This window comes from Chamaea fasciata, unplaced genomic scaffold, assembly GCF_029207755.1.
Source record: "Chamaea fasciata isolate MVZ Bird 193981 ecotype frontalis unplaced genomic scaffold, bChaFas1.0.hap1 SCAF_4, whole genome shotgun sequence".
Lineage (NCBI taxonomy): Eukaryota > Metazoa > Chordata > Aves > Passeriformes > Sylviidae > Chamaea > Chamaea fasciata.
Window position 1 is genome coordinate 43,113,147 of NW_027094089.1, and position 144,179 is coordinate 43,257,325.

Here is a 144,179-nt window from a genome sequence, read left to right on the forward strand (position 1 = left end):
GTCTGTGAAATTTGGTGTCATTGGACCGCAGTCAGCCCTACTTTAAGAGAAAAAAATTCCATTAATTTCTATGGGAAGAGAAAAATTTTTAACACTCCATTTTATCCACTGGGCCAAGTTGCCTCTATACCTTTGACAGTGTTGTGAATTTGAATTTATCGGGGAGGTCAGCATCTCTGGCACAGTGAATATAAATCTGTATGATTTACCTGCTGAGAGTGGAGTGAAGCTGGAGTAGCAAAAAGAAAGAGTCTGTATAAGAAAATAAACTTTAACATAACATTTTCATCATCCCTTTGAACCTCGCTGGTGGTGGCAGTACCTTCTCAAAATGTGCACTGCATTACCCTATCCAAACACTCAAGGAAATGATGAGCAGCTGCCTGGGAGATAGGACATAAAGTACCCAAAAGGAGGCTGCTGTGCATACAAAGAAAATGCCATTCCTGCTGTCCCGAAGCCTGCCCTTGACTGGCACTGCCCCCCCTAGACTGAGCGATGCTTCTGGGGGGAGAAAAGCAGGAGGACTTCTCTTGAGTACTGGCTAACCATGCGCTGAAAAGCACTATGTTATCTTACACATATTAAAGTCCTCTAGAAGAATTAGAAACACTGATGATTGAGGAGAACCCAACACAGCCCCCAAAACCTAAAAAATGTCCTCCAACCAAATAAAGACTCACCTCACAGCTGTCCACAAGTATGTGCTGTCTGTTCCCGTCCCACTGTGCCTGGCATGCCAGGGAGGGTGCAGGCAGAGTGCCACCCTTGCTGCAGTGATGAGAGTGGTGGCATCCACTGCTCCTGTAGCATGAAGGGAAACCTGCCACAGACCTCAGCCAGGGCTGGGATATACTCTGGGCTAATGGTCAACACCAGCTCACAACTTCTACATCCACATTCTTTCTCTGTTTAATTCAAGAATGACTGGCTTATTTCAAAAACAGCCTTTAAAACTTCTGCATGTAGGGGGAACTTAGTGAATTATTTCACATATGCCTTTGAAAATATAACATGTATTTAAATGTCTGAAAATCAGTTGTAGTTTTACATATTTATGTGCTTGTATAAGTACTTAAATGTCTATACATATGACTTTTTATAAGTAGATTTACATATAATATGTATACTTACATACAATACTCAAAATAAGAAAAACAGGGAAAGAAAAACACTCGACTATGAAATTTGGTCTAATTACAAGGTTTTTAATTAGCCTTTTGTCATTCAAAGTTCACATCAGAGTCCATTTTCTCCTTTTTTTCAAAAGATCTCACCAATACACTGTCATATCACAAACCTTATATTATAAACTTGTAAGAGACTTAAGTTCTTGGGTTCGATGGATGCATCATTCAGACTGGGTCACATTCAGCAGTAATATTGTCAAGGTCAGCCTTGGCTGCTCTTTTTTTAATATTTGTTTTTCACATTGTCCAGATTTGCCTGATATTGTTTTGTATTTTTAGCACTGTTATCTCTGAAAACCAAGATGAAGAACCATTATACCAGATTCATCTTATCTTCTCTGAAATAAATATGAAGAAAGAAAAATGTGAAGTTTAAACAGTTTGGAAGCAGTGCCATATTCAACACTGGAAATATTTAGTGGATCAGATTTTCTAGTTGGTCCCTTTAGGCAGAACTGTTTCTTCTGCACACACACACACACACACACACACACACACACACACACACACACATACGTGCATCTAATACTAATATTCTCTTAAAAGAGATTTTTGTGCCCAGGAGCCTCACGAAACTTCTATCAAGGCTAAAATGAATTTGAGAAGAAGCCAGAATGATAGCACCTAAAGGTGTCAAGGTCACCAAACTGTGTGCCAAATACATGAGCACTTGCCCACTTTTACGGCCATAGTATCAATATGTATTTAGGCAAACCTTCTTGTCTGGAGCAAGCACCAAGTTGCTGTTGTGCATCTGATTGCCAAACAAACCTGGAACTGGACTTGGTTTGTAATCTGCAGCATTGTTCCACTTTTGACATTCACTGAATGCACTTTTCTAGAAATGGTAAAGATTTGCAATAAATTTTAGAACTGCAGATGTGAGGACACACAACTGCAATAAAATTATTTTCTGTGAATATTTAAAATTTCAGACCCAGATTCCAATCTAAGCAGACAGTCAAGGTTGGATTTGCTGTGGTCAATGTCTTGTGAGTTGCCAATTGTATTTTCCATAAAAATAGCAGGAATTTTATGAAAGCAGCTGTTCTGGAGAGGGTTTTTTTTGCTGTCTTCCAGACTGATTTCAGCTGATTTGCCTTTTCCCCATTACTCTAGGAAAAGTACTTCTGTGTGCTCTGTAGAGCAACTGAGAGATGAATCTGTATCACCAGCAGGGTGAAAAGATTCACCTTGCCACTTTACTCCCTGGTAGGGTAATAGATGTGAAATAGTGGAATGGCAGACAACAAAGTGGGATAGTACCTAACACAGAAACATCTAGCGTAGTAGTGAAGCTCTCTCTGCCTTCCTGCTGCACAGCACCATCTCTTCTGCTGGGAGCCACAGGAACACCAAGACCAACACACACAGCTGCTGGATATTGTAAAAGCCCAAGTATGCAAACTAGCAGTTAAAACCTCATCTGGTCTTTGCAGATCTGCCCTGATGGAAATCACTTTAGTCTAAACTGGAGCATCCTGCATTGCTTTAATGTCCACTAGCTTTTGATGACCCCCTCTGGGGTGATTATTCTATTAGGATTTAACTTTGTAGTGCACATGTTCTCTGCCCTGGTATGTACTGTACATATTACTTCATTCAGCCAATATTTCAGGAATTAATTAGTTTCTGACTTCTAGTGAAATTCTTTAGATCTAACTGCCTGTTTTTGAGGAACCTAATTAAAAAACTTTTTAACAATTTATTCCAAGTCCATGTGGGCAACATTTGCATCCTGGTCCTGTCCCGGGATTCGGATGCAAATGTTACCCCTGTAGAGCTGGAAAAAACTCTATGTTTAGAGTTCATTCCAGCTCTATGTGGAACAAGAACTGAAACATGCTGTTGTTGCTGCTTCAAACCAATGCATCAGGTCATAGTGGCTAGAAAGATCTGAGTGTGTTCAGGCCTGAGAAAGAAAGGAGGAGGGGAGATTTGACTGCTGGCTACAGTTGCCTGGTGGAAGGATGAGCAGAAAGTGGAGCCAGACCCTTCCCAAAGCTGGACAGGGGTCAGTGAAAAGACAAAAGATGCGAGATGGAACATGGGAAATTTCAACTAAGTGATTTTCACCATGAAGGTGGTGAAATATTGGAACAGAAGCCTAGAGAGGGATTTCCATCCTTTAAGATAAATGTCTTCAGCCCTGACCAACCTCTTCTAATCAAAACTTTTTTGAGCTAGATGCTGGACTACACATCTTCACAGGTGTCTTCCAGGAGAAATTATTCTGTGATTTTGAGAGCAAAATAAGGAGGTATATTTAATAAAATATGGCTGAGGGTACACGAACCTCATTTTCCTAAGTTATTTCCTAAAACAGATCCTAAGGATTCTTGTGTGTGTCATCTGCTGTATTCCAAGTGTGCCTAAAATTCCAAGATAATTCACAGCATAAGATTAAAATGTCAAAGTGCGTCTAGCTCTAACTGGCTGCTTCTCTTTAATGCTGGAAACATTTTATGCTGGAAACATTTTAAGCTTGGTTCCTGTATACCATTTCTGGCAAGGGAAGTCCTGCCTCACAAACATGTTGACAGTCAGGGGACTTGTGTTTATGATAAAGGGTGATTCAAGCAGACATCTCCTTTTTGGCTTTCCACAAAACCTTTGACAGGGACCTTCACCATGCCTTTTAAAGAAGTATAAAAACACACATAGGAAAGATTACCCAGCTAAAATTAGGAAGTTAAAGGCAGGAATAAACGGGCTGTTCTACAGCAGAAAGATAGATATGAATCCATGCATCTACAGAGAATATATTATAAATAAAAAAGTTTCAAACAAGAATGGCAAGGATGTTTAATAAGTTCCATTCAGGAAAAACAGAAAAAAAATAGGCTGGGAGTCCTCATTGGAACAGAGATGATTTACAGTGGAATATGTTGGACATTATAAAATCATGATAGGTATAGAGGGATGACTAGGAAAGAAATTACTTTGCTATTACTTCTAGTACAAGAATCCTTGGTCATCAAAAAAAGGTAAGAAAGACTGTATCTAGGACACAGAAAGGGTCTTTGTGTGATTTTCAATTGTCATAGGTTTTGTAAAGAGCATATTATTCTATTCCATCTGGGTGGGGCAGAATTGCTTATCTTTGCTCAAATGGGTCAGTGTCACTTATCAGATAATAGAGTGCTACTTATCTCTCTTCATTGTTTCACTACTTCCATGGGAATGTCTTCTGCTAATGGACCATTAAGAGCTCATCAATGACATTACACATTACAGTGCACTATTGTAAACTGCTCCACACAGGGAAGAAGAGCCAAACCATCTTAACCTAGATAAAAAGGAGCCACAGTCCCACTAGGCATCCAGTTTTTCCACCAGATCCCTGGAGGAAAACCGGACCCATCTCACCATTACTGGACTCTTTTTCTTCAACGAGACCATCTCTACTCCAACAGAACCACATCTGCCACTCCAAGAGGGCTTACGTTGGACTGCTTCCAACACCCTGACCAACAGAGTGTCAAGTTGTATTTCTGACTCTGTCAAGGTTTTCTAAGATTTCTTGTTTGTTTATTTGTCTGCTTATTCTTCTGTACTACAACATCTGTATTTTTATATCCCTAGTAAAGAACTGCTATACCTATTCCCAAAATCTTTGCCTGACAGCCTTTTAATTGCAAATTTATGATAATTTGGAAAAGGAGGGGGAGGGGCTTACATTTTAAGAGAGACTCCAACCCTCCCTGGCAGATACCTGTCTGTCTAAACCAAGACTAATTTTGGCGCCCAACGTGAGGCTAGAGGGCATTGAGAGGAAAAAGGAATAGCAGTTCTTTGGTGACCTAAGTTCTTGTGTATAGAAGCCTTGTGGGACAACTTCATGTGGTCCAGTTTTCCCTAGTTTGGGTGGCACGTGGTTGTGGCTGTATTTCTGCCATTTGCAAGCCCTTATCTAAATATGGGCCCCATAACTAAAACTACTGTGACTGTCATCCAGTTTATTTTATAGCTTAATAAGGTGAAGAACTCATGAATTTTTAATTTCCTCTGGAAAGCAGGCACATGGATTCAGGGCTATCGTACACTAACTGTGTGTTTTTGGAGTTACTTTAACAATTGTCCCTACTGTGAAGAAATAACACCGGGAGAGTTTTTTTCCCAACCCTTTACCCACCTCTTTGGGTCTGCCCCACCAGTTTTTGAAGGGTTTAAATCCTCCCTGAATGCTAATGATATCATACAATGGCTGGTGCTGCTAATAGGCGTATTCTATTTAGCAGTCAGAGATAAGGGAAGATTGACCTGGATAACCACCCTGATACCTACCCCACAGAACAGGGATGATACCCCAGAGCCTGACTCTGCCCCACAGCCTGCCTCAGAAAGGACACACCCGGATTGGGTTGAGGTTCTGGTAAAAGAGATGGGCCAGATGCTGAGGAAGTACATTTCCCCAGCTCATGAAAAACCCTCCCCCTGCCCGAGAAGGCTGAGACTGATGGTGCAGCAGTGGAACCCACAGATGTTACAACTGTCCAGGTTCCAGCTGAACCACAAGAGCAGCCACAGTCAGCAGCAGTCACCCCTGTGGAAACAAAGAAGTCTAAAGTGAAATCGTTAGATCCTAGTATTAAAGATAAGAAAGGAGCGCCCTCACAATCCACAAAAGAGCCACAGGTTGAGATCATCACTGAGTTCCTGACGTATGAAAGTCTACGTAATCTGCAAAAAGCTATTGTACGACGAGGACGTGAGGCTTATACAGCCTGGATACTTCGAGTCTGGGACCTTATGAGTACAGGCGTACAACTGGATAGTGCTGAAGCAAGGAATTTGGGACCCTTGATCCAGGACTCAGGTATAAATCAGGTATTTGTAAAAGAGCAAAGGCCCCTTTCCCTTTAGGAACGACTTCTAATGAGTGTGAGAGAGAGATTTGTCCACAAAGACAGAATGCGAGAGCACAACAATAGAATGCGATGGAAGACCCTTGAGGAAAGAATCCAACAGTGGAGAGAAGTGGCAGTATTGGAAGTACTTTTTGGGAGGACCGGGCAGCATGATAATGACCCCGACAAGGTTAGATGCACAGGGTGCATGTTGTGGAATCTGGCAACTCATGGACCATCTCAATACGCCACATTCATCACAACAATTAATGCCGAGGATAACCGAGAGACAGTGGGTTCTGTTGCCAACAAGCTCAGAAATTATGAAAGTATGATCAGTGGCCCAATGCAGGCTCATGTCTCTGCGGTGGTGAAAGAACTCAAAGAGGAGATGAGGGAAATGAGAGAGGAGATGAGAAGGAACAGTTCCCATGTAGCACCAGTGCGAGTCACAGGCCCCAGAATCAGAGCCCAACATCCCCCAGCGAGAGAGAGAGGGTACACCCCTCGAGCTGACCTGTGGTTTTATCTGCGGGACCATGGGGAGGACATGGGAGTGTGGCATAGGAAACCCACTTCTGTCCTGACAGCACAGGTACATGAGCTCAAGAAGAGAAACACTAACAGAGAGAGTTCCACTAGAATGAAGGTAGCCTCAGCCTCCCATGAGCAAGCTGCCAGGTATTACAGAGGTGGGAATGCTGTGTCGGATTCCCTCGAAAGAACCTCTACCATGTATGTCCAAGAAGGGAATAATAACCAGTGCTAGAGGGACTCTGCCTCTAGCCAGGAAGAGGCACGGGAAAATCGAGTTTTTTAGACTGTGTAGATTCGATGGCCTGGCACATCAGAGCCACAAAAATATGAAGCTTTAGTAGATACTGGGGCGCAGTGTACTCTAATGCCATCGGGACATGTGGGGGCAGAACCGATTTCCATTGCCGGGGTGACGGGGGGATCACAGGAATTGACTCTGGTTGAAGCCGAGGTGAGCCTGACTGGGAAGGAGTAGCAGAAACTTCCGATTGTGACCGGCCCAGAGGCTCCGTGTATTCTGGGCATATACTTCCTCAAGAATGGCTATTATAAAGACCCTAAAAGACTCAGATGGGCTTTTGGAATAGCTGCCGTGGAGACAGAGAACATTAAGCAGTTGAACACCTTGCTGGGACTGTCAGAGAACCCATCTGCAGTAAGACTCCTGAAGGTAGAAGAACAACAAGTACCTGTTGCCACCTTGACAGTGCACCGTCGGCAGTATCGGACAAATCGAAATGCTGTGATCCCCATCCACAAGATGATCCATGAGCTAGAGAGCCAAAGAGTGGTCAGCAAAACCCACTCACCCTTCAACAGCCCCATCTGGCCTGTGCGCAAGTCTGATGGAGAATGGAGACTGACTGTGGACTATCGTGCATTGAATGAAGTGACTCCAATGCTGAGCGCTGCTGTGCTGGACAGTACGAGCTAGAGTCCAAAGCAGCAAAGTAATATGCCACTATTGACATTGCCAATGCATTTTTCTCCATTTCTCTGGCTGCAGAATGCAGGCCTCAGTTTGCTTTCACCTGGAGGGGCGTGCAGTACACCTGGAACCGACTGCCCCAGAGGTGGAAACACAGCCCCACCATCTGCCATGGGCTGATCCAGGCTGCACTGGAGAAGGGTGAGGCTCCAGAACATCTACAGTACATCGATGACATCATTGTGTGAGGGAAGACTGCAGCTGAAGTGTTTGATAAAAGAAAAAAAATCATCTAGATTCTGCTGAAAGCCGGTTTTGCCATCAAGAAAAGCAAAGTCAAGGGACCTGCTCAAGAGATCCAGTTTCTGGGAGTATGGTGGCAGGATGGACGGTGGCAGATTCCCACTAAGGTCATCAACAAAATTACAACGTCTCCACCGACCAAGAAAAAAGAAACACAAGCTTTCCTAGGTGCCATAGGTTTTTGGAGGATGCACATTCCAGAATCCAGCCATATTGTGAGCCCTCTCTACCTGGTTACCCACAAGAAGAGCGATTTCCACTGAGACCCTGAACAACAACAAACTTTTGTTCAGATCAAGCAAGAGATTTCTCATGCAGTAGCCCTTGGCCCAGTCAGGACGGGACCAGAAGTGAAGAATGCGCTTTACTCTGCAGCCGGGAACAACAGTTTGTCCTGGAGCCTTTGGCAGAAGGTGCCTGACAAGACCCAAGGCCAACCACTAAGATTCTAGAGCAGAAGTTACAGAGAGTCCGAAGCCAACTACACTCCCACAAAAAAAGAAATCTTGGCTGCTGATGAAAAAGTTCAAGCTGCCTCAGAAGTAATTGGCACAGAAGCACAACTCCTCCTGGCACCCCGACTACCAGTGCTGAGGTGAATGTTTAAAGGAAAAGTTCCCTCTACCCACCATGCCACTGACGCCACATTGAGCAAATAGATTGCCCTTATCACACAGCGCGCCCGCATTGGAAACCCAAATCGCCCTGAGATTTTAGAAGTAATTACCAACTGGCCAGAAAGTGAAAGCTTTAGTCTCACAGTAAAAGAGCAAGAACAAGTGACAAGAGCTGAAGAAGCTCCTCCATACAACCGACAGCAAAAGAAACACGCTACGCTCTTTTCACTGACAATTCCTGTCGCATCATAGAGATGAACCACAAGTAAAAAGCAACCATATAGAACCCCACACGACAAGTCGCACAAGTCACTGAAAGAGAAAGGAGATCAAGTCAACTTGCTGAACTCAAAGCTGTTCAATTGGCCTTAGACATCACTGAAAAAGAAAAGTGGCCAAAGCTCTACCTCTACACTGATTCGTGGATGGTAGCCAATGCTCTGTGAGGCTGGCTGGAAAGGTGAAAAAAGGCCAACTGGCAGCGTAAGAGAAAACCAGTCTGGGCTGCTGATGAATGAAAGAACATTGCCACTTGAGTAAAGAAGCTGCCTGTGAAAGTCCACCATGTAGATGCCCATGTCCCCAAAAGTCAGGCTAATGAAAAGCACCAAAACAATGAGCAAGTAGATCAGACTGCAAAGATAGAGGTGTCAAAGATAGATTTAGATTAGCAGCACAAAAGAGAGTTGTTCCTAGCTCGATAGGCCCATGATGCCTCAGGTCATCAGGGCAGAGATGCCACCTTTAAGTAGGCACAAGACCAAAAGGTAGATTTAACCATGGATAGTGTTTCTCAAGTCATCCATGACTGTGAGACGTGTGCTGCAATCAAGAAAGCCAAGCAGGTGAAACCCTTATAGTATGGTGAGCAGCAGTCCAAATACAAATATAAGGAAGCCTGGCAGATTGACTGTATCACCCTTCCCCAAACCCGCCAGGGCAAGCGCTATGTGCTAACCATGGTGGAAGCCACCACTGGATGGTTGGAGACCTACCCTGTGCCTCACGCTACTGCCCGGAACACCATCCTGAGCCTAGAAAAACAAGTCCTGTGGAGACATGACACCCCTGAGAGAATCGAGTCAGACAATGAGACCCATTTCAAAAACAGCCTTATCGACACCTGGGCTAGAGGGCATGGCATTGAATGAATATGTCACATTCCTTATCATGCACCAGCGGCTGCCAAAAAGGTTAAACGGTACAATAGACTACTAAAGACTGCCCTGAAAGCACTTGGTGGAAGAACCTTCAAAAATTGAAAAATGAACTTAACAAAGGCCACATGGATAGTCAACACTCGAAGATCTGTCAGTCGAGCTAGTCCTGCCCAGTCTGAACCCTTCCACACAGTGGATGGAGATAAAGTCCCTGTAGTACACATGAAAAGTATTTTAGAAAAGACTGTTTGGATTAACCCTACCTCAGGCAAAAGTGAACCCATTCGTGGGATTGTTTTTGCTTAAAGACCTGGTTACACTTGGTGAGTAATGCAAAATAATGAAGAAACCAGTTGTGTACCACAAAGAAACCTAATCCTAAGTGGGAATTGAGTGTAAAGGTTCATTGTGTTAAGTATGATGCAGATGGTAATAAAATAATGTCATAGGTTTTGTAAAGAGCATATTATTCTGTTCCATCTGGGTGGAGCAGAATTGCTTATCTTTGCTCAAATAGGTCATTGTCACTTATCAGATAATAGAGTGCTACTTATCTCTCTTCATTGTTTCACTACTTCCATGGGAATGTCTTCTGCTAATGGACCATTAAGAGCTCATCAATGACATTACACATTACAGTGCACTATTGTAAACTGCTCCACACAGGGAAGAAGAGCCAAACCATCTTAACCTAGATAAAAAGGAGCCACAGTCCCACTAGGTATCCAGTTTTTCCACCGGATCCCTGGAGAAAAACCGGACCCATCTCACCATTACTGGACTCTTTTTCTTCAACGAGACCATCTCTACTCCAACAGAACCACATCTGCCACTCCAGGAGGGCTTACTTTGGACTGCTTCCAACACCCTGACCAACAGGGTGTCAAGTTGTATTTCTGACTCTGTCAAGGTTTTCTAAGATTTCTTGTTTATTTGTCTGCTTATTCTTCTGTACTACAACATCTGTATTTTTATATCCCTAGTAAAGAACTGCTATACCTATTCCCAAAATCTTTGCCTGACAGCCTTTTAATTGCAAATTTATGATAATTTTGAAAAGGGGGGGGGAGGGGCTTACATTTTAAGAGAGACTCCAACCCTCCCTGGCAGATACCTGTCTATCTAAACCAAGACATCAATGCATGTGGGAAAATCCTTGGCAAAGGAGGAACATCGTGGATACAAAAAGCTCATACTGAATTCAAGAGGAGGTGGGAAAAGCCCTTTGGTGGTTCAAAAAAGAAAAATTATGTCTTAGTTATTGCATAGAGAAACTACACTAGAAACCCCCCGACTGAAAATTGTCAGAAGATAGAGGAGCATTAGCATTTAAACATTCCCTACTCTTGCTCTTTTCCAGGCATTTAATCATGGCCACTTCTGATGGCTGGGCTAGCTGGAAAGTGGTTGAGTTTATGTTCTCCGACCTTCCTTTGGCCAGGCAAGAGATCCATCCGAGATGCCCATGCCATGCCTGAGTGCAGCTGAGTCACCCATGGCTTCCCTGTATCCTGATGAGTTCCCCACATAGTGCACTGGACTCCTGGGATGCACATGTGTCCTCCTGAACAACGTAAGCACGTCCAGGGACTGCTGCAGGAGCTTGGCCATGAGGATAAACCTCAGCAGACGTGACATGAGGCGACTGGAAATGTGAAACCAGTGGTGGGTTGCCTCAACTATGTGGACTGAACCTTATGACAGGAGAAGCTGGATTTTCAAAAGGATTCAAGCTCTTTGCAGGAATCTCAAAGTGTGCTTTTCAAGATAGTTACCAGATGCCTAGCTCCCCTTGACTGCAGAGTGATAGCACTTTTGAAAATACGTGAGACACCTGTCTACATCTTTAGGTGCTTAAATCTCTCCAGTGTGCTGACCCTGTGCCCTCCAGAACTTAAAAATAACTATGCCTAATTTGGCTCCTACTTGACCCTCTGTGATTTGAGTCCTGCTCCATCTGCATAGGCTGACAGGGCAAATGAAAATATATTAATCTGAAGTGAAAAGCACTTATTACAGATGGAGCAGGATCCCTTGAGATACCTACCTGATCCCAAAGTTATAGATGGACAGGCATGGCAATTTTAATATTAATACTATGTTTTAAATAATGGAGAAGGTGTGACATTATCAATTTACATCTTAACAAAATAGAAATCACACTGTTTTACAGCAGGTTAAAGGACTGCAGTTTATAACTTTTCACAATTCTCTATTACAAGAGTACTTGTAGTGGTAAATACTACAAGACAGGAAATTGCCATATGTGGGGCTTTTTTTTCCTCAACAAAAAAAAAATGAGAAAGAAAAGAAGAATTAAAATATTGGGGACAGGCTTCTCCATGCAAGTGCATTTGTGCAGTACTAAGCTGAGTATGTTGGAAGCTCTGGTCAGCAGAATAAAATAATTTAAACTTCAAACAAAAGAGTTCAGAAAGGCAAAAGACTGAACAGGAAGCATGTCAGAGAACAGTATTACACTCACTGGGTCTGCATGTGTGCCAAAGCTGTACGTGATCACCAGATGATCTCACACAAATGCATACTTATCTAAGCATCTCATTGTTTGTTTGTTGTTTTTTTTTTTCCTCTCAGAGAGCACTACTGTTATCAGACACTGGTATTCCCATGTTTGGCATACTCAGGACTCATTTCCATGCCTTTGCTATTTTTTTTTCTTTCTTGTTTTCCATTTCAGCAGAAGGCACTGTAAGCACATTTTTTTAGCTGGTGAATAGGCAGAGAGATCTTCTTGTTTGACTCAAGGATGCATTCCTTCACATTTTCAAAGCTGATGATTAGCTGTACTAGGTTTTGCCAAGGCAGTGGGGGTTGCATAGCCAAATCCTTGTGCAAGTCTTTGAAATTATTCTCTCTTGATAACTAATTACAGCAGCTGACCTTCCCAGTTTCACATCCATCCACAGTTTCCCAGCAACAGTGCAATGCACCACCTACTACACCAGTTATCCACTGACTATTATTTGCAAAACTGCACAAAAAATGTTTATTTAGTACACTGCTTTAAATTCAAAGGCAGGTAAATAGGCAGTGTTGTGATTCTGGATCTGATCGTTTCTCATCTGACCTCAGTGGTGACCCGGACCTTTGAGATATTGCTACCACCAGCTACCCTCGTTACCTTTTTAAAACATGAAAGTCATGCCTGTGTGAGCAGCAGGCAGACAGGTGGCTGTGCCCCTCCTGCCCCACAGGACGTGCAGGTGTCAGCTCTGTACTGTGCTGCAGGACACAGAGCTATTTGTGTCCCCAGCACAGCAGACACATTCAGCCACGAGGCAAGCAGAGCATGTGTGATGGGAAAACTCCCCTGCTCTCCTCCAGCCTCGGCAGAGGCAGTCTGCAGTGCACCTGAAAGGCTTCTCTGGAGCATAGTAATTATTAGTGGAATGTTTACTGGGTCACTTCAAATGAAACAGAATGTCTTCAGAAACACTACACAGGGCACTTGATTAGCAGTGGAGATGAACCTGTACCAGGAACTTGGATTCAGAGAATTCATGTTCAGCCTTTGTGGCTGTAACTGCTCAAGTCGGGATGCCCTCTTCCCCCAGCTATTTATTTAGCTGAAGCACATAATGTTCTTGCTAGTTCAGCTAGGCCTGGATATTTCTTTTTTCTCTGTTCCAAGAGAAGCATTGTTCTACCAAGGAACAGTTTGAGTCTAAAAGTAAATAGGTTAGAAAAATAGCCTGTGCCAATGGGCAACAGGAGCACTCTGGGTGTTTAAGTAAGAAAATTGGAGTTTGATTTTTGGTGCCCAAGTTTGAAAGTATTTGCCTGTGCTCATCACTGAGTCCTCTCACACCCTAATTCAATTCACATTACCATTTCTGTACAGCAGAATGATGAATCTTAAAACTGGATGCTTCTTGTAAACAAACTGAAAATAAGAAAAGAAATCACAGCTGTACATTCAATGGTAGTTATCTGAGTCATAACAGTGGTGCAGGTATATTCTTTGCATGTATATTCTTTGAATGGTGTTTTCTAACACTGAATGTGCAAATGCATGAAAGCGAAAAATGATCCCCAGCAGCTGCGCCAACCTCATTTGAGCATTAGATTATTCACTTTCCCAACTAATCAATAATTGTTATAATTAAAATTGATAGTTGCAAATAACATGACAGAGTGCTGCTGCCAGAATACTGATTGTGTATTTGGCTTGAAAAGATAGGCAAGAGCGTGGAACACTTATTTTCCAATTTGCTTTTAGCTGTGTGCAAATTGCTTTAGCTGTATCCAGCTGATTTAGACCTTGCCTGGAGGTACACTAGATTAATTGGGAGCCACACATTCATTGCTTACAGAATGGACTCTGTAATTGGTGAAATTTGTTAGTGCCAGTTATAAAATAACTATATAGTTCTGTTTTTTAGTCATCCTTTCATTACTCCTTCAGGAAGGGGAAAGAACAATTAGAATCTTTCAGACGACCAAAAATGCTTTTAAGTCTTTATGTAAAACCACCAATGTGACTACAGTCAATATTTCATGCATGCCAACATTAGTGTGAATATAGTATTGATTTTTTTTTCAAAACTAAAAGCTCTTAAGCATACATAAGTGGGATTCTTTTGTCCTTGTTGTGACTGAACTTTAGATAATGAAACCATTATTACTCAGAGTTTTCAAAAAGAACTTTGTTCTTTTTTTGTATCTTAACTAGCTTATTATTAACCTAGAAAAATTCATTGTTGTTTGCTAGCACCCAAAAGCATTTAAAAGATAGTACATCTTTTCTTAAATTCAGGCTCCTTTTTTGCCTATATGTATATAATAATGACACAAAAAGCAAAATAGCTAAATACATAAAAATAATGGACTACTTCCAAGTTATATATTCTCATGATTATTGATGGATTTAAGACTCAAAGCCACAACCTAGGCTTTTTTCAGTTTCCCTTGTTCATAACTTTACCCTAAGACTAAATAAATTCTGAACCAGTTACTTTAGTTTACAACAGCTGTTACAGTGGCGATGTCCTGCACCTTATTCGTGGTGCACAGCGTGGTGCAAGAGTGGAGCAGAGTTATTCCTCAGAAAGGGTCCTTGGCCTGGCCCTGGACACCTCCCATATTTGTGAGGGGGAAAGATGCTGTCAAACACATTACCACCTTTCAGCTTTTTAACTGCTCAGGAGACACACACAGCAAGGGCATGAAGAGGAGACTCTTGCAAACCTCTCGTTCACAGTTCCTGTGACCACACCAAGCCTACAACCTTTCCCTAGTACAAAACATTTCAGCCCATTGACCAGCTGCAAATGAATTAGATACTCCAAAGACAGTATCTACTTTGACAAGTATTGCTGAAAAGGCAAAGCAGAGATGGCCTATCAGTGGCCTCACGTAGGAAAAATTAAGATCACACTTTATTGAACATCTGAGGGCTTAAAGAGAAAAGAGATGCACTGAAAACTGGTCTTTACTAGCCTCACAGCTCACAGAACTATTTGTTGTTGTCTACTTTCCTTAGTGATTAGCTAGCAGTTTGCTTTTGATCGTGTCAGAAGATAATTCAGAAGGTAATTCAGCTGTTGATTCGAGTAGAGCATCCAGCCTTGATGCTATCACTAGGGACTAATGGATAGCTAATTTACGCAGCAAGCTGGTGGCAAAGCTTAATCTAAAAGGGGTGCGGGGTTGTGAAAGGGAGATGGGGTCTGGTCTGCATCCCTAACTGCTCTTAGCCACCCTGATAAAGCCTCCTGAAAACTGCCTGTGTTTGCCTTGCAGATTCAAAATTGACGTTTTCAATTCTCATCCTACTCATCATTATATTGTAGTCAAATGAGTCTTAGCGTGAATCAGAGGGGTAGCAGTATTATTGATAAATGCTGTCTTCATTAAATCAATTACTTATTATGAAATTTGTTTTCCCTATCAGCTACCAGATCCTGTCAAGGATCTGAATGATTTGGGAATTAATTTTGTCCTTTAAAAAAATGGGGAGAAAGGCCCAAACTGTCAAAGTTGAATTCCTGCAAACTTATTTTCCTCTTTCATTTGAACAAGGTTCAAAACAAACAAACAATAAAATCATAGGACTGTAAAACTTTACTAAATATATAGGGCACTTAATATGAAAGTGTAGTACTGATTTTGAGCTTAGGAACATACCAAATACTGCATCCTGAAAATTCAGCTGAGCTCATCTAAGCTGCACACTGAAGTGCTAATATTTAAAAACAGCAGCCAAAACAAAAGCAAGTACAAAATGATCATATCCCATGATGGAAATAGCCTTCTTACAGCAAAAAATGCTCAAAATGGCTTCTTAAACACACATCAGCCTCCTAATGAGGAGATATGGGCCCTTTTACACTGGTGACTAGTAATCTAATACTGCCATTTAACGGGTCCCAAAAGAATGTAAGAATTGATAATGATAACAAACAATGAAAGAGAACCATACCAAAGGTTTCAACTTACTGCCATGAGAGGAAGTGTAACTGGAGACACACACTTCTGGTTTGCCACATACAGTCCCTTGACTGATAATTTCCTACTCTGCAATAAAGCTCACTTTCTCTGTAATTCACTCCTGCCTTCAGATGGCAGACAGAGAAGGTGTATCCTCACTGCATGGCAGCCCAAAGCAGGAGAAATCATGTCCTTTGGGGCAGGAGAGTTGCGTGTCAGTAAAGCGGCAGGTGTCATGCTCTCTAAAGACAAGTTTTTGTCAGGCTATGCTTGAATTTAAAGAGTGATGCTTCATCCCATCTTGTCCTCTGTTAAGTTGCTCAGATGTTTTGGGGTAACTCACCTCTTTGGACTGTAAACACCCTGTCCCTTGATGCTGCAGGCCTGTGCCACTGAGGAAAGCAGAGCAAGCTAAGAGGGCAGTTTATAAGCCGGTGGCATGTAGCAAGCACTCAAAAGCTTCAGAAGAGTCAAATCTGCCCCGAGGGCATCTGCTCCCTGTTAACTCCACAGTGAGGGTCTGCCTGTTCAGTGCCAGAGCTTTCTTTACTAGGACTCACTGCAGTTTGTAGTCTCAGTGTCTGGGCACTCTCCTGCTGCTGCTCAGTGACTTACACGACACCACTGCTCCCTGCGCTGCTTGGATAACCTTGCTGGACCCACAACTCTCCAAAGCCCTGTACTTCACTACAGAGCACAGCAATGAAGCCTTTAGAGCAGGCTCAGAAGTTTTCTGCAAAGTCGTTTTTATGTCAATGCCTCCTGTTCTCCCTACATGTAAGGGCCAGATTTAATTGTTCCCTCTTCCCCTTTCTGGGTGCACATTGAATGATTTGCCAGGAAAATACACTGATGTACATATCCTGTCTCCTTTAACACAACTGGATTTTAGTGTATGTTCACTAACACTTTGAGAAGTAGGACAGGTTTTAAAAGCTTGTGACCTAGTGTGAAGTACAGATATAAGACCCCAAAGCTGTGTAGTCATTGCTATTGGAGAGCTATTTTATTGCCAGGGGGCTACAAAAGAAACCTCAAAAAAATTGCTATCAAATCATGCATATAGCATTTATATGTGACCCTGTAACAAAGGGAAGAGTGAGTACATAAGCATCTGACAGAGTACATGTGCATGTACTCAAGGAAAAAGGAAGGAGCTACAACAAATAGCAATTACTTGCTCTGTCTCAAGTGACGAAATCCTTATCTGAGTTGCAGAAGAGCCTACCTAAGCCTAATGAGAGGTGTTCTAGCATAAAGAACTGGACTATGCCTTGCTATTTTTAGTGTTTTCTTTCTCCAGTAGTTTCTTCTACACCTTCTTTGAGGAAACAAATCCAAACATGGGGACAGACTCCTGATAGATCAAAGGGAAAGTGGTCAGCTGGTTTCAGGAAAGCCCTAAGTCATTTAGAGTCCGAGGATTTGGTGATTTCTCTGTTCAAGGAAATCAGCTTCTTTTCAATCAGAAGATCATGAATTAGGACTGCAGATACTTGTGGCAAAGCCTGGTATTAAATTGTTATGTTCGAATGCACGGCATGGAACATGTTGTCATTGACATTTTAACGACCTTTTCTGTCTGGAGCTCTACTTGAAAATCAGTGGCTTGATGAGGCTCATCACTGCAAATGCTTAAGCTGACTTAGTGACAGAAGGGGGAAAGGTATGAACAAAAGGAAATTATAAAAAGCAAACCTTGCTCTGGCTTTTATAAGCAAAGGAAGAGCAGAAATTTCAGCTGTTTTTGCAGTCCATGTAGCCCTTGATGTGGTTCCTCCCACTCTTCTGGGGAACAGAGAGCCCCAAAGGAAGAAGGCAGTCAGCTTGCTGAAGCAGGCAGCAGAGCTGACCACTGCTGACAAGGGAGCTCATTAATAAGAAACATGTTCTGTATACAGAAGGTGCCTAGTTTGAGTACATGTATTAAGAGACAGCTCCTTTTACAGCTAATTGTCCTTTCAGTAACTCTCACTGGAAGGAGAGAGGAAAAAAAAGCTCCTGTAGCCTCAAGTTATTTCTAGTGTAGTGTCACTTGGACTCTCAAATACAATTTCTACTTGAGGAAAAAAGGATTAAAAAATAAGGAAAAGAAGGACTGGTTTTTCATGGTGGCTGTTAACTATGCCAGGGGCTCTTCAGTATGGGACTTTTTATTCCAAACCTCTTCTCCACTGTTTGATTTGAAATATATAAAGACAAAATTCTTCTTTAACCTAATATTTGACTATTTTAGAAAATATTAGCAGGGGTCTTACTGCAGCCCTTTCCATGCATAACATTCTGTAAGAAACAGCCTAAGCACAAATCCCTTAAGAGCAGAAAGTACACATTCTTAGTCATTCTAAAGGCTCCTGGAGGCTGGCAGGTCCCACCCCACTGACCCCTGCAAAGGGGCAAGACAACTAGGGTACACTCTAGCCCAAGGCATCCCTATTCCTGAGTCAGAGATGAACAACCAGGACTGAAATGGGAGTCCTGGGCCACTGAGAAGGGGTGAGGAGAGGAAGCTCCTTGAGAGGCTGTGCAGGGAGAACAAGGCTTGGTAATACCCTCAGGGCCTTGAAAACAATTAAAACAACCAATGTCATTTACTTGACAAGATGCTTTAAAATTAGTCTCCTGTATTAAGGGCTTAAACAGACTTTCAGAGAGCCTTTGCCTACTGATCTACTTTCTATCAGACATTGCTGCACTGTTTCATGAGGAAATCCTGTAGCATTATGCCCAAAGCAGTAAGCAAGCACTATCCTACCATCAACGAACTCAAATAATAGATATCATACAATAATTAACATACATCATTGTACCATTCAAAATGACCACAGAATGCTACTGAAATATCTGTAAGGCTACTGGAACTGAACTGCAGGCATCAGCTGTGTCTGCAGGAGTTTATTTGTTTATAACAAATTCTGTTTTCATAGCCCTAGACCATTTTTCTGTTGTGTTAATGTGGAGATTAGGTTTTCTTCATTACAAATATTTCTAGGCTGCAAGTAATAATTACCTTTGCTGAACCTTTAAGTTTGCTAATTTATCAGTCCAGATGAGAAATTTCATAGTTGCAACTGAATTTGAAAGCCCTATTTAGCATATGTTGCACAGAAATTACTAACAGCCAGTGTAAGAATTTTAATGGTGTCTGCACAATTTTAGCTGAAGTCTCCTCTCATTAATAAAAGCCTCTTGCATTTCTTGGTAACAGTAAGATTCAAGCCTATCCAAAAGAAAAGGAAAAAGAAAGAATGAAAAAAAAAGAGAAAAAGAAAAAAAAAGAAAAAAAAGCCAACCTTGGAAAAAAGGCTGAAGCTATGAGAACTTAGGAAATACTGACCTAGAAAAAAGAAAACTTCCCGAGGGAGAATTGTAGTTCACAGTGATGCTATAGGGTGTTTAGTGCAGAGAGCTATATAAAGTGCTAAAAGTGAAATCAGAGCTCTTTCTAAAGTAGAACAAATCTGGCACATTAAGTAATGACTGTATGTCTCCAGTTCCCTCTGATGCAGGGAGATAAAGGCTCAGACTTCCTATGTGGGCTTCATATCATCTGCAATTTCTACTCCTTGGATTTCAAAATACCTTTGAAAAGTGTAATTTTTTCAGTTACCTTAAGCTCCTTGTTAACAGTGGTCTGTCCTAGCTACTCATGGCATCTTGTGCTATCATCTATGATGAGCTGTCACTATTATTAAGAGGTAGCTATAAGTATGAACTATGCTATATGAATTTGAAGTGAAATGTTCTCTGTCCCAAACGCTGTAGGCTAAAGAGAGATACATTAACATGGTCTAAGATAAAGAAAAAGGTGCAGGTCAACAGACAAATTATGATAAAAGGAAAGAGAGAGAACTTACCAAGGGTCAAGCTCACAATGTATGCAGAAAGCTTTCAGATATGCAAACAGAGTTCTGGTGGAATCAGATGGATGTAAGAGGGCTTGTTAAACTGGCAAGTGGCACAGAGAGGTGAGAGAAGAAAAGAGGAGAGTGTGTGGCAAACAAACACTAGAGTGAGATTCTGAGACAGAAACATGAGGACAGTAGTTTTGTCAGTTGTGACAGTGACAAGACTGATGCCAGGAATGAAATATGAATTAAGACTGCTTGCCTGACTCTTACTGGTTCTCTGAGAAGAGCCAGAGTGGAGAGTTGTAGAAGGGCATTATAGTGTCCTTTGTTTACACCAATTTTTATTATCAACAGTCCCTTGTGCATGTTTCAGCATGGATTCAAGGATTCTCTAAATTCTTGTCCTTTTGGGATCCTTGTTCTGACAGCAGAGTGACAAGTGTGACTCAAGACCAAATGGTTAAGCCCAACCAGTGCACCTATCAGAAGCAAGGCGGGGATACATGGCACAGAACTAGCTCTGTGACTTCTCAGGTGTTCCCCAAGGCCACCAAGGAATTCTAAAATTACAAAACTGAAGCTATGTTTCCCTTATCCCCCATTTTCACCAGCTCTAGGCTAGCCCTGGTATCCAGCCAGCTCAGCTGGTTAGACCCCTGTCCTGTTTCAGTCCCTAGAGCTCCATCATAGCTCAAAAAGCATCCCATCCCTCCTTCGCTGTTCACATCCTTTTTTATTTTTTTTTTCCCCACTGCAAATATCACAGGCAGTAGCTCCCTGGCTAGGTGTGTTTGAGGATGTGTGATGGGCTTGCACTGACACACCTTTCATTTCTCTTGCTGCATTTACATGGACAGACTTAGAAACTCAATGAATGTACAGCATAAGCCCTGCTTCACCTTTGCAAGACATCCAGCAACATCCAGATGAAAGACAGAAGCAAGGTCACTTTTAGCTGCTGCAGAAAGCGCAGGGTGGTAGAGGTCAGATAGAGGTAGCAAAAAGTATAATCCCATCCTGTGGAAAAGAGAGTGCAAGAGTATCTGTATCATGATGCTTCTGCTGCCCCTTTTCAGTGACCAGCCTCTGCAGCTCTTAGTACCCAGGTGTATAAATTGTCTTCCTTGTATTACTGCTTCAGTTTGCTCTTCCTGTGGATGCTCACACAGTGGTGAGATGACCCTGGCAGCTGCACATCAGTGCTCGGACATGTGGTTGGATACCCTTTGGCTTTGGGGAGTGCTGAACCAGAGAGTAACACTCACTGTGGCACAGCCTTTAGGGAGGTCAGTATGCCAAGTATTAAATCAAAAAGAAGGCTATGAAGATAGATGGAAGATAAGGGGAGGAAAACAATAAATGGCAATAGATGTTAGCCACTCTTACAGACTTCAAGGACACAATAAAACTATAACATTAATTGTTATTTTAACGGTTGCTTACCCTGTACCAATCAGAGTAATTCCAATTACTTATGACACTCAAACCACACTAAATCAAAATCACCAACAGTGTGAATTTATAAGATCTGTTTTGCTGTGGTAGCATTAATGGTTTAGGTGGAAAAAACCAAAAGTCAATGGTACATTTCAACACAAAAGCCATCTGAGCCTTTACTATAGAAGTAATAAGGCATTTATTATTTCAAGAGCCCTGCATTCACAATATCCCCTTTTTCAAAGAAAACACCCCTTCCTTCCCATTTTTTATGAGGCTAACTTGTAGTATGTCACCACTGTGAGACTTCTGAATGTGTTCAGAAGAAGACAATAATAGTAAGTCACAGATGAATGATGTGTAGTAAAAATCAATAAACCTTATAACTATTCACTAAGGGAACTGATTTTATGCCTATAAAAATAAAACAATTATAGCAATATTAATGGCAGATTCATCATAGTAATATAAAAGTCCAAGTGTGCTTGTCTGTTGGGAATCTTTAATTCATCCTTCTGTATTCAGTATTCACAAAGTAGAAGAAATGGAACCAACTTCAAGAACAACCTTTAACTTGCAGTAATTCACCCTGTCAAAGAAAAAAAACCCAACAAACACAGAATGAAAAAAACCAGTAAAACTTTAAAAACCAGTTTTGACAATCAGTGTAACTGGGATATGCAGAAAAGGAAAAAAGTTAAAGCCTCAAAAACCTGACCAGTAAATCTGATTTTTTTTCATGTCACGATCAGCGATTTCATGTTACTGTGTTAACTGCACTGTGACAAACCAGGTGGTACAGTCACATAAAATATTTATCTTGTGGTAATGCAGGTTAGACACAGCAAAGGAATTTTTTTTTTAATTGACAGGTCCTTTGTTTTTAGGCATCTATTTATTTTTTGGGGGAAGGGCAATACAGATATAATAGGAAAATTTTGCCTATAATTTATAGCATACAGAGCTGCTCTAAAACAGGTATTAGAGACTTCAGTTCCACTAATACCATTCAAAGTGTTACCATGGGCCTTTTTTGAGCCTATCAGGGTCAACAGAAAGTGGTCCATCTGCCATCTGACTTGGACCCTGCATTGCCTGCTGGAAGAGGACAATGGCACAGGCCAGCAGGAGCACGACTAGGAGCTGTGCCATTGCTGAACCCTCTGATATCTACAGCTATGACACATCTTTCAAAGTGGCTCAAGAACACCCAGAAATAAAAAAAAAAAAAAAATTAAAAATCGAAGTTTTTTCATTATTCTGATTGCCAAATTATTTAAGGCAAGTAAAAAAATGAAAACATTTGATATAGGTTTTACATAAAAAAAAACTAGGTTACAGCATAAAACAAGTTAACAGGTAATGGCATTAAAGTCTCTCCTCTAAATCTGGGTAATTGTAAACATTAAAAAAAAGACTGCAGGACTATTCAAGTAATAGAACAATCACAGATGTCTTCTCATATGCAGGCTATTAGGTTATCTGCCGTTCAAGATTATCAAAAAAGACATTTCATTATTCACAGATGCTCATTATCTCCATTTAAAATCTATACATTATATACAACACAGTTTTGTGGTACTAAAATCCCCATGCCTTCCAAAGGTATATTTTTCACAATACACAATTACAATGAAACAGTGAATACAGTAACATTTTACACTGATGCATCTTAATAGGAACCACCAAATAGACATCTACATTGTACCAAAGTGTCATCACAGTTAGCCTCTCTGAGAGCTTGTGGGAAATACCAGAAGGGTATGCAAGGTTCAGGCACACTGATACATAACATTATTTATTTACAATTGGAAAGGAAAAAAGAGAGAAGAAAAAGGAAAAGGAAGAAGAAGAGAAAAGAAACAAACGGCCTTTTGCGATTAACGCCTTCTAAACATGACAAATACATATCTCCATTTAGTGTGTGGTTCGCAACTTAGCAGCAGACCCTGTGTGCGAGCCTTGGTACTGATACAAAAAAAGTAAAGAATATATATATATTTTTATATATATATGTATATATATATACGCATATATATATATATATATAAACAGAAGTCTAATTACAGCAACATTTGTTACTCTGTGATAAAATCTGCAATTTACAAAAACGAAATGACTGGTTTTTGCCTGCCATTAAGGCATTTCAAATTAACACCATGGAACTGATGTCTGTAATAAAGCGCTTCCTCACGTGATCCAGTCACATGACAATGTTCATCCCCAAATTCATCATTCTCTGAAAAGAGAAAGAAGAAGGTTTTAGTAAGCAGCATCCTTTCCTCACACGTTTTGGGTTTTTTTCCCCTGCACCTTGAATACATCATGAAATGAAATCTGTACAAATATTCTCAAACCCAAGAAGAAAAGACAGCAAGCCCTGTCCTCTCATCCCTCCCCTGCCAGGAACAGTACCCTAAGAAATAACCTGTGCCAGGATTTTTCTTCTGGGTTCTGAAACCCTATCACCCATCAGTTCTTCCAGGGCTACAAACCTTTCTTACTCAAATAATTCTAGCTAATGGTTGCTTGTTTCAGCATCAGCTTTCAGACAAGTACCTGTAACATGGAACTTCATGGTTCTATTAGATACCTTAAACTCTGAGTCTCAACATGGCAACAATGAACGAAACCCTGACGTTAAAAGATGCTTTGGAATTTTCACTTGATATGGGATCATCATAATGCAGAAGTTTTCCTCTTGACAATCTAGTAAATAACTGAGAGGCTTTCAGGCACATAAAAGTATAACATGGGCGTGCAGCTTATATGCAAAGCCATCTCAAACAGGCTCCCAAACAAACCTCTCTAAAAGCAAGATCAGCAAGCCAGGCAGACTTGCAGAATAGATAAAATCCTAAGTTTTTCTGGTCATGCATGGAGCCAACTGAACATTAATTTTGAACTAATTCTATTAAAAATTTGGATCTTAAATTTTATTTCATAACCTCTTGTTTTACCTTAATACCAATCTTTAAAACACACTCTGTGGAAAATCTCAGAAGACAGACTACTTGTTCTTTTCTTAATTACCTATGTTAGAATTAAAGAACACAACTAAGGACAAAATGTCATTCCAAGAACAAAATTGCAGTTAGCTCAAAGTATCAAAATTTTCCTCAACCTTAAAAACTGTGTCATACAAGGAAATGCACACCATCAGGCTAAAAAAAATTGTGATTTTCTTTCTCCTCTCTCTGTTACAATATATAATTTATTGGCTATTTACCTTCTTTGTGCAGGAAACATACCAGATGCAGATGCCTGTGCAGCCACCTGCTGAGTGGCAACAAGGGCAGCAGAGGTCAATCCTGAGGGAAAGAAGAAACAAAGGAATGTTGATGTACTTCTGGTTTTAATGGATTTTTGTGGTCAGAGAAATAGTAGGAAGGATCTCTAAGGCAAACAATGAGAAAATGCGGGGGGGTGAACACTACATAAATGACAAATATTGCAGGCAACACTATTAAGACAGTCTGCCCAGTATGATCAATGTACCTTTTTGCAATAAACTGAATTGTCTTTGACAGATATTCTACAAGAAATTACAGCATTTCTACTTGCTGCATTCTTTTCCAAATACTGCACTGCATGATGCTAAGTGATTTGTATCAGAGTTCATGAATAAGAAGCTCAGTAGAAATAATAGGTACCAGGAAACAAGAATCAAAACACAGAAACTACATGCCATCTGCTCACAATACAATATTTTCATAATAACTTACCATTTTTACAGTTTTGCTACTGAACAAACATAATGCATCCCAAAAGGCATTTGGTGTCACTGAATCACACTGAGAAATGTCAAGACTTTTACACAGGAAAAATAAGTGCTGAGGCACCAAGTCAATGTAAAGAAGAAATTTCATTTAGCCACCAACTGTGATAGCACATACTTTGCTGCATGGGAGGGAACCTCCTTTTAATTCAGCTAGAGTCCACGGTTAGAGAAAAAACATTCAAAGACTGGTATAAAACCTAGGGAGAATAAATTGTATCTCACTGTGCTGCTTTTTCCTGGACTGCAACTTTGCGCACGGCATTTGCCAAAATACAAAGAGTCCTCTTTCAAACAGTCAAATTATAATAAGCACAAAACCTTGTGACAGCAATGCCTTGTACATAAAGTATGTTCAATATAAAAAGCTTTTGTCTTTGCTACACTTCCTCCATTGCTTACACAACCCTAATTATACAAAAAGGAGGTTGTTTGGTTTGGATATTTTACTGCCTTTCAGCCAGTTAATGTCAGTTTGCAGGAGGAATCAAAACATTTATGTGGGTGACAGCCTAACTGGTACATCTTTAATAATGCTCTGACACCCAGTTTTGGAAGCAAAACTCGGTATTTTTCAGGCATGAAGCTACTAATTTATTGCTAGTACATGCTGTGAATTTTCAAGCCTTCTTCATAAACGTAAAGCACTTCTGTTCTAACAACCGGGATCTCTATTCCAAATGCTTCATGTAGCCACAATTTCCAGTGTCAAGGCAACAACTCCATGAGGCAAGCTAATTCCATCCATTGACAATTCTCTGCTCACCTTGAAATGGGTCATACTGTCCGGGTATAAGGGGGTAGCCCATTCCAACGTGTGTATGGTGGTGTGTATGGAGATGCCGCTGGCTGAAAGGAGAATGGCGGTCTCGTTCCCTTTCTGCTTCCCGTTCATGCTCAGCTGGTGATTTTTCCACAGGCTAGTAACAGAAAGTGAAAGAAAATTGACGTGAGAATTTTAAAAGGGATGAAATCACAACAAAACTATGTGCTACTACCTGTCAAAAACCTTTTGAACACAAATGATGAAGATACCTTTTCTGAAGAAGCATCTCTACTGGAATATTTGCACTTAATTCTAATCTAAAGCTAACCTTTCTGGTTAATAGAAGATTTCCCAAGGCACAAAGACTTTGAGGCAACATACTGCATCTTGAAGACACCACAGTGACTTCTAGTTTTGGGGCCCCTGAACCTCAGCTTGTTTGCCAATGCCTGAACAGCCTAGGTGAGCTGCTGAAAATGAATATTAATCCTCAACCTTCTAAAGCTGTCTGGGGGTTAAGTTTGACTGAATAGCAGAAAAAGCTTTTAGAAAACAGAATGAGAGTCAATGACTTGCTCACAGTTAAAACCAGCAACAACTTATCTAAAAGTGAAGTAACAGTATTCGTTCTAATTTTGTAAATCTTGTTTGTAAATCTTCAGAAATGGAGGCTGGTAATCAACTACTTGGAAGATGTGGATTCTTGGCAAATACAAGAAGGGGATATTATCAAATCCCATAGCCCAACTTCTCAATTCATTATGTTTCCAAACAGGAGGTTCCTGTTTAACTGCAAAAAATCTGTGCACCAGGAGGTATCTCTGAATCTGTATTTCTATGAGAGTCCATTCAAGACAGGAAACCTCAGCACAGAACTGTGTAAAAAGTGTTACTTCCAGTTTATGCCACAGAAGCATTCTGACTATAAACTGCTTTTATTGTACGCAGTACTATAAAGAAGACATGCATTCATAGCTTGATGCTATGTTGTGTGCTTCCCACAATTATGTTCCTCCTCTACCCCTTCCTGTATGTGACATTCTTCAGTAAGAACAGACGAAGCCTTACAACAGGTGACTTGCTGCGATACTGGTTGGCATGCTGCTGGAGCAAATCCAGTGCTTTGGACTCAGTGGTTGATTTTGCATTGATGCTCGGGCTGGTATTGACCTTCTCTGCCTCTTCTCTCCCTGACATCTTCCCATAAACTGGATAATGAAATCCTGGAGAGAGATAGGCCCCTGTGGGTAAACAATAAATAGCACATCAAGTTACTGTTTTTACATTTTGATTATATCAAGGTAGGAGGAGACAATGTCAGAATGGAGAATTACATCAAAAGTAGATCACGTGACTACCAAATGGCACCACTGCTCTTCAATTTCATCGCCTAATTTACCCTGATGAATGGAGGTTATAAAGAGGGTTTAGTTGATAGCCATTCCAGACATTTATGGATCCTCTTTAAGTAAAAAGAATAGTTAACTATAATGGTTCTGACAGTAAGCGCTTAAAATATTTTTATAGGCAATAAACTATCTGTCAGTCTAACAGCAACAGCAGACTGTCAAGTGTTGAGAAACTGGAGAGCTCATAAAAGGAACATCGTGTATTAAATCAGTTTCATCTGCAGAACTTTCCCCAGTGTAAGAACAAGCAACACAACATCACCCACGAAGCTTCTAATTTAGCCTAGCTACTAACAGAAATGTTAAAATGCAGGTTTTATTGAACCTGAGGATGCAAATCTTAATTAGAGCGCAAGGCAGACTTTGGAATACATACCAGGATAGCTGTGCATTAGGACAGGAGAGACTGCACGATAGGCTGGATGGTTGGGATCGTACATCTGCGGATACGGATAAGCATGCAAGTACTGGATGTATGACTGATGCTGACTCATTGGTGAGGAAACTGCTACTCTAGCACCCCGAGAATCTTTCCAATTTACAGGAGTCTTTTGATCATCGTTTTTTATCTTGCTGTCATCCACTGATTGAGAATCAGAACGCTTGACCTCTTTAGGCTCCTCTTTAATGCTTGCTAATGAGACAGGAAGGTTAGGCAGGGAACTTTCCTTGTTAGGTGTTTTTCTAGGGCTGTCTTCTTTTAACTTTTTCTCACGGTCAAGTTCTTCTGATTTTTGCTGATCAAGGTATTTGGGCTGATAGACATAATGATGCCATGTTCGTGAATCTGGATCCTAATACAGACGAGAAAAAAATTGTTCTGAACTTAGACGTAGAACTAAGTTCGTTACTGATATTTCCCACATTTCAGTTAATGTATTTTTAATAGCTGTTTTAATACCATATCCCCATTACATAGAGGAGAGGTTTGCTTGCCACAGAGTGCCTCAAGCTCAAAGTCAAACCAATATTCCCATGAAGGAGCAAGAGTCTATTATCAAAATTTAATTCAATTGCTTCATCTTATATCCTTCCACATGCCTTTAACTCGTTTAATCATGAAATACATATGCAATGTAATGAAGTTCTGAGACCATGTTATTCATAAAACATTTTAATTAAAGCCCACAGAGATATTTTTCCCACTAGAGAGCAAAAAGTATCTATGAACCACAAAATTAGAGCTGGCTAATGATATGCCAGAGCACTTAGAATACCTGGAACAATGCACATGAAATGCTGATCTAGCTAGCAAGATTCTAATACTGCCTCCAGAATTACAATCATCCAGGACTCCATGGAAGTCAAATATTAAAGCAGACTTTTTCAGCTGACAATCTCATTTCAAGTTTGTAAAGTTACAGATGGACAAGTACTTACTGGATCAGGACCGCCTGGTTTAAAGAACATGTACTGGGCACTGTAAATACTTTTTTACGTAATATATATTATACAGACCATGTTTATAAATGTTACAGAACTAGGGAGGGGAGTTATTTACAACACCACACTAAATCGGTATGGATAAGTAACAGAAGACTTCTTTTTCTCATACAGGATATGCAAGAGATAATTGTCAGCATTTTCTCCAACTGACAGACATTTATGGCACACGCCACAGAAATATAAGCACACAACACTTGGACAGTCTGGTTCAAATACTCACTTGAATCAGCAGACATCTTCTCCTACTTAGGGTTGTACCATCCCACTTCCTTTAGAGCTCTCTACTCCCACTCCCCTGATCCCACTGTACCTTGAAAGACAGCCTGTAAGGGTGAAGTCTGGGATGTACCATACACCAGAACATGAAAGCATCAAGCATTGAGGCTCCAGTTCAGAGCACAGAGACAGTCACATTGCCTCAAATGAAGGCACCGTGACATCCACGAGGGTCAGCATGAAGCCACTGGATAAAATTCTGGTTCCACTGAAGTCAATGGCGAAACTATCACTGACTTCAATGGAGAGAGGATTTCATCCATTGTGTAGGTCTGTAGGGGCTTGAGGTTGGTTGAGGAGAGAAGGGGAACTTAACTGCTTCAGAAAGGTCACCTTGGGTTAAGATAAAGAGCTGCGCTTTAAGCCAACTCTTCAAAGAACCAGCTCACCCATCTTTAGTAAATGCCACCTGTCATTTAACAAAAAAAAGAAACACTTCAAACCATGTTTCAAATCTACTTTAAGTCCTCTCACAATGAAAGCTGCTTATTGTGCTTGAAATTTCTCATTTCTGAACTAAGCAAACTGCTTAGAATTTACATCTAAAAGAGAAATCTAATTCTATTTTATTCATGCATATAATTTAAAATAGTCTGTTCAGGTCTTAAGCCTGTGTTCCATCACCACCTTATCAGACTTTTTAATTTTTTTTTTTTTTTTTTTTTTTTTTTTTTTTTTTTTTTTTTTTTTTTTTTTTTTGTTCTTTTCAAACAGCTCAACTGGAAGGTTTATTGGTCTATTCACAGACTACAATACCATCCGGCATGAAAAAAGGATGGTGGAGCTTGTTTGGCTGCAGAGGTAGAGGAATGTAGCAGAATCAGAAAGAAAATCTCACATGACTTAAAAGATAAACCAAGACACTCTTGTTCCATTTCCTGTGATCTCACCTGTTTAAATCTTGTGGTTGGATCTACTCCTGTTTGCTTCATTGAGTCCATAACAGATTTCATCTCCACAGCCTCCTTTATAAGCTGGTGGTTTTCCATTTGTTTGGCTTTGAAAGTGTCAGACTGAAGCTGCTGGTGGTGATTGGAAAGGATCTGTGATTTGCTTGTCTCCTCACCTTTGCTAGGAACTAATGATCCTATTTTAGTGTTATTTTTGCTGGACTCCAGAATTGAAGGGGCCTTTGAAATAGTGGCAGATGGAATATTCTTCTGCTTGTTGTCATCCTTTCCAATCTCCTTCAAGGGGGGATCATTCTTCCTTTCACAGTCCCTCCCACTTTGTGCCATTTTCTGTTCTGCTAGTCTCTGGTCCTCATAGTATTTTTCATACTGTTGCCTGTAAACAGGATTGGAGGCCATTAAGGACTTTTGGTCCATATAGAGCCCATAGGCATACTGTCCATAATAAAGTGACTGAGCAAGTGCAGGGTGTCTTTGAGTTATTACTGACTGATGTTGTGGCTGCAAATTAGAGGAAGTGCTTTCGCTTTTCTTGGCATCTGACGATTCTGCCTTCTCTTTCTTTTCAGCCTCTTCGTCAGCCTCTTTTTTAATCTTCAGCCCCTGTGGGGTACTGCTGTTCCCAGCTGCTGGGGCACTGACCTGTCCAGAGTGCAAGTAATTTGGGGAATAATAAGGATCGTAGCCATGGTAATAGGGAGAATGAGACTCTTTTGCTTGAGCTGATTGTGCTGTGGTTGAAGAATGTCCTTTTACAACACCATCTTTATTAGAAATAATATCTGATGGAGAGCTGGCCTTTGACCTCATGCCCTCTGATCTGCTGTCAGAGCCACCATCATCAGCTGCATCAGAAATATCTGAGTAAGCAGGGCTGTTGGTTTTAGCAGCCGTGCTGTCTGCGCCATTCTGTGTCAACACATGCAGTGGGGGCATGGCAGATTGTCCATTCACCAAAGTGCTGCATTCCATCCTGGAGGCACTCCCTATGGAAGGGCTGGGTGCATTGTCTGTGAATGTGTAAACTTTATCAGCTTCAGCCTTAATACTTGCCATCCTGCTCTCTTGAGACTCTGACAGTCCATTGGCTAGCACTTCATTCTTGTTGAGATGGTCTTTTAAAAAATGTCCAGGTAAGTCTTTTACAGACCCTTTTGAATCCTCCAGCTTCCCCAGCTTAGAATCCATCTTGGGGCTGCCTGTCTCTTTGCTTTCTTTGTCCTTCAGCTTTCGCTTCTCCTTTTTCTTTTTGTCTTTGAGTGATGTGAGAGCTGGGTTTACAGTGCTTGGCTCTCCCATAATTGTAGGCTTTGGTTGAATGGGTTTCAGTGGAGGGCTCTTTGGTGTAGCCTGAACAATAGTAGTTGTTAGAGAGGGCAGTCCCGGTATTGTCCCTGTAGTCGTGGTTGTAAAGGCTGTAGTAGGTATGGCTATTAACTGGGGAGGAGTTGGTGCTGGCGCTGGGGCAATGGGCCTGGCTGTTTTCAGCTTGGAAAGGTTTTTATCCACTTTGCAATTGTTCGATTTCTTGCCTTTATCACCCAAACTCTTCTTGTCAATTAACCCTTCAGCCTCCAATTTCGGCATTTCGGTTTGCAGACTGCCATCTGCCACTGAGCAATTATCCAGTGTGGCTGCCATGTTAGAAATTACCGGAAGGCTGTTCAATTCACTGTTCAGACCCTTCTTTTTGCCAGAATTCTTGCCAGTTTTGGAACTGATAACTGAACCAGGGCCATTGCTGGTCAGTTCCCTCTTTCCCTTGGGGGTCCCCGGGGTAGCAACAGAGGAAGGAGATGTCGGTGCTTTTAGTGGATCAAAGCCTGGCAAATTTGTGCTTTGCTCACTGCATTCAAGTGCCACATTACTCAGTGCTTCCTCGCAATCTGAAATTTTGTCTTCACTGTCAGGCTCAAACTCCAGTTTGTTTTCTGGGTCTAAGTGTGCATGAGCCTGATGGTAACGTAATCCATTAATGTGCTTGTACTTCTTGTTGCAGTTGGGGTGAGGACAGTCAATCAGCACTGGGGAAGAGCAGCCTTGGTCCAAAAAAGTAGTCTCGGGTTTCCCCTGTGGGGTGGTGGGAGTGCTTCTAGAGTTAGTACGAATGCGTTTTCCAGACTTATTGTCCTCTGAACTGGAGTTCAAATCCAGCTCCATAGGAGGCTTAGTTTTCCTCTTGTTTGTGGATGAGGGGCTGGCTTTGACGTCATCCATGGCGCAGTTTGGGGGCGTTCTGCGCCCACTTGAGTTAAGGCTGCCCCTCCTCCCCTTCCCATTTGCACCGCCTCGGTTTTTATTCTGAAGTCCTCTGGACTCTGCAAAACTCGCATCATTCCCAGGTACAGCCGCAGCTGCAGCAGACCTTGCCCGCTTTCCCCTGCCCCGTCCTCCACGCATTTCCAGGTCACTTGTTGGCGATTCACAAAACCTGTACAAACAATAGATTCATCAGTAAGAGCCATGAACTAAAAAACCAAAAACCTACGTCCCGTAAGAGAACCTTCACAAATGTTAAGGGAAATATGTCCTTCTAACAAATGAGAATGTTACGGTGTCAAAGAGAAAGTCATTAAAAAAGGACAAAAATGGTAAGGACATATCCACCTAGTTAGAACAATGGAGCAAAAAACTTTGCTAACTTACAGAAATACATTTTAAAATTAACTGCTCTCTCATTGAATCCCATGTATTTCCCCTCCCCTCTCAAAAATATAAAACTAAAATAAAGACGAGATTCCGCACCATGTTTCACTCTGGAAGAGAGAACAACTCGTTTCCCTGGTGCATGTTTTCAATTATAAGCAGTTGTGCTTTATTAATCTCTGTACAATCTCTTGCCTGAGATTAGGGGTTAAAATACAGCTGAGAAAAAACAGACTCAGAATGTTTGCCTACCTAGGAGGGGCCCAGTCATGCTTTGTGCAGTCCAACAGTGTTCCAACGTAAGTCTTGTTCCTCCACGTAACGTTTACCACCAGGACACCTGTCAGTGAGAGAAAAATAAAATATTATCACAGTTAGAACAATAACTGGGAGAGGTTTTTTGTTTCTCTCTCTCTCTCTCTCTTTTTTTTTTTTTTTCCCTGTCCTTCTCCCACAAAGTGAGATGTTTACTCTCATTTGCTTTCAAACACTTTGGTGTATATTCTTCCTATTTTCTGGTTTCAGTGACCTCAGGTTAAAACCCACAGGAAAGAGCAAATGACAAAGAACAAGAATGTGTGGATGCATGTGTGTGTGTGTGTGTGTGTAAGACAGCTTGCCTGTGTGACTCTGTGTGTGTAATCAAGATACAGCTCACAGAAGGAAATGGGTTTTGCCATGTCCTGCTGTAAAACAGCAACACTCACCTTTTAATTTTGCTATTATTGCACATAATTGTTTTCACTTGGCAGCCAGCCAGCATAAACTAAGCACCAGTTACAGTGTTTAAATCAGAAGGTGACTGAGAAAAATAATCTGCTTTGCTTTGAACATTATGATAATGATGCTTCTATTTACTTGAAATTACTCATATCCAAACACACAAACATACACATGTATGCACTGCAAGTTTTTTTCAGCAGATATAGCTGGAAAAATGCATTATTTGCCTTGCTTTTGTTTCTGTGGAAAGTGAGGGACTAGACATGAAATTTCAACCATACAGCAGCGAAGGTAGGATAACTGCAGTATGTATTTATATAGGAAGAGGGATCCTTCAAGAAACCTACTGTAATTTAATTGCTTTTCCACTTATGACTTTTATTAAATGCAAATTTGCCTGCCTAAAGCAGAATTCTAATTTTGTTTTATTTGGATTATCCCTGTAAAATTTGTGAATGATAAGGTTATTGTAAGTAACAAGAAAATAAATGTGGGGGATGTTATTCAAATGTTTTCAGGTTGCCCTCAAATGCTTCCTCACATAATTTATCATCATGTTTATGGACTAACCAGCATAATGACCCCTTTAATTCATTAACTGCCACAGATAAACAGAAGATAGTATTATTGAATCAGACATCTCTTCTCATTAGAACACACATTAAAATAAGAAATACATTTTATCTAACAAAGAAAGGCACAATACAAAATGTTCCAAATTTATGAAAAGCGTGAAGACACCAACTCGCATCTGACAGACTTGTTTTTCCTCTACACTTCCCTTATTCTATCTGCAGTGTCTCTGTAATAGATATGATTTGTGCCAGAATGTTTCCAGCTCACCCTTTTGCTTTGTCTGACCGCAGCAATTTCTAATTTTGCACTAAAATCATCCCTCTCTGCTGCACTGAGGTGAAGTTAACATGCAAGCAGCAGTTTATTTCCTCAGGGGTCTTTTAACAGCAGGGAAGTATTTTAAATATTAGCAGAGGTGCCAGGAAAGAAGATATTTCCTTGAAAATTCTCCGTAACAGATTTGAAATTTATCCCCCTTATGGTTTTTCACTGTGATTAGGCAACTGGAATTTTGTACACTGGGGTGAACTGGTCTGAAGCATGGAAGACAAACTGCACTTCCAGCCAGTGTCAGAGTCAGGTTTTCAGCTTGATGATCTCAGATGTGCTTCCCAACCTAACTGATTCTGTGATCAGGGTTAAAATACCATGCTGTGTTTTTACAGCCTATGCAAACTAGGCAGCCTGCAAAGACACCAAGGCTGCTTTATGTTGCCCTTTGCTTAGGCATGGAGGCAGCCAGGGGGTGTTGGGGTGTAGTGAGGAGAAGGAGGAGGAGGAGGAGGAGAACAACACAGCACATCTGTAGATGGAAATGGGGTTTCTTACAATGAGCAACTCCAAACTATGTTCCCACTTGCCATTCACACCCTAGAGAAAAGAGATTGTAAAGGTGTTTCTCTGGCAGCCTTGACGCATTTCTTCCACTATAAAAGCTTGCAATCTGTGACTCTGTAAGGTTCCAAGTGAAAATCATGATTATTTTCCACTGGTAAATTGTATTAGAGCATGCAGCCCCTTTATCTGCAAGCAGCACAGTTGATCCCTCCAGCCAACTGACTAGCATTTGTCCAACTTCCTAAAAGTACTAAGCAAAGAGAACTCTCTGACATCCCACAGAATATTACTGAAGAATTATCTTTGTCATTTATTCTTCCCCAGCTAGTTAATTCACCTTTATCCTTTTTAAAAAACATAATTGTTTTTGTTGTGGGGATTTTTTCAGTTTGAGTCTTTTATTTGTTTGTTTGTTTTGGGTTTTTTGGGAGGGTGCTAATGAAGGTTTATTCTGACCTACGTTGCCATCTTCCTTAATATCTGTAATCTTGCCTATCTCCACGTGCACTTTATTCATTTAGTTATATACCAGACCTATGGATAGTTTGTTACCTATTGACAGAAAAGAGGGCAAGGTAGAAAGCATAGAACAGTGAAAGTAACAAAATCTCCTGAAATCAATACATATTTCAGTAATTCTAAGAAGACATTTAAATGACCTTCCAGTGTAAGAAAGTCAGTATTTCAAAAGCAAACACAACTAAGTTCCTCCCTTAAAGTCGTTAAGAGCTTAGCAAAAGCCTCTTGCAAGTAGGAGGGAATATTAAGCACCACGCTGTGTTACAGTAGCTGTAACAAGGAAGTAGCTGTGGCAAGGAATACGTTTCCTTTCCCTAATGGACAGCACATTGCTCAGCCACACATAAGATTCCACACAACTGGGAGGGAAGGTGACTAATTTACTCAATTCTAAGTTTATCACAGCAATGGGTGAGGAGAATATAAGTAATGTGGGAGGTAGGACTGATCTAAGGAAATGTGTAACTGGTGGAAGCTTTTTAGGCCAAAGCATGAGAAAACGAAAATGGAGATAACTGTACTGCTAATCCACACTATGTACTTGGTGTAATGCTGAAGAGAAAGGATTATTCTTCCAAACCAGGGTGTACTGTTTGTCTTGGCACAGTGTTCAAGCTCAGACCAAGAACCTCTGCTGAGCCTGCTCTGTCCCAGTGGCAATGCTAGAGTAGTGTCCAGCTCACCTCTCAGTACCACCTCAGAGTACACTGGCCATGCACTCAGGGACGCACTAGCTCTTCTCTGGGTTGTTCCAGCTCCTCTTTGTGAATGTGTACCCCCTCCACCTTGGTAAGGAACACATCACACACAGGATCAAACCTCTTGGGGGCTGTGTCAAACTATAAGAAGTCCCTGTAATGAGACTCCCTATTACATTAAACAACACATCATGTAGCAGTAATTTATTTAACCTCGCCTGAACAAGAGAGAAAATGCAAACACAGTTCTGAAGTACCCACAGGTTTCATACTATCTGAACACAGAGATGCATTTTCATCTTAATAAAAGTCCAAGAGGCTAAACTTCTTAAAACACTCATTACTGAAGAATGGGAAAAAATTCAGGTGCTTGTAATGAAATGTACCTGGGGGTATTTGGACTCTCTGAGATTCTAATTCAGTAGGAAACTTAGACAAATATCTCATTCTGTTCTTTTGAGGTTGGATCAAACAACAGAGAATATATACTACACACAGATTCTTCTTCAAGCAACTAAGGGTGCCATCTTAAAGAGTTTGACCAATTACCAGAGCACTGTTCACAAGAATTGGATGTAATAGAGAAAAAACTTATCTCCTCAAAATATGGATATAAATTTAATTTGGTTGATCATTCCTTTTTCAAACTTTGCAACTATTCAAAGTTACAGTGTATCTGAAATTAGCAATAATTTCTGCAGTCTCCAGTGCCACATATCCTACATTAAAGCAAACAAGAATATGAAAACTAAAAGTTCTGAAGTTACTAACCATGCTAGTCTTTATCATTAAAGAGTAGACACAGTAAGTAGAGAATGTTTTATGTGTAGGAATTACAAAATGGTGTTATAACGGTCATGTTACCCAAAAGGTTTACAGTTCACCTACTGTATTTTTTTCTTCTAAAATCCATTATTAGCAAAGTCAGGATCATACCTGAAAGCATTAATGTATGACAGTGGTACACCCAGGATGTCATCTCATGCCCACCACTGTCAATAGAAGCTGCTTCTTTAACACTAAACATTGTCAGCCTTTTAAGAATCAGAGAAGATTCTGTATTTTGCAGTTTTCCTTCACAGTATGTGTACTATTATGTATGCTTTTCCTTTACCCATCATAATCACAACCACAATGTTAATGGCAAAACATTTTCAGGCAGGAAAAACTAGCGCAGGCTTATAGGAGCACAAAACCATTTCACATAAGCACTTCTGATGCATACAAAACAACTGTGACAATTTGTACTTGAATTTTATTACAGAATGAAAGGTTACGTCACAGAAGTGGTATGTAAGAAAATAATTTCAGAAACCTATAGAAAAAACTTCACTTTTTATGCGTTCTGTTGATATAAAATAATTCTGTTCTGTCTGATGTATCTCTTCTTCCCCTGTCCCTTCTTCCTCCTTTTCAGTGACTGCATAACAAAGACCAGGACCAAAATTTGCTATTTACTATTAACTATATCTCAGAGAATGAAATATGTCATCACAAATTGGAAATGAAGTAACTAAATTTATTGCTAAGAAATTCAGATGTGCTATTAACTATACCTCAGAGAATGAAATATGTCATCACAAATTGGAAATGAAGTAACTAAACTTATTGCTAAGAAATTCAGATATGCTATTTTGACATAAAAACATCACAATCGAAGGCATTTTCAGTACCAAGTAAGGGTATTGTTCATATGGACTACTCTGGCACTGCACATTTAGCAGACACATCTACAATCTTGCAGATGTTCCTTCATTTAGAGACAAAAAAACCCCTGAAGTACCTCATCTAAACCAGATACTAATATCTTTGTTATCTTGACTCTGTTTTCCACAATGAACATAAGCCAAGAATTTTTATGTTTGTATTCAGAACTTTGAAAATGATATCATGTGGTGAGGAATCAAACTATCACATCACTACCTTAAATGCAGGACCCAGCTTTTAAAAATACTGGCTTTAGAAAACAAATATGTTCAAATTCCAATACAAGTAGAAACTACTCAATTAATCATATTGGAAAGCCTAACTTAATTTTTACAGCATAGGCTTCTTTTGTGTTCAGATCACAGCAAAAGCTACAAAATCCTGGTTTAGTGCAAACTGATTATTTTACCAGGGAACTCAGCAGGCTAGTTATCTGAATGGGTAAGCCTTCAATTTTTTAAAAGGAGCTGCTCCCTTTGCTCTTAGTAGAGAGTCTGGCAGAAAGTATGTGTAAAATTCTGGAGAAACCAGATCTGCCCAAAGTCTTTCTGAACACTTTTGTAACTGATTTGTTGAAGAATATTTAAATAATCTTTCAAAACTAGGAACAATTTGTCTACTTTTCAGTCATCGAAAGTCATGTACATATGTTTAGAAAGTCATGTGTATTTTAAAAGGCACATAAGTGGATTCCTCTGTGGTCAAAATTCCAAAATTAACAGTTCTGCCTACTACATTTACTATCCTGAGGATAATTTTAATACAACTTATGCTGATGCCAGAGGAAGATCTTCAAAGTGTACTACAGTGCAGAATTTTTAAAGTAAGATTACTTCTTTAAAAGGTTAATATGATAAATTCTTGTAGCAAAAATCTCTGTGGAATAGTATTTCTTCAAGGCTGAGATGCAATCCTTGGTATAGAGAAGCATGATAGCATTACTTGATGTACCACTACATCATAATCAATTCCTTGTATCTTTATGATTAGTGAATCCACAAATTTGTTTGCAAGTCAAATTTGATTAGCCTTTTGTCTCTGCCATGCCAAGTACAAATAATATAGACATGACTGGGATAGCCAAACCCTGACATATCTGTCATCAGTGAGTACCCCACCATCATTGATTAAACATGTCTTATTCCACATCTGACACTGCAATTTTTTTGGTCCCACATGTATTTATTTGACATCACTTTCTAACAATACCTAAAATATATGAAATGCAAAAAGCTGCAAGATGAAAATCTATGTTCTTAGGATTATCTCAAGTTTTTGTTGCCACTGGTTTAATAAAAGCAGTACAACTCATTTGCCTCGCAACCACCATATCCACCACATCACCATCAATCCCACATCCACATATACACCTGCAATTCATCCAGGCATAAAAAACGCAGAACAATTTCTATATTAGACTTGCAATGCAAATGGCTTATTTCTCCCTGATTGCTTCCATCCAGAACGTAATTGTCCTGGGTTGAAGTATATTCTATCACCATCTTCATGAACTGTTGAAACCAGGTGAGGCAGTGCTCCCTGCCTCCTCCACTCTGGCTTATCTTCCGTTAATGGGCCCATCAGCACCTTTGCCACACGACTCACAGATAACCCCCTCCTGGACTACCTCCTGTTAATGGGCCCATCTGGCCTTATCACATGACTCACCATCCCATTGTGAGATGCCCCGCCCAGAGGGAGAAACCAAGCATTCCAGCCTGGATATAAGCTGAGACTCTGAACACCAGAGGGGCGCTTACCCACTGGATTCCCAGAGGACCCGAGCTACCAGACCTTTCTACAGGATCACTGCTTCAGGAAGACCACCTCATCTGGACTGCTTCCATTACTCCGCTCAGGTTGTATTCTGACTCTGTCAGTGGTCTTTTTTATTATTGCATCTATTTTATTTTACTTTCTTTCCTTTTTATTCCTATTAAATTGTATCTCTGACTTGGAGCCTCTCATTTGTTTTGCTTTCAAACCACTACAGTAATCTAAAATTAACAGTAAACACTCTACATATGAAGCCATATCTTACACACTGAATGCTGATCTGGGAGATGTACAGTTTATTTACTATTTTGATCACACTCTCTGTCTAGCATGACACATGAACTTAACTACATCTACAACAGATGCACATGTAACAGGCATCAACATCAGTCATCCTGAGAATGTAATGATTGCCAGGTGGCCTGAAAACGCAAGACTGGTGGGTTGGCTTTTATTGTTTTGTTTTCCTGGTGGGATTTTGGAGCTTTTTTCTTTCTTTTTTTTTTTTTCTTTTTTTTTTTTTCTTTTTTTTTTTTTTTATTTTTCTTTTTTCCTTTTTCTTTTTTTCTTTTTTCTTTTTTTTTTTTTTTTTTTTTTTCCAAGAGCTCTGTTGCAGCAGAAAATGTTTAAGAAATCACTTCAACCACATCCTGTAATCAGACCATCTGGAGCACAGATCTGCAATTAGTCATCCTGGGCATTGGACTTTATCTGAACAAATACTGTACAATAATGAAGATGAGAAGATTGGATAGCATCAAGAAAAAGAAGCATAATGAAGTACTGCTGGTGTAGTCATAAACCACTGAGGCATTTAGCTGTGGTGTTAATTCTGTATTCTGTACTTTATGAAAGCATAGCAAGTTTAAAGGTTATAGGGCTTGAGAGGCTAAACACTGCTATTTTAGTTAATGTTGCTCTGCTGGTGGCTAAAGCTGGGCTACAAACTACAGTAGCTTCTGCAGCAGCCTAACAGAGTAAGATCATATCTGTGTGATTTCCAGTAAGTTCTGAGTAATGACAATCTAAATTTCATGGATACTTTTATTTGAATTTCATACCCTTTCTTTTCATTATGAAGTCATTGGTAAAATAAAGGTAATATTGAAAGAAGGAACTACCACCTTAGTTGAAAAATAGTTGTTTTATAGAACCTATTCACTGTATTTGCATTACATACTCCCATTTGCATTCAAAAAAGAAGCAGCAATTATACAGTGAGGAGTAGCTCTTGGAAACATGGAGCTGTGCCATCAAGCAGACAACTTTTTAATCCCACCTAATAATTACAGTAATAGATTTTCTTAATCTAGAAGTTTATCCCAGTGCATATAAAAGAATAAACACTGCAATAACTGAAGAAATCCTGTTTCCCATGAGCCCATGTGCTTAATACACAAAAGAACACAAGCAACTTCCATCACTGTCATGTCTCCGGCATCCTTTGCTCTGAAGCCTGATGGGCTGTATTGATTTGGGAAAATCATTGAACTTCTTGGAAAACTAGACTCTAGCTTATTCACCACCATCTATTTCTTTCTCATGAACACAGCTGGTCAATATTCAGTTGAATGATCAGCTAAAAGAAGCTCTGGTTTCATTTCTTTTTCCTGCCTCCCTAGCAACATTATCCTTTTCCAGCTTTAGTATAAAAAAAATCCCAGCATTTTAGGAAGACATGTAGCTGAGGTTAGCTGAAATGACAGTTACCCTGGAAAAAAGTATGAATGAAATGCTGTGGGCAGATTGGTTCTGAAGACAGGACTGCATCTAATCAAAGAGCTCATGTCCCTTATTAGTTATAATGATAACTGTTACATTTTTTTTCAGTACATATATTTCTTCTAAAGCTCATCTGCCTAACAAATAACCAGTGACCAATACCTAAATGCAAATGTAGAGCCTAAAGAAATATGAATGATCCAAATCAAACACAAGGCTAAACTTCACACTCATTAAAAGACCAATAAAAGACTCAATGAAAACTGGGTAATACCCCAGAAATTACATCAGATTGGGTCCCAAATGGCTTGTTGATTTATCCACAACTAAATAGTTCTACTAAAATATGAGCTACTTAGAGTGGCAATTTTGAAAACTATGAAGCCACAACAACCCACAGATTTTTTTCCTGCCAGATTTATATCAAAATTATGAGAATTTGGCAGGACTAGGAAAACTTTTGGATAAACTACTGTTACACCTCTTGAATGTCAGACTGCATGACTGCAGTGTTTACAAGAAAATGTGCAATTAATGTTATTATAAACTAACCATAGGCTTCTGACCTCTGGAGTACAACTAAAGAGTTAGGTTTTTTCGCAGCCCTTACCTTTTCTTTGGCCAGAGTAACTGAACAACTTCACTGTTTCACTGCAGCTTGAGAATAAAACTGCAGTCTTACTTTATTTCAGTTGATACTAAAAATGCAAGTTGAAAATCATTTAACATCTGTGTGTTCTGAAAAAAAACCCATATCTCTTTCAGAAATAAAGTATTCTGTTTCTAGCAGATTTTTTTTCTTTTTACTTCAGTAATCGTAACTGTGATTTACACAGCCTGACACTGAAAGTGTCACGGTCTCAAGTTTAGAAGAAGGAAATGCTGTTTTGTAATCCCTTGAGTTTCCCACTCATTTCTGAAGGAGTGTTATTTCAGCTCCTATGTTGCTGGCCTGCTGAGCACATGGACACTCCTCTGACTTCTTGTAGAGCAAAAGAAAAAGAATCCCCACAATCCACTGCCTTTGCTTGTACTCCAGGACCATATGTCACTTGAGATAAGCAACAGAACACAAGGCTTTTCAACTAATCTGTCACACTTGCTTCCTGCACTTTATATTAATTATAGGAACTCTTCAGCTACTTACTTCTCTCCCAAACTCTTTCTCCCTTAAAAGCAAGTAAATAGCAAAGCAAAACATGTCTGGAGCATGGGGGAAAGACCTATTGTTTCAATACAAGAAGTAGGGCTAAAAAAAGAGGAAATCAAAACATCTTCTTCTCACCCAGACAAGTATGCAGGAGTTCTTTTTAAGAATTATCTGCCTCATTTCTATTCTTCTTCTCAGACACCAGACCACAGAAATACTATTTTCATCAGCAGACTGTTGAGAAACAGCTGTAGAAATGGGGAAGCTGGTATAAACTTATGCATGTATGCATGTATGTGTGTATCTAAGAAAAACAACTGACAAAATCCCCAAAATCTCTTAAGGAGCTCACACTTTTTTTTTTTTTCCTTCCTGAGGCAAGTATTAGAGCATCTCAATAGAACTCTATCTCCCAGCTCTGAACTCTGCTACTGTAGGAACTTGATAAATAAAACCCAAGCAAGTAATAGATGACAAAATGCACCTATAAACCTTCTGGTGCCTTTGGTGATTCATTTCCCAGCTCTGTACATCATGATAAAGTGCTGCCAGGTGCAAACACTGGTACAATTATTTATTGAACAGTAGAGTAGTTAATGAAACATAAAGAAAGGGAAGACAGAAGAGAGACAATTTATGGAAAAGAAACAGCATGAATAAAGAAACAATTCCAATCCCAAAGCATGAAAATTCTTCCAAATCTGTAGACTGGAGATACCAGAATTGCAGTCGAGCCAGACAGACAATTCTGCTCAACCTCAAAGAGCTGCTGCTGATCCTTGTACCTCATTGGGACTGAGAAGCAGAGCCCCTTATAAATTATGATGCTTTATTTAAAGTCAAAGCATTTATTTGCTTTTGTGCCAGCTTTGGATCCTTTTCATCTCTAGTTTCCAGGCCCAAGAGAGAACACATTCCTGTATCTCTGCTGGCAGCCAGCTGTGGGCCACAGTAAATCATAAAGCCTCCTAACAAGACATTCTTTACAAAGGCCAACAGCAGTTAGTAGACATAACTTCTCTATTATTCCACTCACTAGAATTTAAAATAGCAATTTAGAGAAGCAGCTGAAAATACTTAAATCTACTGAACTGCATTTTACGTATTTCTATCTCTCTCTCTCTCTCTCGGCATTAAGCTTCACAGATTTCATGAAGACTTCATTGTCTTCAGCCTGGGTAAAGGGTAAGTAAACACCTAGGACAGACACGTCCAAGACAAAGGGGAGGGAAATAAAATTATTTGGGATTTCTCCTGCAGAACTCCCTCAGGTTTTCTTTCAATAGCTGACAGGAGACAGATAACTCTTCTTTCATTTAGTTTGTGAGACTCACAGGGACACATCCTTTATGTTTGGGGATATAAACTCTGTTAAGATCTTAATACAGTAATATGCCACCAAGAAACCTCATGGCAAAATTCGTAAAGATGAAAGTGGTGTATGGTCAAACACTGGGTGTACATAGGAGTCCTATGAAAACTGCAAGTGTGAATGATGAATTCTCCTTCTTCTAACTCTTTCCCACTCATGCACCAAAAACACTGGCCAGGCCCAGCATTCCCATTTTTCCTCTGTCTAAAAAAAAGCAGATCAAGAGCCTTACAAATTTGGGGCTCTTCTTCCTACATAATTGCTTCAGTTTAGGGATTTGGTATAACCTAATTTTAAGGTCTTTTGTTACTATGGCTAACAGATTATAAACCAAACTATGCTTGAAACTTTACCTTCTACATTTGAAACAAATATTATGCATTGCCAAAGCTATATGCTACATAATTTTTGCAGTTCTTATACTACAAACTAGTTAGTTTCTTTGAAAAATAGTAGGCAGTGCTATCCTTCCCATTATAAAATTCTTGCCATTTTTTGGTGGAAAAGATGCCCCTAGTCAAAAGTGTTTCAGTTACACACTTAAGATACCAGGTCAGTTTTGTAAACAAGCCTAATGAACTGTGACTAATAGTGTTCTCCTTGAGCAGAAGTAAGGTAAAAGAGCTTTTGTTAGCATCTACTGAAGCGAAGTAGTCATTTTGCTGGGACAGAACAAAAGTGAGCTACTTTTCAGCTAACCTATTTCAATGGTGCCAAATTCTGCAGAGAATTTCACCATGATTTTCTTTCCTATATTTTAAATTATCTTCCAAGTGGGTAAGCTAGCAAAACATTTACTTAACCAGCTGGCTTACTCCAGGTGCTTAACAATACTGATGCAATGCAAAGGCAAGCTACCAGCAAAATGAGTACCCACTAGAGATGTGTATACTTTCTGTGAGATTTTCAATGTCTTGCCAGCAAGTGGTTGAACAATTAATTTTCCTGTAAATATCCTTTGTGCATGCTGTCCCAATTTCTCCACTTACTAATAGCACCCTGGCTGGTATACCCGGGCCTGCTGTGGTCTATGCCTCTACGACAGCTTCTCTTGGCTTTTTCATGCACTGGAGCTGAACAACCTTTGACCCGCATGGGTTTAGAAACAGAACTATTTAGACACTGAAGACAGCCCAGTGTTGCATAAAATGTAGGCAGAAACTTAGGATGCTAGGAAACCTAACACAATCAGCTAAAAATCTCTGTTTCTTTTGGCAATGTAACATCCCTTAAAAGATTGTCATAGGCATGCTCTCCCTCATCAAAAGTACAACCAGCGTAATGACAGAAACACATATTTCTGTACTGGGAGACTGTTTTCCCCTGGCATTGGGGGCGGGGGGGGGGGGGGGGGGGGGCGGGAAGGACTGGACTTTCAGACAGGACTTAATTATTTCTTTGGTCAGACAAACAGTTTCAAGATAAAGCTTGCTTTACTCCAGAATCTACACACAAATTTCTGTATAAATTATTGACTGCACTTTGGCCTCATCTGAAATGTTGGCCCCTGAGGCTGATAAGCTCTGACCCCAGGTGACACATCTAGTCCTCTCACAAGAGGCAGGAACATTATTGCTTTGCACTGAGGACTGCAGACCAAGAGCAAATCAATCAAGCTCCCTGACAGCTTTTACAGCCTCCTCACATTAGGCCTAAGTCAAACTCCAGGGCTCCTATTGTTCACATTATTCTTCTCTTCCTCTGCTCTGATGAAGTTAGAGCAAGTCCAAGGCTTCAATGAGAAAGAAAAGCTATTATGAGCAGCTCAGATTTTATTGACTCTGAGCTGTATAGCAATGACCCCAAAGCCTTCTTCTTGAAAGCAAGACATTCCAAATTGCTAATAATCATAGGTAACAAAGATCAGTCCTTAGACTCACTTATGTGAAAGAAGGGTGTAACACTGAAACAGACAGAACTGTCATCTTTACATAACAAGAAAGATTTTTGGAAGATAATTTTATGCACAAGAAGACAACCTTTCAGTCACACAGAACTGTCATATGTCACGTACCAAAATATAGCTTGTGTATTAGAAAACCAGTGACCCTAAGAGATTTGATTAAAAATACACCTAGTGGAGCTGAGCTATGCCAACTGTGGACAAATGGACATTTTCTTCTTTAGTCACCCTATAGCATTTAAAGATCAATATCACATTGTGCTCAAAAATGGAAAAACACTTTCAGAACTAATCATGATGTCATTATTTTTTCCTAGTGTTGTTCTGAAGTCTGAAGATCATTTAAGTGGGACTTCTACATCTGTGACATGGAAGAACACTGACTTGTCTTCGAAAACCTTTGCCTTCATTATTACTATTGATTTGAAACAACTCCGATTTCAGCTGCATACATAAATCTTAATATCACCAACAGGTGCTGTCGCCACATACACAAAAACCTTTTGTGTAAGGATTTTAACAATTGTGTAACATGACTAGATTTTGATGCTGGCAAAGTCTTCCTTGTCTTTTTGGGCTTTTTCTGGCTTGTTTTTTTTGTTTGTTTTTTTGTGGTTTATTTTTTGGGGGGGGATGTTGGTTTTTTTTTTTTTATTAACTTAGCTGTAGCCTTAGATGATTCTGCCATTATAACTTCAGCTTTTAGGAAAGATCATCTCATTTTAAACTACAGACAAGAAATTGGTAGCCATAAGTGAAGACTTTCTTTCTTAAACCTGAATACCAGTACTAAGGCAGTGAGACGTATTTTCACTTAAACTGTTTCATCCACATATTTTTAGTGCTCTGACTTCACAAATGCACTGAACTGGTATAAGACTCAAAGAGCTTTCTGCGAAGGTGCTCGCTGAAAGAACAGCAGTTTCCTTCTGCTAAATCCTCTGACACAGCAGCTTGCCTTTTCAGCTGTCATTCAATCCAATGTGGCAATTCATACAAAACCAGAGGAGATCAAGTGCAGACTAAAAGCTTGTTTCAAATGAAGGATTCCCTTCAGCCTTTCAGCTGAAAGCATATTTACACCCTGAAGCATGAGAAGAACTCATAACTCAGAGTCCATTAAATAGCTTGTTTTTAGATTGTGGTGAAGATGAAGTTTCACAGTTATTTTGGTGGACATCTGAATAAACACAGCAGTAAGCACTTGTGGTTCTGGAATAGCATAATAAAAAGGAAAAATACAGTGGGCCTTTCTATTTATGTAGACATTGTGGATCAAACAGTCACAGTATTGGTAACTTTTATCTTTAGCAATGTTCTTCTATTTCCTTTCTTTTAAAAAGTACTAACATTAATTTTCTTGTTCCTACAGGGACATGAAACATGACTGAAAAAAAAACAGCCAAGCAGTGTGAAAAAGGTAAGCACTGCAGCACCTGAGACTGTACAGGACTTGTAGTGTGCAAGGATTCCTGTTTACAGTGCTGTCAATTAGCTTGCACTCCCAGGCACTGTGTTCAGCATGAGCATTTTTTTTAAGGGAAATAAATGCAATGCTATTCCTGTTAACTTACAAAGCCAACAAGTAGTACTGCTATATTTAACCTAAATGCTGTTTTTCATGGGTACTCTGAATGACATCTCATTTAGATAAATGACAGTGATTTTGCTGAGCTTTGCAAAATTATCACCCATTTTAGCTGAACAAAACAAAAGGCTGCTGAAGCACATTTATCTCCCTGATGATGTATATTCACTAAGTACAGCCCATAACCCACCTACTCAGAGCAGCTTTAGACAGCTAGACTCACCCACAGACCCTTACCATTTAATGAACAATCACAGTCAACAAATCTTATACCAACATTCTGATGGCTGCTGCTCCTTCAGACTCCGGGGCCAAAAGAGAAATTTGTCACAGCTTAAATAAATTTTACAGATGTAATAGGTAAATGCAATAAAGAAAACAGGGTTTTTACAAAACAAAGATCGACAGAGGAGAAAGCTGTTCCTCAAGACTGTGCGCAGGCGCAGAGGGGTTCAGCTGAAGTAAAACAGACAATGAAGGTTAGGAAGCATGAAATGACAGCCTTCTTTGGTTTTCAGGGAACGTAAATTTTCTTCACAGAACGTAAATCTCAAAGTCATGGTTTTCAATCTGCATGCGTGAACACACAAGATTGATTTCAAGGAGATTTGGAAGTATTTAACTCATGGCTCAGAAATGCAAATCTCATCTTGTACAATCATTATTGCAAAAATAACAAAAAAAAAGATGGGTGACGTTTCAAGGGCTCTGCCTATACGTTTTCATTTTTCTGTTAGTCACAGATCATTAAGCTTCCATTTCAAATATGGACATGTCTATATTGAAGCACCCAAATAAAACTGTGTAAGTTCTGCATGTATTAGGGCATCTTAAAACTCTTAATGAATAGTACAGCTTAAATGAATGACAATCCTGAATATGTTTGCCACAATATAAGATGCCCATGACTAAACAGTCCTCCCTAAATGAGCAGGAAAACATAGTTCAAATGCTTCGATAAACATCACAGCAGACCTAATGTAAATGCAGTGCTAAAAATTTTTTGGAAATGCAGATAAATATTTTCTGACTTTGGCATATCTGTTGCAGCTCAAAGTGGTTTTCTTATAATCCAGTACCTCTTTCACAATACTTCACTGCTTATCATAAAACCAATCAGGTAGAAAAAACTGTTGTTAAATTAAAAATCCCAAACCACAGATTCTTAAGCATGGTGTGTCAAGTTAATACATTATACCCTTAAAAATTCTCTGAAGTGCAGCCTTTTCTAACAGAAAACAGATCTATTCTTGAACACAGATGAGCTTCCCCTGGGTCAATAAACACAAACTGATTCTGTTTAAAACACAGAGGAAACTGTTTAATTTCTATCCCAATAAAATTTATGAAGCAATAAAAACTTTGTAGTACAAGCTGTGTGGTTTGTTTCACTTCCTTGTCACATGAATTAATAAGGAAAATCCTTCCCTTCATTCTGTTATGCAGATTTATGCTGGAGAGCACACCATACACTGACCAAAAGCCCCAGGGGGCTAATTCTGATTTCCATACCTCACCTGCTACTTCTTCATAAATTTGGCAAGAAACATTTTCATTTCCTATCTTTGTGATGGCAATGCTTGTAAACTCAATCCCCACTACACAGTGAACTGTACTTAGTAACTACAACTGATGGGGGTGTGAGGAAGGAAGGAAATGTCATGTCTGAACTTGGGTTGTACTAGTATCATCCTTCACTCTCTATTTATGATCCTGAAAACATCAACAAATTTGAATTTTTGCAACCCCTGCCTAGAGGCAAGAGGGAGGGGGAAATGAACTGAATGCCTCAAAATGTATGCCTGTAACAGCAGGAGCAGAAAAGACTGATAAAGACTTTACGTATAGCATTTATTCAGATAAAGTACAACTCCTCACTCCATGTTTTATTGTCATTTATGTTCTTTCTGGCCACACGAAGAAAGCTGCTTCTGACAGGCCATAAAAGCAAGGCTTCTGGGAGTGTTTTGCTCTTTCTCCTCAAATCCTCTGATGCATTAGTTTTCTGATCTCTCTCCTAATGTAAAATTACAGCCCACTCCTTATGAGATCATCTTTGTTGGAACAACTTCCACTCAGACAGCAGCTAATCTACTACAGCTAATGGTTTCTGTCAGGATGGAAGCAAGGGAAATGATGCCATCATTTACTACATGGAATAATCTGCATATCTCAAATGGACCTCCCCTTTCATGAAATACCAGTGTGATGTATCAAATCCTTATGAAATCTACCTCCCTCAGTCCTAATCTCTGAATGAGGTTTCATTTAGCCAATGCAATTTTTCCTGTACCCCTAGAGATTGTGGGGGTTCACTGGGGTGGATATTCACCCTCCTACTGACTGGGAGACAACTGCATGGTAAGACTGTTCTTCTGCTCTTGGCTCTCCACACTGTATACATGGCTAGGATCTTTCCACTCATACACCTGCCTTATGAAGAGGAGTCTTGTATTTCAGAAACCAAGGTCACCTGAAGAGATGGGTAATCACCCACCATAAAAAGTTTAACAAAGGAAAGTGCCAGATTCTGCATCTGGGACAGGACAACCCTTGATGTACAGACTGATGGGAAAAGGAGAGGCTAGACAGAAGAAATGAGTGCAGGAAGGGCCCTGTGCCTGGGTGTCCTGGTCAATGGCAAGCTGAACATGAACCCGCAGTGCCCTGACAGCCAGGAGGGCCAACCCTGTCCTGGGGGTCATCAGGCACAGCATCACAGCCAGGAAAGGGAGGAGATTCTCTGTGGTAACTAGTGGTAGAACATGAGAGACTGGCCTGAAGTTGTTTCAGGGAAGGTTTAGGTTCAGTACTAGAAAAACGGTTCTTCACCCAGAGGGTGGCTGGGCACTCGAACAGGCTCCCCAGGGAGGAGGTCACAGCCTCAAGCTGGACAGAGCTCAAGAAATATTTGGACAATGCTCTTGGGCGCATGGTGTGACTATTAGGGTGTCATGCATAAGGCTCGGAGTCTGGGAGTTGGACTTGATGATCCTTGTGGGCCCCTTCCAACACATCATATTCTATGATTTTATGAAGATGACCATCTGATACCACTAAAGCAATCAACAAAAAGTGATACTGTACTTGCTTTTTTATCTCTTATGCTTCCTGTGTAATATCCACCAGCAGATTAAGGCCACTTAAGAGGAAGGATAAAGTAGAATCTCTCAGATTCAGGGCATTTCATCAGGCAAAAAAAGCACCACTGACAAAGGAAGGGTAGCAATGGGGAAAAAAAGGCCCTATGTCTCCACCCATGGGCTCCTGTTGATGAACCGCATCTCTGAGCAGTAGACAACCAAATGCAGTAACAACAGATGCCACAACAAGAAGTTTGTAACACTTCAGGAAGGTGTGAAAGGAATGACAGTTGGCTGCCTTTTACAAATCTCTGGCAGAAGCCTCTCTCCTCACCCAGAAGGCAGCAAAAGCTGTGGCACCTTTTCCTCACAGCTTCACTGTGTTCAGAGGTTCTCTCAATGATCTTTGAGTATTTTATTAAAATAATTCCTTAGATTACAGTGGCTGCATTTCTTCTCATAGACTTTCCCCTGTGAATGAGACAGAGCAGAGTGCTAGAGATCAAAGTAAGGCCACACATTTGTTTCAGCTGTTCAGAGACAAAAAAATACAGAAGTCTTTTTGCCTCTTTTGGGAACTGAACAAAATTAGGACTGGTGTCCACTTGTAAGGGGATAATGATTTTCTTCTGGAAGATGTTTCCAGTTTTAGTTGAAAATCTTCTATAAGCGTCATTTTGTGAAAGAAATTTACAATTAGATACGAAAAACAAGGAACACCACCGAAGATTTGAAGACTGCAGATATAATAACAGGAACGGATATATTCTTGTTAACAAAGATCTGAAACTACACAAAATGGCTACCAGACTACTCAAACACATACACAAAAAAAAACCCAAACAAAACAAAACAAAACAAAAAAAAAAAAAAAAAAAAAAAAAAAAAAAAAAAAAAAAACCAAAACACCCCCCCCCCAAACAAACCAAAATTAGGATTTTAATGTGTTCATGGAACGCATTTGTAGAGGGTTTGTCTTTTTCCCTTCTCCATACCAGAGACAGCCCAAATCCAGTCTGCATCTTACTTTCAAGAAACCTTATTTCATTTTGCATAGGCCCATGCACAATCAGAAACATTTACCTTTCAGTAAGACACCTTTTGGGGATAGACAGATAAAAAGACTGCTTGGTGAACTGAATCAGATTCCAAGGAAGAAGTCTGGAGGACACACAGCAGCTACACCAAAAGAAATCCACATCAAGTTTTTGTGATCTCTTTCCAGCTGAGAGGATTGGTAGGCTGGTAGAAAGCTGCTACCTTTACCTTTCATTTGAATGTTTTGAAAAAAGTACAATTCTATCGAAAAACATCTAGGGCAAAGATTCTCTGTTGTGCAACAGATGCATTCAAACTTTACTGTAAGATTTGCAAGCTTATATTACTTTTAGCTTCTGTCCTCTGAAAAGGCCCTTTTCTCCCTTGATAAAACTGCTGAGTGACTAAGAACTATTTCTAAGAACACCAAAATCTGCATTTGTTCCAACAGAAATGCAAACTTGACCAAAGAGTTCATAAGGACTATACATACGTTGTTTACACTGAAGATAAAAACATGTTCATAAAACAATCTGTATTTCCTAAATATGAATTTAACAACTATTCCTTTTAAAAAGTTCCATGTTCTTTTTTTGAAATGCTTTATTATTTTAATCACCTACAGACTAGTCCAAAGACTTGACTCTACTTCAGACAAAAAAAAAAAAAAACCAAAAGCCAAATCTGATACACTTGAAAAACTGGCAACTGGAAGTAAAACATCCTTAAACCAAAAGACTGCAAAGTGATTATTTCAGTAGCTAGACTAAGGTAGATCAGAAATAATTCCATGTAAAGTTACATCCACAGAGTTTATTTCAAGTACTTTTAAATTTCACAAGTCAACAGCCAGTGTTTTAGAAAAGTTAAGACCTATTTTTTTCTCTGATATGTCTTTTTTTAGGGGTTTAATATACCCACCCTAGCATATTTGGGAATTGCTGAAAAGGAGCCCATAGACCTGCAAGGGATAGGAGCCTGTACTCTACTGATGGCTATCAGAAACATTCAGAAAGTAGAAAGATAATTTATTCTCTCCAATATTTAACCATCACATAAGACGCAAGGAAGAACACTTCTAATAAGATTTAAAGCCAATTTTGGTCTTTGAAAGAAAAGGCATTTCATAAAGAACCTTCCAAGTTTATCCAAATTTCAGAGATTCACAATGATAGTAAATGCAGACATTTACTACCTACTAAAGGAGGAAATTGTATCTAGATTCTAAACAGCTTTAAAGTTACTTTTCTGACTCTGTATTTTACCTGTTCTGCCTAGAGAATGTAGCAAGCACAATCAAAAGTTATGTGGCTATTGGTTAAAGAATTTTTTAAAAGGTCTTCCCAATGGGAGATTAGTAAACTATCTGCTTACACAATTAGAGAAGTATGGGGCTTTCTCTTGACATGTCTGTGAGAAAACATCCTCTTTCTTTTAGAAAGACTGTAATGCAGAGAGTAATGTAATGCATTTGTAAGCTAGTTGGTCCCTGCCAAGAAGATTCATGGTTAGATTACAAAATGCATGATGACTACTCTTTAGCAAAACGGTATGGCTGACCGACTGAGAAATTCATATGAGATATTTAGACTTCAGAAAACTTCAGGAGTGCAAGAGAAGACTGCAGAAAGAACCCAAATGAAGGATGAATCAAAGAGAACATTAGTAGTAAAGTTCACTCTTACTCTTTCTCTGTCACAGGGAGATCAGCTACAGGGAAAACAACACAAAGCTGGGAAAATCGTAAATACTATTACCATTGGATGGTAGGAATAATGAGAAAAGTGGGAAGACTAAGAGTGAAAATCTGTCTCTTTAAGGCTGTCTGCCAACTGTCTTATGGATGGCATAAATAAAATAGACTTGGTCGTATCTTTGAAACTTTGAAGAGTTGTTTTTTTTAGTTCTCTCCAAGCAAAATTCAGCATACAACCAATATCACTTGAAAAAATAAACAAAAATGCTAATGAAGACTTACTGCTAGAAAAACATTCCATTGAAAATAGTTTGATAAACTGAAGAAGAGCAGTATATCCTCATTACTCTCCAAACTGAAACCAATAGCTGTCCTCACAGAAGGAAGATTAGTGTTATTTACGTGCCTCCCACAGACTTGATGGCATTCTTGGATCTCAATATGCTGTACTGTGTTTACAACACTGCCTTCCCTCATTCTTCACAAGACAGCTTTAAAAAAGATTATGTTGCACAAATGCAAAGGTTACTGGAGAAGCATCCTTCAAAATGATAAGGTATTTACTAGCTAGGTACTGGTATGAAAAATTAAAGCCGAAGCCAAGCACAGGGGTAGCTTTCCAACAAAGAGTACCTGCACTGTTTCCTTATTCTTCCTTTAGCTGTATGGATTCAACAATTGGTCTTCATTACTAGGCTGTCCATAAGAGAGTTGTTCTGTGTTCCATTTTTGGTTCCCATGAGCCCTTGATAGTTACAGCTGTCTGCTATAACTTATATACAGTCCTTGTTTAGGCAGAACTATTTCCTTTTTTTGGCCTTTTTAAAAATATTTCACTAATGCTGTTCAACTAATTTTTAATCTCAGGGAAAAAAAAAAATAAGAAGGTGACACACCATGCCCTAATTTCCTAGGAAATCTCCATCTGAGAAGCAAAAAAAAATCCAAACCAAACCAAAACAATACAATAAAACAGAAACCCAAAACGAAAACTACACCAAATCATGAATTATCCTGCTCTCAGAACTGGACTGCAGAGTGAAGAGGACTTCAGGAGTTGCCCCCTTCCTACTTCTGAAGCAGCATCAGCATCCATCTTGAAAAATGCTCATACAGGTTTTCCTCTAGTGGACAACTCTACAAGTTGCTAGACAACCTACTTCACAGCCTGATTATCCTTGCTGTTAGAAATGCTTTTCTAATATCTCACTTGAATCTCTCTTGCCACAACTTAAGATAATTGTTTTTATATCCTTTCTACCATGGTCACAAAGAACAAACCAATCTGTGACAAACAAGTTCTCATCTGACTTAATATCCTCTCCAAACCAACTAAAAAAACCTTCAAAAACAACAACCTCCCCCTTAAAAACAACAAAAAAACCAGACATGAAAAAAAGAAATAAAAATCCCTACTTATGCCAATAAATAGTGTGATAAATTTTCTAACCTATGCTGTGAGGTTGTTTTTGAGGCTGTGAGCCTTTTCCAGTCAAGATTTGAGTTTGAATAGAGCTGAGGGCAAAATGAAACATATTAAATCCTGTGATTAGGAACATAATGACATTTACTAGTCAATTTCCACCAAACTATAAATGCACAGTGGCTGACCTAAGCATTCTGTCATAAATACTTTATACTACAGCAGCAGTTAAGTATTACATATTTTCCAAAAAGTATTTCAAGGAATGTGTGTGGAGGGTAGGGGTGTTTTTAAGGACCAACTAGGAGAGACTGTTTTGCATTGCTTATAACAGAAACCTCTTGTGAGGTCTTCTAAAACAACAATTCAGCAAAAAGTGAATGGGAAGCCACTGAATCAGCCCCTATAAGCCTTTTTTTTTTTTTTTTAAGAAAAAGGCAGCTTTCAATGAATCCATTTTAAATGTTTCTCATTCCCCTTCCCCAGTTATTCTTATATAAAAACTCTCCTTCCCAACCCTTTCTCTTTGGAAATTTGGTAACCATAGTTTCTGTGTCCTGCTGAGACTTGCTCTGTAGAGCTGTAGTCTACCTGCTATTTAGCTGCTGATAGCAGTGTTTCTGTTGCAATTTATGAGAAATGTCAGTTGAAGGCAGAAAGTATTGTATACACTATATTTTCCCAGCTGGATATCTCCATGAACAGAAAACAAAAACATGAATACACATGCACCATACATTTGGGGCAGGGTAGGAAGGAGACTGCAGGGATAAAAAGGCTGCAGGTTAGAAGGCTGCAGGTTAGATGTGATGTTGGGTGGTCTAAAGAAAATGAGCTTGTCAATGGGAAGGTACATCTAATATTATCAGAAAACACCAGAGATTTTTAACACAGTCCTTGGTGCTATACCACTAATACAAAGATCTCACTGTCGACTCTGCAGATACCTCTTTCCTTTACACATGGAAGTTGTACTATTGCATTTTGAAAACTGTCGCATTGAACTATCTGTTTCTTTGACTCAGGTCTGAACTTAGGTTCTTGTGTAATGTTAGCACAAGGAGATTTTAATCCCGAATACAGTTTAGCCACTTTAACAGTATTTACATCTGAGAATGTTTTGTGGCCTCCCTGAGAAAAATGAAAAACAAGTTACCAAGCACAGGAAATACAGCTCAGTCTCATCATGTTCTTCAATAGTACTTACTACAATGATAGTGATATCATAGAGCAATGTCTCCTTGGGAAAGTGTCTTTCATGGATAACAATGACAGTAATTTTCATGCTGCCTCATCACACTGACAGCTGAAGGTGATAAGACTTTGCAAGAGAGGAACTGAAGTCCAGTTCAGTGAAGAGTAGGAATTAAAGCAAAACGTTGGCTCTGTCTCCCTAAGACATGAGGTAAAAAATAATTTTTTCTTCACCAGAAAGTACTGAAGATTGTAATAGAAGGTATACACCAAAGTTTACTAGTCTTCAAGCACTGTCTCTCTGAAGATCAGCATTTCATGGCCATGACATTTTCTTGAGAGTGTACTGTTTTACACCAAACGTTTGCAGGCAAATAGTTTAAAAAATCCTATAATTGATGTATAATTCACAGTCCACACTGTACAGAAATATGAATCTGTCAATAACGAACTATTCTAGATGCAAAAGTCTTCAGTAAAGGAAAACTGATTATTAGAGCAGCAAAATAATTCATTATGGAGCACGTGTTGCTGCAATAGCCTATGTTACTTCCTAAACTCTTGTCACTAGTAGCTAGCTTCCAAATTTGCAATTAATCTTTGTCATTGTCCAAATCACCTCCTCTATTAGAAGCACAGAACTGAAAATAATGAAAATCCCAAGTCTACTGAAGTTAAAATACTCACAGTCGAACTGAGGATAGATCCAATTACCATTTAAATAACAACATGAAACTCTTTGAAGCAAAGGCCTTTTGATCTCAAAGATTCAAATGCTGAGTGAGCAATAAGAAACTAAGTTCTTTAAATTTCCAGGGAAAAAGCTACAAAAAAAAAGGACTATGACCCAGGCTGTCAGTCATGTACTTAAATTTCTAGCATTTTTTACTGTTAAATGTAACCCTCTTGCTGTGTAATTAGTGGCTATGTCATCATCAATACCACAGTTAATAATAGCTTTAGTAACTTTTGCTTGCAGGTTGTTCTTGTGTGGAGGCACCGAGGGTAGCATGAAGTGGGGGGAGACTGACCAAAGGTGAAACATGGGCTGCATTTTTCTTCTTTCTCCCTTGAAACTTTAAATGTAGAATTTCCAAGTTTTGATCAACTCACACTTGGTTATTACTACAGATTTTGAAAATGTGAATGTCCTGTTAATTTCAAATACAAAATAGTGCAAGGTCAAACGGTATTAAAAATCTCATTTGGGCAAAATTACAAGCCCTGTGCCTTTTGAATGGCAAAGAAAACCAATAAAATTGTACTGAACCGCAGTTCAAATTTTTGTCATTTTTTCATTCTTTTTCTGGAGAGCTGTGAATGAACGATGTTTTGAAAAGTACTCTAGCCTTTGATAGTCTGTGGAGTTTGCTGATGTCACATTTCCTAATTGACACAACACAGGGTCTGAATGGCACACTGCTACAACATTTGTTTTACAAGTGTACATTTCACAGGAAGCCAGTGATTAAGTTCCCAAAGACTTACAGGCATACATTTCCAAAAAGGGAAAAATAAAACTGTTACATATCCATACAAATCAAGATTTACAGAATCGTGGCAGCCAGCCAGCAAAACTACTCCAGGTTTGCTTCCCCCATCTGTTTGGCCTGTTAGCTGAAAGAAAATAAAATCAAATTGCTCCTTCTGTAACTAATTCCCAGAACTCCCAAAAAAAACCAACTTCCATGATACCATTTTAATAACTCAGAACGCCTTACAACAATCTGTAAACCTTGTTAGCACTGTGTAATGGAGACTCAATAGCACAGAAAGGGGTACTGAGACCAGAAGCGTTCCCTCGTCCCCAGCATTCAAAAGGTATCGTGCCAAGCCACTACGGCTGATCACAAAAGTGACCTCTTGACCCTTCCAGGAATGGGTGCCCTCCAGCAGACCAACATGGCCAAATCTTGGTGTAATGAATGTTACACCCTCCTGTACATCAGCTCCTGCCCTCTGGTTGAGGCCATGGACCTTGAAACAGGGAAGGTACAAATAAACATGTGTCAGATCCTTGGTCACCTGCAATCAGAGCATTAATGAAAACAAAACTGGCGCTGGCTTAGGCAGGCCTGTGAACTTGCTGGCACTGGGAGCATGCACAATTAAGTCCTGCTGCTGCCTGTGCTAAACGGGAGGCAACTTACACAGATCAACTGGCTGACCAGCTGAGGTCAACAACGCCTTCAGCTATTTGTCTGCTGGAGCCCTGAAAAGTGATTTTCATTTTACAGCAATGTACCATGTCAAAATCATTACTTTTTCCTTTTAATCTTTAATTTATAAATTAAAAAGCCAGTGTAAAAACTTGCACAGCTTTTTTCTGTCTACCACTGGAATAGTACATAGTAATTAATATACTACAGGTTTCTACTTCACAGATTAAAAAATAATTTGACTAGGAGCGCTTTCAACAGCTGCCCATAAATCAGCCCACTCTCAAGAGTTCAACTCAAGAGTTATTGTGTCTATTGTGCATCTTAAGGTTCAAAGACAGATTATTCATGCATTCATTCATAGCCAAGAATGTATCCCAGCAATGAAATTTACCCTTCAAAGCTGACCCAAGCTTAACCACTGGATTGACTAAATAATTTAATTGCTTAATGATGTGCTATATCCCTTTACTGAAAATTGTCGTCTTGGTGAATTGAGCTAGTTTTAAACCAGTGGTATATTAATGGCACATACTCCAAAAGTGTAAGCAGCTGCTGCCCACCAACAATGCCGAACTGAATAACAGGAATGCAAACAAATCTCCTGGTGCACAGTTAGCTTTTTTAGCAGTACTTAAAAATTGTGGTATTACAAAATTACTTCTGTGAAAGAAAGAGGCAGAAAATAGATGAAAGCAAAGCTGTTATTTACAGAGAGGCTCAAATAGCTGAGTAATGTTGCCAGTGCAAGAACGTTAGTTCTGTCACCTCCTTTTCATACCCCACAATTTATTTTCCATTCTGCTTAAAAGGGGTTCTGCCACTAGATGCAATGATGAAAAGAACAGCCAGTGTTTGTCTCTCATATTACAAAGTCAAGAGTGCTGGAATAATTTCTCCTCACCTGTTAGGGTAAGCTATCTTGTGCAGGTAATTCAGTCAACATTCCAGTCCTTTCCTAGCCACATTAAGCCAATGCATCTAGACTGAAGATTAAGGGGAAAGGAGACAATTACACTGTGTGTTAGTGCCAAAGATGCAAAGACTCTAAATCTCCTTGAAGCTGAAAACAAATTAGCAGCTTTGCCCGCATCAAGCTGTCTGTCCAAATGGAGGTTTCTTTTCACAACAGCATTACTAACTGTTCTTCCCAAATATAATGCTTTGGGGATACAAAAACATTTTCTCTAAGTTATTTCCTGTCACTTGCTTGTCTAGACCAACAGAATCATTTGTAATGCAAACACCACCTACTGCCTTAAAGCAAAACCAAGTACAGATTTACTTCTGCCCCTCAAGAGTCCCTCTTCCCCCTTGTTTATACGAATTTCATGTGCCACTTGTGTAGACAGAATCAAAGTAAAAAGAAATGGCATTAGCCTAACCATTCCTGTTTCATATGAAAATACACCAGTTAATAAATCTGGACCTCTGTGCTGCCTTTAATTTTTATCCGAGGGAGAAACTGACTGTCAGTTCTTGCAGAAGAACCTCCAGTGAATATCATGAAATAAATTCTGGAAATGTTATACAACTTCATCCCCACTGTCAACAGGAAGGTGTTTGCAGGGGAGGTGCAGTCATTCAAAACTCATCTCAAGTCAGCTGGCACATACAGCTTCCCTGTTCAGCAAGTGGCAGTATCTTGGCACAACAGCACCGTGCCTTTGGCCCATGGAAGTTTAGGTGCTGAAATGAGGAAAGTTCAAGAAGCCAGTCTGTCCAGCTTTTGGGATACAAACACACCAAAAAAAAAAAAAAAAAAAAAAAAGGGGGGGGGGGGAATCTAGGAGACTGCTTTCAAACAGGATATGCACACTGGCCAGAGAAAGCCCAAGTGCTGTGGAGATCTCTCCAGCAAAACTTCTACCACCAACACTGCTGCCACCTTTTCTCCCAGCCCTGAAGTATGTTTGGACATTTACCCAGATAAACCTGGTTTTAACCAACCTTGATTATGCAGTTTAATGAAAAATAAACTTCTGTGTAATTATGTTTCAGGCCCCAGATCTTTCACTCCCATTTTAAGTAGTCCACACCCTAAAAGAAATGGGGGCCAGATGGGGTTTGCAAAAAACTGATGAAGCTGAAAAATCTCAGAAACTGGAAGGACTAAATTATTTTCCATTTAAGAGTCACATGTGCTTAAAAATCTTGAATTTTAAATTTTTATAAGACTATCATGGAAATTTTTTTTCTTTCATTCACACAATAACAGAAAAATGAAAGACTTTTTCAAATGTGAGCAACTATGTGGAGATGCCATCCTCTCTTCAGCATTCAGCAAAAACAATCTGACCTTCATTAACATAATGAACATTAATAGCATCTATTGGTCTTCTTTCTGGTTACATCATGTCTAAATAAAGGTGTCAGGCTGGAAGTTGCTGAAACCTGGGAGTGGGAGCCTTTTTTTTTTTTTTTTTTTTTTTTTTTAATTGCTCAGTCTTGTAACCAGTGATTTTTCCTAGTCTGAAGCTACATGAAGCCTACCAACAGCTAGTGATTCTTTTGAATGAAACTGGCCTGGATGCAGACAAACTTGTACTACCTTCACTGTCAAAGGTGAGAGTGACATCTGAACAGAATCTCTCAAGGAACGATATTAATTTGTTGCAGAACTTTCTCCACAAACCCCACAGTCTTAACTTTAAGGACCTTCAGAAAATTATAGAGAATAACCAATAAAGTAAGCTTCTTTCTAAAATCTGTAACACACCAGAAGTCATACTCTGCTAAAATTGACATCAGTTTCTCTCTTCCCGAAGGAAAACAGCTCCTTTAGTGAAACCTGAGACTCTCCTTACTGTTTCTAAATTTCAGCTAGAGCGGGTCACATAGCCTCAGGGCTTTCAAAGATCCACAAAAGCCAGCTCAATTTGAATGCAAGGTTAAGACGTACAGGTTCGGTCAATGCAGGGGAAAGCAAACAGGCAGTAAAACATAATTACTTGTTTCAACCTACTTAAATGAAGAAGTTTTAAGTGAAGGGAAAAAAACCCCACCGCTGGATTAATTGAAAATTGATTTGGAACCGCCCCCGCTTGAAACTGATTTTCCACAACACTTATCCTCAGTGTTAGGGACTGGCTACAGAATTGCCATCTCCTGACAACTAATGTCAGTTACATTTTATTAATGGAGATCGTTATGCTATTAGCAAAATTACTACAGAAATAGGAAATAGCCTGATCTGCCTCTAGCACTCAAACAGAAACAACAAAACGCAAACAAAACAAAATCACTTAAATACACAAAGTACTGACCCAAGTGAATGCCTAGTAAACATCCCAAATGGACCTAACTGACATCTTAAAACAAGGGGAAAAGAAAAAAAAAAGTAGGGGAAAAGAAGGTGTTTAAGGCTTTTCTTAAATATTCTTCTTTATTCTGATTAAATCTTTAACAAAAAAATCTGCCCTTAAAAATTAATTCTACAGCCTTTTATTTCCATAGGTATATCCCCATTAAATTCTATTAAGCTTTAAATTTACCACTAGTAAACACAAAAGAGTGCTAATTTTGATGGATGTGTTTTTTGCTTTAGTTGATACCCCTTAAAAGAAAACAAAAACCCAACAACAAATAAAAACCCCAAAAACCCAAATTAAAGCAAAGTGCTCTAATACTGGCTTTTTGTTTTTCCTCCCAGATGTTTCTAGGGGGTTTTATTTCATGGCACTTGGGCATATTAAATTGACAAACTTCAATCGTGCTTTCCATTGCAACACTAGCTTTTGTAAATCCAGACCTACTTTTTCAGACTAAGTCAAGAAAGCTATTTCCCTTGAGCTTTTCTTTTTTATATACATTCTTTTTCTTCTCCCTCAACCTCTACATTTTCAGCCTCTGTTTTTCCTGACTCCCTCTTTTAGAACAAAAACATAAGCAGGAATCTTTTACTAACCCTGAGGGTCAAAGGCCTCTTCATTCTTCAAAAATTTTAATTGAGTTTTTCCTTCTTCTTTTTGGATTGTTACTTGCCACCAAAAATTCCAGATTAGTAGCTAGTTACTACTACATCGGTAGCAACTCAAAAGAATTACAAATATGCCTCAGGATATCAAAAATGTGTCTACTATTTCTTAAAAAAATGAAATGCTGCTTGTTAGGCCAGCCACTGATCTTATACTGGAAAGTTAGTCCCTATGCCAAAAGCAGCTTTTCATGATGGAGCCTCAAACAGTGAAAAAATTGATTATTTTTAAAATTTATAATAATCTGTATTAGTAAAAACATACAGTCTTATAAACAGAGAGAACCTCTCATTCACCACTGCACAAGATTGGTACTGATTAGGAGTGTAGCAAAACTGGAATACAACAGCTTGTCCTAACTATTTAAACTATGAACAAACATAATAGTGACCATCTTTAAATAGAGAACATCTTTAAATAAGGGGATTAATTCCTGAAGCACACCAACTAAAGACGCCCTTTCAGCTGTGCTTTCATTCCCTACTCCAATGGTATTTATTTAGTAAGGAAACACTAAGATGCACACACACTTCATTAGCAGTCACCTCTCTCCTACTATCTACAAATCTAAACATCACATGTTCCAAGTATTTCGTACTGTAACAGTCTCATTTCTAAGCAATCTGCTGCTACTGAGATTTTGCTTTTGAGCAATAAAACTGTTGCTTTTCTTGAAGCAACTCCTTCAGTGTTCATAAGCTCACTGCTTGAGCAGGCTCAGATTCACATTCAAATAGCTCCAAGCAAATGTTTCCAATCTCAATTATCCTCCTTCCTTTTTCTAGACACCCTCCCTGCCCCCATATGCTTGTTTGTAAAACGGATCATTTTCTATGTATGTACAAGCAGTGCAGGGAGTCTTCCTCTGTAGAAGTCTGGCAATATGCAGAGTTTTATGTAAGAACTGTCTGGAATTTGTTAAGTTTTTTTCATTCTCTGCTTTGGGTTATACCAAGAGAATTAGACCCAGATTCTCACTCAGTTGGTACCCAAGGTAAATAAGACACTTCTGATGTTTTTGGACAGTTATTGTGACTATTGTGGCTACAATTTGCTTAGCATTACATCAGTATAATATGAGAGAACCAAAAAGAGAAGCACTAGGCAGTGAAGAAATCACATATTTCTCTGCGCAACAGAGGCATACAGCCTCTCTAGACGAATCTGTAGGACTAGCACTGGCTAGATCCTGTGGGGTGTTTATGTTCATGGAGGAATGCTGATATTTAAACACTACATTTAACATTTAACAGCACAAATTTCCTAAGTGCTTTCCTTTGAGTGTTGGTCTGCAGTCTTCAAAAATCTAAAGCTAGCTTAGTGATGAGCAAGCTTAACTTCTCTGCTGGACTTAGCCTGGAAATTAACAGTGGTTCTGTTTTCACCTCATTTTTTCATTTCCTTTTACAGATCTTCACTAATCTGTGGTGCTTTACATCACCTAGACAAACAGCTTCAAACTTAAATTTATGTTTATATGAATGACTAATTGAAATTTTTTGGAAAAGGAGCTCTTTGCAACAGAATCAAAATTAAAACCCAAGAAAGTCAAAATGTCTCTCAATTCCCTTCCTCTGCCAGCAGGGACCATCCATAACCTATTCTGAATTTCTGCTTCACTAATATTTATACTGACATGATTTATATACTGTTTGCTGAGAACAAGGAGCCTACAAAGGTTTGTTTATTGTGACCCAGCTGATACAGGGCAACTCACTGAAGCCACATGACAACCATGTGCACCTGGTTCATAGAGTCAGCCCCAACGGTTTAAAACCAATAGAGGGGCTTCTGTAGATACTCTAAAATTACTATTTGCTTCATTTGTTTTAGACGAAAATGTTATAAAACCGGCTACAAGTAGTAGGAACTCCCTGTCTCTAACATTGGCCAGCACTCTGTTTCAAGGAAATTCACAAGAAACAGTGCAGAGGATAGAGGACAATGCCAGAATTTATGTCCTTAAACCAGTGCATACTCTGATAAGGTCAGGCAAACAGCTGAGGTGATCAAAATGACCCCTTCAGTCATGACAAACCTTGGTTTAACTACAGCTAAATCCATCTTGTAGTATGAATCCTACAACTCTTAAAACTTGTTTCAGATAGTCTGTGTACATCCCAGATTCCTTCTGTAAAGTAGGTAGAGCTCCCACAAACCACAAACATTTTTATGCAAGACTGTGGCTTTCAATTGTGAGATGCAGAGCATATCTCCTCTGCAACAGATTTCTATGTAACACATAATATGTGTCAGACTCCAAGTGCCTGAGATAATACAACAAGACAGCTGAAGTTATAAAAAAATCACATATTTAACGCTTCCTTAAATCCACTGATTTACTGGGTCTGGCATCATATACAGTAGAAAGAGCAAAAATTAAACATAGTATGTAAAATATAAATACATATAAAGGCTTTTTCTTGACAGATGGCATTATGATAGTGGGTGATGTTCATACTGGGTCAGCAGACGACCCATGCAGCAGGAGAAAACAGCTAGATTTTAGGTGTTCTGTTAATGTAGCTAACCAAAAAACCCTACTATTTCCACAAACCACTCGTCTGTAACATGGACTTAATACAGCCTGATTTTTGAGCGATAGTTATCTTTATGCTTCTGTCATATAAATACACAATTCTGAACTTAATGTGGTAAACATTACCCAACCCCTGTACCCAGCAAGTCAATGGTCTACATCACACAGAAATCTAAATGCACCCAGTCTAAAAGCAAATCTGTTTTTTACAATTGTGTCACTTGGTTTAATAAAGCATATTGCCTCTCTCAATAAACCTTGCTTGACCTCAAGACAAGAGTGTGATTTAACATGGTTCTTTAAATTTCTATGAGTTGTTGCAATGCTATTTGATAAAAATCTCTAATTTCTGCATTTGTTTCCTTACTTATTTGACATGGCTTTCACCATTTCAAGTTTCATTGTTTCATCATGTCTTTGTATTTGTGAAAGTAAGAAAACGTGTTTGTTAAACCACAAAAATTGCTAACAGGAATAACAGGCAGCCAGATTACTCATTCTTCTAATTCTATTTCTGTTGACACATATACACCCTTACTTACACACATATGCACAAACACATATCTAACCAAAGTTATTTAAAACAGACTGTTCTTTTAAAGTAGTCTTTGCAAAACTAAGACCACATAGTAAGGCAGAGAGGAGTCCACATTAGTTCTGTGCAACAAGATAACATTTTCAAAGCAAACTATGCATGTTAGTTGCAAAAGTGGCAGGCTGGAAAACCCTATACACAACAAATACCAGCATGCCTCTTTGTCATCTAGGCCTTCTCCTTTCTACTAAATTTCTCTAAAAATTCTGCAAAATAGTCAGAACTGATGCTATGATAAATTTGGAATACCCTAGAAATGATCCCATCAGGTTTCTGAGATCCAGAAGATTCCTGTTTCTTCCATTTGGCAACCAGTCTCAAGTTATAAAGACCAACAAGCTAACCCTGATTAAAAAAACACAACTCATTTCCCCATTATTTGTTACTGAACAACAGCAGGTTGCACCTGATCTGCACAAGGAGGAAGAATGTCACCACATGTAGACGGCTTGTTCTGCACACAAAGGAAGCAAGGGCTGTCTCCCATACAGTTTTAAGGAAAAGGAGACATCAGAACTACTGGCTCCCACAGAGCAGACTATACTACTAGATGCAGAATCAAAACCAGGACGTGACCCAGGGCACGTGTGTGAGAATCTGAACATAAACGCGAGCTCTAAGTAATTTAGAAAGTTTGTTGGTGGTTTCCCTTTTTTTTCTGGGTCATTTTTTATTTCCTCCAGCCAGTAAGAAGCAATTATTGCTTGCTTAGAAATTGAATAAACTTTTTTCTCAGTATAGCAATAGAGACTTTCAGCAGCTGTTTCCCAGAACATCAGAATAACCAACCAAACTAGAATACACACTCCAGTTAACACTACCAAGCTACTTTCTGTGAAGAATTTTTACTGCAGATAGCTTCTGGTGCCAAATATCCACATCAGCTGCCAGTTTCAGGTTGACTCGTCCACATAATCATTTCTCTTTCCCACAGGGTAGCCTCAGATAGTCCCTTCAGTGCTCTATTTCACAGCCATTACCACCACTTTGGACACACTAACAAGTTATATCCAAACAAGGTTGTTATGCGGACGACAATGCCTAGCCTATGGCATACATACGTAGCAATTAAACACTGCACAACTTAGTGGAGCAACTGAGAAATACCCGTGTGATAACCAGCAGCCTCAGCCAGTTGTAGGAGTAACGACCTATGGTTAGTTACCACCCCCTGTAATTAAACTAAAGCACAGACTTCATATGCCAGCTTCCCTCTACACCTCTAAAGATTAAAGCACTCCGGGAAAAATGGTCTGATTTAGTAAATCAAGTCAACTAAATAGAGTGGTGTGGAAGTAACGAAAAGAGCTATAACAATGCCCTTTTTGATCTTTCAGAATTTTGTCCGAAATACAGTGTTGCTTTCTTCCCTTGCCCCCCACTCTTGGAGTGATTATCTTAAAAATATGACTCATAAGCCTGAACATTATCCTTTTTCTGACCTCAAAGAACAAATGCATCAGAATGTAACAACTTGCTCAACACACATAACAGAAAACAGGTTATTTCAGGTAACTCCATAAACAGGAATTCTCAGTATTATACCTTCTCTTTTATAAAGCATGTATTACATTTATGCTAATAATGAGTTCTGCATAAACTATTTGATTTTATGTTTCTCCACTCAGGCTACTATTCTTGTAATAACTGTGATTCTTTCTGTATTTGCATTCCCACAGCTAGTTGCTGCAGCACACTAAGGCTGCTCAGCAGCACATTTGGTTCCTATGAGTATGCAGCCAGCCTACAAGGCTATCCTTATCACCTCACAGCTCATTTAACAGAGTGGCTAAACTAGATACAAAATAATTCAAATACCTCAAAACTCAAGCCAAGATTAGAAATTTTCATACCCTCCTTAGCTTCTTTGAATTGTTTTATGTTAAGAAGCTATGGGACAGCCAGAGAAACAGCAGTTGTCATGTGTATTTTTATAAAGTTCTGGAAAGCAATAAAGGGAGTGAAAACTAAAGAAACACAGGAAAATCACAAATTTGTATGTCATCATGAACATCAAGATGGTTTTAGATGTGCCTAGTTACAAAGGCTTTGGTTAGAGTAAACTGGACTTACATCAGTTTAAGAAAGGTTGTGTTCTGCCCTAAAGTCAAAATCAGAACTCTAGAAAATGGGTATCTGAAAATACATTTTTTGCTATTAAAGGTAAAAAAGTACACTGTTTCCTAGAAAGTAACAGAAATGGCTCCATGCAAGCTTCTATATAGCTGCTTTCACGAACATGTCATAAAGTTTGAAAACACTTAAATATATACTTATATGTGTGCTCCAAACATCAAAACTTACCTAAATTGCAAAAAAAATTAAATTAAAAAAAACTTAATTAAATTGCAAAAATTAGGAACTAATTTTTCTTAATACAGTGTTGTTTGTGGGCTCTGGGATAAAACAGTAAAACTTGTATTATTTTCTTTAGTTAGCAGGATCTGAAACATGCAAACACAAAGAGCATGGTACAAACCACACAATATGATGTCATATCAACTATCTTCAGTCTCCTAATATACACTCTAGCTATATTCCTAGAGTATTTTAGAATCCCATTTTATCTATATTTGTCGTCACTCATAGCTGTAGTGTTCCCAAAGAGTGTTTGTAAAGATATGAAAACAGGTACACTCATAACAGTTTCACTCAAACATGCCAATCACTTAATTGTTTCAGAAAATTGTTTTAGACAAACTAGGAAAAGAATAAGGGACTTAATTTCCATTAACTAACAAGAGTTTTTAAACCATTAGAGTGCTGAGATAGTGGTAAATGGAATGTCACCCTGACCAGAAAGCACTTTTTTTAATACTTCATTTCTGGTGCCAAACCTTTCACAAGGAAGGCCTCTTAAATTCAGTGGGGGTCAGAAGTTTAGTTTATTCAGCAAGAATAACACTGTTAACAGCTACTGCTCTTTCATGTCAACACAGTTAACACCCACACATTCCAACTCTGCTTAATACAGGCCAGCCAAGAAAGATTGGAGTTGCTAAGGGCAGTCATCTCTGCAGGGATATTTTAAAACAGAATTTATACTGCGCTTTAAAAACAATCTAAAAGGATCAATCTAACTTATGAATCTGCTGTAGACATACACAAAGAGAAAGATGGATGGATGAAAGCATACAAAAGCAAGTAAATCTGACTCTCTCTATTGATTTTTGAGAGGACAGTGTAGAGCACTTTGGTGAGGTCTTATATATCACTGCAAAGAACGAAAAGCCATTGTGCATACGGTCTGAAGCATGTCAGGATTTATCATGAAGTGATGCACTGCTGTATTCTGTCATTATATCATTTTGTAAATAATCTTGTTTTCACTGTTGAGGGAGGTAGATCACTTAAAATTAAATAATCCTCAAAAGAAATGTAAGAACTATCAAAGGAAGATTTTCACATAGCTATAAATGAAAACATCTGCTATTATTAAATGAAAAATTACAGATTTTTAGTGTACACAGGCAGTATTTTTAGCAGGAGAAAGCTGGTATTTTAATAATGAGCTTTTGAAATCCAAAATGGAAAAATCTGCATATCACAGCATAATCCTGTTCCTACTTACTTTGTTCTAAATCATAGCAAATCAACATTTAGTGCTCCCCAAAGCTCTCCATTTGAAGACAAATGTTTTCAAAGGATATTAAAGAAATCAATCTGGTTTTGATAGCACTTCTTCACCACATGGAACACTTTTCTTCAAGGCTGAAAGCTTTCCTCTTAAAGCATATTTTAGATAACCAAAATGCAAAAATAATCACATCAAACTGTAATTTTTGCAGGGTCTCTGGGACCTCTATTGTTATGTAATGGTGACATTTCTTATTCATCTATCTAAGTTTTCATCTAAACTATTCATATATCCACTCCCATCCCACAAACACCCCCTCATGATGTTCATTTAAATAGCATATTTATGCTATTCTATTAGCAATTTCTTCATACACTTTTCGTAATGTAGAGAGAGGAAACAATTCTATTATTAGCTAGTGTTACACGGTAGGTCATTTGGAAAACACAGCTGCTTTAAATAATAGAAAGACTTGCCATTTGTTTTTAAAATAAAAGCTCACTAGCTGAGCTGTAAAGCTATGACTGTCATAGTATATAATGGTGTCCCAATAGATTAGCAAGCCCTTAGCCTGCACCCAGGCAGATACAGCATAGACCACCTTGTCAACACATTCAGAGACAAACCTAATGGAAAAAAGCAATTTACCTTCTTCCGTTTCATGCCACACAATTCCTTCCAAGTTCACGCTGGTCCCAGGCTCACAGGGTCCAAGGCATTCGGGCTCTGTTACTACTCCAACCTCGCAGGTATTTACACCCACTGAACGTGTCCGTACCAAAAGCTGCTCAACTGGTGCTGCAATATTGGATGAAGACGGGGAAAAGTAGGAAGGCAGCATCTGAGATGTGATACTGCTGGAAATCGGAGGTGGAGGTGCAGGCACTGTAAACAGGGGATCAACCTGAAAACAACAGACAAACTTACTATAATGGTGCTGTGAGAGTTAAAAAAATAAAAACCAAAACAAAATAAAATACATAAATACAATTTTTGAAAAGTAATAGAAAGCCCAGTTTGCCAAAACTGCATTTCTTTACATAGGGATTTGGTGTGTCACAGGTAGTTTCAGTCTTAGGACTTCAAAATTTTTGACATTAGCCCAAATGCTGCATATGAAAAATCAAGTACAAAAATATCTATCATACATGCTAAACAAGGCAACTTGCTAAGTTTCTACTAGACTATTCCGTGTTGTCATAAACTGTTAGTATGAAACAGTAATAAGTTTTGGAAACAAGGATTAAATTTACTTTTTCTTGGCACTGACAGAGACTGATTTGTGGATGGAAATTAATTTTGTGAACTGGGAACTTCATTTTCTATTTAAAGAAAAACATTTCTAAAGACAAAGACACAAATGCTATTCTTTTATGTGTATCGGAGAGGAGGAAATAGTTGAAACAATTCTAGTATCTATATGGTAGCAAATACAATCTCTTGTCATCCAAGCATTTAAAACACATTAGGATGACCCACTTACAGATAGCATTTAGATCTTTCTACTTGGAATAACAGAGAGGACTTTTATAAGAATTGAGCCAAACCATCTAATTTCTCAGGGTTTCCAAAATGCGTATTTAGAAGAATATATCTTGCCAAGCAATCAGTCTGAAAAGAAGACAATTCACCGTACATCATCTAGGTTTTGCTCAAATGTATCTTAACATAGAATGAAGTTAATTTTGCCTTCTTGTAAAGCAAAATGGGGACACAAAGAAAAGGACAGACTAAAAGGTATTATACATCTACCATAGATCAGGATACTTTTCATAATGAGAAAACAAAATGACAAATCAGGAAGAACTTTTTAAAAATTGTAACAATTGCTGCCATTGGCCTTTGTAATAATATTAATGTTTTAAGCATTATTCACAGATGCAAACTGAGAGCCAAGGCTTTTAATCATGTGTGCAAGACTTACGTAGGCTAAATATTTTTCAGTAACTTTGTAAAAATGTTTTGAATAATCTTTGTATGATCAGCCTGGATTCTGATCTCAATTACATTAGAACTAAGCAGGAGAGGGGAAGGATGTATAATCATAATCTTTTCCAAAGTATTCCTCATTTAAAGGGGATTATTTTTATTGAGAATGAAATATTGAGGTTAGAGGTAAGTAAAAATGCAAACAAACCAAATAAGCCAAATAAAAAACTAGACCAAACAAATAAAACAACAAAAAACAACCAAACAAAAAACCACAACCAACCACAAAAACACCCACAACACCAAAACCAAAGCAAAACATAAATACTGAAGGCATCCCTAAGGAGTAAAAATCTCCTAATACCATCAGAATTCTACTGGTTAAAGCAGAGTTCCTGTGGCATAGAACAATGTATTCAAGCAATGATGTCTTTATTCTTCTCTTTATGCCAACAGAGTTGCACAGTTAAACCAGAGGCAGAAAGCTTTGCAGAGCAGACTTGAATGCACACAGGCAACTCAAATACCAAGTGACCCCCAGCAGCAGCTGTTACTTGCAGTATCTTATAGCACACATCACACAAAACCGTAACAGTGTATGCTGTGCGTGGGGAGACACTGGTTCCCTGCTCTGCAGCTCCTGCTGCCTGGTGCCAAGTGGAGGCACACGGTTGGATGCCACAGAGCCCCGCTCCTGGGCACTGGCTGTGTAATGGTGCTCTGTCAGGGAAACAGGTCAGGGAAACGGGGTCAGCGTGTACCCCAGGCATAATTTAGGAACTCTTAACATACCTTACTTCAAACTAGAAGAGAACCAGGGTCAGTAACTGGCAGGTAAATGGAACCTCTTACTCCGGAAAAGCTAAGTCACATCCCATTATAAACCCAAAAAATGCTGATGAATAGCCTGTTTTATAGTTTACATGGTGTTCTGTAAAGCTGTGCAAAACCTCCTACTACATATGCAACACCCTTTTTCCATAACACAGACTCATCACAAAACCAGAGCAAGAAAAATCTGAAGTGTTTTCTACGGTCATACTAAACTAGTCAATGTTTTAAATGAATGTAGGCTAAATTGACAGATGTGTTTTCCGTTTCTAAGTATTATAAACAGTGAGGGGGAGCTAATGAAAGCGTGCATCTGACAGTGTATCCTACTAAGTTCTTTGTTACAAATATTTGTGCTCAGTTCTGCTTTATTTAGACCTGCTAATAAATATTCATGTTTCCACTAGGAACATTCACTCAGGACAAGGCCAAATAGGGACGCTTGCACTAAATGGGGCTGTTTCTCTGTGAATTAAAATACTAAACCTTTGGCTGAGAAATAAGTGGATACTTACTGTCACTGAGTACATGTTCATTGCACAAGTATGACCTTAGTCACAAGAAAAAATATACTATGCTTAAACATTGCTCCAGATTTCCATGTTTTAAAATTATCCCATCTTGTCTGATAATCATAACAGCACTGCAAAGTGGTGATTCTTAGAGACCACTGTGGTGACACAATTGTTTTCACGAATTCTCCAAAGGGCACTGATGTAAGCTATTAGAGGCAAAGAGAGGCAGGAAGGCTGCCATCTCCAGTGGAAAAAAAGGCACATACGACTAACATCTGGTGGTGGCAGTCTGTCAAAACTGAGAGAAGTTAATGTCAAGAACAGATGCTCTGCAGTTTCTCACTGTTATTTTTTCATTATTATTGCCAGGTGTTGGCGCATACTGAGCAAAAGCCTTGCAGTTTATCACACAAGAGATTCCAATAAGAGATTGAAAATCTGAATCTGAAGAAGGTTATTTACATAGATGCTCTTTAGACACACAATCAAAGGAGTACAAAAAGACAGAAATATTCAAGCAATATTTTCTTCACCTAATTCCAAGAGCTTTTGAAAGCTGATTGGTGACAAAGGCTACAAAGCTGCAGTGTTATTCATGGCAGTTTTCCACTGCCAAGTGTTTGATCGTATCAGGGAGCTATGATGCTTAGTAGCAGAAAGCTCACAGAAAATGAAGACTGCCTGCCAAGCACTGTAGTCACTGCTCCATAGAGCAATCCTTTATCTGAACATGTACCAAAAAAGAGTCTGCTTTGGTGGCTGCATAACATTCATCAGAAGGAGGAAGCACATATGAAAGAGAAAGGAAATATCATATCAACAAGAAATAGGCAGAACTTTCTAATAAGCACGGTTGCCATTCAGTTTCTCAGGCACTTTACACACTGGAATCAAGTTCTGTGTATCAAAACTCACCTTCCTGATACCATGAAGGCGTGTCTTTGAAGATATAGCTCAATGATAACATAGTCTACCTAAGAACAAAGTAGGTCATACACTACTGCAGTGTCATCCACCAGGTGATTTTGAAATGTGCATGCCAAAAGCCCTTTAATCCATCTACTAACACAGCCAGGAGAAAGGCAGAGGAGCAGGTTTCAGGCTAAGTATAAGCTCTTCCCAGAAAGCACCGCTTTTTAAATGGAGAAAAAAAGAAAAATCTACTGTAAGCATTCCCAATGGGAATGTCTGCCCTAATAGAAAGAATGTGAAAAGAAGATCTGAATCCTATTGTAGGATACAACTAAAAAACTAAGCCTGGCCCTCTGCAAACATAAATTCTCCTTCTAAAAGACAGCAACATAAAGACAGAAAGGACTAAGAAAGTTCTAACCTTGAAAATTACATTAACAAGTTCTTCAGAATTATGAATTAATACTTCACAGAATCATTGTGAGAGGAAAACAGGAAATAAAGGAATTCAACCCTATCAAGAAGTTTTGAATCCTACAAATTGCTTTCTTTAGATTTTACGGTGAAAAGGAGACTAGGTTGTTTACTCATTAAGTACACTTGCTTCTATCTTAATTTTCTAAAGCAATAGTGACCCCAGAAGACCTCATTGTAACCTCATGCACAGCATCATAAATCAGAAGTAGTTTTAATGAAATTAATCTAACTGCTTTAGAAGAGAGTATGGGAGAATGTGACATGAGAAAAGTCTCTGTGTGCTCAGAAGCACGTCTGCACTTCCAGACATCTCACTGATCTTTAACTCTCCTCTTGCTACAAACCTTGCCCCACAGAGAATTTATATATCCAAAACCTAAAGCTATTGCTTCATATTCTACCATGTAACAGGAATTACCACTATGAAGGATCTCCACTTTGTCTGAAAGATCCCATTTTAATCTCAGTTCACTATTTCTTGCTTATAAATCATATCAGAGGCCAACTCAGAAGCATTGTGGCCTCATGCTTAACAGAAGCAGTATTTTGTTTTCTTCAAATAGTCTGCATCAAATTGTTGGGGGCAAAAAAAGGTCAGTGCCATAAAGGACAGCATAGAAAAAAAGAATACTGTAAGACATGGATGTAGAAAGGAATTTCTGCCATGGGACAGACATATCTATTACATATTTTACATTCAAAGCTCAGGAAGGTCAGAGGTACTAAGAAAACTTCCTATTTTGGTGAACTTAGCTGAGAATCACAAGACCTTAAATATACAAGAATGACAAAGGTGATTCAAACTGCCTAAATTTCATCCAAATTTCACACTTTGAAACCTTTGTTTGAGAATAATATTTTTCTTAAAAAATGTTTGTGCTTTACAAATTTTGTACTATGAACAAGAAATGTGATGTATAATTGTGTTGAACTGAGTAACACAAGTAGCATCTACTTAGAGTTTCCAAGTATTTCCTACTCTTAAAATTAACTTCTCCACTTCAATCAACTGAATAGTTGGAGAGAGCAACATTAACAGAACTGTCACTTTTTCTCCTAGTAAAGAAACAAATCACATCTGGAATGATTTCAATATTCTGAACAGTTGCTATTAAGCAAAAAAAAAAATCCACTTAAAAGTCTTACAGTGCTATTAAACTTTCAATACAGGGACCAAGGAAAAGAAGTCCCCCTTGTGCCAAAGTCATTCTTTGCCAGTCGCATCAGCTGCATTAACCAGCACACAGAGTTCCGCAAACTCATCTTTTTTAACAGTTGCATGTTCTTTTTATATGGTGACCGCCAGACATCCTCAGACCTTATGTGACTACATGACATTAAGGATCTGTAGCACCTCCACAGACATGATAATGCTAGTATTTTATTTTTAGAACAGTATTAATGAAGATTATGATGAAAAGTCAAAGTTCTGAGCAGGGTCTAACGCAGCACAACAGTGCTGAACAACAGGCAAGGAAACTTCCTTGTCCTCTCTTGAATCTCGTATTCTAGCTCAGATGAGTGGGATTTCCCAAGCCATTCACCCATTTTACTGTGAGAAAGATTAGCATTTGACAGCTGCCAGTGATATGCTTTTGCCAAGGCTGTGTCTGTGAAAAATTGTATGGCAAATCTAATGCTTGGCAGAGATCTGGGAGGATGCCCAGACCACCACCTGCAAATTTCTTGTAGAAACATTTCCCCTCTTTCAGCCTATGTAAATCACATTCGTTGAGATAATTGTCTTTAGAACACCTTACAGCATTGAATCTTGATTTCTCTTGGTCAATCTGCACTTCCAAACTTTTCTTCAGTCAGCCCCTAAGCTTGGCTAAGCTTTAATGCAAAATGAACAAGTACAAAAATTCACTCAAGATACCTATGCTGTGCAGAGATATACACTATTCCACAATCAAGAAAGAAATTATTCTGAATAGTCAAGGAAGAAATTTTCTGTATTTTCTGGGACCAGATAGAAACTGGTACAATGATATCCAGTATTTGTCAGTGTCATGCAACTGGTATGGTAATACCAGTATGGTAAAATATGAATATGGTATATGGTAAAAAACAAAGTGTGTTCACTTGCTGGTGAGGGTTAGATACTGCTTTATGCATAAGCCTTTAGAAGCTTTTCACTTTAACAATGACAATCACTTCTTTTCATTCCAAAGTTTCTGCTACACTCAACCTTTAAGGGTTCTGAGCCTGAAAATAGATATGGTATTATCCTCAGTTTTCCTATGTTTATTTCTAATATATGTGAGACTTCAAACCTGAGAAAGGAAGTATGGTTGCTCTATGTAAGATCAAGACACCAACAGGCCAAGGAAAATTTTCTCATTCTCAATTGCATACAGGAAGATAATGTTTAACTTGACTGCATCATCATTTAACTGCTCCACTGCAAATTTTCATTCCTAATATCCAAACAAATCATGACCCTATGACTCCAAGGCAGAAGTTCTCCACATCCAAAAGATGGTTTCAGTTACCTGATGATATGACCACAGTCTGGTGGAAGAATGACCATTTCAGCCATTCTGGAGTACAGAAGACATTTAATAAAACATTGTAAGTTTTTCCCAGTACTCCCATACCATATACAATACAGTGGCAATAAAACTCAGAAGATAAATGGCTTCTTTGCACTTTTTTGACTTTCTGCACATCAATAGCCCACTGTGCCTTTTACCCATTTGCTGACCCCTCACTTTGTGAGTACGAAGTTGCACACATTATGACTGAGGGGCTGCTTCCTGAATTCAATAAATTTTTGTTAAGAAAAATTATCTAAATTAATTATTTCTCTTCCAAAAGGTTGTGAAGGACCTTCTGTAATCCTCAGGAACAGAACTGAAGTTCCTTGATGGCCTATGTATACCAAAAGCTTTAATGGGCCTGACTACATTCTTATGGATGGCATTTTTAGGATGTTCTGAAAATTGAGCATTTGACTTAATGGCCCCATATTTATTGGTGTCTATAGACCCTAAAATTTTTAATTTAAAAAGCCCTTAGGCCTTTTAGGCAAGACATGTGGGTCTTTGACTAATATATTGAGGTATCCTTGTGCTTTTTGATAGGCTGTAGGAGCCAAATCAGTTAGGGTTTTTTCTGTATTTCTTAGACCTTAAATATTCATAGTGTTAGCTACAAACACAACCAAGCGTAGGATATTGTGTCCTAGTTTTATTTAAAGAAGAAGATAGTATTACTACTTTCAGGAATGGGACATAAACATTCATGATTATTTAGCAAGTCACTAAAGGAAAAACTTCTAAAATGATCTCTCAGCTTTCCTTTTCACTGTGACAGTTCAACTGAAAAAAAGAGCTGAAGCCTTACTGTTTAGCTCCCCTTGAAATTACCCACTGTTGGATATCTAGTTAAAATTTTTATTCTCAAATGCAGTTTGATCCATTTACAGTGTCTTCAGGAAAGACAATTTATGACAAGTCTTTTTTTTTTTTCCTCCTAACTGGTATACATTTTCACTGGTGTAAATCCAGAGTAGGTCCACTGAACCATAACGGTGGGCACCACCCAGACTGTAGTGGTTGTTTGGGCAGGGAGAGAAATAGATTGCATTTTGAATAAGAGCTCTAAAAGAATTCCAAAAATAATACATGTACAGTAAAGACTTTTTTAAAGGAAAATAATCATTGAGAAGAGGAAGCGACTAATATCTGTTCCCTCCAAATTCTTGTGCCAATTATGGTGCCAGTTTCTGACACAAAGTGTCCAATAACCCTTAACAATGACACTGAAGCATTAATCTTACAGTGTGAAGGCAAATACAAGAACCAGAGTCAGCAAGAAAGACCTTTCAAAATTTGCTTACCTACTTGCCTCTACCCTGAGGCCATTTAGTTTGGGCAGAGAGAAGAAACCCAGATTAAGTGTTAGCTCTTTTTCATGAGAGCATCTATACTACCAGCAGCCATGTTATCTGATTCCAGGTCATCTAACAGACAGACAAATCTTGTCCTTTCAGTGACTCAGAATTCTGGTCACCTTGAGATCTCTGGTTTTATGTCCCTGTATCAACAACAATTTACCTACTGATTTTGCTTGAGTTCCTTAAGATCCTCATTAGCATGCTTCCTAGGGAAACCAAACACAGACAGAAGTTTGTATTTGAAGAGTTTAGTAAGGATTTTTCATTCCTGTCCTGCTGAAAAAGAAGAGAGGCACGCAAAGGACCCAATTTCATCCAGAAAATCCCAGATTCCATTGTTGAAATGCCTTATGTTTCCATATGTCTTTTCTTATACTCTCACAGACTATTTTAAAGTGTAACAGCATGATCAACACGTACTACAAACAAAGCTTCCTTTCTGTTCAAAAGAAGGAAAAGAAATCGACAGCCCAAGTATTCCACTTTTCATGTTATTTTCTTCAGTTACTTGCACCTTCTAGGATGATCTGCCCTAACTGTGCATATCCTTTCTATTCTAGCCACTACATAATAAGCTTAAAACGACGACAAACAGAAAGAAACATTTTTGAATGCTTGGTAGAAATTCAAATAACTTGCTCATAAAAATAAACCTAATCTAAGCTGTCACAAAATCATGAAATGGCTCTGGCAGTTGTATCAAGATATACAGACATGTACAGATCCTTTGAAGAAATGAAACTGCACTTTATCAAGTGTGATTTATAAGCAACACTGATTTAGCTGGGAGATAACACTGCTGTCTAATCATTAGTAGTCAGACAACAGCCATGTGAACACATCAATTATGGGCCACTGCCAAAAGCCCTTGAGATCCCAGAGATTAACAGCCAATCCTCTGTTTTACAAGCTCACATCAAAAAGAATATTAATAAGAGGAGGAGCGACGTGAAAGCTTGTTAGAGTAATTCACGCACTAAAACAAGGCATTTTCCCCCTTGCTCTGCCTTGAACTGGTCCATGAAAAAAGCTGGCATTAGCTATAAAGCATGAAGCTGCCAACTTCTCAGAAAATGTTTTTCATTAACATATGTGAAGTTGTGAAAGGGTGGAAAAGCTCTATTTAATGGACAAGGGCGACAAGTTCTGTGTGTTCCTTTCCTGAATGTATTAATCCTGCAGCTATTATTCAGATATTTGGAAGTGAACATCCATACACAGAAGTGTTGGATTACTTTTCTCATCCGCAAAACCAGATGTATTTATCATCATATACAAATTAGCCAGACTTCAAGGCATGCATTTACTCTGTATTGCTAATGATTTTGAAAAAGTGAAGTAAAAACACTACCAATTTATTTTCAGGTTTGCATGTGCCTTCAAATGTGTGTGTGTGGGGGAAATCCAAAATTATGCCTTTTTATTGACTTCTATGGAGTGTGATTGACTAGAGGTTTATTCTTCTTGCATATAAATGACTGGAAACAAGCCAAGAATGTAAGTCCAAAGGGAACAGTTATTCCTCTGTACAGAAAGTAAACATGCGTATAAAGATGGACCTCAAACAATTTGTTCCTGACATTAAATGCAGCAGTTTTAGCTGGATGGTTGAGTCACTGTCCTCCCTCTCTGGACTCTACTCGTCTAAAAATAGAGAGGTTTCACAGCATGGCTGCAAACAATCTGAATCCAATCCTGCCAATACTGTGTATTTAAGCGAAAAGAGAATTTATTTGTGGGAATTTTCTGGAGCTACCTTTAAAAAAGCTATCTCAGTTACTGCCAGTAATTAGCCTCTGAGCAAAAAGGAAGCAAGAAGCAGGAACTTTTTAGACTCTTCACTGTCCCAGAGCCAATAGCTTTAGGCACAGCTCCAGAATACATACTCTGTTCTGACATGAACAAGTTTTAAAAGTTCCCACTTTGCTCTGGCCTGCCAGACAATCATTCCCTTCATGTCTCTTACGTGGAGTACCACACATCTCATATCCTACTTCAGGAAGCCATACTGTTAGTCAAATTGACACAGATAAGAGGGTCTTAACTACTCAAGGAAGCACATAAAGGCACCAAGTATGTCAAGCAACAGACTGATATTGTGGAACTCCTCCTTTAGTAAACAGTTGGACAAAGGAGGTATCAGTTCCAGACTGTTTGTTCAGGCAGCCATAGCAATGCTTCCACAGCTTTACTGTTTCAGGGACACCTGTAATGACAATTTTAATTAAGGGTACCATCTTATATCTTGTAGGATCTCACCTAAATCCCACAACTGGTCTCATACTTTTGGTGGTATTTGTCTTGACAAGCCAGCTCATTGTACAAGGTCCATGAGAAAGTGTGGCAGACAGCTCAGTCTGAAATCAGCTTCTGCAGAGGTGGAACCACAGCCTCCGTGTCAGCCTTGCACCAAAGGGGACAGAACTCTCTCCCACAATCATTCTGTCAGCACATGCAGATGTCAACTGCTGCTAGAGAAATATAACATCCTAAAACTCACTTGATTAAGCATCAAAGAGCTTAATCTTATAGCTTAATACTGTGTGTGAAAGTCACCTTGTTCACTCAGGTTTATAATTATTTTCCCACAGCAAAAGCAATGTCTCAAACACACCAGGCCCTTAAAGACAGATCACCTGTAGCTTAATGGGTGACACAATTTTAGAAATATATTCTATCTTGTCCTAGATGTGTTTTTGGAATAGATCTATTTTAAAAAATTATCTCTGAAATAAACCCAAAAAAGAACACCATGCTATGAGCCTCACCCTAAAACACCTCAAGATTTTAATGACAGTGAGCTGCCTTTTTATGTCATTCTATGATGTGATCTTGCAATTATATTGTGTAAAAGCTTACCTGAGGAAACACTCATCAATCAGGCAGACCTCATCCAAAGCAGTAACTTAATAAGCACAGCATTAAAAAAAGAAAGTGATTCAACCATTGTGTAACTGATAATGACCAAAAAAAAAAAAAAAAAATCTGATTCAAAGAAGTTAAATTTCTTAAGAGGCTGTGTTTTTGTTAAGCTGGCTGAGACAGTAAATTTGTTTTCCAGGCATTCTCTAATATTGTTTTCGAATTTCAAATGTTTTCAGATTTCAAAGAATGAACTAATACAAAATAATACCAAATGTTGAAGTTAATGCACCATGTGACATGAGTGGCCTCCCAGTACCAAAAGGCACTGTTTATCTATTTTTACTCTTATAAAAGGGGTCAAGATTTTCTAAATTTCCAGCTCAAATACATCATTTTCAGAAAGCACTCTATGAGCAGTCTTTGTACAAAAACATGGGAATTTTCAGATGTTTCATACCAGATGATTAGATCTCTTAAATCATCACTGAAAATGTAAAGAGCATAAACAACTAACACAGCGTCTGGATCCATAGGTTTCTACCAGAAAAGCAGACTTTAGGTGACTGCAATGACTCTTATATTGGCTTCTACTATGCCTCCTAAGTCACTACTAATAAATGCAGGACAAAAGCGCAAGTGAAAAGAAACCCTTTTATCAAGTGGAGGGCAGTACTTAAATCAATTAAGTTATTTTTGTGGGAAAGTGCTGTACAAAATGCTCTGCAGGTTCTACATAGCACCATTCTCAAGGAAGTGTCAAAACAGCATAGACAGAAGTGCTGTAAAACAGGGAATGCATTAGAATGGAATAATTGGTTGACAGCCCTAATACAGAGCTCCTGATGATGCACAGCAGCACAATCTTTATTCCAAGCAACACTGGTTACTTTTCAAATTTACTATTAGAAAGGTTTTCAGCACTAAGTGTGTCAAGCTCTAAACACTTATTTGCTTTAAGACAGTGTTAATGAGTTGGCTAATCACACAATTTTATAGTTCTATAACGTGCTGTAAAAATTAAATCAGTGTTTATTACACCTCTGCTGCCTTTCCTTCTCATTGGACTGACTCTTGGATGGATTAAATGGATTAAAGCAGGAATATAAAAAGTGCACCGGTCGGCAACAGTTCTCAGTACGTATATAAACAATATTTTAGTTCAAAGCCTACCTGCATACAAAGTAATTCAAAAACTACTTTCAGATACTAAAATTGCTTATTTTTCAATTTTGAGGGAGCTGCTTCGTTTTTATTTGCATCTGGAATTTCCCTCCCCTTGGATATTAAAACCAGCCTGCTCAGTTTTCCTCTCCCTATCTCAAGTACAAAAGACAAAATAAAACTGAGTTTTTATTTTTGCAAAATGACATGTTTTTTCGAATTCTCTGATGTCAATGGTGTTTATGTGATGGACTTTGACGGTGAACTGTTAAAACTGCATTGAGAACAAAGCTACCTTTATCACTGGAGAATCAATATGACTAATGGCCAGCCAGAAAAGACTGGATCAAAGACACCTGAAGATGCATTGCTTGCTTGAGGATAGACAAAGAAGGCACACACACACAGACACTGGAAAAATCACACCCCCAAAATACAGAGGTAGAATTAGTGGATCATTGAAAACAAGCAAAGAACTTAATAAACATTCTTACATTTCAACCTAACTTTTCTAGAGAGGAAAAATGGCAAAAAGAATTGGATGAACACAACTTTCTCTGATCTCAAAAGGCATGATATAGAAAGTTCTCCTCTCTTACATGGCAAAGAAATACATATTTAAGCTACCCTAGACTCTATTAATTTGAGTATCTCCTGAAGACTGACCACTTGCTTTTGATATTGTTTATAATCAGAAGAGAATGATCATGCATTTTATTAGTGTCACAGCACTTAAATTCTAATGAGCATTTGTTTACTGCTTCATAGAACAAACACAGTGTCTGTTGTTCTGCCCCCAAACAACTGAAAATTATTTTGCATTCGCAAATCACAGTAAAGAATCTGATAATAATACAGGGATGGATACAATCTTCTATTGCACTATGGCATGGCTAATTTTTATGCTTTGTCAGAACTTGCTTTGTGGTTTTAAAAGCTAGGAATTCTGACAACACAGACATTTGGTTTTGTAATAGATGTACTGTATAAAATTCGTGTATTAAATTTGTGTGTGTAAAGTTATACATTGGAATTGAAAAACCCCGGATTCCTGGAAACGGTCTCAGGGCGTCTCCAAAAATTCCAAAGTCTTTTTTTAGCTCGGAGGTGCCACCTTGACATTTGCAGAAAAGATAACATGGAAACGGCTCATTAATCAAGGGCGGATCACATCTTCGCAGCCACTCAAGGATGTCATATCGATCTTGGTGGAAATTAACAGATGATTGCATCAAGCCTCCCAACAGAAAATTCAGAGACTCTTCTTTTGGACTTTCATACAACTCTTCAGGAAGTTCTTTCAAAAACATCCCTCGGGGGGTGTAGGACATTTTGGGGATTGTATTGTTTGCATGACGTCACGTTTTTTGGGCGAATCCGCATTCTTTGTGACAGTCGTGCTTTCGCCTCAGGGCAGAAAAACGGTATAAAACACCTACTCTGAGACCCCGAATTTGTGGGCAGTACCCCGGAGAAGCACCTTTCACTCCTCCCAGATTGTCCACCCAGCATTCGATCGATGTTGTCCTGATTTATCGTGGCGTGTCGAAATTAATTTTCGGAATTGTTAAATAAATCTTTAGATTTTTGAATTGGCTCGTGATTATTTATAACAGTTTGGTCTGTATGTAGGCACTAAAGGCCAATTTTGAAGGAAATACTCAGTATCAAAATATATTGAGCATTTTCAATAACTCTATGGTCTCGCCATCTCAGTTTCAGTGATTATAAAATGAAGATAGTTTTTCTCTCCCCTTCTTCTTTTCCTCGGTGTATTGCAAAGCTTATGGCCAGACGGTGTACTTTATTTAATTAGAAAAACCCCAGAACTGATGCCAGATTTTGAAAAGAGGACACAAATCAAAACAAGGGGCCAGATGTTCAAAAGGACACTGGGTACATGAGCCTCAGATCCTGATAATGGCAAAAGGAGGTGCGGGCCTGTTCAAAAAAATCTTGCCAAAGTTATAGGTGTTAACCACATCAAAAACCTGCCGTTCATAAATGAAGTCATAATGCTTCTAACTGCAATTTGGTCCTTGGAAGATGAGTAAAATAACCATGCATTGAAATATTTAGACCAAATTCCACTTTTCATTCACAAAAATGAATACTGTGCTTAATTTTTCCTCTGAGGGCAATTTTAGGGGCAAAAGAAGAGACTGTTTCTTGACTTGATTTTTTCCTTAGTATCACACAGAAAAATTTCGTGTGTTTTTCGTTTGGTTTGTTTTTTTGCACGTTTGTTCTAAACAAAATGAAGAAAAGACAACTAAAACTCGAATAGGATAGAATGCCAGGGGGTAACTGATAAATCGAGCCGTGTTTCCTTCAGCCACACACCAGCCTTCAGCTTAGTCCAATACATCACACAAACACAAGGGAGGAGGATGTATTGGATTTTTCTGCTACACTCACATTTGCATGAAAAGGAGCAGTCAAACGAAAATTAAGCACTTAAACAGCTTTAAAAAGGCACTGGTTCAGAATACTGTACTTCAATAAAACATTCATTGTTATTCAATGCTTGGCAAATGACATTGCCATCACATACTAGTAGAAGAACCGTGAAGAATAAATGCTGTCTGAAAAAGAGGCTTGTACTTATGCAGCGCTAATGACCATCTAAAAGAGCGATTCTGCATGGTTACATCCTCTTTTGAGAGTCACAGCTGAAGCTTCACAAGAGCAGTCATACATCATAATCTGCAGCCATTTTAGGCTACCCCTGTGCTTTGGAGAGCAATATGGGAACTAAGGAACTGCTAATCTGTAAAGTTACAATCAAAAACAACTTTATTCAACGGTGATGAGTTACTGTGATGACCGACCTCCCCCTTACGGGTGGGTCATCACACTGAGGAGGAGGAGGTGGTGGTATTTAAATTTTAATACAGACAACATCCTTGACTGTAACAGCAGTGTCGCACAGGGAAAAGAGCTCCACATTTAGTTTCACTAGAGAGAAAACATACTAATTATTAGATTTTGATTTCTAATTCAATATAACAGTGGCACGGAGTAGCACACAAGCCGTTCTTTTAAAAGGTCAGATAACTGCATTTTAAGATTATAACACTCACATTTTAATTAACATGAAGGATTTGCTTATTGAACAACATGCTGATCCTATAAACATCATTAATTAACTGAGATACAGTGACTTTTCAGAAAGTTAACAGCTTGGGAACAAACAGTATGTCACTGTACTTTGAAACTGATAATCAAAGGCTATATTATTATTCCCTAGATTAACAACAGATTTTGCAAACCACAGACAGCCTCCCTTTATGCTCAAGATTTGCAGCCACACCCTCCCACAAAAATCTTTCCTCCAATTATGCACACTTCTTCAAGCTCAGTTTTACAGAAGTAACTATAGCTCTCTGCACAATACATAGCTTATAAAACAACTCTCTGGATCTATAATTAGGCCAGACATAGCAGAACAATCTGGAAGCTACTGTCATTACTAGGCTTGTTTGCCTCAGACATTAAATACCTTTGTCTCTACAACTACTTAAAAGTGCATTTCTCAGATCAGGTCAATGAAGCTAGCCCTCCACTGCCCTGTAAATGGCATCTGTCATCATCCTAGTAACTCCCACATATCTGTATGTACAAATTTGGAGGAAGCTCTGGAAAAATGGCCAGTTTGAGCAGTTAAGAGTTCAACCAGAGGTTAACTGCAACCAGGAAAGAAAGTGTGCTGATTTCAGCCCACAGTACTTACACAGTCAATATACATCCCTTGTGTTTCTTAGGCTTCTCTTGATGAAAGTAACTTGAAATCCAAGTAACTACACACATAAGCGTCTACATGGAAATGCTGACATACTGAAGAAAAAGCTAACTCTTCAGCAATTAGTGCCATAGCCTTTTCTGAACTGTGAAAACACATCTAACAGAAAGGAACTTACAAATATTTGTTGATTTTAATGGTTACTGAGAAGCTACATTTCAGCATTAAACACAGCACCGTCAACAGTATCTGGCCTAGACCACAGAGAGAAAGAAGCCAAGAGTCACTTTTGTGCTACAAGATGGGCAACCCAGTGAGTGGAGACACTATCTTTCCCTTGCCAAAGGCTTACAGTCACTTGCTTCCCATTCCTTTACAAAGAGGTGATTTTTAATTTCTTCATCATTCAATATCTTGTGGAAAGCTACCTAATGTATATTAAATGCAGAAGAAAAGAATGCCACACCTGGCTCCCTTAACAGCAGAGATTTACACTTAAACAGAGAATCAGTCAAATTGCATCACTTGCACTCACTGTATGCTTACCTATTTCCGAAGATTATCATAAATTAATTCATTGGGTAGACAAGACAATTGACAGACAAATGAAGAAGCAAAAGACTGTTAAAGATAAGGCTGTTCCTATCGAAAGGCAGCTACAGCAAATGTTTTCCAGAGTCTGGTGGTGTGAAAACAGTGGCCAGAAAAAACAAAACAAAACAAACAACAACCCAAACAACAACCCAAACAAACAACAAAAAAACCCCAAACTCCCCATGACCAGATAACAGATGTTGTTCAAGCTCCACTCCTGTCCCAACCTCACTAAAACAAACAAACAACAAAAAAAACCCTTCCCCTGAAGAACTTAAGTGTGAATATTCATCTAAGTGAGCTTCATTTATATCAAGTGACTCAGTTCCACCTCTGACCATTATGCTCAAAAAAATCTGTCCTTCTCGACATCTGTAATATTCTTCCTAGTTATATCCAGAGTACCTAGCCATCAGACAGCCAAATAAGAATTCCAAATGTTGCTAAAGAGATGTTGCTAAAGAGATGGAGAGTTCCAAAGCAGGACAGTAAACAGAGTCAGGGACTTCAGCAATTAGGTTTCTACAAACACTGTCCCTGCAGGTTAATAAAAGCTTTTAAAAAAGGAAAGCCCTGACAAAGTGTTCCAGATACACAGCTTACCCTGGAGACTTCTGTACATTTTAGCAGTTTCACAACATATTTTCCTATTAATTTGGAAACACTTTTCTCCCCTCGGTAACCAGCTAGTAAGTCCACAGGAACAACAGGGAAGATGGACACAGTACATCATGGAACTAGAGACTTGACTTCATATACAAGCTGTCAGATGAACAGGGGAGTCTTAAGGAAACTTTTCTTCTCATATTCCACCCCTTGTACTAACACTGAACATGGAATGAAATGGGAAAGACATTAAAATGCACTACAATGTGCAAGGAACAAAAGTATGTCACAAATTCAAGAAAAAGTCTGAATAATCATTAATCTTATGGAAGGAGGACAAAGAATTACATAGAATGTAGTGATGGCCTTCATGAAGAAAGCATGCAATGTAATGCCTGATTTTTAAATACATTGATGTTTATCCAGAAGATTCCAAACCTCAGTCTAAATGCCCAAATAAACTTAATAGATTTAGGTTGCAGTGACATATCCTTTTACACCTGAGCCAAACATAAATGAGGGTATCAAAGCTGGTACTCATCACCAGCCCCACCACACCTATTCTGGAGATCACTGCCTTTCCCTTTACAATGTTTGGGTACCCTCCCCTTTCACCCCAGTCAACTTTGACACTAGGCTAGAAAAAGCACACTGTTGTGCATCACCTGGACCTTTTATTGAAGCAGACTAGGGAATGTCTCACCTTGTCAAAATATTCCTCAGTGATATATATTGATAGTATTCTGTGCAGATGCTGATAGAACCCCCCATGGGATTACAGCTCAAGTTTCATTTTCAGAAACCTCACAAAACTGTTCCACTGATACCTGCAGTCTGAGGCATGCTCTGGTCATCTGTTTCCAATTTTGTCCTGGCACTGCTCCCTTCCTGCCAAGTCACAGATACAGCTTCTGTGGGAGAACTGAGCAAAAACCCGACTTTCTGTGTCCAGAACTGAAGAAAACAAGATTTACCATAGCCCACTTCCACAGTGGAAAATCCAGACTGAAGAATTTCTGTAGTGCTGGAAGAGGAGTTAGTCTTGGCTGTACTGCTTCCTCTAAGTGCAGCCTAACTTAAATCAAACAAAAGGAAACATGTTTTCCTACTCTAAAGACGTGTAATGATGCTCTGCTCTCACCTCAAACCAACAAATGCAATAATTCAACTCCAAAGTGGGCTACGAGTTTGATTTTAAATGAAGCTGCAATTTAAAAGGAGATTCATTTGACCTCTGAGTAATATTTCCTCTCTGCTCATAGCCTGGTCTGTTAGCAAAAGCTTTACAATTTTAGTAAAAACTAAAAGAAATTAGCCTAATTACTTGACAAACCTGGTATACTGACTTGAGGCTTCCAGATTAATTGACCTTCCCTAAGTCAAAACACTGAAAGTACCTAACCAAAGGAATGAACCACAAAAGTGTCACACTCCTCATTCGTGGAGCTGATTTTTATTCACAAAAGCAAACACAGTGACTTAATGTGCAACAATGGCAAGCTAAACAGGACAGAGAAAACTCTGACCTCTATACTTAAACTTATCAAAGGCTTGTTTGCTACAAAATACTGAAATCTGCTAGTGCAAGTTACACCACTCACTCCCCATTCAATACTGACAGTAATATTGTATTAGCATGGATCTTCTGGAAAGAATTAAAAGTTGATAAACATAAGAACGATGAGCTCTTATGACACCACAAATATTATCCACAGGTATTGTAATCCTAATCAGCTAAAGTGCGAGGAGCAACTCCCTTTTACCAGCCCCCCAGCTTCCAGTACAAGAACAATAACAAAAAAGTAAAACTAATTTCTATCAAATTTCTCCAAATCCTAAGATTAAATTATTTCTTTGTCTAATTGTTGATTTAGAATGAAAATTTCCTTTTGAATTTACTGAGACCCACATTCACGGTGACATTGCTTAATCATTAGTTTTTACTCAGCCAAGGATACAAACAAGTTTATTAAGTCCATCAAGCACTTGGTAAGGTACTACTGATAAAGAAAAATATGGCCCTACTTCACTACATTGATCAAATATGAAAGACTTATCCTGGAGTGAATTTGTCTACTGGTAGTTAAGCCTCGCAAATATACACACAGAAAAAAGGGGTAAATTTGTTTTGAAAATTTATGAAACTTCACTTGTTATTTCAATGTTATAATTTTTAACTTGCAGTCTGAAGACCAACTGCCTCTGTTAGAAACAATAATAAGGAAATTATATTTGTGTAAGCAGATGCAAAAATTACTAGCATTTTGCCTTAAATTTTCTTACTGCAAATTTCTTATTACAAAGTGGTTTCATAGTTCTGCTAGTCACATTATAGAGGTTTTAAAAGTACAGTGTGAACAAAATGACAATACCATGCACATAATGTAAAGTTATGTAACAGTCACTAGGAGCACTGCTTTCAATCACTTCAAATATGTCTGTGCTCATTTTACCAAACAGATATCAGATAACAGTCTGGTTTAATGTTCCCACAGACACAGTCGTTTCAGAGCCTGGGGAGAATACAAAGGGGTGTAAACATACACAAATATGTGTATAATCAGTCTGCATAGAAAAGACACAATTATTACACAGCTTCCACAGCAGCATTCTTCTTGCAGAGATGTCAGTGATCATGTTGCTGCTCATTTTGAAGCAATCGGCTTCTGTATCTAAATGGGGATGGGTGAAGTGGCCTATCACTAGGGAATGCTGCTAGGAGCACTTTTCTGTGCACTGTCTCATTCTTGTGATCAGGAAATGCAACAGAAACTAAACTGGAAGCAAGAAACACTATTAAGAATATTTTTCTCGAAGTTGCTACTTAGTAGACTCTAGCTTGAGGAAGATATATTTTTAATAGCACAACCTACTGGCAACACACCCTGCATTTGTTTATACATAGCAAAGCGCAACATTGTATATCACATAAGTGAATTTCAGTCAACCAATACGTAAAAAAACAAGGCACAGCATTGCCAAGCACTCAAAAGGTCACACCTGAAGCTCGTTAACCTTTTTCCTTGTCCCCTTACGAGAATTACACACTAAAAACTTTTCTGTTTTTATAATGGATTTCAAATAAAAACAACTGATAGGATCTCTTTTCACACATATTTTGATTTTTCTTTAAAGAAACTTGCGACTTGCCAAAGGGAAAAAATGTCCACTTTGCTATAAGTTAAGGGGATCAAACTAAAAATGTATTTTGTTACTAGAGATGACCAGACACAACTTACCGAACTCAGCTATATCTACTCTTTTTCCCATATAAATTACTACAGCCACTGGAGACGGAAAATGGAATAGTTGTTTTACATAGGTCAAACATATTCTTCAGATGGTTTATGATCTGATCAAATCAAAGCATATTTCCACACAAATAATCATGACTTTCTCAGAAGGCTTTTGCTGACCAAGATACTAACAGCAGGGATGTTCTGTAAAATAAAATGTTTTCTTTTCCATGACCGATGGATCTATTCCCTTATTTAGACTTTGTAAATTAATTTTCACAGTAGTGACAAAGAGAAGAAGTCATAGAAAATTCAACTCAGAAGGTAAGAATTTTGAAAGACTATAAATTACTGAAAAAGTTTTAACTGAAGAAGCTTAAACAGCATTTACTGCAGAGGTTACTCCATTTCTGCTATAATGCTTTCTTGGCTTTGATCTTTAAACCAATGACTCATGAAAATGATACCTTCAAATTTACAAGCCATCAGTAAGTGAGTCTTTAAAAAAATGTTGTACAACAATAAAGCAGGAACCACATGCACTTCTTAACCATTTGAACTGTCAATTAATTAATTATGATACTGAAACAAAGGCCTATCAAACCCCCCCCCCTTGCTTTTAAAAAGAAGAGAGGAGAAAAAGCAAGACAGAAAAAAAGGGGTGTAGGCAGTTCTAGTAAGCAAACCAAACGGTTTATCAGGGAGAGAGGTTCAAGAAAATGTATTAAGTTTGTTCAAATTAACAGAAGCATTTCTCCCCCACCCCATTCAAAAGGAAAACAAAATAGGGCAGCTCTTCTTGCCACAGACTGGTGCCCCTTAGCTGGAAGCAGCTCCAGTTGTCAGGCTCCTGTCAGCACATAAGTGCACCAACACTTCCCTTCTCCCACTCTTTTGTTCCTACTTAATATGTGCAGTTTGTTCAGCAGTCTTTGCTGTTAAACAATTCATTTTTTCCTTGCCTCCTCTGCTTTAGGAGGAGGCAAAAATAGCAGGACTTAGGCACAAAATATAAAGCTCATTTCCTGTACCTTAGTGCCTCATTCTTTCACCGCCTTGTCCACAGGATTTAGCTACCAAATAGGTCTTAATCTGTAAACAAATGATTTGCTCTACAATTAAGCCATTCGGTTCTTTTTTTTTTTTTTTTTTTTCTTCCCCCCCCCCCCCGTCTCTTTCTTTGGCGGCTTGGCTGCTGTCCAGTGTGGAGGCTCATAGGTTCTTCTATTATTTAGTGCTGGTTAAAAGGCAATAAGCTCATTTAGAGTTTATAGAACTATAAGCTATCAACAAAAGCATTTAATGCTTCAGTTCTCTGAAGCGCTGTTATTCTTGCCTGAAAAATTAATAATGTGTGGTTGCATGTTTATACGTTTGTACACATACGTGTGGATGATGTATGGGAGTGTTTTTTTATATACTGGCCTGGTTATTCACTCGGCATGTCTTTAAAAAGCCAGTTATTTTAAGCTACAAATACCTATGTTTCATTCGAATTTTAATTGACTGTACTTTTTTATCAACAACTGACAATTACAGGAACTGTGATTCACCATGGCTACAAAGCAGAACCTCAAATATTTTAATGTTGTACGAGAAAAAAATGCCATAGTACTGGAGCATTTCACAATGTTTGCAAATATTGTTTCTTTATAGAACGATGTTGTGAATCACAGGAGTCTACTAGAGTAAGTGAAACCTTCAGAGAAAGAAGTAACATGTAGGCTTTTTCATCTCTGCAGTTAAAAGTCACTGATGACTCAGGAGAAAATAACATCGAGATAATTTTCCTTTATCTCTATTTTTAAGTTTTTGTTCTTTCTGGAAAATCAGGTCTTGGGGATTAAAACCAGAACACAACATGTATATATTTGCCTTCATGGAGATGTTTTTACATATAGCACGGGATTAGCAGGCTACCACCGCAATGCGTGACAGTAAAGACAATTATATAAATTTTTTAAAAACATGTCTGTATGTTTTTAATACCTAATACTTTAAGTAAGTAAAGTATTGTAAGTAGATAGATAAATTTACAGGTGTAAATCTCATTTAGAAATGACAGGTACTTAGCCATTTCAATTTCAGCAATATACTTTCAATGAAATTCTGCAAGCCTATTTAAAATCTATTACAGCTGCTGACATCAATCTGACAGGATTTAGAGTGCTAATCTCCACTAAAGATTTTCACCTACAAGTTTAGCTACTGGTATATTTGAATTAAATACTCCGTGTTTCTCTATATAGGCAACTACAGACATAAGGCATTAGAAGTGGATGGGCAATAGAGCAGAATTGTCACAGAGCACATAATGCTAGTTTTGCCTGAATAAGGAATGAAGTTCTGACTCCCATCAGATTTCAGGGTTTTAGTCCTGATTTCCACACTTTCCATTCAAAATCTCACTTCTTCCCCACTGAATACAACATATTCCTACTGTAGCTACTCATAGGAGAATGAACACTACAGGAAAACCCTCTTAATTTAAGGTATCATATTTTAAATGCACACCCATCCACTCATGCATATGGTGGCATACAGAAGCAATGCATACACAAGCACAGGTCCATACAAAAGGACACACAAAAAGATTTTAATTAGCTGTATCTATTAAGACTCACCAGACATCAAACGAGTTTCTGTCCCTGCCCCCAGGCAAATGACAACTTCTGAAGTTGCAGATAATAGGTGGCAGACAGGTGTCAGGCATATATGCTCATCCTGAAACCTACTTAAAGGTTCCAAAAAAGATTTGTTCTAACCCTGCAGAAAAGAAATGCCTCTTATCCTGAACTGACACAGCAATCACATCCATATTTTAATGTTTATTATGTGTATTGTTAACTTGTTTAATTTATCATAAAAAAAGTACCCTCAATAATTACCAACCAGTCTGAAAGGGTTTGTGAAAATTAAGCAGTAAGAGGCATTGGAAACCTCTAAGAAATATTTCAGTTTGAGAAAAAATATAAATCTTGGATGTGGTTTGAATGTAGTTGGCAACTTTTCACCTAGAGTAAATCGAAAGGCTCAAAAATAAATATTCAAGAGCATTAATTTGTTTCTAGATGTTTGCGTGCAAGTAAAACAGCAGCCATAATGTGGAAATTTGAGTCACATTTTGCAACTAATTGGAAGCAGATTAGAATTCTGCCTCAGGGGAACATTGTCAAACTAGAAGCTGGAGCAAATGAAGAAAGAGGTGAAAGCATCGTGAAGAGCTGACAGATTTACAGTGCTCAAGGCAATAAACAGGTACTAGATGAAAATGAATGTGCTTCACTGTACTGCATGCAGTTTTCAGTCATATCTCAGCAGTAAGAGCATACAGCCATGAAACAATTATTTTCAGAGACATGGTGAAGGAAAGAGCAAGAACGAACAAAACACTATTCAGGTGGCGTGCAAAAAAACCTATAAATCATACAGTGGCTCAAGTTGTTACAAGAATAATAAAATTGGTCGTAGTAGGTCCTGTTTGGCAACCTGGACTCATCTCAAGTAAGGGATTACAGAGACAACACAAGGAACTATTTACTTGAGTTGGAAAAGGACAGTAAGCCCTTAGTGTGAATAAGAGTCAAAGCCTTAAGCTCTTAGGAAAACAAAAACCACACAGATTTTGCATTTTTAAAGCGAAGAAAAACACACAACTCTGCAGACAGATAAATCAGAGGCAGAAGGGGAAAGGCCTTTTTAGGAGGTGATTAGGAAAGGTTGGAGGAGATCATAAAACAAGTGCAGAGGCTAATGTACCAATGCTGTAATGGAAACAGCTGCTAGCTTTCTCCTTCAGTGCTTGGCATCCATTGCAGTGTCACAGGAAAGACTGTTAAAAGATCTGGACATGAAATGTAAATAAAACTATTAGTCAAAACTCAGTTGCTGTATTTATAAAACAGTAGCAGCTCTCCTTTTTATCTGTGTATGTATGTACATGTGTGTGTGTGTGTATATACACAACACCTCCAGTATATATGTGAATATCTATATTGATATATGTACACACATGTGTTTGGATAACCGTCTCCTTAAGCAGCAACTAGTAACATAATATTGCACCTTACTATTGGCTAAACTGGGCAAGTACATCAATCTTATGTTTTCAGTAAAACTGGGTGTGGAACAACGACCTTCATTGTTCTCAAAATCCAGCAGTATTTTTCCTTCAAATTCCAGAACTCCAGTGCAATACAACATATAGTGCCTAACATTAAACCCAGAGCAAAAATTAACCATCAAAACTTTGTGTCAAATATGTTCATTATATCCATAAATACACCTGGAATATTAGATCCTTATAGTCAGTGCAAGCTAACTAAACAAATGCCTCAACATTTACTAAATCAGATTTAAACTCCTACCAGCAAAACAAAGTTCAATGAAATAATGAGGTCCATTTCTAATTGTATTTACTTCTAACTATTACTATTTGTCGAAGAGATACGGATCTAGTTTCATTTCCCTCCTTCAAAAAGAAAGAATTGGCAAGAACATAAAACATTGAAACATGCAAATACTGCCATTACTTCACTGCTACAAGCCTATAATAAAACACAGATTTGGTAGTACTATCAGTGTAGTGTGGCAAACCACACTCAAATAAACAGTTCTCCATGAAAAATGAAAACCCAAAGACCAAATCCCTCCAATTCAAACATTATTGTTGCTTTTATCATAAGCCATCCACAGAAATCAGCCAAGGTGGTGACAGGAAATCCAAAAATAATTTGGTTTGGCCCTGCGCACTACAAGAAGGGAGATTACAGTTTGCTTTTCACTCTTCTGACCGGTTGAGGGAAGTGGTGAAAACTATGAAAGCTATGCTTACGTAACAAGCAACTATGGTACCCACAGACCCTTTTCTACCTGAGTTCAGCACAGCATCACTGAAATTCGTCAATAAAGATGGCATTTGAATAGCATGAACTTGTGTTGCAGAGGGATAGGCTTAACAAAATCCCTGAATTAATTCAATGGATAATGCAAATGACTAAATGTGTGCAAAATCACTGTCTAGTGAACACAGTTAAAGAGGCCAGATGTGCCTCAAAATTTCCTGGGAAACACAGTCTAAACTTGGCGTTTTCTTTTATCAGAATGAAGAAAGCAAGCTCTCAGAGTTTACGAAAATGTGACCAATTGGAGCTTAGTCTTCTGTTCCTAACTGAAGCATGAAAAAAAAAAAAGCCAGTTTCTGAGGGCAAACTACAAACATACACATTTTTATTCCACTGCTGTTGGGGAAGATGAATCAGGGAGACCTTATAAATATGATTGTTTAGCAAAAGATTCTGAAAATATGAAACCTATAATGGAAATGGAAGCTTACTTTGAGTTGTAGGATACCGAGTCTTAGTTACTATATAACCTGGAAACAATAGCCTAGCCAGCTGAAGAAGAATCCCTTTTGATGGAATGACACCCTTCTGCTAGCTAAGGAACCAAAGGTCAATGTAGCAAAACAGAAAAGGCTAAAGAGTAGTTTTTAGAGTTTAAAATATAACATAGTATGGTAATGTAGTAGTTCTTATAGGCTATATGTAGATTCTATAGGATTTTGTGTCTTTTATTGGTTGTTCACTGTAAATTAGAATATTCATAACAAAAGGAGATATAATGCATTGTAACAAGGACCTCGCTCTCTTACTTCTACCTCTATATCCCCTGCTCTCTTGCTCTCTTACCTCTTCCACCTGCTCTCTGACTCCCACCACCTGGCTCACTCGCTCCCTTTTCTCTTACCCCCTTGTTCTTTCTCCCTCTCTCTTTGGGACTTTCCTTCAGCCGAGGTGGCTGAAGGCAAGGCCCTTTTTACCCACGACCCATGCAATAAAACCACATATTCTAGAATATCTCAGGTCAGCAGAATTCCTTCTCCTTGCCATCCGCAGATAGTCCTACACACTGCCACATGATAAAAAAAACAGAATCAAGCTGACTGGTAGAAATTTGACTGGCAACCAAAGACCAACCTACTATTTCAAACTCTTATGGGAAAGCAATAAAATTGCTACCAGGTCTCCTCATGTTACTCTTCAATAAAAAGAAGCCATCGGGGAAATAAGTGGAAAAAAAACCACATCAAAACCTCTGAAGTTTCTTTAAGTAAAAATACACTTCTGTGGTGTTATGCCATCTACTTCTTGGTTAACATGACAAGACAACTCAACAACTAGAATTGCTAGTGTTTTGAAAGCACCAAGTAACTACAATCAATAGATTTTAGTTTGCTCTTTTGACTGCAAAAACTGCATTCACATGCCACTATTGGCATATGATTCAAACATCCTCACGAGGTCATTTTCATTCCAGTATTATTTGGTGGAGTTTCTCTGGAGACAAACACCTGAGCCACGCTGCATTTGTGCACAAAAGTGAGACTTACGCTGGGAAGAATCAGAAGCTGTGAGAAGACAAGGGAACCAAATGTTTGGTATTTTTTTCTGAAGATCGGTTGATGAAGATTTATTATAAAGGACATACAATTGAATGCAGCACAATCTCACTTCAAAATTAGTGAAACAAAGAGCGAGCTTCACATTTAATTCTTAATAGGTATTACAGGCAGAAACTAGAGAAGTCAATCCTTTCACCTTGAGATTTAGAAGTATTTGTCAACTTACCATAAAAGCAGACATATTATAAATCTCTTCACTAAATGCAACTTTCTTACTTGCAGTTTTGGCTTACGAGTTCAAAAAATTTAACAACACCACAGTGACCCTAGAGTTGGAAAACCTTTCTACAGAGACATGATTCCTACTTCATTGCATGCAACTTGCCCTGAATGCTCACTTGAACTGTTCAATCAAGTAGTATTATACATATATAAGCATATATATTATAGAAGCATACATAGATATCATATATATATATATAATAGAGCAAACTACCTATTCAACTCCTTGATGTTTCTCTCAGCTTCTTCGAAAAAGAAAAAAAAAAATTACAAAGAACCTGCTTGTCAGTCAAGTAATTCTAAATAGTTTTACAATCTTTCATTCAAATGTAAAGGCTTTGTTCCAATTGCCAAGACCATTTTGTAAGAGTTAAAAGAGAAAGTGCAAAGAGTGCCTACTGAAATCCTACAGCACAACCAAAAGTCATCCTCTTACCTTCCTCTGCCCAAATGGCTCCCCATTGCCTTCAGTAAATTGTGGTATTAAATCAAGAATGTAATTTTTTTAAACCGTGATTTAAAATCTCATTTATGAAAACCCCTCAAATCCCACTACAACAACTGGTAATTATATTTATTAAAATTACCACATTTGAAATGTATTTTTAAGCAAATTTAAAAACGATAGTGTTACTGTTCACTTTGGTGAAAGGCTGCACTGAAAAAGAGCTGTACAGGGCAGAAACAGTAGTACAAAAAGATAAACAGAAAAAGGTTTATGAAACATTATATATATGTGCATACATATATATATATATAACTTTTCTGATTTTTTTTTTAAAAAGGCACTTACCTTTTGCAATTATGACATCATCAGAAATTTTCATGAAAGACTGTTTTGCTGTCTTTCACCCAACAGGAAACGTTATGTACAGACAACATTTTTTTAAAAAATATCCATATATATTCTGTGATTGTTAAGAAATAAAAATAACTCCTTGATATGTACACATAGTAAAACAAAAAATATGGCAAGCCCTTCAGTTGAAGCTAATCCACAGATCCACAGGTGTAAGCCTATCTAAGGACTCAGGGCAAGATGTATTTCTGTTGTAAAAAAATGAAATACAGTTAAGAAGTCAGACGATCTCCAGCCATTCAGGGAACATAGCAATGCATCACCACGAGCAATATATCACCACGTCATTAGAACATCATATAAGTACAATATAACGCTGGTACAATGTTAAGAATACTATAAAAATAATAACCTGGTTGTTGGATCATTTATAATGTATATTAGCACAGACCACAGTAGATTGTAAACCTGGTTACATTCAGCAATTCCAACTGTATTTGTTCTGTGGAACACATCTGGAACATGCCACTCAAAAAGTGAATTCTGTATTTGAGAAATGCGGACCATGTGGTAGTAACACAAAACTGCCTAAACTGCTGCAGAAGAAATCTAACCTTGTTCAAGGGTGGGTGACAGAAGTCCAAAATATATGTGTCCTTATCCAAAATGGAAGTAAAGGTGAAAGATAGCTGAAGTGTTAGTACTTCTCCAACAATACTCCTGATGATGCTTGTAAAACAAGCTCAATATTACATGTATCAATAAGAATATAAGACGTGAAGAAACATGGGGTTTTTTTTTTATTCTTTTAGAAATGCAAATCACATGGATAACACAGGGCACATAAAGGGGAACCTGCATTCAGTGTGCAAAGGATGTGTCCAGTTAACAGAAAGCAGATCCCAGGCTCTCACACTAATGTCAGTACTAAGGAGATAACCCATTTCTTATGCGGTGGAGGGAAAAAAAAGCACTAGTTTTAGCACTAAAAAACCCCTGCAGATTTGTGATTTACGTTGTTGTCGATAAAATAGCTTTCCAATTATGAAGGAATGCATTCTGTGTTAATGATCACAACCACGGGTCCAAGCTTTACTCTTTTGTCAGAAGTACAGCAGATCCTCCCCGCAGCTTCACCATTAACATGTCTGTTTCCTGTCAGACCACTCAGAGATAATGTCATTTATCTCAGGGCGGCACAAGACCAGTCATTAGCTTCAGTGAAAGACCTCAAACAAAGGCCGGATGGCTTTTTATCCAGGGCTCATAGGCTGCAGCAAAGAATCTCACTGCCTAACAGTTTAGAACAAGTTATCTTTAAAAGAGTGATTTTCTCCCTATGAACAATTCTAGGACACTTCACTGAACAGCAGTAAAGTCTGCATGGAAAATTTTAGTCAATGGTTTTATCATATGCAATAAGGTAACTGATAAGAGCTTGCTAAAGATATCCTTTAAGAGGACAGGGTGGGTTTTTCTGATCGTTGTTGTTGGGGGGGTTGTGGAGGTTTTCTTCCCCTTCATTTTACTTAGTAAGGAAAGACAGAGCAAATAAGGTTGTACCTCAATAGCAAGACCTTTGAAGAACTGACTTTGTGTTTGCCTGCAGGAGGTGATTCACTATTATAAATTCTTCAGTGACTGAGCTTGTGGAAATCTCTTTAAATGAAAGTGGAACTGGTTAACGGTATGTATGAACATGTGTTTTCACAGTCTCTCCTGTATTATTGCATTTCAGAAAGCTTCTATAAAGTTCCAGGTGAACTTCTTAAAATAATAATAATTTAAAAAAGAGAGTCGGAAAAATACGAGCAAATCTCAGCTTTTCAATTCCTGGGCTTATGTTGAAAACTAGAAACAGATGGCACTTTCCATGTTACTTGAATCTGGTTATTGAACACCTCTATGGTTACGGGAGATTTTGCTTAGCACTTTTAACATACATTTCATTTATTGGACTATAAAATGCTACTTTGGAAAAACAAGTCTTTATATAGCTATAATTAAAACAGCCTTGCAGGAAAGCCCTTTAACATGGAGAACACAGTTAACCTCATGACATCTGGACAATAAATCCTTTCCTCTTTACTGGGCATTCATGAAATTATTAAAATTGTAAAATTACTAATGCCCAAAGTGAAATATTTTTCCACTAGTTGCAAATATAGTCAGTTTTCCTACTTTGATAGATGTTCTAGACCAGCCTCCATTGTGCTACACTAACTCTTGCTTTGCACAGGAATTCAATAGAAGATCTGGTCATACATATTGGCAGAGGTCAGCAGGTTCACACGCAAAGCTTTCCTCGGCCAAAGGGCAACAACAACTCTTCACCCAGCTCAAAAAGCACCGTCACACTACTAGACAGCACTACAGAACTTTAAGAACCTTGAGCTGTGCTTATTGTTAGACACCCATACTTATCAATGTTTTTAACAGCTAAATCCCTTATGTAGCTTTCAAAACAGTTTGCTGTCAAACAACAATAGACTTTGTTCTTTAATTACAGCAAGTGACCTCCCTGCCCTTTTATTTCACAGTGAACAAACTACACACAAGGCCGGCACGAAAAGTACATGAAGAGCATATCTCCATAACATCATTAATCAAAGCATGTACTTTTTACATCAATAGGTAAAATTCAGAGACTCTTGATGGCGTACTCTCAAACCCTACTGCTAAAACACAACAAAGAAAGTGAAGATAAAATAAATAATTAAATATATTAACATGTTAATTTGCTAAAGACAACTTTCAAATTGAAATGCAGTTTTAATGAGCAGTTTTAATTAGAAGAATTTCTAAAAAATGAGAAAAATTCCATCCTGGAGTATCACTAGACTGATACATTTAGAACTGTAACTAAACCCTTCCGATTATAGCTTTCTATCTTCTACATTAATTTAATGTAAACGTACTGATTTTCACATACCAGGTAAAGTTTTCCCATATCTCAGAGTAAATTATGACTCAATGAATTCCAAAATCTCCTCACAATGGACACAAAGCATATTTTATAGCTATTCTGAACACTTTTCAATGTAATAGCTGTTAAAAATACAAAAAACTTAGTTGGAACTAAGATGAAGAGTTCATGCTGACAAACAGTCAGTAACTGTGCTAAAAACAGTATGGATGAGAAATGGAAAATGGAGACAGGTTTTAACACCAAAAACCTTAGGAGTGGTTAGCCTACCTGTCAAAGCTACTTATTCAGACATGTCACTGGTGGCTTAGCCACAAAATGGACTGCACAAATATAGCTCAAACATCTTAGAATTACAGCACACTTTGACTTTATCCACATATTAGGGGAGTGGCGACTTTTACAACATACTTGCGGTTTCTGCATAAAAGAGCCGGCAGAACACAGTCATTGATTTAATTAGGCTTCATAAGATCCAATTTATCATGTTTTACATGACTTTCTGCAGCAAGAAAGCATAATAAATAGACTAAAAATATAATTGAAGCATGCTGTGAAAGCTAAACAGTGACTAAAACTCTTGGGAATCTGCTCCAAGGTTTTCACCAACAGTAAACAAATGCAGTATTATATTCCACACCACATATAAAAACATGTAGATTTTGAATCAGCAGTCATGAACATATTTGATTCTAAAAGAAAACTTCCAAATTCATGAGGCATGTCTTGCACAACAGTAAGATTACTGAACATTGATTTGAACATGCAGGCTGAAAATTATGTTTTTATCAACACATATAAGTTGCTTTGTGCAAGTATGGCATGTATGTTCTAGCATACAAACAGTCAAAGCAACAACACTTCAACAATATAAAACCTTTTAAGAATTCTTTCCAATGACAATTAATTATTTGGGGAAAAAAAAAGCAGAACAGCAAGCATGAAACACTCGAATGTTATTAATATTGCCACAGTCTGGACTTAAAGTATCAACCATTATCAGCAACAAGCTAAATTATTATTATTATTATTATTATTATTATTATTATTATTATTATTATTATTATTATTACTATTACTATTACTATTACTATTACTATTATAGTTGTTATTAAATATAACATTCTTGGCTAAGAAAAACGCTAAAGGACGTTGCTTAAGACAGCAAACAAGCACACCATTGTGCCAGACAATGGCCAAGGCTGCACGACTCCGATGTGCAAAGCCTGTATTAAAGTCGGTGTGTGCCAACAGCAGCGGCTGTTGCTCGAAATGCAAGCTCCAGACCTCTTCCTGGAGCGACATCTACAACACACAGAGTGTGCCACTGACGCTGAACTCCTCCATTCGTGTTTGCTCTGAATTTGCATGCCATCCCATTTACATTGCACATAAGATTACTTGTACGTATATAGATTCTTCATACAATTTCCTGTGTGACTGGGGAGTTGAAAGAACACAAAAACGGGAGAAACCACACCACCCTCTAATCTCTGTTGCCATGGGAGCAGCCTTTGAGATACTGAAATGTTCAGATTGCCAGCTAAACAAAATTGTTGAATGTGAACATTTGGCTGAGAGATTAAAAGGCTAAGGGGGTTGCAAAAGGGCAGTACCTCCCACATTCCAGGCAGCCACTGAATCCAATCAAATGGCTCTGACTCTTTAACCACAGTCATTGTGAAGACCGGATTAGGGCAATTTATCTAGATAGTTAAAACAGATTAGAAAACTGCAATTTGAAGACTATTGGCAACAGAAGTAAATGCCTACTGTACTAAGTTAATAAAGAGACCATGAGATTTTTGGACACCTTTCTGCCGTGAAGAGCACTTTTCATAAATCAAAATGTGAACATATACATGTGAATTACATAGCAATCTGGTTTTCCCATCTACATTTAGACAAGGTCATAAGGTTCATTCAAATTCATCCACAGATATGCTATCTTAAAAGCAATAATATGCATACAATATGAAATTTAATTTGTTCCTTGCCTTGAACAGAATACCTTGGAATTATCCTCCAGTACTAACAAATATCTGATATCAGAAAGACCCAAATCTAATCCTCCAGTCGATTTAGTATTACAAAAACTTCATGACTGAAATACAAAAAGCTGGTAGCCAGTCATAAGAAGACATAACTCCCCGCTCCCTGAGACCTTCAGCCCTCCCAGACACTTGAAGATCATATAGTCAACACCGACCCCAAAGTTTCCCCACTGCTGAACGTTCACTTGGGGAAGTTGTAAAAGCAGGTAATTTAGGACCAACAGCTGATAACACAGTCACAATCTAACACCGTGAGATTGTTCATTTGGAGGATGTTGGTTTGCTTTATTTTTTCAGGCAGAGCAGGTTCCCTTTGTTTAACAACCTGTAGAATTTAACATACTTGTAATCCTGGGCCAATATTGGCCCTCTGGACCCTCAGAAGATGACTTCTGCCCTAGGGACAGAACTCCCACCAACACCAGAATATCCTTGAGCCAGCAGTTGACAAAAGACGATAAGGTCTCCCTCCACCTTTCCCGAAGAGCACTAGCATCTAACATCTATTCATACAGAAAGCATCCTTGTAAATAGGAAGCCATAAAACCACACTCTCCCATCTGATTTCTTTCACACATTTCAACCGCTCAACGAACAAGCAGTTCAAATCCAAGAGCCAGCATGGCTCGGAGAGGAAAAATCCCCCAGACAGGAGACAAAGTGCTCCACTCTGTTCTAAAAGCTGTTTTGCATACACGATTCTCAGCACAAGGTGCACTTCCCTCCTCCCAGCATACTCCTTCCAGGAAGACAAGAGGCACTGCCTGTCTGCCGGCTCCTTCCTCCTAGCTGCTACACCAGCTTCTGGGGCCTCTGGGCTACAGTGCCACAGAAGCCCCCAGCACAAAATGCATCCTTCATCTTCACCAAGTACAACGGCGGAGCCCGGGTACTCTGCCGACGGCTCCCGTTTCCTCCCCCAAGCACAATCTCAGCTCTAGGCAGTAGGACAGAGAAGGGAAAGGGGTTCCTTTGGACTTTGGGAGAGAAATGGCCATGAACGCCTGCTGATGTTGTGGAAGAGTCAGCACATACTAGACCTGCTGTGCCTGGAGCCTGAGCTGTGCACCCCCAGCCTGTGAACACATACCATCCCACCAGTACTGCTGCTCTCTGCTAAAACTGGGGACAGCTCAGTCAGGGTCATCTCTGTGTTTCTCCCTCTGGGCAAGTGCAAATAAAATGAACAAGACAGAACAGAAATGTTCTCCAGGTCTGAAGACAGGGAGAGGAAATCACAAGGAAGAGCAGCACACTGGAAACATGGTATTTTCCACGTAGGGAAGAGGTCTCTGGGTTGGGTGGGGGGTTTTTTGGTTGGGTTTGTTTTTTGTGGGTTTGTTTGGGCTTTTTTTGTAAGGGAAGGAGGAAGGACATACGCATGTCACAAATACACTGAGAGGACAGAGGAGCCAGACATACGTCATGGGACACTCATGGGACACTTATTATAGACATGGGTAAACACAGAAGAGGTGGAGAGGAGCTTTGTCCTACCTTTTCTGTTTTCAATTTCTTGATTCGCCTGTGGCTCTCCTCCTCCTCCTCTTCCTTCTTTATCAAAACAGAGTTCCCCATTAACCCTGAATCTGGGGTACTTTTGTTCACCTCCCCCACAGCAGAGGAGGTGCAGTGGAAGGGGCTGCTGCTTCCACCACTGCCTCCCTTGGCCCCAAAGCCATAGAGGTGCCCAGAGGGAATTTGGCTATTGCCACCCCCACTGCCATTGAGGTGGCCCTGCTGCAAGTCATGCTGCTTGTCCTTCCTGGATTTTCCTGCATCCTTATCCCGCTTGGAGCCTCTGCTGCCTGGGGCTTTACCTGGTTTCTCCTCTTTGTTTTTCCCACAAGAGGACACAGTGGTGGTGTTGCTGGTGTTATTATTGCCGTTTGGGTTACTGCTCACACTTTGACCCAGTGCTGAATTCATGCCAGTTGCCTCCCCAGGGCGCCCTTGGACTTCCTGCCTTTTGCCAGCACTGATTTCAGGAATCCCATACAAGGCAGCAGAAGGCAGAGATTTATTAGCATCCTTAGAAGTTTTACTCCTTTTCACTTTTGATTTGCTAGTCTCTTTGTGAGAGGAATTCCCCTGGGGAGCAGAGGGCTGAACAGAAGTGAATTTTAGGCCATCAGCTAAGGCTGAGGTAGCATTAGCCCCACTGGAAGCCAGACCCCCACAATCCTTGGAGCTGGTGTTGCTGCTGCTGGTGGTATTAGAATTATTCATCTCAAATTTCTGTCTGTCCTTCTCTAAGTCAGCGTCCAAATCGATTATTAAATTCCCAACACCGATTTCCCAATCATCGCCACTGTCATAAGTGTCAACTGCGTTTGGATCCACACCTTTTCCTGCAGTGGAAGTGTTCAATGACATCCTGAAGATGAGATCTCTAGAGTAAAAATCCGATGAACTTTCCTTTGGAGATGTGGGGACATTCGTTTATCTCCGTTGGGCTCTCTCTTAAGTTCAACTCTTCTTGTCTTCCTCCCCTAGGTGTGTCTAAGCTCACAACCTGCAGTCCACATCCACGTTGTCCTGTGAGGAGGGAAAAAGTCAAGTATTTCTTGTCTGGGTGTTACCACAACATAACGTCACTCAATAAAGAGGGGGCAAGGTAGGGGGGAGCAAAAACATTCACCATTGCCACGTTCTTAAGTTTGTTAAGCCAGAGGCAGTGGTGTTTCTATAACAAGCACTTTTAATCTAGTTGTATACCAACATCCACAACCTCTCTTAAAAAGCCATATCCATAAAAAGAAGAGGAAAAAAAGAAGAAAAAAAACGGGAACAAAAAAAATTATTTACATTATTTAAATCCACAAAGTTCAGGAAATACAGTCATAGAAGTGGTGCCTAGCTCTTGGAGCACATGTTGTAATCGAACCCCTTGGACCACCACCTAGGCATGAAAAGGGGAAAAGGAAGAACACGGATTCACTCTTGACTGCATTCCATGGATTTTGTGGCTTTAAACCAGACCCTTGAAGTTTTGTGACTCTCCTGTATAATCTTTTACCCCCTTTCCACTTAATCTCTTGGGGGGGTGGGGAAGGAGAATGCTAAGGGAAGTGGGAAACCTCATTTTCCCTGCCACAATACACCTTCTGTTAAAAAAACAATGTACAAACTCAAATGTTTACTGGAAAATATTAAACTCCATAGGTTAAAATTAAAAAAAAAAAAAAAGTGAGAAGAAATAAAAATTCTCTTTTCTTTAAAAAGATATCCTTAAGATAACAGTACTAAAAGCAGCTCTAGTGTATTCCTAGGTCACACAATTGGTAGGTCTGTTAAATATAGTATTACTGACTGTACAGGAAACTGATTAAGACATACACTTTAAGTGATCTGCACCAAGGTGGCCTCAGTGACCGCAAATGAGTGTGTGTTTGACAAAGCTTAGTTAAAACAATTTTAAAGGGATCTCTCCCTTTTACAGCCGACTGCCGAAATATTTATACATAGATAGCATAATGCTTACCTTTAATCCTTTATCATTTTTAATTAAACCAGCAAATCAAAATGCTGTTCCCACTCGTCTCAGCAACAACTCTGTGCCTCATTTTACTTAAAGAGCAAGTGATCAAGAAGTAGAAAGCAAGTATCATCTCAGCCAGTATAAATCGGTCAATAACAAATCTCCCCCTACTTTGGCACACGGATCAGAAGTCCTTTTTTATGTTTGTTTAGGTTTTTTTCGTCCTTGCTTAAAGAAAAGAATAAAAGAAAAAAGGAAAAAAATGCTGTGCCTCACAACTTTACAAGTTGGGAGGTAATATTTCACATTCAGAAGTGAAGCATCAAGGACCAGATTTTTGTTTGTTTGGTTTTCCTGAATAAGCACCGAGAGGTAATAATCATCACAGCAATATTAAAAAAAAAAAAAAATAAACAAGGAAAAAAAAAAAAAAGGAAAGAAAGAAAAAAAAATGTTTCCCCAACTTCACACTCCGTCTTCAGCCTCGGACCTGGGAGCCATCCCGATCAGTAAGTAATGATCCCACGAAACAAACCTACAGGCGCCCGGGTGTTACAAGACAGAATGTGCTAACATCGGGATAAATTAGTGAAAGGGAGGAAGGAAAAAAAAGAAGAAAGGACTGAAAATCTGGGCTGGATTCCGCCTGTTAGTTGGGAAGTGGCATTTTTTTCGCCCGTCCTGACAGATCTGATTTCTTGAAGTAACTTGAGGGGGAAACGGGCGGGGGAGGTGAAAGAGGGGGGGCGAGGAAGAGGAGGAGGAGCGGGAGGGGGGAATCACTGATCTGATAAACTGGTTATCAAAACATTTTGTGGGAGTGGAGGAAGGACTGCGTGCTCTCCAACGATGTAAATTTTCCCAGGGGTAAAATTTTCCCAGGGGTAAAGATTTCGGGGAGGAAGGTGCCTGTCCCCGTCCGTCCGTCCGTCCCTCCCCTCCCAGCCTTAGATCAGCGCTTTATAAAAATAGGAATTTAAAAAAAAAAAAATCAGCATAGGCACATTATCAGTTTCGAATTGCTGTCTCGGGGAAAAAAAAAAAAAAAAAAACAAACAACGAAAAACCCGTGAGCTTGGGCTAGTCAGTCATGCGGTAAGTAATTCAGTAATTAGAATCCGAGGAGATAAAGCGGACGACCTTTTTGTCAGGACAGATCGCTCCCACCTTATTGTTTCAGCAAACCTCGCAGTCTACCGTTATCACCCCCTCCCCCTTCCCTATGTCTCCCTCCTCCTCCCCAAGTCAGACGGTCTCGGAGCTTTAGCTTAGTATTTTTAATTAGCCGGCGATGGGAAGCTAAAAGCCGTAATGAATTGCCGGTGGCGGGAGGGCGGGGGAAAGGGAAGGCGCGGCGGCTCCTGCCGCCCGCGTCACGTGACGCCGCCGGGCTTCATTGGCCGCCGCCGAGCGCGGCCGGGGCCGCCCCTAACACACCCGGCGGGGCGGGCCGCGCCCTGCCCCGGCCCCGCGCCGCGGCCCCGCCGCCTCTGCTGGAGCCCCGGAGTGCCCCTCACGACGACCTCGCCTAGCCCCCCGCCGCCTCCCCGGGGGGCGCATTTACCTCAGGGCTTTACCTTCCCTGCGCCTCCGGGCCGGCAGAACGAGACGGCGGTGGAAGCGGCCAAGGCATCAGCCGCCGACGGACGATCCCACCCCCACCCCCCAGCTCCAGCCTCGCGTTTCTGGTGTCTCGGTGTGACACATGCGAGGTGCCTCCCGGTCTGCCAGTCCCCCATCGCTCCTGCTAACGAGCGCAGTGCTCTCGGGGCCGGGGAAGCAATGCAGACTTGGCTGTAATGGTGTCACTTTTATTTCCCCTCCTCCCCCCGCCCTGGGTTAGTTAAAACCCAAAAAAGGCACTATGCTTTAACGCCCCCCAAGTGCACCGTCAAGTATGATTTGTGTGGCTACAGTGCTTTCACCCTCTTACTTCCCTCAAATATCTCACCCTGTTTGTGGGATTTTTTTTTCCTCCTTTAGAAATCCCCAAGAACCCTAGTTATCTCAGCTCCCCAAACTCTTCAACACTCCCGTTTGCAGAGAAAAAGAAAATCCCCTCTAAGTGCTACAGACACACCACGCAACCGTACTTACGGTCTGTATTGGATCGAGTTGACCTTTTCCTTCTAACTGCATTGAGTGTGTTTTTGTTGCAGCCGCTTTTTATTTTAGGAAAAAAAAAATTCTAATGTCTTCAACAGATTTATTGTGTTTGGAAGAAGAGAGCACCATATATCATGAACCTTCCTTTCTAGAAACCAAATTAAAACAAAACGACAAAAAAAAAAAAGAAAAAATAAAAATAAAAACTGGGCAGAGAAGGCAAACGCGGCATGTGTGTCTGTCCCCTCACAGGCTGACACACAGGCACAGGGGACAGGGGCGCTGCCCCCACGGCAGCGGCCGAGGCGGGGGAGTGGGAGCCTCGCTCCGCGCGGTACCTGAGAGGGACTTTTCTTTGTTCGCGATGCCCTTTCCCTGCCGGCCAATCAGCACCCAGCTTTTATGAAACCGAGCTCTGCGATTGGCCCGCCGCTCCTCCTGCCTGCCGGCGAGGGCGAGAGACACAAACACGCACCCGCTCGCACCCCCGGCACCCGCTCGTACTCGCGCCTTGTATTCCGCACACACGCCCGGTACCCTCACACCCGCACACGCTGTACTCCGCACACACTGTACTCCTGCACGTACGCCCGGTACCCCCGCAATACACATTGTACACTCACACGGTCTGCACTCAGACGCACACTACGCACACGCACGCAGCCCTTCTCTCTGCAGCCCACAGCCGACGCTGAGCCTCCTTGCTGCAGCCAGATACAAATCGTATTTCCCATTTCAATTATCCTACATAACGTTTAAGGGTTAGGGAGAGGAAAAGAAATGAGGGGGAAAAAAAAAAAGAGAGGGAGGAGGGGAAAAAATAGAAAACCAAGGTGGAGTAGCTCTGCCAAGACTCACACGTTGGAAGACTCCCTCATTTCGTTTTAATTTAATTTCAGGGCAGTTTTCGAAGCCATGATGAATGATTTTTCTGTGCCGATTTCAAAGAGGCAATTTAGAATCTCAGTCATAATTTTTAAATGCCCCCTCATTCAAAATTATAACAGCTTGAAGCCAGCGAGAGAGAGTTGCTAATACACATGTGCCATTATTTTCGTGCTTAGTGGAGGAGAAAAGCAAACAGTGTCTGGAGGAAGGGGCTGAGGGGAGGTTCAGGGCAGGGCAGCACCCCTACCTCTGCTTGGGGGTCACCGAGGAGCTGCTGAGCTCTCGGATAGCCCTCTTTCTTGCATTCACTTTTTTCAGCTCTTCATGTATTTTATTACATGTTCATTTTTACAATATGGCTTAAGTTAGACAGATTGGGTTTTATTCTTTCTTTCTTTTTTTCTTTTTTTTTTTTTTTTTCTTCCTCTTTTTCGGAAGGAAGGGGAGCAGAAAATAACCCTTTTGTTTCCAGACTGCTGATTTACTGCCGCACGCACTGAAGTGTGAATGCCAGCGACCCTATAACTACCACGTGAACATCCTTTCACAGGAATTAGTAACACAAATCTTCCCTATCGGGCTTTGTGTAGCTCGAAAATATCCCCCTTAATCATTGCTTTTGTTTACGTTGGGAGCCATTATGCTACACCACTGCGTTAAATTGCGTTTAACCCTTCGCGGACGGCGGGGGTGGGAGGGGGGCGGCGGCCGCCCGCGGACACGAGGGGGTCGGGAGGTGGGGGGCACTGCCTCTGGGCCCGCAGACACCCTGTTCCTTTTAATGTCCTTAAGCACGATCTACTCTTCTTTTGCTCCCCCCCCCCCCCCCCCCCCCCCGCGCCTTTTTCCTTTCTTTGACTTTTTTCTCCCCTTCCTTTTCCCCTTGATCTCTCTGGGACTGATCTCCCAGTGAAAATCGATACGGGATGTTTTTTCTTGCCAAACGTACGCATCGCCCAAGTCAAAATTTCCGGCAAGAAGTCAAAGTGTGGCTTTTACGATGCCCTGCACAGCCATGACAGGGTGACAAAATACCTCTTTGGATTTCGTCCAGCTGAGCAAATCACGCGCGTCAGCGTCCCCGCGTTGCAGGCTTCCCATCAAAGGGACGATTAGTGGAGAAGTACCAGAGGGGCAACCCCCCCCCCCCCCCCCGACCCGGCTTTGCTGTGAGGGCGTTGCGGAAGGCGAAACAAGGCTAGTGGGGGTAAAAACCGACCATGGTGTGGCACGCGACCGCGGTATGGCCACTAGGTCACCGTGACCAGGGGCCCCGGGAGAAAAAGGCTGCTCTCCAGGTCCTGTGAGCCCCTGACGCCGCGGGCATTAGGGTCACCAAGCTACGCTACCTTGGGAGGCCTTGAGGCTGTCCGGTCTGAGACTGCTCCGCTTCTCCTGTGTAAAAATACTTCCCCTTCAGGGGCTGATAATGAAGGGTTTATTAGCAGGGATATGTTCATTGTCAAGGAGGCCCTTGATCACATTAAATGTTCAAGCCATTACAAAGGGTCGGCAGGGGGAGGGAAGGGAGTTAAAAAAAAAAAAAAAAGTCATGGCATGTGTGTAGCACAAACAAGAAATGCTGAGGTGTGAACAGTGATCACATCTCTACCTTCCCCCCCAGGCGTTGGGACAATCGCAAGGAGGGCCTGCAAACGGCCACTTCCCAGCCAGTGAGGCAGAGGAGACGGCGGGAGACACTGACACCCTCCCCCCAGGGAGGGGACACTTGTGCCCAGCATTTGCAATTTGTGGAGGAGTGGGCGTGCATAATGTTACAAGGTATCGAAAATCACAGTTTCCCCGGGGTAGTTATTGGGTGATGTCACTCTCTGGTAAGCAAAATTTTAAGATCAGCAACACCAATCTTTTGGTCTACTTAGTCGTGGATCACCTTTCCTGTTTCCTTACAGTATGTATTTTTCAGATTTAGGTAATGGCCCTGATTTTTTCAGTATCGAACTCTGTTTAGACACGTTTCACTTTGGGCTGCTTCTCGTCTGCAAAAATTACAGTCATTTTCACATTATTATACAGTGAGTAGGAGACGGTTTGTATTTAGCATTGGGTGGGGGAAGGGGAATTATGGGAAGTGATCTGCTACGGTCAGCACATAATTTCAGCCCAAAGAAAATTGCTTCTGAATAGATGGTCTGTTAACTAGCCAAGGAACAGTCACTGGGAGCAATTTCAAAAATGCCTCTGCTTTATCTGCCTTACACCATCATTTTAATTTTTGAAAGCAGCGGTCAGTAGAAGAGCCATTTCTCCAACCACAAAGGCCAACTGATGGGTAAAGTATCCTTAAAAACCTCCTTAGATCACAAATTTCGGAGGGGAGCCTCCCCTCTAGCCCGTTCCGTCCTGGCTTTTGTCTACAGGGAAGCAGCCTGTCCAGCGTACCGCATGGTTACCGAAACAGAGTTTTATTTATCCATTTATGTGGCAGAAATTACAGCAAGACCGCTCGCCGGCCCGTGGGTGCATCTGCAGCAGCAGATTCCCATGAGTGGCTGCAAAAGGACCACTTAACTCACATTGTCTTGTCAGGTTGAGAACGTCAGTATTTCAAAAAGCGGCCAAGGCCCGCTCTGTGATTTAGTGGTTTTCCGTCTTAATTTCTACTTGTTCGCCAAATTAAATTTCAGCTTTGTATTTCTGTGCATTATACAAGACAGACAAAAGGCCAATAAATTAGTGGTTTGTCTAAAATAGGAAATCCGCGTTTAATTGATGCAGCTGCAGACCACTAATAATACAAAGGAGATGATAACCATTCACCCGCCCTGGTCCCTGTCCGGTTTTTTTGTCGTCGCTGTTGTTTTGTTGGGACGGTTGTTTAGTTTTTGTCGTTTGGTTTTTGGTTGTTTTGGTTTGTTTGGTTTTTTTCTTTTCAATCTTGCCAGACATATGCATCGCACACTTTACAAAAAATCACCGTCGAAGGGCTCTTTGTTTAGCGGAGGGCCTGCGAGGCCGGTGTCCCTACCTCCGGGCCGCCTGCAGTCCGTGTGCGCCGTAAGGAGAGCCTCCATCCCGCCCCTCCCGCTGCCGCCGGCCCCGCGCGCTGCCCGCTCCCCCGGCCCCTGAGCGGGCGGCGCCCAATCAGCGCGCCAGAAATCGCTTCCGCGGCCCGCCATTGGCCGGCTCCGCGCAAGGGGGGGCGGGGCGGAGGCCGCGCGCCCGCCGTGCCCCCGCTCGCGGGGCCCGGGGGAGCTACCGGGGGAGTGGCAGCGCCGCGCCTGAGTGGAGCGGTGCGGGCTCCGCGCCTGCCCCACAACTGCTGGTATCACTCGGGTTAAACTTGCCGGGCTAAAGTGCAGTAATGCCTCCTAGTCCTACCGTCATTTGCAGCAAAGCGTTAATTGCCTCCCCTCATTCAGCTTCACTCCACTTCTCCCTTTGTTCCCGCGTTCCATGTTGCAGGAGCGGGTGCGCCGTGCCTCCAGTCTCCGCATTATAGACAGCACGTCTGGGAAGATTAACCCATCGTTCTCTTTCTCGTCAACTTTGCACCAAAGAGAGGGCAAAATCCATTTCTCATCAGGGCTTATTTCTCAGACTAATTATGTAAGCAATTAGTCGCGTTTCTCTCCTATACAACTTTTATGCACATCAAGGTTTTTTCATAACAAGATTTGAAAGCAGTTCACTGGAAATTGTATTGATACGAAAATTTTGGGTTAGCGCATCCTTAGAACCCTGAGAATATCTCACAGTACTATGGACAAACTTTCACTTGATGTGCACTAACTACTAGCTCTGCAGATTAGTTGTGGGTAATTTATTACAGCATTGCTGACTGCCAGTGATCCATAGATCAGAGTGTGGGAACTGATGATACAAAGTACAGAGGAGTCATTATACACTTGGCAGATACTTCTGTTAGATAACACCTTTTTTTTTTTTTTTTTCCAGAATGCACTGCTGACAATTTCCTTCTTCTCTAGTCCATAGACTTTTACATTTATCTACATATTCACAAGGAGTCCCAGTTTGATACGTAATCTAGAGGTCAGTGTCTCTGATGTTTAGCATACAAATATAGGTTCTATATGGAAAAAAAAAAAAAAAAAGGCTGTTGTGTTGTTTATTGAAGAGCAACAAAGAGGACCTGACAACTAGATGGAATGATTTATGAAAGAGCCTCTGTGTATGTTATTTATTTGAGGGTACAGAGAGAGTGTAAAAGGTAAACAGGATAAAAACTATCCTGAGAGTGCAGAGAAAGAAAAGAAAAGAAAAGAAAAGAAAAGAAAAGAAAAGAAAAGAAAAGAAAAGAAAAGAAAAGAAAAGAAAAGAAAAGAAAAGAAAAGAAAAGAAAAGAAAAGAAAAAAGAAAAGAAAAGGAACCAAAAAAACCAAAAAAAGTGGAAAAAAAAATGGAGAAAATAAGGAAAAAAAAAAAACCAAGATGAAAGGAAAAGAAAAGAGGATAAGAGAAAAACAACAGTTGAAAATGAGTAAATAAAAATCCTAAGAGTGAAATATGCTAATCAGTGAAATAAATATGGAAGGAATAAATGAGAAGTTCCTAAGTCCCGTAGCATAGGACTTGAAAATTAGGCTGGAAAAAGCATTAAAAACAAATAATATGGGTAATTCCTCCATCTTGGCATTTGAGTGGACTGAATGACCCAGTAACTCTCTTCTATTTTGCAAATTAACATCTCTCTGAAGTTCTGCTGTAGAATTTGAACTACAAACCTTTTACCTTGACATGAGTATAGCCTTCAGTTCATTGTATAGATAGTCAATTTTCAAGTAATTTAAACACATATTTATTTATGTAGTTCTTTGTGTAAACATTCCAATAATATTAAAAACATTTATTTCTTTCATAATAGAGAGTATGTTCTGGGAAACAAGCAATACATGTTGAAATCTGTTACAGTCTTGTCATAGCATGAGCTTAATGTTTAAGAGTCAATTATAATTTGTAACAGAAATGATAGATGCAGTTTCAGTATTTTAGTAGGTCAGCGTGTCCATGTTGTAGTCTTGCTGAAAAATGTACAAAAGGCCAATGGCTGGGTACCATGCTTCACATTTTCAGAGAGAACAAATGATCATGGGGAAATGAAACTGAGGCTTTGTGAATCGGATTGGATTGCTTTATTAGAGGAAAGGCTAGGAGCCATAGGCTAGGGAGAGGTAAGATGAGTCTTGAAATGGAATTTGCAGAGGAGTAGCTAGTTAGGCAGGTGTAAGGAGTCTGCAGCAGAAGCAGGTTTGAGAGGGACTTTCCCAGTGTGAAAGGAGAGCAAGAAGCGTGATGTTGAATATGGAGAAGGAATAGGCTAGATATAGATCAGATAGCATATACCAGGAATAAGATAAAGATGACTAACAGTCAGAATGCGTACTGTCTGGTAAAGTGAGAAATTACTCTGAAGGTTTTCAGAGACAAGGTTAGGTATATCATCCTCAGGGGAAGAGTGAGGAAAACATGCTGCTACATTTTTGACAGAAAGGAGCTCAAAGACGAATGACCCTTGAAAATCCATCAGGGTAGAATCAGAGTCTGTTTGGGTTTGGGTTTAAAGCCAGTAGGTTTAAAAACTGCAGAGGTGTGGAATGAGAAAACCTATGCTCTGGGACAAGACGAATACCAAAGATTTTGATAATCAGGATGAGAAGCATTTAAACAAACTAAATATATTAGCTACTGGAGCTGCAGGTGAAGAGAATAACCCTAAGACCTTCTCTATGGGTATCAGAACAGGCAACTGTGCCCTTTTGCTTTCCTGACTGTCCTTGCTGCTCTTTTGTTATTTCCTTTGCTGTATTGGGGCAGGGGAGAAACACAAAGAAAGCTTTGTACACTCAACTACACAAGAAGGGACCTACTCTAAAAGCAGCATGAGGAAACGGGGAGCAAGACAGTAGGAAAGAAGGAGAGGGGGTGATGAGACCAAGAGAGAGAGACAGTAAAGACGACAATGTATATACAAAAGGGAAGATTAGTACATAAGATGGGAAATTTGGGCTCAGCTGTCTCACAGTCTTTATGGGACAACTTCTGTGATTTGGCCATGTTGCCTTGAAATAGTAACTAAAGCAACAAGTGAATGTAAGAACATCAGTGATTCCTTTAGCCAAAAGTAACACAGCTATGTTTTCTAGTGGATGATGAAACACTGTTGGGTGAGACATTACTCATTTCAAGGTTTACATTTTCCATGGAGCTACCTGAAACATTGCAGAAGTGCACTGTTGACATTTGAGGAGAAGGCCATCCAGCTTTTAGATATTTTCTGCAGAGGTTTGATTGCAAAAGTTTAATTTAAAAAGCAGCCTGGCGAATAAAAGGAAAAAACAAACAAACAGAAACAACAACAAAAATACCAAACCTAACAGCAACAACAAAACACAAAACAAACAAAGACAAAACCAGAAACAAACCCCCAAAACTGAAAAAGACCCAAAAGAACAAACCAAAGCCAAGAAGCACCAGGGAATGAACCAAGATAGAAGTAAGGAATATCAAGTAAAGAAAAAAAAACAAAAAAACAAAACTTGCAATGGGTATTTCCCACTAAAGGCAGTAAAATACCTGAGAATCTAAAATATATTTGTACAACATGCAAAATTATTTCAGTGGGCTCTTACTCTGTTGGTATGTGGTGTGTGCACAACACTCCAATAATCTTGTTATGCACCTTTTATGTACAACTTCGATAAGTTGTACCACAGCAGGAGTCATGAAACATAGCTGGTATTACACACCACAACTGTGGTACAAGAAGGTAACATAATCATGCTTCTTGATAATTCTTCTTATTAATGGAAGCACTTTGTGATTGTAGCTAAATTGAACATCTCACATCTGTCTGTTTTAAAAGCAGTGGTGTGTGCTCAAATGTAGGACTGTGTCAAACAAGAAGGTAGAGGTAGTCTGTTTAGCTGGTGAGCCTCTGCACAAGTCTGGACTTTGAAACCTGCAGGTCTTCTCATCACAAAGCTTCTGCTTCCTCACTTGTAATTTTGTGTAACAGTGATTACTTACCTTACAGGGTGCCCTGAGGACTGTTTGTTAAATATATTGAGATCAAGTGTAATGTGACTAAGAACATCTGCATTAGATTTAGACCTGTATTGCGAGTAGGTGTTATTAAAGCAGACCTTTCAGTGACTGCAACTGCTCTTTGGGAACAGAGAAAAGAATGACAAGTCCCAAGAGTCACACAGGGGTTTCAGTTTTATCTGCCTTTTGTAAAGATGCTCTGTGCTTTCAAACCCTTTAAGCTGGAATGGAAGCATATTTTTTGTCTGTTCTCTGAACTGCCTGGGTATGTGGAAAAAACCAAAAACCTGGTGCATTTTTTGTGATTCTCATGAAAGAATCCTTAGGAGTCCTTACGAGATGTTTAGGAGTTGTTCTGGACCCTAAGGCTGTCTGTGGTGTCATGGAACCAGAAGTGCTATTTCAACCATCTTCCCCCAAATGTACTATAAAAGGACCTGGAAGAAATCCTGTGGGGATCACTGCTTCTGCAGAATGTATTCTAGCTAATTTTCATCAAGAATGCCCAGAAGATACTTATGAATTGTTTCATGCTCTGGCCCATGGAATATTATTTTGCAGACTAAATACCTCTCCTTCCATTGTCTACAGATTTGAAATTTAGGAAGAAATTAGTTCTTATTATAAAATTTTGCATTTTCATTTTACACTTCTGTAATTTTTAGGGCCCAAATGTAATGGTCTCAGAATTTTAAAAGAGGTATTAATACTTTGCCCGAATCAAAGTTTTATGTTATTTAAACAGATTTGTTGGGGTTTAATTTTAATGGTAATATAAAAAGGTATCTGCAAATATATCAGTATTAATTTGGTGTATTAAAAGGCAGTGGTTTTTTATTTGGAGAAATGAGTTTATGTGAACTGTTTCTGGCTCTAAATCTTTTTATCTACAACTTTGTATTTTGCTGATTAAAAGCATTCCTCTGAGGTAAAATAAAAATTTGTAATCAAATGCATGCCAACTCTCTCATACTGCTGTTCAAAATAGTGAACTAGTTCTGAAATATAATCCATTAACATATTGTTAATGAAAACATTTAACACTGAAGTCAAGGCTTTTTGGGGGAGGGAAAAAAAAAGAGGAAAATACACTTGTTTTTTCCAGAGAGTATTTGCTGTCTAGCCTTCTTAGTTGTTTTCTGTAAAAACATATGGATTATGATTTAGGGAAAATATTGTTGAGAGGAATGCATTGGAAATGCACAAAATAAGTGGGTAATTAATTGCTTTTACATCATTACTTTACATGGAATAAGTATGAGAACTGTCCTGGTGTTGAGCACTACTTTTATTGCATCCTTAGGCTTTAGGATGAAGAAGGATGCCAGTGTGATCTTAAGCAGAAAATATGAAGCCCTAAGTCATAGTGTTCAAAATTTGAATATGCTCGCATACTTCATAATGATCAGAAACTTCCATGAATAGTTTGCTGTATTCACACAGTGTCACAACAACTCAGAATACAGATAATTGTTCCTAAGTTCAGTTATCCAGAAGGTATTTATAGAACGAGCTTTGAGGAAAATGTTTCTGTGTTCCTTTTATTTCTCTCCATTTTAGCCTTATTTAAAGGAGAAATTATGCATCTGAAAAGAAAAACATGAAGAGGAGACCCCATTGCCATTACTTTGGAGGGCTGAGATGTGGAGAATGAAAAAGCCATTGGTCTCAGTTTTACTACCACAATGGCCTTTTATGAGAGGGATTAGATACGCCTAGAGCTGGTGCAGCATTCAGTGCTGCCCTGGACAACAGTCTGGAAAGAAAGATGATAAAAATCAGTTTGTCATAAGGTTAAATCACTACAGACTAGGTAGATTGGCTTTTCAGATTGTTTTTCATTTGGGGAAACAAGTAAAAAAAACACAGAAAGAAAGTGAGAAATATGGTTTTAAAGCCTCTTGGGTTGTCTTTTTTTTTTTCTTTTTTTTTCTTTCTTGCAAGATGTAGCATTCAGGAAACATGTTGAGCGAGTTGAGGCATTAAAAAGATCAGTCCTTCATTTCTGAATGAAAGACTGTTGTGTGTGTGACTCACATACTAAACAGAAATCTGCCTTCAAAGCCTATTTTACTGCCTAATTATATATACACAAAATGTAGCTGTCTGTTTCAATCAAATCCTAGGAAAAAGAATAAAACTCCTCTTAAGATGCAATTTTCATGGTTTTTTGTAACCTTAGAACACACACTGCTAATGCAAAATGGGGAAGTACAGCTGGAAGGTCCAGATAAGGCATCAGTCATTGTTTTGTATTTTTTTAATTATTACTTTATAAAGACATTATAGCTCCTACTCAGAATGAGGAAAATTAGTGTTCTCTCATTTTTTCTTCTCTTTATGGGTTGGGGTTTTTTTTTCCTTGAAATCTTGTTATGCATTTAAGGAGCAGCCAGCAGCTATGGAAAAGTTGGGTCTCTTATAGCAATCTCTGTTAATAGCGGCAGGCTTTGAGGAGAAATCTAGGAATTCCAAACCTATAGTAACCTTTGTATTGCACTGAGCACTCCATATGAACAAAACCAAATACAGAGTGAAAGAATGCATCATAAAACATGAAATAATTGCTGGCAATCAGCTCTCTTGGAAACTTTCAAGCCAGACAACATGTGTGAACCATTTCTTTTGTGGGAGACAAAAAAATAGTTGGTTTTAGCTCTTTCTATGGTTATGTAAGTGTGAGACTATATGTATATACATACATACATATATGTATACATGGGTTTTTAACACTGACTATTCCAAAGTCTTTTTAAATAACTTTAACTGTAAAGTTTGATAAGCCATTACCAATTTATGTCCTCTTGCAGATACAAATCATTAGAATGAAATAATGTTTTAATGGCTTATCCTATATATATCTAATTGCACCTTAAAAGTTTCTTACTCTGAAGATATCCCTGGTTGTCTCCCTGGGAGACTGCAACAGTAGAGATACACAATGTACTCCGCAAATAGCTGTGCCAGTGAAGAGGTACAGCTCATCATCTGCCTGGGGACAGCACATCATATTCCCTCCACCTAAGCACTCTCTAGATCATTTCAACCAAAATGAGGCAAATTAGCAAAACTATTTTTCCCACCGCTTAAGTAGTCGAACCCGTTTCGGCAGAAGTGATTTAGAGGGGACTCTTCCTGGAAGAGATGACATTTAGGTACTTCTGGGAAGAGACATGGGAGTGCAGTGATAAACAAGTCACAACAGACTTAGAAAACAACGCTATTTCATCTGCAATGGTTGTTTACAGCCCAATAGTAATATCCTGGAGCTGCCTCTGTTTTTGAAAAGCCATTGATTCTAGTAGAATATTCTTGCTAATTACTGAAGGAAATAGGTCAAAAGTGGTCACTGAAAATTTATTTCAAACCCACATTTTCTGTCCCAGACACTGGTATTACTTGGGCTCGCAAAAAGGCTGATGTCTCCAAAACAGGGCAATGTCTGTTAATTACAGAATTAATTAGATAAGGGGCCCGACGTGTTCTGCTGTAAAATGTATGTGCATTTAGCCAGAAGAGTTTTCTGGCACACCTTTCTCCCACCTAATCAGTGTCTAGTAATTTGAACTCTGACATAATGCAGCAATGGGGGGAACGGGTAAGATTTAGGATTTCTGGTTGGTGTGGTGAGCTTGAAGGTTTTCTCTATTTCTGAATGTTCTGGCAGATGGGTATCCAACTCACGTGGATTGTGTCTTCTCTCGCCTAGACTCCTTACAATGGAGGCTTGTTGAACATAATGACTGTACTTAAGACAGACAACAGGTGTGCTAAGGGAATTAGCTGAAGTTACTTCACTTACCTGCCCGCAGGGAGGGAATTTGGAGAACAAACACAGAACAAAAAAGTTATGGCTGAAGTGAAGTTACTGCAAAGTATGCAGGGGTGTGACTTTAGAGCACACTACTGCACTCTTTCCGGTATGGGCATCCTTTGTGCACGGTGAGGGTACAGTTCAGACAGACACTTCAGCTGCTCTAACAGCTTGCTGCTGCCAAAAGAGGAAGTCCCTTTCTTTAAGGGCCCCGCTTTCCCACTTTTTCTCCAGCCCTTCAAGTTGTGTGCTCTCATCCTCGCCATTGCACAGATCTGGAAGTCATGTGACCCCTAAGTGAGTCGGTGGAGTTTGTTAAGCCAACAAAAACCGTTGACTATTTTGTGGGGTTAGTTTGCGGCTGGCTCAGTGTACTGAATGAGTGCACTCTGCAGTCAGGGAACCAGATGTGTCATCTGTTGAGGGAGTCAGTGGTAGTATACACTTTAGGTGGTAGGGAGGGTGATGAAATTGAGGCCTGAACAGTGCAAGACAACCGCTTTTAATTGCAATAAACCATGAAATCCGGTTATGCCATTTAATACAACTGTACAACAAAAAGTTCAGAGACCTACCATCACCAGATCTGTGAACTGAATTGCGAAAAAAAAGCTCCAAAACAACCCATTTTAGACATAACTCACTCCCTTTCATTTTTCCAAGAGCAGACTAAGACATACGCATGAAAGCACCTCATTCAGAGGAACAGCTAAGAAGTTTTGGTACCTAGGGATAGAAATCCCTTCCTCTGGCACAGCTGCAGTAAAAAGAAATTAACTTCCTCTGTCTTTAGAACATCAGCATTGTGAAGAATTTAGTACAGAAGAATGACTATGCTATAAATTCACAACAGTAGACTTTGCAGTAACTTTCTCTGTGAAAAGAATATGTATCAAAGAAATCAAGGTGGAACTCAAGGAGACACATGGGAAATCCTAAGCAAATGAAGGGAAGAAATAAACCTCCTTTCATAGCAGACTAAGGAGATTTGTCTGTGAGACCAATGTATGCAATAGATGATGAGCTGAGCTGAAGGCAGTAAATGGTTTGGATGACGTGATTTGGAAAAGTCAGAAAGAATATTCAGGTTATTGACTACAAAATAATCTTCCAAATTTGTAAGAAATCTTAGAAATCCAAAGTGAGTATTGTGTGACTTCTTTCAAATGCATAGGCTCAATGCCAAGTGACCTGATTTCTTGCTGTGTTATACCTACTGGCTTTTTACAGGTCATTTGGGCAGGCTATGTACCTGTTAATCAGACTTACCCATGAGGAATATTTTGTGTGGGATCTCCCATGGCATTCAATGCATCAGTCTGGGAAGCTGCACACACTTGAAGCCACAGTTTCATATTTTTTTCACAGTTTTCAACAGTCTTATCTTTGCTGTGATGAATTTGACTAATCTAGGACCATTTAGTGATATTGTTGACCCATTCAGTTTGTCTCTTCAGCTCTGAAGTTGAGCATGGATAATTATCTCTAAGAAGCATCCCTACTTTTAGCTTTGGCATAGATTCACTGTTCATTCCAAATCCATAATAAGCTATCAGTAATTAATTCAATCTGTTGATCAATCAATCAACAAACAAACAAAACCAACCAACCAAACCACAAAAAAACCAACACCAAAAACAACACAGCAGCAAACAAAAACAAGCCAAAAACAACAACAAAAAGCCAGACAACCTCCCTCCCACAAAACAGCAACCAAAAAAAACTCACCCCAAACACAGAAATATGAAACAAACCAAAAAAAGACTCAGAAAAACACTGTCAGGTTATGGTGATGAAACTTTAATCATGTTAATAGTTTTACCGTAGCATAATATGGCATCACTTAAAGCCAATGGCACAGATACTGGTACAAATGGGGGCCCTGGTAGATGTCATGTTGAACATGAGCCTGCAGTGCCCTGGCAGCCAGGAGGACCAACCCTGTCCTAGGGGGCGTCAGGCACAGCATCACAGCCAGACAAGGGAGGGGATTGTCCTGCTCTGCTCTGCAGTGGGGCAGCCTCACCTCAAGTGCTGGAGGCAGTTTTGGGTGCCACAATACAAAAAAGACGTTGAGCTGTTAGTGTCCAAAGGAGGGCCATGAGGATGGTGAAGGACCTTGAGGGAAGCCATGTGAGAAGTGGTTGAGGTCACTTGGTCTGTTCAGCCTGGAGGAGTCTGAGGGGAGACCTCACTCCAGTTGCAACTTCTTTTTGAGGGGAAGAGGAGGGGCAGGCACTGCTCTGTTCTCTGTGGTGACCAGTGACAGGACCTGAGGGAATGGCCTGAAGTTATGTCTGGAGAGATTTAGGCTGGATGTCAAAACAATTCTTCACTCAGAGGGTGTTTGGGCACTGGAACAGCTCCCCAGGGGAGTGGTCACAGCACCAGCCTGACAGAGTTCAAGAAGCGTTTGGACAGTGCTGTCAGGCTCATGGTGTGACCCTTGGGGTGGTCTGCACAAGACCAGGAGCTAAATGCAATGATCTAAATGCGTGGCTTCCTACTGACTCAGCATATTCTGTGAGCTTATGAATTTGGTCTTGACTAAAGCTGGTGTTAAACATGGGGAAACACATGTAGTTTGGTGAACTACAGGCATGCAAGATCCTTTCAGTTGACTTTTAACTTGCAATAATAAAAATTTTTGGGAGCAATGACAAAAAGATGAGACAAAAAAAATGACAAGAAAAGAGAGTCCAGCACTTCTTTTTATGTTGTCTTTTGGATTTCTTTTGGTAAGTTTTCTTAACTTTTATTTTCTACAAAGCGTTTAAAAAAAAAACTGAGAAGGTATTTATTTGTCATAAATACTCTTTTAGAATATGAAGCAGAAGCCAAAATTTTACAGACACCTAGTAGAAGAACTGTTAGATAGACAGGCAGTATGGAGAAGAACAAGATCAAATGTCATGCATGACATCTGTGGTAAAACAATAAAAATCACTGAATCCCTAGAGTATGAGTTTGGAGAGAGTATAAGAAATCCAAATCCTTGTCCCTGCCATTGGAGGAAACCTTGCAATAAGTATTTTAGGAGGTTCAAAGTATATATATTCTACATACTACTGAAACTTCAAAGGCCACAGAATTCATTCCAAAGTCCTATGGCAAATATGTGACATATATAAAAACATTAAAAGACACAGTTATAGTATGTCCAAGGAGGGCAGCAGACTTTTTATCTAATGTTGTAAGCCTCTGGAACAGAGAGGAACCTCACACACGACCACTGGAAAAAGATTAATTCCATGGAAGAACATGAAAAATATATGCCAATTAGATCTCAATAAGGATTGTTTCCAGACATCAGTTTGGCATAAAGTTGTAGCAAGCACACATGACACAGATGTCTCATAAATATCATTGCTGCTAGCGGCATCTCTTGCCTTCAGCTGTGACCAATGCCTCTGATGAGCCACAAGAGGAATGTTGTTCTCTAAGTGCAGGGAAACATTAAATTTTCCCACTGCTTTCTGTGCTGGTCTACTACAAAAAGCCCACTCTTACTGAGTGAAGGTTCATAAAGAAGGAGATTAAAAAATACTACAGTGTCTGAACCCTTGCAGAAAATGGTAGGCATCCTTTTCCAGAGAGATTTTGACAAGATGAGATGCCACTTACCTCTCCTGTAGAATACAGTCTTTCTCTTGAGGACCCTGAGGTAGGAATATTGCTCCTGCTGATCACAGAAGTCACGCAGGCAGTGAACTTTCCAGGCAGAGAAGGATTACCTTCAATGCACAGTCCATTCATCCCCAGCTGGGAGCATTTTCTGTGTTTGGATGAGTCGGTGGTGTGAGATGATGTTTCATATGCTTCTGTGACCCTGTACTGCTGTATAAGGACACAACCATATATAGTTACAGTTATGGCAAGCCCAGATTTTGGATGTTTGCTGTATGAAAAAACTTTCTGTTATCATTGGAAAAAAAAGCATTTGGTGTTGAAGGCCATCACTAAGCCATTGCAGAATGGCAAAATAATGTTAATCTGCTTCCTTTAATTTTATAGTTCAGCAGTTTAGTTCCCATTTACGTTGCTGAATTGCCGAGTTTCCTATTTTTTTAAAAACATGAATCTAGTCTTTTTGACATGTCAATATATTCTCAAGACAGAAATAACTGACTGTAAACTTCATGTCACAACAGGGTTTTCTCCTCAGGGTTTTGAGTGGAAATTATTTGTCCTTCAATTATCCTTTTATGATTTTTTTGTGTGACATAAAAAATTCAAACAAATGTTTAATGGAAGTTTACAAGAATGGACAAAGGAATTCTAACTGTCCACCATGTAGAACATAAAGGCATAGTGTAAAATGCATCTTTTACACTTCCAGCAACATCAGCACAAAATGTGAAGCTTTATGACACGAATGTATGTGCACATATAAAAAGAAGCGAAAGTAAGAAAGGACAATTCATATGAAATTCTATTTGATTGTTAACTTTTCTATCTGAAAATACTTCAGCATTTTACTACCTGTTTATTAAAAATCTTAGAAGCCAAATTTCAGTCACATAAGAATACATTAATGCATTTTTTAAATATATCAATGAGTAAAAAAGGGGGGAAATCATTCCTACAATCTAAAAAGGAATTTAGTTGCTTTATTTAGGACTTCTTAAAAATGGGCTAAATGAAAGAGACAGCTACAAAGCCTTAAATATAGATGAACTGACAAGAACATAGGAGGTAAAAATCTCAAATTGTTCTGAAAGCTTGTTGTAACACTGCTAACATATTTTGTTACAGTGCTCTCTTAGTCCTTCACCAAATGTCTAATTTCAGATCCACTGCACATGCTTTCCTTGCAGGGTTTAATGTACGTGATTAATCTTGACTTGGCTTAATATTCCTAGGAATGTGGCAATGACCTCAGCTGAACACTGGCAAAGTGATTAATGTTACATGAACTGGGATATTTTTTACTCACTATCCTGAATAAACACAGACATGCTGTATTCTGTTACAGACCTTTGCTCAATTGAAAATGTACTGTGGTTTCAAAGAGTAATGTTTCAGATGCAATAAACAACCTTAGAGGAAACATGGCTCTTGTTAAAGAAAATGCTGTTTCAGGCTAAAGTCCCAGTGATCATAAAAGATATATGATGCAATAAACAAAATGAACCACAGGCAAGACAGGTCCATTCGATGACTAACCTCTGATTGAATTTTCCAACACTCTTTGACATTCTGTGAGATAAACTATTCAGAAAAGGTCCCTATTAAATATAAGGTTGTAATTTATTTTTTTATTTTTATGGTGAGGTGTAAGAACTGTGTGAATGTATCCTATAGGTTGTTTGTGGTTTTGAATATTTTATGATATGAGAAGACAGGCAAAGAGTTGCTATGATTGTCAAATGTCTTAAATCAAGTAGAGAAAATGCAATAAAACACAGTTTCCATGGCAACACATTGTAACCTAGTACCTCTGGATTATGAACCAGCTCACATCTATGATCATTATTTGTTGACAAACATAAATTGAGCCTAAAAGCATAAATTTCTCAGATTAAACTGAAAGCTTGAGCTCAGTAATGATAATATTTAAATATTTCCAAGGTAGTGGCAGCAAATCAAGACTAGTTATGTTGTCATTTGCATAATGTTAATAAGCTAGATGAAAATGCTTTTATTTCCAAGCCTTTCAGGAAAGATGTAATAAACATCTCCAAACCTGCAGATTGTAACCGTTGTCTGTTGTGGTCTGCTGAAGGAATACAATAGGACCAGTAATACTGAATGATACGCAAGACTTTGCAATTAAGTACTTTAATTCTGAGTTGCAGTTGTTTGACAAAAACCAGGAGAAAGAGAAAAAGGAACAAATATTTGAACACCTGATTGCTAGCACCATCTCCTCTTCTTTGCAGTGTTTTCTCTGTTGCCCATTGGACATTTTTATAGGTCACCATGACACACTAAAGCAGAAAAAAGGAAATTAACTTTGTTGGCAGAATTTATGTACGTCTTTCATCACCATGTACTTTTCAAAAGCATAAAGGTGATCACTTTGTTTGTTTTTCACAACTCAGTAAGAACTGACCAAAACAAAAGGGTAATGAATCTTGTTTCTGTGTGCTCCTCACTCTTACTGCTCTTACACACAATCACCTGAGAGCCTGGAGTTGCAGGTCTCCATTCTCAGAGACTCCAACAGACAGCGCAGGAAGCTCAACCCCAGGAATGCTGGACCTATTGTACAATCTCTACAAAGCTGCTCAGCAGCCCTGCAGGTCCCTGAAGTTGCCTAGGCAGCAACAATCAGACACAAAGCAACAGAGTGTTCCCCACGCACTGGAAGTCTGATCCTTCCACCTCACTGTGCAGTCACAGAAACCGTATTATTTGAGATTGTCCCGTTTCCACAGGTGATCCACTTCGTTAGTCTGTGGCTTTGCTCCAAGCAGGTTCACTGTTTTAGAAACCTTCCGGTGATTTACGAATGGGCAGGAATGGATGTTCATCTTCCTTGCTGAATCAAAATCATTGTGGTTCAGAGGCTTTGGCATAACTTTATAGAAGATTCTGTGTCTCATTGCCTTTATGTTGTTGATCTTAATTTAGGGAAGAGACTTAATAATATAGATCCTAAACACAGATCTTTGCTTGCATGAACTTGGGATCTTAGCAGTTTGTGTAAACTTAGTGGTTTGTGCAAACAAAATTAATTGTTCTGCTTTGCACTAAAAACTAGACAGGTCTGACCAGCACTAAACGGCCAATTCAATAAGTAACGGCCAATTTAATAAGTACCTGCGGCAGCTTTGGGACCAATGGAAGCATATAGCCACTTACAGCTTTAAAGTCTAGTTATGTGAATGAATAAATCCTTCTTAAAATGCAGATTTTTTTTTCCTGGCTACCTGACAACTTTCTAAACATTCCTACAACACTTTGTAACAACCTCTTACCAGTTGCAGAAAGGAGTGACTCACAGAGGTTTTCCTAGCAGAACACACCTACTGGGTCTTCATCTTCACAGGCATTGTCAGGTAAATATCCACTTGAAGACCTTTAAAAATAAAAGCTACTTGGGCTTCTTTATGTATGACAATTGCTGTGACATATCTTAATGTGTGTAAATTATGCAGCAGGGACTCTAACTCTGTCATTACGCTTTACAGCTTTTGACATTTTCTATGGCTTAGGGAAAAATGCAGAACTGGCTTTCATACAAATACTGGAGCTGGAGCTGGAATTTTATATTCTAAAGATCACAGACATTCCCAGACATTGTCTGGGTACCTGAAGGTCAGCACCAGTCGCTTAGGAGATTGAGGGAAGGTTGAAGTATGAAAGCTAGTTGCACCTATTTTTGGAAAATTTTGTGTGGACCCAAGGTTATTAGTTTATTGATTCACTAAATGATGTATTGTGCTTGAAAAGAATCTTCAGTACAAAGGGAACAAAATGATATTTAAAAATCAGAAGCATGTAGTTCTTGTCACTTTTCAGTTGCCTACCATAAATAAACTCCATGAGGGAATAAAGAATTAGCAATTAATCATTGTCATACACCAGCGTAGGCACAGCCAGAGCATGACTTTTTCTTCTTTAATGAAATTCAATGGCACCAGTAGAAGTCAGTGGAAAAGTAAAATCTCTTCAGAGCACACTCTACTTGAAGCAGAATCTTTTCCTCCCAATGTCCCTGTAATCTGAACACATTGCCCATATCTTTTACAATGACTTTTATTCTAAAGTTTTCGACTCTGGAATAAGGATCCTGCTTGGATTGTTCATCCTGTATGAGTATCTACCTTAGGTTCTAGATGCTAGCTGTTCTTAGCTTGGCACTTCTGCATTAAATAATGTCTGAGATGAGCCCTCTTGCTCTGTGTTGTGTGTTGAGATGAGCCCTCTTGCTCTGTGTTGTGTGTTGGATCTTAGACCTTCACCTGTCTTGCATATTGTATCTTCTCTGTGGTTTGCTAACGATAAGGTGACTTTGAATGTGATCAAAGCTAGAATTTTTTAATATAATCTGGATTCTGAATGTAATTTCTCAAGTGTATTTCTATATGAATGAGTAACCCCGTAACTCTGTATGCTGTATTTTTCAAGACAGAGCTAAATGTTCAAGCACTATAGTGATGGACAAAGTGTAAAAAACTCATTCAGCTGAGATAGCTGTATTTTTTTCTCAATTAAGCTACTAAGAAAAGAGTTATTAAGAAAAGTAACTAGAGTGCTGAACTTGATAGCATCAAGTGTAGTCTTTCTTCAGAGAGGACTAGAGTGTTGTAATTTTAAGGTGATTCTTGGGATATATTAGTTGAGGGAGATGCTTGTGATTTCAGTGACAGGATCAAGCATTCTTTAATGCTCAACAGGCTTTGCAATCTCAAAGTTCAGTTTTAGTGTCAGTGGCCGAAACATCTCTCAGTGATCTGGTGCTCCTTTTGGAGAGGCTGTTTTGGCAGATGCCATAGTTACTTGTCTTGTTTTACATCTAGATTTGCTTTTTCTATGGTGTTGTAAATTCTGCTTGTTTTCAGCAGCAATGTTTTCCTGGGCCTGTTGCTTTTTTTTTTTTTTTTTTCCTTTTTTTTTTTTTGGCCTTTTTTTTTTTTTGGCCTTTTTTTTTTTGGCCTTTTTTTTTTTTTTTTTTTTTTTTAAATTCTGGGTTCTAATTGTAACTTCCTCAAAGTCAGTAGAGTTATCTGGAAGTAAAAGCAGAAGAGCGTAATTGTGAATTGGAAAAGCACAGGAACATCTATTTCGCTCATTAAATTCCCAATTAAACACATCGTTGGTCCAAATCATTTGCAAAGACCAGTGCAAGGTCAAGTAGTTTATGTCACTTAGGCCGAATAGTTTATAGTTGGCATATCTGTCCAGCTGAACAGATGATACTCAAATAGGAAATATCTAAGAATTTTAAGGGGTCCAAGGAAAATCCACAGGAATGCTTTAGGCTGAAGAAACTGTTTAAGGTTTGGCACATAATACATGTTTAGAGACTGTTTCCTTTGCCTTGCTTTGCCTTCCCTTCCATTTCCTTCCATTCTTTCCCTTACCTCTGCACCTTTTTTTTTTTTTTCTTTTTCTCCCTCTTTTTACTCCCTCCTTTTCTTTCAAACTACTTATATAATACTATGGATATTCATAATACTTTAATATATCATGGCTTATATGCTCACAGTTCTGTGCTAAAATCACAATGAAATTTGTAATGCAGAGTTAGTGAATATGTGACATATCCACTTTCTGCGTTAGCTATTGTGTTTGAATGGTGTAGCTCACTGAGTTCGCTGAGATTTGCACAGACAAAACCAAATTAGGAGTTGAGTTAATCCAAATGAAATTACATCATACATGAGTTTAAAATTGGACCTCCTGCATCTTGGCGATTAACACCTGTCTCTTTGATTCAAGAGTAGCTTCATCTACATTACAAAGTATTTCAGCTAGAAGGGATAATCTATGTGGAGTTACAGAAGCTTAGAAGTAATAATGCAACATAAAACTCCAGGGTGTTTGTACTGCTGCTTTGTCCAAGAGACACTAGTAGGGATGAATTTACTAATGGTAAATTCATGGGGTTTTGCGGGGTACTTTAACATGCTGCAGCTTCGCATTGCAGCCTTTTGTTGGCCACTGTGCCCCTTTGCAGAGGCTGCAGGAGGGCCCACAAGTGTATTGCTAAGCAGCCTGGAGGATTGTCCTTGGCTGCAACACGAACCCCTGCGGTACGGCCGTGACCTCCCAGCTGGAGTCAAGGCACCACCTCTTGAGCACCAACGAGTCTGGCAGGGCAGCTCATGCACTGCTGCTCACAGCATAGCTGCCGAGCCCCAGGGGCACAGTAGCAGCTGACAAAGCTGTTTGGAAGTCCTCCTGCCTTCACTAAAGGCTTATGACATTTGCACTTACTCTAATGCAAGTATGGCTATTGACTTGCATATAGTATGTTGCACTGGGACCAACATTTTTCTGGGGTTTTTTGATTTTTGCTTCATGCTTTACAGAGAATATTTTTTACTCTGTTCTAATTATTTTGCTCTTCTATTTGGTTTAGGAGGTAAATGATGTAGTTTTCTAGCTGCAAGCATAAGTTCTGTGTTCTCCAACTTCACAGACAGCCATAGTAGCTGTCATAGCCAATCCACAGAATTTAATTTTCTAAACTCACCTTTGAGGGAGTGAAAAAACCATAAAAACAAACATCAAACAACAAACCTTCCTACCTTAGGAAAAGAAATAAGACCAACCTAAAATTGAGATAGTTGAAATTATGATCTACTCAGATTAAGTGGGTGAATGAAAGGCTGCTCTACTGGCATGCCCTTATTCCACCTCTTCTTATCATTAGTAATTCTATTCCATTCTTATCTGATTATGCAGGGACATATTAACTTTCTGGCAAATGAATATGCTGTGGAAAAAACTCCCTCAAATGCAAATTAAACAGGAGTTGCTGATACTGAACACAAGGAAGCTTCTTGTACTCCTACCCGTCTGCTGACAAGGAGATGCTAGCCACCCTTCCTACAAAAATAAAAGCCATAATCTAGCAAATATTGCAGAAATTATGTCTTTCTCATCTCCTTGGATGAAATCTGATATTCAGTAAATCCTTAACATTCACACTTGTTACTTATCTGACATTATGCTTTTGAAATGCCACATTCCAACCTTTAAAATAAAGCAAAAAGCAAGAATTAGATTCCATGTTTGCATCAAGAACAGTTGTTGAGCCATAGACACACTTGGGACTCAGTGTTCCATGATTTTTCCAGGGGTTTGTTGATTTCAGGGGGCCAGGGGACTCCGGCTAGCCCAAACACTGGGAGCATAAACAGGAAAAAACCATAACTCATCAAAACTTATCAAAAAGCCACCACCACAGTTTATCCTCGCTCCCACATCAGATCAATGAGAACAGTAAAATTCAGGCATCTTGCAGGGTCTGACAGATAGGACAAGAACCAACATTTTAGTGTATTTTTCTGGGTTTTCACTCTTATCATCTTTATGAAGTTCACTAACACCCCTTCTCTTGAGCTTTAAGGATAGAAAGTGTCATATGTGTAAGAAAAATGACAATCAAAATGAAGTGGAAAAACCACCTGAAAAGGTTACAGATAATTCCAAATAGACTATACACCAAAATGCAAACACACACACTGGAAAATTACTTGTATCTTTTCAATTTTACTATTATTCAGCTTTTATTTTTGGACCAAGACCAAATTTTTTTTTTTTTTTTTTTAATTCTACCAGTGATTTAATGGTGAACATACCACCCACAATATTTTTGAAAAATGAATCTTACTATTATTTGTTCATAGGGTGAAGGTTCAGGGGGGCAGGAGAACATGTGATGTAACATGTATGCATTTCTAGGCTGAGTACCTACTAGGCCTGATTTGCAGGCAAAACAAGGATCTGTGCCTCAAGCCAATGTGTGCAAAGCCCACTCAATATTCAGGAATATTTCGTTATGAAAGTACATGCAGGTCTTTATGTTCATAAGCCATTTGTGTTAAGCAGATACTCATATAGTAAAGAAATGCATCCATTGAGACTGCCAAACACCACTGAATATGTTCAGGTTCACAGTCAAAACTCCTATTTTGTATCTACAATACAAAGCAGTTAGGTAACAAGCATGGAAGATGCAAAAAACACAGGGTACAAATGGCAGCTTGTGTTCTTTGAACTACTTTCAGGAAAAATAAGCTGATTTTCTGAGGTTCTATGTACACTGACTGAGTGAAAACAATTATTTACTATTTTATATATGTCATGTCATGTTACTCATACCTCTTTATTTTGTTATGTTTTATCTAACATAGTTGTGTTTTACTTCATCCTTCAAATTAAAGCAATGAAGGCTAAGAACTGGCATAGTATGAACTTACAATTTATTTAATACTTTGACTTTCCATAGCTCAAATATCTCTGATACATTTGTTTCGTGGTGTTAGTTGGCCTAACCTTTTTCGATTTCTCCAAACAAAATAACTTTAGCTGCAGCAAGCTGTTTGCCAGGGATTTGAACTCTGTAAAGAATGGGGAAAAAAAGTCACTTAGCTCCTTAGTACATTGAAGAAAATATATTTACTCTCATTTGTGTGTTAGACTCCTGCTCACTTGGCTTCACTGGTGTTACTATGTCAATTCTGCCTGTGAAATATGCTCCCATTTCCTTCACTAATCCTGGCAACTGCTTCTTGAAATGTACAGGCCATTAATTAAAATAATAGCAAAAATAGTATTCAATATGAATGCCCTTTTCCTATAAGGTGAAGTGTTAATATAACAATATAAATACAGAATATAATCTGCATTTATTCAATGGAAAAACTATCGGAAGTATAGTAACTGTATGAAAGGATCCCCTGTATTTGCTCACTCAGGTTCTTTACACATAGTATTTTAAAGCACGGCTTATTTCATTTTGACACAACACTATGGCTTTTCTTTTTCCAACAAAAGGAAGGAGAAAAGAACCAGACATACCATATAGCAATTCAGCTTGGTACAAATAATAGAAGCCAGTATTTCAGGGTAGAGGACTTCAGCAGCTCTGAAAATGAGTGGAGGCCTAAGGGGAATAGTCAACTGAATAACAAGGCTGGGTGGTTATGAAATAAGGTTGAAGATATTTTTAGTAGGGTAGTTTGTATAGGAGCCCTGTGTTCAAGTAAGCTGTTGATATTCCAGAAAAAATGCAGAAGGAATTAGAAGACCAATTGAAAGACTGGAGAACAGGCCTCATTGTGTAAGTTTTTGGGTGTGCTGTCAGTTTTATTTATCATGGAGAAGTTGAATGAGAGCGTTGGTCATAGTGACAAATTCCTACAAGGAATCAGAAATTTGATAATATGGAGCTCCATTAGAGATATAACTGCATGGAATGTATTTGTGATAAACTTAGATGACATCAGTGCCGTCTTGATGGGCAGCATTCCTTCTAAAAATAAAGGTCATTAACTATTTTTACCATATGAGAAGACTTTTAGTAGCTTCTCCCTTGTTGGTCCAAATGCTCTGGCCCAAGCAATGGGGAGAATATATTCCCAGTTCTGGTCATGACTTACAACCAGTTTATCTTGCTTTCTTCCTCCAGGCTTCTTGGTCAGCAGCGCAGTGTCAGTGGGGTGCAGGGCTTCTCTTTCTGAGTAGCAGTGACCTGATAAAACCACCTTCTCAAGGCAGAAAGTGCCAGTGATCATTTGCTTTCAGATGCCTTGCTTTCTAGAATAGAGATGGGGAATGGCAAGGAGCAGTGCAGGGATTGCTAGCATATCCTGGCCCTGCTGCCACCAAGAGCAGCCATCACCAATTCATTTTGTTTGAGTCAGTAGGCAGTCTTCAAGTCATGATGACATTGAAATACTGGTGACCCTGCTGGGATAAACTCAGCTTCTAAATGAAATGCCCATGTTATTTGAACATCTTTGTGAGACAGCTTCATTTAAAATGGGCTGTCTTCAAACTATCAGTGCCCTTCAAGAGCTCAACCTGAGTGTCCATATTATCTTCAGGTCAAATTACAAACCTCATTCAGTCAGTCATTGTGGCTATCTTAGGACAATGAAAGTTAGAGTTAGAGTAATAGGAAATAATTTCAAATAATATCTTATTACTTCTATGAATTCTGAGGTTTTGGTTTTCTGAAATATATGTAAATATAAAAACACGCACACATGGAAAGAGAGAATCTGTCAAAAATAACATTTAGAATGTTTTCCAGCCTTTTACAGCTCCAGAAATATTCTATGGAAGATTTTATGGTGAATGTTTTCCAATTTAGCATAGTTATAGCAACTGAATATTTGATGTGTTTTCCTTGGAGGAAAACTGATCCTTTTTCAGTGGATCCTTATACAGCAACAGTCTGTCTATTCTTGTGAAAAATGTGAGTTGGGGCTTAGGTTTTTTGTTTTGTTTGTTGGCTTTTTAATTTTTACTTTTTTTTTATAATTTAATGAGTGCCACACTCCACTGCAAAAACATTATCACTGTACTCTTCTTTCTCCCTTACGTCTCTGCTCCTTTTCATTTCAGGTGGGTGATGTAAAGTCTTATTAATGAAGAAGCAATCTGTGATCGGCATCTGAGAGCTCTTTATACCCTGTGCTAACAATGTTTTGATATAGTCTCCCCACTCTCCCTCCGCCAGCTGGCTTCCCGTGTGTGGGGGAGCCCTTGCTGGCAGCCTGCCCAGCGAGCAGCACTCCTGAAGATTTCAGCCTCTCTCCAGGAGTTGCCTGCCTTCAGCATAATGGGCAACATTGAAAGCAGCAAGGCGTTCGGTCGGCAAGGTCAGAGTGCCTTTCATTCCTGCAATAATCAACCAGTGTATCTCTTCCTCAGACCTGGGGAGAGAGAAGATAGAGGTCAAAAGAGCAATTACATTTCACGTTGACTCCAGAAAAGGCTTGGAACACAAAACTGAAAAGAAAACAGCATAGAGCCTCCCTCTCCCACATTCCTTTTCCTGGTCATTATTAGAACAGTGCAGCAACCATGTCCATCATAAGCACTATAACATGAAGAACCATTTTCGTCTGGTGGATGAGATCTTTCTTCTCAGATGTTTAGTGCTGTCAGCATCTTGCAAAGGAATGTAAATGAGAAACACCATGTATTACCAGAGACAGTGAGTACAGGCTATTTATTACGTTTAAATTTTAACACTAGCCAACTCTGGAGCAAGTAGTTACACTAGTTTCCATCTGTAAGCTGGCTTTGAATTATTGTAGCTTTATTTATTTAGTGTTAAGATGATAATTTAGGGAATATAATTTATATGAAAATATCAGTAATTTTCATTTGCCATATTGTCATTTACAGAGCTGTCTTTATTTGACCCTACAGCTGCTGGGCCTAATTATTTTAATGGCATTGATTGTTGTGACCATTGAGGCGTTTTAGCTTTTAATTGCTATTACTGCACAGCTGAGATAATTGCAAAATCATTGTTTGTTTCACAGACATCTTCTGTTGCTTGCTTGTATTCTGAAAGCATAGTCTGCCTAAGATTTAGTAAAAAAAAAAAAAATTCCCTGTGAAACATAAATTTTAGACACCCCTTTCAGCATAGCCACCTGTAAACTCTAATGCTAATGTAGTGCGATAGTAGAAGAATGTAACTGATCCATTTACTCATTGCCCTACCCTGTCTTTATGAAAGCTGAATTAGCTCGGTGTTGACAAAGGATAAAGAAACTAGGTAGTGACATTCCTCACAGTAAACAAAGCCTCTCACATTCCACATTTCACACCGAAGGCAGCCACTTCAAGAGTATACACTTCTTTGTTTCCAGCTATAGAGTGCAAACATGGCTTTATTCCATGGTTTCCTATGAAATGAAATGTAAGTACAATGTCTCTACCCCACAGAACACCTGGTATTATTCACTCCTTTGTTGAAAGCACTGTATCACTAATGGATTGAAAAACATATTTATTTTATCAACCATGACAAGCAACTGGACTTTTTTTTTTGTGGTGTTACTGTTGCATGGCAAGAGGAAAAGAGACATAAAATTTTGTTCAAGATCTTTTGAGTTCAGTCTCTTCAAGCACAATATAATTAGTAGCCAATACTTAAAAATCACATGTAAACAGAACATTGCTCTAGGCAAGGTCCTAAAACTTAGACCTCACCAAGGCAAAACAAACTGAGGATTCAAGAGCAGCTGAATCAACATGAAATAGGGATTTGTTTAGATGGTGGAAGCTGTTCACACCCCAGTGGACTGCACTGCTCTACCCTACCAGTTCTGACATCTCCCTAGCCATGTCAACACTTGATCCATTGGGAACAGTGGTTAACATCAGTTGTATGAATTGGCACCATTTTTTCTTTCATTGCAGTGATGTTTGCTAGAGACAGAAGCTATTCAAATTGTTCACATAAGCTTTTGCTGTGGGTGGTGTTGCTCTCTGTTTATTTGGTCAGATTTGTTTGTTTGTTTTCCAGTGGCTATAATTTGCTAGAAGAATAACTATGAAGTCGGAGTTCTGTAATGTGTATCATCGTGGTGTATCACTGTGAAAGACATGGCCTGAAAAGGAAGGTTTAGGATGGTATTGTAATAGAAAATTCTTTTCTTTTCCCTTTCCTTTAGTACAAACGAACTCTACTGGTCTTTCCTGGACAGGTCATGGGAAATAAGACATTTGTAAAAATGTTCAACTGGTAACAATCCTCCAATTATAATCAGCTAGATAGCCTGTTTGGAGAAAGATACAGTAATATAAATGTTAACTTTCTCATTATGTTCTACTAATTGCACACAATCATTTCAGAATATGACAAGATGCATCAGTTTTCCCTTTCTGAAGATGTTTCCTTACCATGATGACTTTTTTGTGAATTAGTAGAAATATAAATGATGAAAATTTTCTCTGTTGAGCAGATACATAGATTGCTCACCTCAGTATTACCTGGATAATCTTGAGAAAGAAGATCCTGCATCTGTGTATTATCTTTAATGTGTATTGTTTCTGTCACTAAAACAGGTCATAAGAGAAGGCTTTCCTGTACAACCAAGAAGAGGTTAATAAAGAGGGGGCTTAACTGAATGGCTTAGTGCTGTGAACAGAGACAGAAAGGAGAAAAATGTAGCTCTGGTAAATTATTGCTAAGTCTGCATTGCCTGTGTGTTTCCATTCCTAGGTAATTTATAAGTTCTGTACCAGTAGTATACAGAAATTTTCAGTCATGACTAATTTATAAGACAAAAGAATCAATGGAACCCTTGTGTCATGAAGCCTCATCATTTATTGACAATCTTAGGCTGCAAGATTAGGCACCTGTAAACTGGTACCGCTGCCAAAATCACAGCCATTCCCATGCACACCTCACATTGCCCATTCCCTCCACTCTGCTGACCAGCAGCCTGCCAGAAGCAGCGCTTGTGAAGCAGAAATTAAAGCAGATAAGGGAACTGATCCATCTGAAACACATGGAGACAGATATGGGCTATATCAGTTTCCTGATCCTAGCTCACAGCACAAGCACATAAGCACTTGTGGTGGCTCTGGTTGCAAGGTGACACCAATCTGGAGAGGATCCTACAGCAGCTGAGAGGGCAGAGACCTCTGCAGCAGCAGGAGCGGCATATGGACCTCATAGTATGGCTTTAACCTTCTGACATACTTCTGTGATCTCTTCCTTCAACTCCTTATTTAAGGGAAGCTGACATTATAGCAAACAAAATCCAGCAGGTAATTGGCTAAGTGTGTCTGACCAGAGCTCAGAGATACATTCGTGGCTGTGATTCACCTTGCTTAACTGCATACCTTACAAGATGTAGTTTTCAGAAAAGTGCATCCCACTTTATCTGTCTCACGATGAAAGTGGAGGCTTTCAAATTGGTGATCTCAGTGCAGGAAGAGATGACAAGCAAGGCCTTGATGCGAACTAGCCACAGGAAGGGGAGATGTCCCAGCTGACTTCAGTGACTGTAGTAGAGCTCCTCATTTACTGAAATGATCTTTCGGGATAGCTGACTAAGAGTAGTTACTTCTTCCAAACAAAAAAGTCTGTTAGGCTTATAAGGAATAGCTTAAAAAAGTACCAACCTCTGCAACAGCACATGATATAGTTCAGTCTTTAAAAAAACCCAAAAAAACAGCAAACCAAAAAAAAAACTAACCCCAAAACTTTCTCATAAAATTCAGGAAAAAAACTCCCATTTACATCGTTCAGAACAGGAAAAAGATCAATAATCTGTAAAATGTGTGTATGTGCTCTGTTTATGGAAAACTAAGCAATATAAAACATATGACAATGCCACATGGAAAGAAATTATTCAAAAAATATTTGCTATAAGAATAAGCCTGTCGAGGGAAGAGTTAGTGATGGAGTTCTTTAAACAATGTTAAACATTTCAATCCAGACTTGACCTCATTTTGTACCTTCATCTCTTACTGATTGGAATTATTTATTTAATTCCATTTTATTTGATTTGATTTGATTTCATTTGATTTGATTTCCTGGTAACTCTCCATACTTCTTGGAATCCTCTAAAGTTTAATACTCCATCAGAAAATGTAGGCTTTCCCAGTATAACTCCTTATTCATTAAATTGCCTATTATGAATTTTCCTGTTGACAGATTCTCATAGACTCCTGAAGAAAGTCTGGCAATAGCACATAATAAACAAGCAGTGAAGTCTCCTGTAATCTTCAACTCATTCTCTTACAAACTTGCAGACTTGCTAAATACCTACAAAAGATAAGAAGGACTTTGTGGCATGCCCCAAAGAGTAATGAATGTACAGTATGGGAAGTGGAAGAAACTAGTAGGCTAAACTTCTGCATAGTCAAGTCTTTTGTTGTCAGAAGCTGCTCTTGAAACTGAACTTATTTCCTTTCAAACTGATTTTTACCTGACCATGACAACCTATGCAAAAACAGGATGTGAAATTCTCCTTGAGGATGACTTCAAAACATCTCAGTAGGGGCAATCCCTAAATCTCCCGTGATGTCTTTCCAGCAGTATCTCAATCTCCATAAATTCCATCAAGACTTGCTTTAACAGTGCCAGTGGCCAGCACTGGTTCCCACTGCTGTAGTTCAAAGGGATTCGTGACCTCTGATCATGTGGAAGAAGATGCAGCTTCTAAGAACACACATCTGGAAGCACTATAATAAACAGTATATGCTCACACTGATCCTTCTCTGTCATTTCACCTGCATATTGTCAGCAGGTAAAGTGCTATCTTCACTGTACAGAGTAAAATAGAAAATGGCCTAGCTTCTGCTGTCACAACATTTATTTCAGTGCTTCAAGTCATGGCTTCCTATGTTTGCCTCACTGAACTTCAAAGACAGGGTAACCTGTGTATACTACAGCTTGGAATTACATTGCATGTTTGATGGTGAAACAAGCTGAGACATTCTTCCCTCCACTTGTCCTTGGCTGCTTGCTTGTGCTTTCACACAAGCAGGAAATTACAATAATAGTTTAAAAAGCCAACCAACCCAAAAACAAACAAACAAACAAAAAGACTCCCCTGGGCATTATTGTTTAGAGGACATGTCCAATATTTAGATGAAGAAATTGCCTTCAGATTCATTGCTGTAAAAAAGCAGTGGTCACCTGTGGGATGAAGAGAACCTCTGAGGAAAAGTGCCATGAAAACCTAGAAGAAAATGTATGTAGGAAAAATCTGCATATTGTGTCCCAGCATACTTTGTAATATTTTTATTAATTAAAGGCTGTTTGATGAAAATCAGTATACATTTTAAATAAATTAATTCACAAGTGGTGTATCAAGGAAAGTTGTGATTAATTTTCTCTGGTGGTGTTGTCCAGCTTAATAGACAGTTACGACTTTTCAAAAATAGATTTTCAATATATGCTGTTGTTTTCCCCAAATTATAAAGTAGGATATTGTTATGAATTCTGCAGGAGCTATTATGGATACTAGGAGGTCCAGATAAATAAGTGGCAGCCCAGTTCTTGTACCATGAAGTGCAGTTACCTCAAATATATGTCAGGACAAAAGATTTTAATTTATTAGAAATGAAAGCAGTGAATCAGCAAAGTCTTGGGGAAAATGAAAAAGCTATGGAAGAGTAGTGTCCACATGAACACCACAATGCATGAGAACAGACACTATTAATTTTTTTTTCCGTATAAATGTAGGCATGCAAATGCTTCAGAGGGGGTGAGCAAGGATGCTAAAGTCTTTTCAGTGACTCCTTATATGGTTGCCAAAACTTCTGCAACTTCTTTGTCCTGATTTCTCTCAGTCAGCATTCTTTAGTCCCAAATGAAATCCCTCTGAAGATTTTATAAAATCCAGGAATAATATAATTCACTTTTTATGTGCAAAGGCCAGAGGTGCCTCTCAGCATGGCTCCTTAAAAGTGTGACTTGGATGTCAAGCAAGAGTATCCTGCTGGGCATTGAATCCTTAGCTTTCCAGAATGTGAGGGGGAGGTTTTCTCAGACTCAATAGACATTCATCTAATCCCTAAGCCAATGAATGAATAACACAAAGACAAAATTGACATATATACTAATATTTTTTATCTTGTTATTTGTAGATAATATTTTTGTATAACTATATTTAATTTATTATTTATTAGTTAAATAGTTTCATTATTAGCTTGCTCATTTTCATATAAATGTAAATAATTAATAATTAAACTAGTTAAAACAATTTGGGGGATTTTTCTTTTTGGAAGACAAGTCTATGCTGGAGACATCATCTGAAGAAAGTCTCAGTGGTTCTTTAAAGCATTTCAGATTGAAAATACTGCAGTAGAATTTATTATGTTGATTTGTTCCATTTTTTTTTACCAAACAATGTCCAGAATTGAATTTTTGTTCCACATTGCTGTTTACAAGACTATTATTGAACAAGAAGTAATTGAAACAGAAATTAATGTCTGGGTGTCTCTGCCATCGTCAAATTTTCTATGCTTTGCTCATGAAAAAGTAGAATTGAAAATACACCAAACAATGTGCAATGAAGCTTGGTCTGCTCATTTAGAAATTCTACCTTGTGGCATGATTTCCTCATCTCCTGGATTCAATGGTATAGACAGACTTGTCTGTGATGGATACTACTCAGTCTAAGGACCTGGAATGGTCATTTTCCTCCCCTTTCAGTGTATAAGAGACAGAAAGACAAGAAAAGAAACTTCAGGATAATTTCTTCAGGTGAGTTTTAACAATCACTGAGTGGAAAGGTACTTCTTCAATTTCCTTCAACAATTTTCTTGTAACTTTAGAAAAAAAAAACCTGAATCATTATCCACAGAGTAGGTGGTGTAATTTTCATTATGATCCACATTTGCTCTTTTGCTTCATAAGTGGATGTAAGACTCATTTTATCAGACAAAGCAAATCCTTCTTTTAACAGTGAAATCACTAGTGGCCTGATAATTTTTCATAAATCGTTTAATTGCTCTCCTATTCTCTTAAACATCTTTCTTACTGTTTACAGCTTTTGGCTTTTATAGCTTTGCTTTTCTATATTATTTTCAGTTTTCTACTTTTTCTTTGTCATTTCTTTCTGACTAAATATCTTCTGATGCTCCCTGGTATTTGTCAGTTTGCAATTAGCTTTACCTGTTTATGTTTCTCCTTTTTAACATTAGTATTTCATGCACTTACCAAGTCCCACTGTCTTCTTACTCTGGCCTTGTGGGCTAATACAAAAAAAATTGTTTGTTTAATGAGATATGTTGTGTCTGTCTTTGGCCTTTTCCATGCCTATATGCACAGCACCTGAAGAAAGAATCAGAAAAAAAATCTAGACAATCTGTTCCCACTTTGTGGTCCTGGTAGTCTTATATTATTTTCTTTTAAATAAAATAGCAGCAGCAAAAAAGGCTTATGAGTGCCTCAGACCATAAATGCTCTATCATTTGGTGATTTGGGTGGTAAAAAAGAAGAGGGATGTGCTATTTTAATTTCCCTCTGGCCTGGTGAGACACCTGATGAGATTACTTTCTGTGCAAGTTTTACAATTCCTATTTAAAGGAGAGAGAAATGATCCTCAAAGGAAAGATTTCAGATAGCCTTCCACAGGATGGTGTTCCAGTCTGGAGACTCAGAACAAGGATGCTGTGCCAATTGTCTGGCTAGGATGGTAGCTCCAGTGCTCTGTGTTCTGGTTGTGCTGCACCCTTTTGGGGTGTGCCTAGCTCCCCCCAAGCCCTCCAAAGGCACACCATGCAGCTCACTCAAGGATCCTTCTCTAGCAGCCTGGGCGATTTAAAGTGGTCTGCTGTGTGTTAGGAAAATCTGGCCCTAAATAACCTGGGGAAGAGGTGTCATGACAAAATTTTGAGAAAACCTGAATTAAAGCACTTAGTTTTGGAAGGCTATTTTCTCAACGTTCCTTCCCAAACAGAGAAAATTTTGTTCTACCTGACAAATCAGATACTTAAGCCACTGAAGTCCAACATTCCAGTTTAGGGACTTTTGGTAGAAATACAGCATGATATATAAAGAATACTGTCCTTAAACTCTGCCACCCAGGGGAATTAGATTCTACTGATAGTCCATTGTCACTTTGTTGATAAAATGTTTGATCTTGGAGTGGTAGTCACAGCCATGAAAATGTATATTTTGCTTAGGAAATGTGTTAATATAATACTGCAGTAGCAAGGAAGTAGGAAACAAACTCTCTTTGGTATTAGAACTGTGTTCTCTTCTGCAGCATTTAAAATTGCTGCATATGAGCAAATGCAAGTAGGGGTGAACACTGCTGACACTGGTGGAAAAAAGGAAGCCCTAATGTTAATATTTTCCCAGGAAAAACTTATTGGGCAAATCACTGTATTGAGTATATGGAGGTTTTATATAACATGACCAAAGGCTATCCCAAATGCAAGTTATGTATTTGCTAGACATAGTCCATGCTGAAAATCATACAGGAATTCTTGTGTTATAGATTTAGATTGAGGTTTCTGATTGAGGATTCCAGTTTGATCGTCTAGTTAGGTAAATTATTTATCATTTGCATTTGCAAGGATTCAGGGAGTGTTGAAGGTGTGTCTTCATGTAAAATTGTGTCTGGCTAGATATGTTAGTTGCAGGTGAGGACCTCAAGGATCATCATATGGTCATTTTATATTTTTGGTACTCTTCATGAAGAAAACTGTAAACAATAGTCAAACTCTGCCACAAATGTATTGAGAGAAATTTAATTTGCTTTGCAGACTTTTGGAAGGACTGGGAAAGGCCTAAAATAGCTTGTGAGGGCAGACAATTGTGATGAATATTATCCAAGTTCTGGAGGTGATCTATAACATTTCTACATAACTTCTCTCAAGTTCCAGTTCAATTTTAATTTAACCACTTGAATGCTACACAAAAGCTGGTGTGGTCCAGATGTCCTGGTATGAAAAGGTCAGTGAAGAAAAGGGGGTTTTCTCTCATTCTTCCAACAAGAAGGAGCAATGTTTCCTGCACAAGTATCAGAAGACACACAGTAAGGAAAGAGATGAACAGATGAAGGCAGCAGCAAAGAAGAAAGCAAAACAAACAAGCAAGCAAACAAGCATTCTTCATGAGACAGATTGCAGTCCAGGTTTCAAGAATGCTTCTGTAAAAGAGTGCTTTCTTCTCAAACAAAAAACTCTGCAAACCAATTTTGTCCTGGCTATCCTTTGAACAAACAACTCCATGGAGCCATAGACTCTGTGACTGTGGCTACTTGCCACAGATCCTATTTTTATATATGCCTTATTTTTGAGTCATGCAAAAGAAAAAATGTGCACAATAAGCAAAATTAACATGTGTAATACAGCGAGCAGAGGTTCCTCTAGAATCCTGGAGTTAACCATATACAATAATGAAAACAAAGAATAGTAGTAAAAACAATTACACCAGTAGAGTTGTATAACAAACAAAAATATTTATCACTGACATTTCAGGCTAGACTTTGAAAGGTCAAATGTGCAATCATGCAGAAAAACCTTGCGTGTGGTAACTTGTCTAACCTGTTGTGAGTTGCCATAGCTGAGAGTGGATGAGTCTTGTTGCATGCAGTATTCTCCTGACAAGTACGTAACTCCCCACCTGCAAATATCAAATTCACATGCTCAGTCTTTTTCTAGAGAACATCCACGCTTACATGTGCAATGTATTTCCGACTCTTTAAAACAATTGGAGTGCTCAGCCTGTATTTTATGATGGAAGTTCTTGTCCAGAAAGTGGCAGGAACTTGAAGGGCCATCACCCACTCCATTGGGATTATGGGTGACAGAAAAGCACTGAGTCCTACCCTTCATGATTATGACCTGCCCCAAAATATTTTGCTGTAGCAAGGTAGGAAACCTTTCATACAGACTAACAACGTGAGAATAAATTACAGGAAAAGAGTGAAGGAGATGAAAGACAATTCTAGTCTCCATTTTAATTTCTTATATGAGAGTGCAAACAAATAGCGCTATTATGGCTACTGATTAAGAGAATGTACTGGTTGGAAACCTGCACAAACTCAGGTGTCATAAGCAATAGATGTGCAGCATAATAAAAACCTTACCACTACACAAGATTTCACAATTTCCTTTGGCCCTCTCTGCTTGTTTATCCACTAGTATTAAATAGTGTGCTATCATAGTGCCTGGATGTACTCTGATGAAGCCCTTGGTTATGTCTGCAAAGAAAACAAAGCTTTCTTCTTTAGCAACTCCTTGTTCAAACTGAAGGTTTCAGTTGAAAATTGAAAATGCTTAGTGTTTTTACTCTGTAAAATTAAGTGACTTAAGTTCACAAGACCTTTGTGAGTAAATTCAAAAGAGTGGTCAGCTGATTTGGATGCATATCTTAAGTATGTATGTGCCTCCAGATACCTGCAGAATTTGTGTTTGTGAGGCTAGTTAGGGTCTGCAAGTTCCTGTTTGCACAGACTTATGTGGCTGTTAAGGTGTCTCACCAGGCTAAATCTGCTAGCTGAAATCTACAACAAAGATGCCCTCAGAAGCCCTGTGTTAAGACAGCTTTTTAGTCCTCAAGCAGCACATCAGAGATTTGTCACTGGCCTGAAAGGATCAGCAAAGGCTAGCTGTGAATGGACTGCTTGGCTCCACTGTAGTTCCTGAGCCAGAGTGTTGCAGGTGAGTGATTTTTACCCTGGGGAATGGGGCAATGGGTTTGGGAAAGCAGCTGAACAAGGGGCCTGTGACTGATGCCATGGCACCGTGTACCCTGATGGCATGAAGTTGTTGTGCCTGCATGGGTGCCATGCAGTCCAGTCTAATCCTCAGACCCAGAGAGCTTAGTGGGATTTGCTGGTAATTACAAACCAAAACAAGTCAAGTAACGTGACCTCTGTAAGTACAACAGCTCTGCCAAGGGCCCTGGGCTGTTTTACAGAGCAAGCAAGGGTAGGAGGGTGCAGAGATTGTTCACAACTATCTCTTCATAAAGCAGAACCTAGCTGACCCAAAGGCATAGCTAAAAAAAGATAAATACTGGAATCTGCTTAGCTTTGTCTTCTTTCTGCTTTGTAAGCATAATTCTGAGGTTATGCAAAATAATTTTGTGTCAAACCCACAAAAAAACCCACCCTGTGGATCTAAGGTTTTACTGTTGTTTTTGTGAAGGAAGTCTCATATGATGTTTTCTGAGAAAATGAAGCTCAATTCATAGCCATATGATTAAAACAGACTCTTTTCTCTCCCCTAAAAAAATAAAATCACATGAACTCGCTTACATAAGCAACAGTCAAATCCTGGGGTTTGCTGTAGTATATAAAAACACTTAGCGCCATTAAC

At 39.2% G+C, this 144,179-nt stretch overlaps 1 protein-coding gene across 1 annotated transcript; it reads right to left on the bottom strand.

The window, feature by feature from the left end:
• Positions 1-24,548: 24,548 nt before the first annotated feature.
• Positions 24,549-105,497, bottom strand: ZNF608 (zinc finger protein 608). The gene is made up of 9 exons (XM_066181396.1): positions 105,125-105,497; positions 103,138-104,178; positions 69,056-69,311; positions 32,808-32,895; positions 29,889-32,340; positions 27,653-28,070; positions 26,936-27,108; positions 25,868-26,021; positions 24,549-24,634 (listed from the first exon to the last, which is right to left on the bottom strand). The coding sequence occupies exons 2-9, from the start codon at positions 104,014-104,016 to the stop codon at positions 24,549-24,551; spliced, it is 4,506 nt and encodes a 1,501-aa protein (XP_066037493.1). The 5' UTR covers positions 104,017-104,178; positions 105,125-105,497.
• Positions 105,498-144,179: the final 38,682 nt, after the last annotated feature.

Coding starts and splice junctions, on each gene's coding strand:
- ZNF608 (XM_066181396.1), bottom strand. CDS start 104,016: ATGTCATTGAACACTTCCACTGCAGGAAAAGGTGTGGATCCAAACGCA. Junction 69,312..103,137: donor AGAAATTGAAAACAGAAAAG/GTAGGACAAAGC, acceptor TGTTGTTTTCAG/GTTGATCCCCTGTTTACAGT. Junction 24,635..25,867: donor ACAGTATGACCCATTTCAAG/GTGAGCAGAGAA, acceptor TCTTTCCCTCAG/GATTGACCTCTGCTGCCCTT.